The following is a 139,399-nucleotide window of genomic DNA, read 5'->3' on the forward strand; positions in this document are numbered from 1 at the left end:
ACAATACAAGTGTAAAATAAGAAACACAACAAACACAAACACGTGTTATATTAAAAATTTTCAAAATAGCCACATTTCATAAAAAGCACATTTAGAGTTATTTAAGTTATGTAACGTGTTTTTCTCTGCTGCATATATATGTATACGTATACATATATATATATATATATATATATATATATATATATATATAAATATATATATATATTCCGTCAATCACGTAGTGTCTGCACTTAACATACAGAGACACAACAAATGTTCTTTTCATCACCACGCATTGGGTACGTATTGAGAACAATTACAACAGACATTATAGTTATGGAGCACGCATGCACATTTTTTTTTTTATCACCAAGAGGTTACTGTACGTCAATAGAATGAATATAACGGATGTGATCTGTGCAGGTTAGGATAAAAATATGGGACTTGTAAATCTGCATCGACGTAATTAACTCATGAATTAATTGATAGCACAAGCTGAAACAAAAACCCTTTCGAAAGCATGCATGGAAATGTTCTTCTTTTTTTAGAATTCTTCTTATTTCGATGGTGTCATGCCTTTCTAAATTCGTACCATGTCCCCAACATGTATCCTCTGTGCTAATTTGAGAACAGCTCAGTGGTGGTGTGCACGCAGCTTCCTTGATTTTTGTTTCGGTAGATGGTTGAGCAACACTCATTGACGTCAAATATTTGATATGCTGATATAGAGTTTCTAGAGTTTCTCTTCTGTCAAAATAGTATGACGAGGGCTGTAAACTGGCTGTTGCTGAGCCGTTGGTTCAGGGAACTGTGTATCATCTGGCCCTATAGGTGTATAATCTGTATCAGTTTTGTTAGCCAGGAAGATTTTACATGCTCAGGTCATTTATTTTTACACAATACTCATCACAATGCTCATATTTAAGGGTTAAAAAACAAATCAAATTTAATTTAATTTAATTTAATTTAATTTAACCAAAAATGTAATGTCACGTCAGATGAAATATCATAATATTATAATGTCAGAATGAAAATTGCCTTTAACACTGAATTGGCATAGGAGACTTCCAAATCTCAAGTAACTCCTAGCAGGTGACCCCACCTGCCTCCCTAGTGTGTGTGTGTGTGTGTGTGTGTGTGTGTGTGTGTATGCTCCCTGTTAGAGACATTATTAGGGTAAACATCAGCTAAGTGGCGAGGCAAGGGGAAGTGGATTATTGAAACACTGAAGTGGAACTCCAATCAAGCATGAGAAGGCTCCAGTTAATAGAAGGTAACGAAAAACAGGCTGTACAGTTTCACACTGTACAGTGCTCAAGAATGTTCTTGAATGGCCCCCAAATCCCAAAGCATGTACACCAATTACTTTTCTCTGACAGCTGGCAAAACTGATGTTCACAACAGTTTACTTGGCATTAACAATGAAATTGTTACATATTATTAACTATAGCTATACTTCTAATTATTACTGGGAATTTAACCATTGTGGTATCTAAGCTTAAAAGGGTCCCTACAGTCATATAAGTCTGTACGTTCCCTTTAATTATCAGTGCCTGTTGTTGTGAGGTCCAGGGAGGAGAGACACGAGCCCGGCAAACCAAACTGAGCTGAGTGTTCCCTCAAAACTCATCAAATACACCAATCCCAACAAGTCCAAAACACTCCTGTGGAGTTGAGACTTTCACATTCAGATTTATTACGACACAAACATTTGACATTGGGAGACTGTTGTTCTGAGGGCAAATGCAGAGCCGGAAGTACATTCCAGACATGCCTGCTGGGCGGAGTGCGTGTTTATTGCTGCAACTCCCTCCATCAAAACAATACACTTGTCAAGAAGAAGAAGCCGACGTCTGATCAAGGCAGACATCGTGGTGGAGACTTTACCAACCAAGACCCAGAACGCAGACAGACTGCTTAGTTCACCGGTAGCCCAGTAGTACTGAGGAAAGTAGCTTTGAGCGTTTGCTTTGCATGTTCTAATGTTACATTATTATGACTATTATGTACACTATTATTTCATTGCGTGGTGAAAATGCAGGTCCCAACTTGTCCTGGAGAACGTCTTGGGGTTGTTGAGTGTATTAGATGAATTGTGAGGCAGGGAGATTATAGCAAAAGGCAAATTTGACAAAATGTTGAACTATCCCTTTATGTAATTTAGCTAAAGCCAAATCACACAGTAAAAAAAAAAAAAAAAGTTTGTACCAAAGTATTTGTCCGTGGCTTGGTTTTTAAGTGTGTGTGTTTTTTTTTCTTCTTCCAGATTAATTGTGGGCTGGTCTGAACGGTGGCAGGTATTCAACGTGAGCCTCAGAGGCGGAAACATTTTCTTCATCACAGTCACGTCAGCCACCCTGCCCACAATTTCAAAAAAACTACCCCTCCAAGCAATACAAAGGGCTGTTCTGCGGCTGTAATTTGGAGCCTCTATCTGCGAATGTTGTGCCTGTTCATAAATCTTGCCTCTGTTCAAATGTGTATTCGGCTCGGTGAGTCGTGCGCTGGGTATCTTGCCTTGTGATTTGACTCGACGGCTGACTGACTCATAGGTGGAAACCCAGAGATCACGGCGACTCCGCTCTCGAGCAAGAGGCCCTTGAGCCGCTCATTTGAGCAGGATATGGCAGAGTGAGAATCACTCCTGTGGAATGAATCTGATGGCCTTCTGTTTAAGGCAAACGCATCTCGCTTCCTCTGCCTGGTTGCAGCGTGAGAAGTGACTCACGGCTAAATTGTACACAGAAACCAAGAACTGTGGAGAAAGTCTGGGATCATAAATTGTTACCAAATCACTGCCGAGTTCATGATTTTGGATGGCAAACATAATTGCTTTCAATAGTTTGGATTTACCGCAGGAATCATAGACAATGTAGCAAAGCATCTTTAACAGTTTATCAGATTCTAAGTTAGCCAATTCCACATTGAGAATGATCCCTGGTTATTTGTGTCTGGACAAAGCCACATAAGCCCATTTACAGTGTTAGTTAACATGTAACTAAGCCATTTCTGTATAAAGTAACACTTCAACCAACAGTTTGTTTTACTGCCGCTGTGTAAATTTGGTTAGATTATTTTCTTCCTTTTTTTTTGTTGTTATTCATGGAACTGTGTAAGAGATGAGACAGGATGGTTGACAGACATGATGTCAACCTTCCTGTGTGTGTGTGTGTGTGTGTGTGCGTTTTCACTTTATATCCGTCCATGAATATGCACCGTGAGGGGATGGTGGCGTGAAAAGAACCTGATTATTAAAGATAAACAGCCTATCAGACAAGACTTTAAGACTTTGCCACACAGTGCTGAGGAAATGCAGGCAGAGCAACACGACTTGAATGGAAGAAGCTGCTGCCTTCAGAAAAAGAAAAAGTTCTCTCATTCTTCATCTTCCCTGCTGCTAAATCATAAGGCTCTGCATTAATGACCTACACATGCGCAGATATTAAATTCATTACAGCAATCATGCGGCACATCCTCTGCATCTCTTTCTTCCCCTCTCCTCTCCTCTGAATCAGCCACTCCAGGCCACAGCTGCCAGCTATAATGATCTCCAGATCTCCATCTTTTCCTCCCTTCCCCTTCCCCGTCTTGCTTGTTTGTTTGGGTGGGTTTTTTTTGTTGTTTTTTTTCAGATATAACGGGCCAAAGTGGAAGTGGAAATCCGCCGTGCTTCAGTCAGTGAGTCAGCTTGCAAAGAGCCCTTTTAAAGAAAACCACAAGCAGAGGTTTTGCAGAAGTGAGGGATTTTGTTTTTTCATAAATCCCTGCGGAGGGTGTTTAGGGTTTTTATGTATCTTCTGTACACATTTTTGACCGGAAGGTCTTTGATGAGTGTGTTAGTTAAATATGTACATTTAGGAACATTGGCATGAATGAATTCTGCAGTGTGTTGCTAAAGTTTAGTACCTCTGACTGGAACTGCAGGAGTCTGTGTGTGTGTGTGTGTGTGTGTGTAGATGTGTGTGTTTAAGTGGGTGGATTGTTGGGTGCACGACAATTCGCAACCTCGTGTGGCAGGCCCCCACATTCACCAAACTTCAACCCAAAGGAACACCCAGGACATCGTGTTTTCGGCCAGATTGCTCTTCAGGTTCTCCAGGAAGCTCAGCAATGCCCTGCTCCAGATCTTGGAGGAGATCCCCCAGACCACCAACTGTCATCTCATGGAGCATGGCCCCCCGACGTTGTTGTCAGGCCACGCAAACTCCTGAGTATATCATTTCAAGTTGCTTTTATTCAGTTGGTTGCTAACTGTTCACTGGGAGCAGCATTTGTTATGGAGTCTAACATCTGCATGCGGGGCGGACATGCAATAGCTGTGCTGAACTCACGCTATGTCGAGGATCCTCTCACTGACGGAGCTGTGGTGCAGTGGGAGATGTTGTTCCTCACTGTGTACAGCCTGGTTGCCGTCCTCCTCGCCCACCACCACCTGGCCCCGAGTTGAGAGGATCTCCCAGGCCCGGGCTGGACTCCCCGTTGGCGACACCGACAGCAAGTCGGAGGCCTATTTGTTAACATGTAACGCGCAAATTATCTACAATTTTCAACAGGGTGCTTGGACTGGGGGGGCGAGCGCTATCCACGGAGAAGAGGTATGTGCAAAGTGCTTGGGCTCTGTGCTTGACTCGCAACTGAAATTCAGTGAAAGCACTGACAACATTGTGCAGCGAGCAAACCAAGGGAAACGTCCACTGAGGAAACCCAACTCCTTTAGTATTAGCAGCAACATTTTCTGTAGCTTTTGTCAAACTTTTACGTAAAGTCTTTAACCTTTTCTTTTATCTGCTGGTTTTGGTGGTCTGTGTCTGAATGACATCAGTAGAGTGTGAGTGTGCTCTGTAATCACTGGGATCCAGTTGAAGGACTTGAGCTCTGGCTGGTCCAGAAAGACGACAAGATATTGTCCAACCCTGATCATGTGCTTGGTGGCCGGTTTGTAGCTTTGCTCTCAGGTCGGCGGTTTTACGTGCCGGTGCGTAAAGCGAACCGCTGCGCAAACTCCCTTTTGTCCCGTCTGCAATCAAGCTGCTAAGCGCACAATAGCTGTGACTGAACTGTTTCTTTTTTGTTCTTACATTATTTTTAATGCGTCGCTATGGACAGGACTGACAGTAAAGTTAATTGCCTTCTGGAACCAATAAAGTATTCTGAATCTGAATCTGAATGTGAATCTGGATGACTGAGTCCGAAAGAATACAAAACGATGGCCAATGAGACGCTTGTCTGCTAACAAAAGCAAACACTGCTGAACTTCAAGTGCCGAGTGACATTTTGATGGTAGCAGCGATATTGTTGGACTGTTTTTATTACTCACTCTTAGTCACAAGCAGCAGCAGCAGCAGTAGTGTCGAGGCCTCCATGTACCACATACCACGACAGCCACAGCACCAGCACCAGCACAAAGAGCCCTGTTAGACCCTGTAAGACCCTTCAAGACCGAGGCCTATCAATCCAGTGAGTGAGATCACTGCATTCAACTGCAGGGGGCCGGTGGGCCACTGGACCATTCAGGGTGCTTTTTGCTTTTTTCTGTATTTTTCTGTATTTTTTTTTTTTTTTTCTTTGAATGTGACGTCACCCTTTGTGAAGTCTGTCATTACGGCCTAATAAATGTCCCATGAGCGCATGTGTCACCAAAATAGCGGTGAAGTGAGAGTCTCAGCCACGGCAGTTAAGGAGCCCCTAATGGCAGGTCTGAGGGTGTTATTGTGTGCAGTGACGGCCGCCGCAAATTGATGTCGGTCAATGCAGTTTGAGGGAGCGTCAGGATGAATGAGCGCTCGCTCGCTCACAACGTGGGGCTGACACAAAAAATGGGAGAAAAAGTAGCGCAACCATTAAAATCCTCTGGTTCCTCTTATCACTTTCCATGACTGCTGTGTTTTTCAACCACTGTGCCGCAGCACATCAGGGCACTGGGAGATAATGTCAGGGGTGCCGTGAAAAACTATCCAATTTCACTTAATTGGTCTAAAAATATATAACAATAACATTCCACTGTGGATTGGCTGTGCTTTAAAAAAAAAAAAAAAAAGAATGTGAGCCTGTTTTCCTCCCGGGATATCAGCTTTGTGAGCAATCTCGACGGGTTTCCCAGGGTTCACACTGAGTGAGTATCAATAAATGAAGAGACTATATTGTCATTATCAGGCTAAAAAGTTTCATTTTATAATATTTCAGTTGGTGCTCTGCCATGGGATTTTTTTTTTTTTTTTAATGTAAAAAATGTTCCGTGGTCTTGAAAGAAGGTTGAAAAGCACCACGTTGCTGTCCTGAAAGCGGCTCATAAGCTCCTGCATTCGAGCTCTGTCACCATTTTGCGAGTGTTTTTTTTTCCCACAGCAGCAATGTTATTGTCACAAAAGGGACCAAGTTAGCAAGTAATAAATTCTCAGTGCGCCAGCAGATATCTACTGAATCATCACACCCACTGCAGTGCGTTGACCTGATCACAGAAGCTGTTTAACACATGCACACTCACAAGAACAAACCTGAGTGAGAAGACGAGGGTTTGAGCAAGCAGCCGTTCAAGTCATTGCAGGCTCTTTTTTTTTTCTCTTTTTTTTTCATTCGGCCTCTATGAGTCCAAACTTGTTATCTTCTGGCGGGCGCTGCTGTCAAAGTGTGCGCCGCACAAAGAGGAGCTCATGATGGTGGCAGCTGTGCCTCTCCAGCAGTTGAACTGTGGGTACAAGGCAGCAGCCAAGGCTTCTGGGGGGCCAAGTGAAGTGTGAGAGTGACAGGCCAATCTGCAGCGCGGCTATCAAAGCCCTCCTCTGCAGTGCCAAAGAAAGTGGGGCGCGCCAGCCGAGAAGAAAAAGTGATGACTCACCAAACTTCCCAAAATTCCCCTCCCTCCCCCGTGCTGCCTTACGGGAAGTGGAATGCTGTCCGCCACCTCCCCCACCCCCACCCCAACCCCCAACACACACACGCAGACACACACACAGACCGGCCCCCTTCGTTCTGTCAGACATTCATCTTCTTGACAGGCTGCAGGGTCAGGCCCCTGGGTTAATGTTTGTCGGTGAGATGTGTCATTCCTCTCTGACGGTGTCCAATCGGACAAATGGCTTTAATTAAAACAAGCGACGTTTGAAAGTCTGCTAGCGGAGCCGGTGGGAGGACGTCAATATTTGGAGAGCTCACTTGTTGAACGGTTAAGCCTCTGTTTTGTACATTCCAACAACTTTTGAGACATACATGCTATATATATGTATACACATACAGATATGTGTATACATATATATATATATATATGTATATATATATATATATATATATATATATATATATATATATACACACACATATATACATATAATATGTATATATATATATATGTATATATATATATATATATATATAAATATATACACATACATACACATACATATTTATTCTTCTATTTTTTTTATTATTTGTAATTGTTATAAACTACGTACTGACGTACTGTAAACCTGTGTGATCATCTCGAGGGTTGCCCTGAACTTGACCTTGGACCACCTTCACCTCTGGACTTCACTCCGTCTGGTTTGTCAGCGCTACTCTGAAGCTCCCACAGCCCTTTCATCTGTTTTCACAATGATGTCACACACCTGTGCAGCCCCTCGGGGGTGAGTGCTCTGGAGGATGACTCAGCAGCTGTTTGCGTGTCGGCTGGTGTTTTAGCACATCTGTTTTTACAGTATCACTCGTCTCCTTTTCACTTACTATGGCGAAATGACACATGCTGTGGCAAAGTGACAATATAATGAAGCTGCCTCTGCAACTTCAGCACGCATTTGGCACTAAAATAGTATTATTAAGTTGCGACAGTTTCAATTAACTAATTCCTGACACAAAGTGTGTGTGTAGCCTGTTGTTTTTTTTTTTTTAAGCCAAGATGGCTTTGTTTTCCTGTAAATTACAGTTTAGGTTAGCATTTGAGCAATTTCAGCTCTGTAATGGTTTGAATTGAATGGTGCCCATACGTCACCTTTTGTCAAGCAGGCCTTACAATGACTTTGTAATGACCCTTCACACAAAAACCAGAAGCACGTGACTTTCTTCTCGAGATATCCTGATGTCACTATTTTTGTACAGAATGAGACATGTCGTTCTATATTTTTGTAAATCTAATTGATATTTCTCTATATGCATGTAGCGCCCTATGACGAGTATATATGTGTGTAAGAGTGGCCAAACTGCATAACAACAACGTCACATGACTGAAAAAGGCCAATAAGAATTCTAAACACAATAAGTATTCTTGAGTGCATGATTTAGTGGCGTTTGAAAGACAGACTGCTCAATACCAGGTTAGTGGAAATGGAAATGGGAAAGAGAATGGGGACAGACCTATTTTGGCCCGTCCACAGCAGAGACAGAAAAAGGATGACATGATTACGAGTTCGAGCACACATATTCAATACAAACAAAACGGAAGCTTTCCACGTTTTCTACCAGGCCAGGCTCTGCACACACAAGTGTGTAACTTCCCCCCTAGCAGTCAGTGCTGACTACCAGCAAAAAGCACCCATTAAAAAGAGCAACCCCCAAAAATCATTATCTCCAGAATAGAACAGGGCGATGGGCAAGCTGTCCTAAAAGTGTTCAAGTTGGTTTAATGGCTGTGGAATAGATCTCACTAATAATGCTCCAATCTTGCGTGACAACTTCCTTTTCAAATGCTTGGAATGATCTCCAAAGCCAAGGTACTATCATTTTTTTGCTTCATAAAAGAAAAATATATCACTTAGAAACATATAGTTTTGTTTTTAACATGCTGGCCTTGCCTTAGCCAAAGAGAGCTTTGCATTTGCCCTCATCTGCTACATGATTGAAAGACCAGACAAGCTGAAAAGCAAGTTAGCACTGGGTGATGCATCCTGAAGAAACTGGTCAAAGTGTCGACTCAGCACCTTCCACTCTCTCAGGTCAGCAACTACTGTAGCGGCGCCTCGTGGCTCATTGGTCGCTGGTGTGTGTGAGCTAGGATGGCAGTCAGTTCACCGATGTTTGCGTCACTCATGCTGGGGTGACTGTCTGGATGGATCCATCTCAGAAGGGCAGTATGGCAGAAGTGTTCAGTTGGGGCAAGCGGACTTGTTTTTGCGATCTTGAAGAAGCCTTTCGGATGAGAGATGAAACGTCTTCAGCTGCCCTACCATGATCCTTCTACTTTAAGATCACCTGGATGACTGAAAACCTTCACAGACATAAGGACAAGTATGCTGAAAGAGAATCTGAGGAAAACAAATTTTAACAAATTAAACACCAGTATTTATTGATTGATCGATGACACAGTCCTCCAAATAAAAATAAGCTGGCAGGTAGGAGGCGGACTGCTGGTCAAGCTGCACTTTCCTCACAAGGATTAGCTTGCCAACGACCAAAGTCTCTCCAAGATGTGAGATGATGTCAGGGTTAGGGTTAGTTAGCAGCCTAGAGATCCCAATTTGTCTCATGTCAATGTTTTTGGACTGTGGGAAGAAGCCGGAGCACCTGGAGAGAACCCAGCACACACATGCAAACACCCGGGACACAACCGAACCCACAACCTTCTTGCTGCAAAGCAACATTGCTAACCTCCTTGGTGCAATCATTTCATATTAGAAATCTATCTTAGCCTGTTTTGCGCATTGTATGGACAGTATAGCCTGGCTTGTACCATGTCATTGTGCATATGTAAGGCCGGATTCACCGTGAAGTAAATGAAGTGGGACAATTATGGGAGAGCGATAACCCCCCCCAGGCCCCCCCCACCCCACCCCACCCCACCCCACCCCCTGGGGAGAGAGGGCAGGGTTAACCATAGAATCACAGTCAGGACGAGGCATGTTGATTGCGGTGGACAGGTCTGGTAAACAGTGGCTGCGTGCTGCTGAGTCAGGCCGAGTGTCACTTCAGTTGATGGGCTGCTGCTTCACTCCGGCCACGTTTGTTGACAACCAGCTCCTCTGCCCTTAAAGAGCCGTGTAATCTATCCTGTTAGGGAAGGGCATGATTAGTCCAGGGCCGGCTGAAGAAGTGGACTAGAGGGGGAGGGTTGCCGGTTTGCATGTGTGCGTGCCTGCGTGTGTGTGTGTGTGTGTGTGTGTGTGTGTGCGCGTGTGTGTGCGTGTATCAAAAAAAAGAATAGGGAAGTTGTGCAAGGGGTGAAGGTGTGGTTGACTTTTTGGGCATGTGTTGGCAACTCATCACAATCTGCTCTCACACACCCTGCAAACGGTCACAATGACGGCTTCCAAGACCGCATACTTTTGTCATTGAAAGAGGAGTAAATATTTAGGGCCTTATTTCTCTGCTTCTGTTTGCATTTATCGTGTTGCCACACTGCAGCGCTCTCAAAAGCTCTTTGACTTTCGGCTGCACGGCAATTCTGCACACAGTAAATAAGTCTTTTCCAAGTGTTTTCTGTTTGGTGGGATATTTTGTTTGTATTGAAATGTTGGTTGATTGATGTGTGCTTCTGTTTATTAGCCCAGCTCGTTGTTTGGCTTATGGAATCACGTTGTAATGGCTTCTGACTTGCTCTGTTTCTGCCGGTGCTCTTGGAAAATGTAAGTCATGAAATTCTTATTTCTGCATCATCTTGTTTCTGAAGTTCAGTTTAAAATCGTATTTAATGAGTGCAATGTAAAATAGGTTGGACCGTACTCTACGTCTTTGGTTATACGTGACGACATTACAGAAAGTAAACGGCAGTGATGGAAAAATGCTTTTTAAAAAAAGATCTCAGCTAAAATGTTTGTAGATGCAGTGATATTTCACTTTATAAGAAAATCCCTCATCTCGGAATAACTCCACAGTAAGCTTCATCATTGTCATACCATGCCAACAGAGATTTCAGTTGACTTTGTTAATACTCAGTTTTTAGGTGAAGAATTTGCTGCAGAAATTATGAGTGCTGACTGATGACACGTGACAAATTGCGGGCGTCTTTCCCCACCGCCATGCTGGGATTGCATCTTAATTATTGGATAATGGCATTGAAAGACATACCATACTGTGCACGTTAGTCACGACAGACAGACAAAAGCGACAACAAAGAGATATTGCAAATGCCACTGCCCTAGAAAAATTGACATCTGTCATTCCTTGCCATAAGAAAAACGAAGAGGCTCAGCCCACTGGGAGAACTGGTCTCCCAGCTGGACCAGTTGTGTTGGCTACACGCCCTGTCAATCAGAGTTACGGTGCAGGCACCTACCGGACTGGGACTGTGATCCCGAGGCTTGCTACACATGTAAGAGCCCTGTTTGACGTGACAGCGAAGGGCGCGACTGCAAAGGCAAACAGGGTGGAGGTAGGAACCTCACCTGGCACGTGTTCTCGAGGCAAAGTGCACTGCGCGCTGGGCTATTGTTGCAGCAGATGTGGGAGGATGGGGTGTGTTCACTGGGAGGAGAAGACTTAAGACTTAAGTATAGCGGCCCCAGCGTGCTGTTAGCTGCGCACAGTGATTAATGAATTCATAGCGCAAAATCACACCGTATTGAAAACCCACTGAAGCAGCTCTTTCATCCTTGCCAATGTAATCGTGCTTGACGTTGATGACACCTTCTGTAATGCATTAGAAATAAATAAATTAAAAATAACCGCAGTCATCACATTACTTTTAAGAGTGATGGGGTGAAAAGGACCTACGGTTAGATTCAAATTTAAATTCTTATTCCGTCTAAAAAGGAATTAAGACAATTTAAGCAAAAACATTGTCAGCTCTGTGACACGACATGTTGAATGGCGGGAAAAACGTTTTACCATCGGACAGACAAGGAGTTCCATGTTGGCCACAAGGGGCCGTGCACCCGATACAAAACACCAGGGGTGGATTTGGCTCTAATTTCACGGACAAACGGAGGGACTCTCCCTGACAAAGGCACTTGGTAACGAGCCGCTGTGACTCACTCACGCTGGCCATGTGCTCGGCCTACCTGGACCCGCAAGTGCGTGTGCACACGTGTGAGAGAGAGAGAGAGAGAGGGAGAAAGAAATGTCCTCTTGAAAAACTGAAAGAAGAAGACCTCACTGGCCACCCCTCCTCCGCCTCTAAGCTCATATTACAATGGATCAACCTTTTTTTTTTTTTTTTTTTTTAAAGAAAGTGGGATCTGAAGAAGATCCTCCTGCTGCCGTGAGTCAAGTTGAGATCAATATCAATGGCGCGAGGGCACTTTAGTGGCCCTTACATAACATTCTGTGAAAACTTTGCTCCTCTTTAAGTCCCAGACAAAACAACTGTGAGTCATCGGAGCGCAGCTATGCCAATGTAGTTGGAGAGTTAATTAATGTCTCCAACGCACGCAATCATTTTTTTTAAAAAAAGGCAATGGTTCCAGAACTAGTCCTCAATCATATTCCATAGTGAACACTCCCTGCCAGATCCCGCAGGTGAGGCTATGGTTGGGTTGGGGTGGGGCCCCGGCTGCACTATACCGGGCCACGTCACGGTCGTCACCGTGCGACGACTTATAAAGGTTTTGGAACTGCTCTTTAGTCCGGCCCAGCCCCTAGGATCTGTTTGCCATGAGACCCTACCAGGGCATAAAGCCCCAGACAACATAGCTGCTAGCATCATTCAGGCACTCAAACTCCCCCACCACGATAAGGTGGCAAAAAAAAAAAAAAAAATGAAATAGGCAAATTTTGTAAGCAACAATGTTGCGTAATACCACGAGCTCTGTATCCACTTATGAACAAACAGAGAGTATTTATAACAACAACATTTCACACATTTGCGAGATTTGCATAGGAACCATACAAATACCTTTTTTTCCAATTGCATTATTTTCCCTTCGACACACTTGACACTTCAACAGTCGCAACTAACTCGACGGCGCTGATGGTCACAACTACAGACGAGGGTGGACACGCTCATACCCATGCAATTCCAAATCTATAATCCACCGACAGCCAACAACCGCAACAACAGCAACTCCAAGTATGCAACCAGCTCAGTGGTTTAGTGGTAGAGTGTCCGCCCTCAGACTGGCAGGTTGTGGGTTTGATCCCCGGCCGGGTCATGCCAAAAACTGTAAAAAAAAAAAAACGGTACCCGTTGCCTCTCTGCTTGGCACTCAGTATCCAGTGCCAAGATTACCCAGTGATTCCCGTGCACGGCACCGCTGCTTCCCACCACTCCCTCAGGGTATGGGTCAAATGTGGAGGACAAAATTTCATATCCTTCAGGATGTGGGACTTTAACCTTTAATTCAACATTAACAGCATACTGGGAGTTTATAACATAGTTACAATTCAGCACACATTCACTATTCATTCTCTTTGTACCTACAGTTCACAGCATGCAGTTCAACATGGGCAATTCAATTATTTCAGTCTACTCACCGTTCATGGTATACAACATATATAATCTACAATATACCCACAAGTCAAAATACATTCACCGTTTATTATATGCCTACTATTTATGTTAGGCATTATGTTTATGTGTTTTTAGAAGTGATTGCAAAAGACCAAAAATGAAAAATGTGGCGCAAAGGAGGAGGGAAAGCCACCAGTCTTACTTTTTCCTCCTCCTCCCCTCTGGTTGACATGTCGTGGCAGCACGTAGCAGCAGGTGACCTCATGTCTGGAAAGGGCCTTTCTGATCAGCTGGGTGTTTCACACCTACAGGCTTCTACGCCCTCTGTCCCGGTCTGATCCAGTGTTGTTGTTTCCATTTGCCCCAGCAACACCTGGACAAGCTGCGGAGGCCTGGAGGCAGGTGGAGGAGGAGACACACTGCCAATTTTTCCAATACTCACAGTGCCCGGGCACAGACGCACATTGTTGGCATTCTTACATTTAAAGGTGCAGGACCTCTTTGACCTTCAGCTGCATGCCACTTTTACACACTACTGACAAGTGCTTTCCAAGTGTTTTCTTTTTGGTAGGAATTTTTTTTTTGTATTGAAATGTTGATTGATTCATGTGTGCTTCTGTTTGTTAACTCAGCTTGTTGTTAAGCTTGGAATCGTGGTGTAATTTGCTTCACACTTACTCTGTTTCTGCTGGCGTTCTTGGAAAACGTTAGGTCATGAAATGTCAGCATCGACTTGTTTTCCGAAGCTCAGTTTAAAATCTTATTTTAATGAGCGTGACGTAGTGACGGAGTCAGTTAAATGTTTCCCACTCGTTGATTAATACAATTCATCAGCGTTGTAGATGCAGTTAGATTTCACTTCATAAGCTATCCTCAGGAGGCTTCATCATTATCACTGAGACATTGCATGTTGGGCCTAACTTCCGACCTTTACCTACTCTAACCTAACCTTATGCTGCTGCATGCACATCAATACTATGAATTTCCAGTGTGTAAAATCTTTAAGGAAGCCCAATACTTAAGGAAACCCAACTGACAGCGCGGGCTTCCTTAAGAAATGGCTGCTAACTAGGGGGCAAGACCCTTATTGATCTATGTATTCATATATGTGAGAACTGTTTAAAGGACAGGAAAGCCAAACGACTTATTGTTCTGTGAGTATGCACTTTTATTAATGTATTTATGGGCAGTGTGTGAAGCTTTTACCGATATAAAAAAAAATCATAAATCAAGCTAAATGTGTACTCACTGGACTTAACTTCATTCACTTAAGTCTACTTTTCAGGAAATCGATCATTGTAGAGTACACATTGTAGATTAAATTTCCCATTTTCTTTCTACACACGAAAACCGCAAGCTTAAAAAAAAAAAAAAATCAGAAGAATTACTCAATCTCTGCTGCTGGCCCTCCCACCTCCAGCCCTCAAGTTCCCCCCCTGAGGGAGCCAAGTGCGTCAGAGCGTCAGACCGGGGCTGGAAAAGAGGAGAAGTAAAGCCTTTATACTTTAAGGAAGGAAACACATCTGGGGAATAAGGAAAGAGTGAAGGGTCGAGAAAGAGGAATTAGCGTGGAGGAAGAGGAGTGGGGGCCATAAATAGCTGCTGGATGGCTGCCTCCCCCGGAGCCCTGCCACGCCTCCTTCCACCGAAGTGTTAGTCAGCCCGGTTCGATCCCTCAGCGAGTGACTAACTCCTCTGGCCCCTTTACAGTCACTTCCTCTTAGGTGTTCTGATCCATGTCCAGGGTTGCACAAGTTTAGATCCTCCTGTCCAATCACAAATTACTATTGTATCCCATCAATATAACTTCCGGGGGTCCCTGATCAATACACACAGGACCGGTTGGAAAGATGTTTTTTGAGTTGTTGTTTTTTAATGTATTAGACCAGATTTGAAGGAATTTTAGTGACATATAGATAGATATATAGCTATACATATATATATATATATATATATTTTAGCTTTTTGAAAAAAATATGAGACCTTCAGGGATCTCATGGTTAATAAGTGCCCCTACACTACTTAATTTTCATCTCGCACACTGATTGTATTGAGTTAAAGTTATAAAATTAAATCAAAAGTCGTGTACAGTGATAACATAAAAGAGAGGCTGTTTGAATACATACATACATACATACATACATACATACATACATACATACATACATACGTACATACATACATACATACATACATACATACATATACACATACACACATACATACATACATACACACATACATACATACACACACACATACATACATACACACATATACACACATACATACATACACACACACACACACATCTACACATACATACATACATACATACATACATACATACATACATACATACATACATACATACACACATACATACATACATACATACACACATACACACATACATACATACACTCATACATACATACACACATACATACATACACACACACATACACACATACATACATACACACATACATACATACATACACACATACATACATACATACATACATACACACATACATACATACATACACACATACATACATACATACATACATACATACATACATACACACATACATACATACATACAGCAATCTGCATGTAAATAACAGGTCAACATGCATTCCATTGGCAACCTGGGGGGAGAATAAAACAGGAAAGCTAGACAGACCAATATGTTAAAGCCTGCTGTATTTTTCTTAAGCCAGATGTAAGGCTGTCCGACCAAGTTGTGTTTTTTTAAATGGGAAATGCCAGAAGACCATCTCATGCAGGTGTTCAGCTAGCACGGGTAGGACGGCGGCACACACACACTCACTGGTTGAGTTGCCAAAGAAAACAGGAAGTAGTGGGCAGTGTTGTGTGATTGGACTGTTTGGTTTGCTCAGGAAGGAGCCGTGTGAATAGGAAGATATGCAGATGATTTATAAAAGAAAAAAAAAGAGTGAAAAGGAGTACGTGTGCAACAGCATGTTGTTGGAGCTGTAACTGAAACTTCTTTGAACACAAAGATTATTGTACATTTTGGTAATGTTTAGCCCTTCTAGTGCTTTAGTGGTGCTGGATACAGTGGGGACATATTAAATTGTACATGATTTTTTTTGATTTCTTAGAGATATGAAGTAGAAACCTGGGCTGCTCTGCTCCGCTGGTGCGAGCAGTCTAGCTGTTTGTGAAGTAGAGACATCTAGTGGTGCTTTCAGGAACTTGAGGTCACAGTCTGGGAAGATTAATTGTTGCTTTAAAAAAAAAAAAAAGAATGAAAACAGCAGAATACTCATTCTTTTTTCTCATTCTCTCTATTTTTACGGAGAGAACACTTTAGCATGTTTATTAGGTCTATCATTGAAAAGAATTCAGGTAAAATTCTATGATTTATTTTGAAAAGATGGACAGTTTTAATACGTGTCCATTTAGTTCATCATCCGTGGTCTGCAGGTTGCTATTTCTTGGATTATTTTTTTTTGTTTGTTAAAATTACTAAATTGTTTATCTAACAATTAGCTATGCAAAAATACCTACACCACATATTTATTTTAATTATTTTTAATGAAGCGTTGCTATCAAATATAACGTCTCTGCCAGATCATAACATTTTTTTCTGACTAAAAAAAAAACAAATGGCAAAGTAACCTCAAGTTGATCTTAAATTTCAGTCTTTGACAATGTGAATCATTTTGGAAATATCTTATTTCTAAAGACATAAGTGTCTAAACGGTGGGGTTTTTACTGTATGTGGATCCATTCAGAAACATTCCTCATGGGCTTGCATTCTATTTTCATCTAAATATGTTGTGCTTAGTCTTTCTGGTGAAAAAGGTGCTCTTAGTACAGTCCTTTTTTACGAGTGAACCTGAAATCAGATGTATATTTGTAGAATTCTATATTTTCTATAGATTTGTTGTTGTTGTTGTTGCTGCTGCTGTTGTTTTTATTGTTGCTGCTGTTTTTCCTTAATTATCATAATGTACAGACAAGCTGACCTACCAGATAATCCGTCTCCATGGGATTGCTCCTAATAGGCAAGCTCGGGTGGTTATCAGGAGCCGGAGCAGCCACCGTGGAGGAGCAGCAGCAGCAGCAGCAGCCAGCAGGAGGCCACGGTGGCTGGACAATGACTGACGTGGAAGGTGTCAGCAGCGAGTGGCAAACTTCCTAAGGAAGAGTCTCAATAAAAAATATATATATATTTTTTTAAAACTATACCTCCTCTCCGTGAAGGCGCTGCGGGTTTTGTTTTCGTTTTGTTTGTTTTTTTAAACAACAACAGAAGACACGATGAGTCTGGACAAAGCGGAGCTGTGCGATTCACTGCTGACCTGGGTAAGTTCTGCGTGCTTCCCGAGCCAAGCTAACTATCGCGCTCGCTGGCTAACAGGTGACAGACAGCAGGTGCTGGCCGAAGAATGGTTTAAATTAACGTGCCGGAGTGAAGTTAATGCAAAACACAGACTTAACGTCGGATAGCGGTCATTGTTATGTTGTGTTAGGAGGTTGACGTGACACTAGTTTTGCATTCCATGGAAGTTTAGCGTCTGAAAGCTAAGTGTCGGTTTGCTAGCCAGGCTAACTGGCTAGTCAGGCTCTGGGTTCAGAGGTAAACAGTTGGAAGTTTGGTGTTGAGTTGTGTTATCTGTTCCAGACTGACTGTGGCGTCAAGACAAAGGTGGCCTCCACCAACACAAATGCACACATCTGCTAAATTATGGCAGTATTGAGTTATATTTCTTGTACCCCCAATGCCAAGAAAATCCACCTGTTTGGTTCTCACTTGTATTTTAGTTGTGAGTTTTAATTGCATGAAATAATGTTAAATATAAGTTTGTACATTTGCCTTCATGTGTGTATGAGTAAGCGCAACACACGCACATACATATATATAGTGTGTGCGTGTGTGTACATATATATATATATGTGTGTGTGTGTGTGTGTGTGTGTGTGTGCGCACACACGTGTGTAAAATTTCTTCTGTTGTTTTTGTCTTCCTCCTCAGTTGCAGACATTCCAGGTGCCATCGTGCTGCAGCAAACACGAGTTAACGAGCGGAGTTGCCATTGCACATGTGCTTCACAGGATGTCAGTGTTTTTTGGTTATTCTTCTTTCGCTACATTCTTTCGAGTCGGAAGCTTCAAACTGTGGCGGTCATGTGCCATTGGCAATGTAACGGCCACAGAGACGTCCACATCTAATTATCTGTTATTATCTGTGAATTTTAGTTGTACCGTGGAATTGTGAGCTAAAAACAAACTTTGCTGTTTTCATTTGTTTAAATAGTTTTTGCATATTAACCCCCGAGTTCATTCTACCAAAAAAAAAAAAAGGCCCTTCCGTATAAAAGCAAACACTTCCGATCGTCATTGAAATTCTCAACTGTTGGACGAGTTCTCCTGAAATGTAGCGTCGTTCCCAAACCTAATGAACTGGGTGACTTTGAGCGTCGTTGCGCTTCGCTCACGAGAAGCAACAAGGCCTCTTTGTCCCCGCGACTCTCCGTTAATCTCGGTGCCAGACGTGCGTTGCCCTTGCCGTTACCAAGTTGAGTTCTCCCGTGCTCTCGCTAATACAGAGACCCCGCTTGGTTTAACGAGACATGGCTCGGCAGAATCAAGGAGGAGAGCGGGGACAACTGGCGCCTCAAGGTAACGGTGGACCTGCAAGGGTGGTGACCGCAATGCTCCTCTTTGTCATTCTTATAACCACTTCTTAAAAGTGACTTTTGGTCTCCGCAGGTCAGCAACTTGAAAAAAATCCTGAAGAGCATGATGGAATACTATCATGACGTAAGAGGAACCCCCCCCCTACCCGACCTCATTCAGCAAGTTTGAGTGCGCTAAGGTCTCGGCGGCAACATCTCAACCCGTGTTTTTAATGAACAGGTTCTCGGAAACCAAGTGTCAGATGAGCACCTGCCAGACGTGAACCTCATAGGGGAAATGGGAGACGTCACCGAGCTGGGAAAGCTGGTGCAGCTCGTGCTGGGCTGCGCTGTCAGCTGTGAGAAGAAGCAAGGTGAGGTGGCTCGGGCCTACACAAGTTAAGAGGAGGGTGAAAACTCGTGGGATTCATTTGTGTTCCGTGGTTCCTGTGGCCCGAAAGCAGAGGTTCTCTACTGGTGGAGTCTCCGGGCCCACATTTTTTTCCTCGTCATGAAAAATCACCCAAATTTATTCCACAAAAATATAAATGGTATCCCCACTTTCTATTTTGTCTAGTAAAGGAATTACTGAAATCATTGAATTGAATTGTGTGTCTTGCAAAATAAATGCCCAACATTTTCTCTATAAATATATTTTAGAATGCCTTTCATAGAAAAAAAAACAAAACCGCGAAGGTCTACGAAGCCGCCACCCACTTTTGGGTCACGAGTCACAACCCACCATTTGAGAAACATTAGACTCAAACACAGGCTTTTCAATTGAGTTTTTTTTTCTGCTCTGCAGTTCAGAAGGACACTTCAACTGTTGCAACTTTAAAAATCTGACTTAACCCTCAAATAAAATGGTGACAAATGCACAGCTGCTGTGCCAGCAGTGTTGTCTCGAGATGTATTTGGCTGAATTTCCTGTTGTGTTGCCGCCCAACAGAGCAAATTCGTCAGATAATGACGCTGGAGGAGTCGGTCCAGCACGTCGTGATGACCGCTATCCAGGAGGTACGTGAGCCAGTGAGGTTCCCAGCGACGCGGCAGTGCGTCCCAACCCTAATGTTGAATTCAAGCCGATCACGTTGTCGCCACTCCTTTATTGCAGCTGCTATCGAAGGAACCCTCGTCTGACCCAGCGAGCCCAGAGACTTACGGAGACTTTGACTACCAGGTGAAACTTTTCCCAGCAGATCTGTTACACGTCCCTTTGTGCTTGGCCCCCCCGCGGTGTCATCCGGCGGTTCTGTAACCTCTCCCTTTGTCCCGACTCATGCTGCGTGCGCAGTCCAGGAAGTATTACTTTCTGAGCGAGGAGGCGGACGAGAAGGGGGACATGAGCCAGCGCTGTCAGGACCTGCAACATCAGGTGGGTTGCGTCCAAATCCACGTTTCTCAACTCGTGGCTCGCACAGCTTGTCTTGATTGGGCCCCGGCGTCGTGGCCGGTTTCCCTATTTTTACATAAAGGAATTTTAAAAATGTGCGTATATGTTTATAGAGAGGAAATGTTGGTTTTGCAGGACACAATTCAATCATTTCAATAATTTATTGTCTCGAACCTTTATTTTTTCTGAATTAGAATTAGATTAGATTTGGGCCTCGACTTCACGATGAGGGAAAATAATGTGGGTCCTGAGGCTCCACCGGTTGAGAACCACTGGTCTAAATGACATTGCAGTCAGCACATGTTTTCAGGGGGTTGGGCAGAAATCTGTCTATCAATCGACTGTATCTTTTCCCCCAGAGTCGATATGGATTTAGAAAACCCTGTGAATTGATTTGCGTTCAGCAGCAGCATTGCGCGGAAGCCCCACCCACCCTAACAACATCGTGCTTGGTTGTTTTATTTCCTGCAAATTAAACCAGGCGCAGTGACAAAAAGCAGCGTATTGGATCATTGTCAGGGCTTTTTGTTCATCTCTTCCTGCTCTCGCTTGCAAAAAAAAGCAGAAGTTTTTTTTTTTTTTGCGTTTCAAAAGAAACGCAACAAGCTTGATTAGTCAAGCAGAAAAACTCTCTCGTTTTAAACACCGGCCGGGGGGGCTTCCGGGTGCAGCTGCCACAAATCAATCAGTCAGTCTGATCGTCTGTTGAGTGTTGATGTGCACGGGACAATCTGATTCCTCACTGTGATCAGACTGAGAGAGACCTTCACTGAAAGCATGTTGATGATTTGCGCTGTGGCCGTTATAGATGAGCCCACCTGAGCCTTGGAGTGTGCGGAGTGGAGTGAAGTGGAGTGGAGTGTTCTTTTTTTTTTTTTTGCGCCTCGCTGCGAGTGAACTAATCGAGTGCTTTTAAAGACGCAGCGCAGCATCCAGACAACCCTGACACCCAGCCAACAATAATTTGTGCCGCTCTCCGCCCACTTGTTTATTACTTGCGAGCCCACGCGTCAGGGCTGGGGGGGGGGGGGTCGGGGGGGGATTAGTCATTTGTGTTGTTTTGATTGCAAATTCGCTGCTGCCGCTCCTGTGCTAAAGCGTGCAAAAATGTGTCCTTTAAAAGTTCAGTTGAAGGCTTTGGCTGTGTGCAAACGGGAGCGATGGCCGCCAGGTGAGTTCACGCGCGCAATTTGCGAAAACGCCGGAATGTGAGCTTGTCTAACCGTGACTCCACTTTTTAATCCCTCAGTATCAAACACCCTCCCCCCTACCCCTCGCCCTCTCCCCCTCAACCCCCCCCCCCCCTCGCTAAAATGTCACGACACTGTTTGGTTCCCAGCAAGCGCCGCGCGTAGCCGTCTATTTATAGAGCGAAGGGTTCGGTCCCGACCCCGAGGGCGGCGCTAACAACTTGACGATTGTCAGAGTTTCATCCGCCTGACACCGTTTTCGCATCAGCTGACTAACTTGGCTTTTTTAACCGCCCGAGCATGTAAAGCGAGAGCCGAGCATGTGTCCGAGCTCCCGCTCGCATGAACGGCGGTGAGTTCGGGGCTGTTTTTTTTTTTTTCCATTTTATTTTCCCTCTTCTAGTAGATGCTAGCTTGTTTTCTCAAGATTGAAAGGTTGTTTCTGTTGTGAGTTGCTTCGGGACTGAAACACACCACCGACTCACTATTTCTTTCCCCCCCCCCCCATCCCCACTTCTCCCGGCGCTCCGTTGCTTCTCCCGTCGCTCCCGGACTCTGTTCACAGGGTCTGCTTTCTCTCCGCCTCTCCCCGCAGTTGTCCGCCGCCGTGGAGGAGAAGGCTTCCCTGCAGGCGGATAACCGCTCCCTGAGGGAGAAGCTGAGCCGCCGCGACTCTGCGGACGGCTCGGCCACGGCCATCACCGGCAAGAAGCTGCTGCTCCTGCAGAGTCAGATGGAGCAGCTGCAGGAGGAGAATTACAGGTACGGGACAGGCGACGGCTGAAAGCACCAAGTTGAAGTTCTTGACAACTTCAAACTTTTTTATATGTCAGTAAATAATCCATCTGTTCATACGAGGTAAATATCTTGGTTTTCCTTTCTTATTATATCTTTTTTTTTGTTTCTTTTTAATTCACATAATTTTCCTTCTCTTTGCGCACTACATCCCCAATGGGGGATTAATTGTTCTATTCTATTCTATTGGAACACCTGGTGAGTTAATTTCCTTTTTTCCTCCTCGCGTTGTGTTTGTTCCTCAGGCTGGAGAACAGCAGAGACGACGTGTGCGTGCGCGGGGAAGTCCTGGAGCGCGAGGTGGCCGACCTGCTGCACCGCAACGAGGAGCTGACCAGCCTGGCGCAGGAGGCCCAGGCCCTCAAAGATGAGATGGATATTCTGAGGTGAGGCCTTCGAAAGTCTCACTTCCTCTGGGGGGGAAAGTAAAGGAGGTGATTTAGGAGAGAAATGTGCATACAAACAAAATCAATCGCTGTGCCTTAATGCTTGTGTTGCGCTTCCAGGACTCTTGCGTGGGTGTTTAATCATATTTAGGCCGTGTTTATATTTTATGACGGCAGAATACTACTGCATGAACCAATCTTAGACGGCTGTGCCGTGGGCAATGTTGCATTGAATAAGTCACGTGTGCAACGCAAATACGGCAAGGCCTTATTGAAGTGAGTCAATTACCAGTGTTGTTTCACTGGTGTTTAGGCAGCAGTAGTGACGAGTCTTTCAAACAGCCTTGAAAGGCAGAACTCCGGAGGATCACAACAGGCACCAGAATTTCACAGATAAAAGGCAGTTTCTGCATTGGGTTGGTAATGCAGACGAACCTAAACAATCCTCACGGTCACAGTTGATCACATCCAGATGCCGCACGGTTCGTTAGAGTGGCACCGTACCTGAGGCCAGACTGCGTTGTTTGTAGACGAGCAATTTTAGCCGAGCAGCTTCAGGTATGGCCTGGACTGGATCATTGTAGGCAGGGAGATTCTGGCCTCCTTGGGAGTTTTTCATGAACTCTTTTTGAAAGAGCTCAGTGTTGGCAGCAATGTTGAAATGACCGTTTTAAAGACACCGTTAACACTTGTCCCCAAATCAAAGGACTTGTTTCCATATCCAGATTCCTGGAATGCAAGTTCTGTACCCGAGTGCATGATGTTCTATTGAGTTGAAACTTGCCTATTGACATCTTGGAAATCAGTTTTCAAATGTTTCTTGTCAGCAAATAGACAGATCACTCTCAATGGAGGGAGAAGGAGGAAAAATGGCTTAAAGGCCCAATGAGTAACATTTAAAGACATCTGTTGTATTTAAATAGAGTAGAAAATTCTCTCTCACACACACAGCCACACATGCATTGTATTTTAGTTTGTTCTGCGGCTGCTTTTGTCTCCATGGACTCTCTGAACCTCGTTGTTTTAATGCCTTACGCTACCATGAGAATATCGTCACAATAATCACGCCGCTACTTAGCGATAACTCGAGCATATATTTGTTGAATCCATACCAAATGTTCATAAATGCTAACCAAACAAACTGGAAGTGAGATATTTTCACTCGTTTGAAAAAAATTGATCAAAAAGTGGAAATAACTCACTTCCTGTTTGTCGGGCGGAAAAAGTCAGTGTATGTAGCATAGGGCTTGAAGAGACGAACGCGTGGAATTTTGTTCGCCGTTTCCACGGCCTTCCTAGTGGAAACGAGGGCCATTTCTAATTTTTGGACGCCTCTAGGGGGCGCTAGAGAGTCAAATTTTGCCATTTCCTCTTAAACATTTTTTCACAGTTTCTATCTGCGTGCCAAACTTTGGTGAGTTTTGGAGTTGTGTATAGGGGGGCAAAATGCGGTTCAAGGGGTTTTTGTCTTGGTCAACAACAACCTGAGGACAGACGGGGAAACTTTCAAGAGACGGGGCTCATTTTTTGGGGGGGGGACGGTTTTGACCTTGTACACCATCAAATACGCTACACAAATACATAACTATGTTGCCAGCTTCTGTCATTATCAGCACTAATTCATCCATTAACATTGTCTGGCGACTGCAAAAGCTGCCCACACGCGTGCGTCCATTCAGCTCCTCTCTGACAACAGTGCCGATAATAGGAATTTTCCTGCGCGTGTGCCTGCCTGCCTGCCTGCCTGCGTGCATGCGTGCGTCAGAGGTGTTTATCCTCCGCAGTTGAGTTGCTCGTCCACTCGGATGTCGTTGTGTAAAAGCACTTCTCCCTCCCTGCCCGCCCGCCCTCCCTCCCTCCCCCGCCAGGCACTCGTCCGACCGGGTGAACCAGCTGGAGGCCCTGGTGGAGACATACAAGCGGAAGCTGGAGGACCTGGGAGACCTGCGGCGGCAGGTGCGCCTCCTGGAGGAGCGCAACACCGTCTACATGCAGCGCACCTGCGAACTGGAGGAGGAGCTGCGCAGGGCCAACGCCGCCCGCGGCCACCTGGACAGCTACAAGAGACAGGTGGGCCAAGTGGTGGCATTAGGGAGGCACCGATACCAGTATCGGACATCGGTACCGATACCACGACACCGATACCAGTTGTGTCATATGGATGGGCTATTATTGCCGTTAATATTAGAAAATGGGCAAAGCCATCTAATGTTGATGCATCGGGTAAATGCATATGTTGTGTAACCTGCATGCACACTGACGTAGAAAGTGCTAAGCGGCACCACAGCCAACGGGGAGGAGCAGGATTAGCGAGTTTTAGGGCTATAGGTGGACTACAGTTATTATCTGAGGCTGCTTTATTCTACGTGGCTTCCCCAGAGAGAGACGGTGTAGGGTTCATGTGGTAAATCATGTCATGTTATTGTAGTCTGTTGGTTGTTGTTGTTTCATGCACTTGGAAACAACATTAGCCTATTAAGTCTGTTTGCAGCCGCCTGTCTGACGGAATAAAAAACCCGTGTTCAAAGACATGTTGCGCTATTTTAAAGGTCCAGTCTGTGATATTGGGCTTGATTTATACAATCAAAGTCATTTCCTGCCACCTGACAACACGGATGAGGTATCCAGGTTTGGGTGCCCAGGCCGCTTGTAGCTCACTGGCAAGCTCAGGAGGGAGAGGGAGAGTGGAACACGCTGCGATTGGCAATGTGATGTTGATGTCCCTTTGATTATTACTCACTTAAACCTTCAATTAATTTCAGCAGGTTGCGTCTTGATGCAGTTGTGCGTGGCGGGATGGGACGGGTCAGATTCGGGGGTTCAGTCGATCACTCTGGCAAACTCTTGTCGCTGTCGCCTGCAGACTCACGAGCTCCACACCAAACACTCGGCCGAGGCCATGAAGGCGGAGAAGTGGCAGTTCGAGTTCAACAACCTGCGTGACAAGTACGAGGCTCTTCAGAAGGAGAAAGAAGTGAGTTGGTGAACATCGTGCAATACGCACTAATGGGAGAAAAAAGTTTGCGGACACCTGTAGAATGTCATGGTGGAGCAGGAACCCACCTCATAGGAGGATTAGAAATATCATGTGATGATGTAGGAAACATGTGCTTGTGACATTAAAAAAAAAAAAACATGTGGCATTAAAAATGTGACATTTTTATTGTCAATTAAAAATGAAAAAAAAAGTTTGTTAAAATGTCTTTGATTTTTATTTAGCTCTTTATTGAAGTGACTCTGAACAAAAAGGATGAAATACAGCTATTTCATTACTTACTTACTATTCATAAAATTCCTTAAAATGAAATTAAAGAGCTTAATGGGCTGTGGAATGAGCCTCCGGGTGCCGTACTTTGCCCATGCTCTGCTCTAGCTAATAAAATGGCGTCTTGGTCACTGTTTGGTAACCGTGCATGTGCAGCATGTGGCTAGATGTTGGTGACTGCACTCAGTCTGGAGTCTCCGAAAACAGCTTATTCTGAGTCTGAGCGCAATGCAACACAGTACATACATTTTCCCCGGCACTGCACAGCTGTAAAGTGGGGCTAATAAATGCTCTAATTGGAGCGTAGCCACTTACAGCCATTGCCAGGTGTTTTCCCATCGTGTGTGTGTGTGTGTGTGTGTGTGTGTGTGTGTGTGTGTGTGTGTGTGTGTGTGTGTGTGTGTGTGTGTGTGTGTGTGTGTGTGTGTGTGTGTGTGTGTGTGTGTGTGTGTGTGTGTGTGTGTGTGTGTTCTGTAGTCGATCACGGGATTGTGACGTCATCCTGTGTGTCTTTTGTTCAGAGGCTCATCTCCGAGAGAGACACCCTCCGTGAGACTAATGATGAACTGAGGTGTGCCCAGGTCCAGCAGAGGTGTCTCAGTGGAGCTGGTGAGTTCGCTGCGAGGGGCTCCCACTCTGGGCTGGAATGACGCAATCGTACGCTTCCGCTGCCGCGTGTTGGTGGTTGACCGTCGATTGCGTAACAGAACATTCACTCTGAATGGGACGCCCCCCCCCCCCCCCCCTGTTCAAAACAAAGAAGCAAAACGGGCTGATTAAATAAAATCTGTGAAAGTACAAGCTGACACCATCTCTCTCTCTGTTTCTCTCGCCCTTCTCTCTCTCTCTTTCTCTCTGTTTCTCTCGCCCTTCTCTCGCTCTCTCTTTTTGCAGGAGGCCTGGATGACAATAGTGGTGCAGTAGGAAGCCTTGCTGCTGAGATCATGCCTACTGAGCTCAAGTGTGTCTGCTGCCTTTTGTCTTTATGTGTATTCTGTGTCAGATGTGAATGTATGTACGATCAAATCCTCAAACCACATTCAGCCGTAACGGACGAGACTGATGTCTCCCAAACCTTTGACAGTGGTGTCTCCTCTCACCACTGTATGAATCTGCCCTTCGCACTTTAGCCCTGGACACGTTTCCATCTCAGGTCCAGGAAGTGTGGAGCGTCGGTGCCGCTCGAATCGACTCGTGGCCAACGTTGCACCGCCTCACCATCACAGTCTCCCCTCCTTGTCATTGCTTTTCTGCATTTCTTCCCTGCTCTCATGTCGTCCATGGTGTTTTTGCCGTCCACAGGGAGACTGTGTTGCGTCTGCAGAGTGAGAATAAGATGCTGTGTGTCCAGGAGGAGACCTACAGGCTGACACTGACAGAGGCGCAGGCAGAGCTAGAGGATGCTCAGCGCAGCAAGAACACCCTGGAGACTCAGGACAGGTAGAGCTGAGCGTGCGTGCGTGTGCGTGTGTGTGCGTGTGTGCGCATGTGTGCGCGTGCGTGTGTGTGTGTGTGTGTGTGTGTGCTCCTGGACATGAGGCTGCTTGTTTGCCTGAGGGTGAGAGTGATATCTGCTTAAATGTCAACTCGCCCTCTGGACCGCGCGCTCGGCAGAGCTGTGTGGGCCGCGCTGGAGGACGGACAAGAGTGAGCCAGATTGTCCCTTGACGGCGAGAGTGTGTGTGTGTGTGTGTGTGTGTTTACATGGGGTTTGGGCATGTGGGCATGTGGGTGGACTGTGTGTACGTCCATGCAACACCATGCCCAGGGTGTGGGAATCATACTCGGGCAACAGTAACAAGAGGAATGTGGTGCAAAGCGGTGCTCCTCCTGCAGCAGATGTCCAGAACATGATCCACCCACGTTGACTTAACGAAACAAACAAAACAAAAACACAACAACTTCCATTTAATTCTCTGATTCTCTTTTGTTGCTCTTCCCCAATGATCGACTTGAACGCCACGTTTCCCTGAAATCTCCTCCTCTTCTTCTTCTTCTTCTTCTTCTGTGGTCTCTGCTCCAGGCTCAACCAGCAGCAGATATCGGAGCTGCGCTCTCAGGTGGAGGAACTGCAGAAAGCACTGCAGGAACAGGACAGCAAGACTGAAGATGTGAGTTTGGACCCGCCTCGGACCTCCTCCTCCTCCTCCGTCACAACCCTTTCCCTCGCCAGCCGTTGCTTTGATTTTCATGGACGGAATATTGTTTGAAATCCTCCCTGTGTGATCGGAACCATCAGATAATCGCTCTCTGCGCACATTGGGTTCCACATGAGAAACTGAGCGCTGCTCAATGATATTTTTGAGCTCCTGCCGTCATTGCCTAATGCGTACCTGAAACAGGAAGGACTCGGGTATACGCTGTTGCCTGCTGGCCTGGTGGCTGCAGAGGTCCCACAGGCCGCACACGCTCCCTACATGTTGATTTGGAATGTTAACACGTTTGCTGTGACTCACCGTTAACGCCTGCCCCTCTTCTGTCTGTCGGTCTGTCTGTCTGTCTGTGCCTGCCCTCACCGATCAACCCTGCCAAAATCAGGCCATCGTAAGTACGGCCCCCCCGACATCCAGCTGGCCCATGATTTAACCTCTGACGTGTGTGTGTGTGTGTGTGTGTGTGTGTGTGTGTGTGTGTGTGTGTGTGTGTGTGTGTGTGTGTGTGTGTGTGTGTGTGTGTGTGTGTGTGTGTGTGTGTGTGTGTGTGTGTGTGTGTGTGTGTGTGTGTTGGCTAGCTAGCTTCGGCTCTCACGTTTCTTCTTCGTCCTCTTCTTCTTCTCTTCCAGTCCTCCCTGCTGAAGAAAAAGCTGGAAGAGCATTTGTAAGTATTTACGCTACTTTTTTTTGCGTGCGCCTCACAAAGTCATCGTGGCTTTTGCCTCGGCGCTGAGCTTTGGTGGTGTGATGATGCTTGCAGGGAGAAGCTGCATGAAGCTCACTCTGACCTCCAGAAGAAGAGGGAGGTCATTGACGACCTGGAGCCCAAAGTGGACGGCAACAGTAAGGCCGTCTGTGCTCGGTTGACGCCGGCCCCGTTTCAATGCTGCTCTTCACTTTTGTTGTCTTTTTTTTTTTTTTTTTTTCCCTGTAGTGGCGAAGAAAATCGATGAGTTGCAGGAGAGCTTACGAAAGAAGGACGAGGACATGAAGCGGATGGAGGAGCGGTACAAGCACTACGTGGAGAAGGCGAGAACGGTCAGGAACCTCTTATGAGGAGGGTGGGGGGGGGTCAGATCACCCCACCTCCATCAACCCATGAGACCAACTGAAAGTTATTATTATTATAATAATAATAATAATAATAATAACAATAATGTATTATTGTCACCAATGGTCACTGACATGTCCTTCAGTAATATTGATGAGTATTTATATACACACTGCTGTCAAGTATGCAGTGCGAGAAATCCAGATACCACCCCCCCGCCCACCCCACCCCCAACCACCACCACCACCTTGTACAGTGCAGTGATCTCCAGTGTTGTGGGGATTACTCCATAACAGTAATCCAACTACTGATTACTCCTCAAAAAAAGTAATCTAATTACTTCTTTAACTACTTTGTTTCAAAAGTAATCAATAACCAATTACTAATTACTTTAGTTAAAAAAAAAGGTAACGTTACAGTTGCTCAGTGCTTTTTCAAAGTGCAAATTCTGCAATTCCAAACATTGCCTCTGTCCTCTTAACATGAGTGAATGTTTGCTCTCTGAACACAAACTGCACATTTCACAGAGCAAACTCGTGTCCAGCACTGGTGCCTTTCGCACAGCCCATATTGTTAAAAATAATTAGAAGCAAAGTAGTTAAAAGATCGCTTCTGTGCAGAGCACCGCTGACTTACTGGTAAACATGGCTTTCAACAACTTATGAGGTTCAACGTGGAGATTTTTTCGAAGTCGAGAACGTCTTGTTTACTGCGCATAACGTACAAGGAACCACAATATTCAGTGCATCGTTGCATATCAATGACGTTGCATGCACGGCTGCGTCATCAATCTGTTGTTGTTTTTGGTTGTTTTTCTTAAAATAAAGACATTATGTCTCGCAAAATATTTCGGAAAAGCAATGGAATCGTTACTTGATAAAGTAATTACGATATAATTACCAGTTTTGCCACGTTAGGTTACTCCGTTCCTCATAAAAGCAGTTTAATTACAGTTGTGGATTACTTAGTAATAGATTACTCGCCAACACTGGTGGTCTCTGGGCTCCTTGCTCATCAATAGAGATGCGTGTTTGGTGTCGACAGGTGATGAAGACGCTGGATCCCAAGCAGCCGCCCAACTCCACCCCTGACATCCAGGCTCTGAAGAACCAGCTGTCGGAGAAGGAGAGGAAAATCCAGCACCTGGAGGTAAAAAGTTGCATCTTGACTATGATTTGGGGGGGGGGGGCTCATGTGTCAAATGTGTCTCCAGCCTTTGACCGACTTGTGATGTCCTGTTTGTGCTGTACAGCACGACTATGAGAAGAGCCGAGCCCGCCTGGACAAGGAGGAGAAGCTCATCATCTCAGCCTGGTACAACATGGTGAGCGGCACAGAATAGAAACGCATGAAGCAGATTCATTTTAGGCGCTTGGACAGTGCAGTGTGCCAAATACCCGACTATGTTCAGGGGGAGAGGGCTCGGGGGGGGGGGTCTCCATCCTCCTGATTGCTACTCGGCACCAACGTGCAGGAGGCCTATAATAACCTGACAATATTTCATGGATACAAGCCATGACATTCTACATAACAACACCCACACACACACACACACACATAGAAGAAGAAGAACGTCTTGCGTGATGTTGGCCGTGAATTTGAGTTTGTTACTTTGTCCGTCTCCTCATCCCAGGGGATGCCGATGCACCAGAGGATCTCCGGCGAGCGCCTCGGCCCCTCCAATCAGACCATGTCCTTCCTCGCCCAGCAGCGGCTCTCCACCAACGCCAGGAGAGGCCTGGCTCGGCACAGTCCCAGATAAAGGACGGAAGAAGAAAAAGAAAAAACAAGTAGAAAAAAAAAAGAAAGCGTAGTTCCGAATGAGCCGCTCTGGAGTAGTCTTCGTCTGAAACGCTGCCCCCTATGCCTCAACTTGGGGTTACTGCGCCTCCCGAGAGCTGTCTGTCGTGCTGCTACTACCACCTGCTGGAACATTAATGGTACAAGACTGAAGACGCGAAACCTGTGGCGCTGCTGTGTTTGGGCCCCGAGTGATAACGAAGGGCGACGGCTTTAAATGCGACTGAGGATGTTTTTTTGGCCTGAAAGTGCGGCCCTCTCACCTTTTCAGGTGGATTCTCTGCAGCAGCCTCTGTTCTCTCTTCTTTTCTTTTCTTTTTTGAGGTTTGTTTTAACCGACTTTTATTGTTTTTATTACGAGGGCAATGCATTCAAATGTTAGCGACTGTCAACAGGCCTCCTGTTGTCCAAGTTGCTGAGGGTATGGAAACACTACTGTGCTACTCCCCAGGTGTGCTGAGGAGGCTGCTAGAGCTGCACAGACTGAACCCAGGCCATCGGTCTGGTCACACGTCATCACCGGTCTGCTTTGAATGTTTTGCATTTCCTTTTAAGCTTTTTACTGCTCTTTGTGCGTTTGAGGTTAGTCTTTGTGCATGTTGAATATTTGAAGGACCTCGAAAAGACGTTCAAACCACTGGGTTGCGTTTATGGGTTTCCACTGTATTCACTTGATTTTTTTGGTTTTGTTTTGTGTTGTTGTTTTTTTTTTGTTTGTTTGTTTTTTTGTCCTTCTCCTCTGCTGGAAACCTGAACCTCTTGTCAAGCCAAAGCACTTTCCATGAAAGGTGGATTTTTGTCCAGTGCCTTGCAGATTTCTATGAAGATAAGCCTTTAAGATGTTTGTAGCATCCGGTCATTCTTTTTGACTTGTACATCACTGGACAGGCGTTTTTTTTGGGGTTTTTTTTTTTTCCTATTTGCTGTTGATTTCTTTTTTTTTCAAACCCCTCCCAAAGATTTAAACAGGGTTTTGGTTTGAGTTATTTGTCTTCAATTCTCCCAAGCGATGTGAAAGGCCTCCTAATTTATGACTGGAAAAATTGATAAAACACTACGTTGAACCATAATGGTAGAACTTGGCAAAAAGGCTATGATTTTTTTTTTTCTTCCATTATTCCATTATTTTTACTTCCCTAATTGTCAAGCTACTGGGAGGAAGTGTCTTCACCATTACCTCCAAAGTGAGCCTGCTGACAGGAAGTCAGCGGCAGAGTATGAGATTGAGGCTGTGGTACACAGTACTTTAATCAACACTATGTCTGCTTTAACTTGGTACCACTGGGGAATGTTCTCTTCTTTTTTGGACATGTCTTTTCAATATGTCCCATATTCAAGCTGCTGTTTTGGGTTTTTTTTTTGGGGTTTTTTTTTTGCACTTGATCCCTGTGACTGTTTAAGTTATGCTCTGCAGACCATAATCCTTCCATTGTGTGCACGTTTCTACTGATGTTTCGAAGTTTGAATTTACAGTTCTATGGATGGGTGTTAAATTTCTTTGCTACACATTTGCATGGCTTAAAGAATTGAACTTTTCAGTTTGTCAGTGTTATCTTTTTTCTTTTTTTTTTTCACAATCCTGGTCTGTCAGAGTCATATCAAAGCATATATATATATATATATATAGATATAGATATAGATATATATATATATACACACAGGGATGCTAGGCAAGTCCACTTGTAGTCGTGTTCACTTTTGCACTACAAATAAATGGTGTCTTAGGAAAGAGTTGTTTGTTTCAGTGTGGTCATTCGCAGCACTTTGAAATAATGAAAAGAATCACTGCTCCAATGACGATACACAGTTGAGGGGGGGAGAGAGAGAGAGAGAGACTGAACCAAGTTTCAGTCACTTTATGATATGATTCAAAATGTCTAACGAGTGACACAGACTTCTCACACTCTGGGCAACAAGCCTGTGCAGCTTAGACACTTTGTCAAAGTATCGCTCGTCACTCCACTTATCTTCAAGAGTCCCACAGATTTGATTAAACGTGCCAGTCCGGATTGAAAAGGGACGTTTTGACGTAACCGGTTGAATAGTGTGGTTTGCGTTGTGTTGAGTTTGAGTGACCCACACCGTGTTCAGCTCTGGAGGCTATCTCCGTTTATTCTGGCAACTGACAACAGAACGTGCAACACAAAATCCTCCGTCAACTGCTGATATGTATCTGGAGCTCCCTACACAAATTAATTGACATTAACGTGTGCAAGCAAATTGTGAAGTTAAAAGTAATCTTCACTGTGGCTCACCTCTCCCACGGAGTACACGGAACAAAAGGGAAGAGGTGAGGCGGGGAAAACAAAGGAGGCTTAATTGTCAGGTGTTACTACTAAATTTTGTGAAATTATACAAAATAATATCCAGCTTCTTCCACAAATATTATGAAGACATAAATTATCCTGTTACATTGAGATATTTTGGAAATGTACATTTCAGTGCAATTTTTGGTGTTTGATGAGGAGCTACCGTTGAATACTTCATTTGTAGGGTACTCATTCACAACACATGGGATGTGACGGCACATTTGATTGAGAAGATCTAGACTCCGTCCATCCAACCGTTCACACTTGCACACAATTTCACAAGTTCCTCAATTTTCATCGCATGTATGTTTTTGGGCCGTAGGAAGATTCTGCTGGAGCCTCTCCCAGCTGTCAGTGGGCACCTGCACACACCTACAGACACTTTGGAGTTCCCAGTGCACCTAACAGGCGTGGTCTCAGACTGTGGGAGGAAGCCCGAATCAAACCTGCAAGGGAAGTTCACTTTTTTTTTTAGGAAATACAAAAGAGTGCAGGAGAAAGAAATACCAACAGTAAAAGTAGTATCCACAATGGAACAATGGTATTGTGATTCTAGGACTCGCAGATAGTTAGTTTAACACGCAGGGTTGAACTAAATGAAAGAGGAAAACAGCACAGGGAAATGTGATTTATGTGGGCAAGCAGAGAAGAAACTGTGATTTATATCCTCGAGGAAATAAAAGTATATTGGTAACAGATTTTGTCCGTAAGCACGATCATTGGATTTTGTTCACGTATTTAATGCTCAACACGGAAGGGGGCGCTGGACCAGTGACGTCAGCAACGGTAAATTCAATATGGCCGTCATCGAGTGACCAGTGGCTAAAGTTAGCATAACGCGTTGGTAAAATATGCCCGAGTTTTCGGCGCTTTGTTACAAGTAACCGATTTTTGTTGTGCGCGCTGTCCGCGATATTGCCTTATTGATCCTCTCTGCGCGTGAATTGTGCGGAATTATGTTAATTCTTTCGTGAAGGCCTCGCTAAACTGGGCTTGAGTTTGTAGCGTTAGCCGCGCTAGCAGCCTGAAGGGGTGTTTGCTTTTGTTTTTGTCGGCCTACAGAACCGTCAGAGTACAGGTGGCTGGCAGTTCCTAGTGTTCCCCCCCCACACACACACTTTTGGATGTTCTGTAGATAGACTTTGCATCCGCACTGGACTATTTGTCTCAATTTCTTTTTGGATTTTTATGCTACATTTTTTTTTATATATACATTTCCGGGTGGGGTCTAGCCTGTGCTGGCCGTTGGAGGCCAACTTGTGTAACTTTGTACTTTCCATCACTGGGACCACACGTCTGAATTTACCCGATTCTATTGAACGATATCCCATCCCTTAAAAAATAGTTATGGATTCCAAACGTGGCCTCGCTAAAGCTCAGGTGAGCGGAGGCGGCGGCAGCAGCAGCAGCAGCAGCGGTGATTCGAGCTGCGGGAGCCCCGGATCCCCCTCCCGCAGCCCCGCGCCGACACGCAGCCTGGCGCCGGTGTCCAGCAGCAGCAGCAGCAGTAGCAGCAGCAGCGGGAACGCGTTCGCCAACGATGGCAGCTTCATGGAGATGTTCAAGAAGAAGATGGAGGAGGAGGAGGAGAAGCGGAGGAAAACGGAGACGCAGCAGTCAAGCGGGAGCGCGATAGCCGCGGGACTGGGACAGACCTCAGTGGAAAAGAAGCCGCCTGCCGTGACCAGCTTTGTAAGGGGTTTGGCAGTTGTAAGATGAGATAGCAGCAACATCCATGTAGTGTGTACTCTCACTCAGGCCATGTTAGATATGATGGTCGACTCACACTAACTCCATTATGTATTATTTAAACAAACGCAAACACGCATAGTGTGTCTGTCGTCTCTAAGACTAGGGCCGCTCCTCACTACTGGTGGTTTTTGCTGGTGTGCAGCAGAAGCAGCAGTGAGAGTCTGAATGTAGACAGACCCTCGGCTCTGGTTTAGTCTCCTTCATTGGCACTCAGTCCATCTCCCGGGGACTCCTGTAACGGTTTCAGTCTTCTATCCCCTAACCCAGGTGGGGAAGCGCCGAGGCGGTGTGTTCCTTAAGACCGGCATGGTTGCGAAGAAGCAGAAAAATGACACAGAAGTAAGTGGAGTTTCGTGGCGTGGCGTTTAACAGCTGGGACCCCCTGAAAGCCCCAAAGCAACATTAAAGGGGGTCTCACTGTTTTTTGTTTAAAAAAAAAAAAAAAGCGAACTAATTTCTATATTATTGTCACCAATGGTCACTAAAATGTCTTTAAGATCAGCCGGTGTACTATTCAATTTTTTAAAAATATTCTTTTTTATTTTTTAGTCGAGCTGAACCTGTGTGTTATGTAGACCAGCCTCTTTCAGCATTGAGAAAATCCCAACTCTATGGTTTCTTTTATTTCCCCGTCACTCGGTGCGAGACCTGTTTAGATGCTCACAAAGTCGATATCCTGGGAGGAAAACAGGCTCACGTTCCTTTTAAAGCACACTCACTCACACGATGGAATGTCAGTATTATTATTTCAGACCGTTGCAGTGAAATTGGACGATGTTTCACGGCACAGCTGATGTTATCTCGCGGTGAAATTGGGGTCTGTGGCCCGGAGGTTGGACAACACACTACTGTAGAGACTGCCACGGCTTGCATCCGTGAAATAGCGCAAGGTTATTATTGGCCCTGTGCATTTTTAAGGACATTTAGATTGGCATTGGGTAACAATCAGGATATTGACGGGTACTTCACACACTGCTTGTGACCAGTTTGTGAGCGTTCACCACATTCCCCCCCCCCACCCCACCCCCTCCTTCTCTTCTCTCTTCCACAGGTCGAGCCAGGCAAGAGCGATGCCTGGTCGAAATACATGGCTGAAGTCAAAAAGTACAAAGCCCACCAGTGTGGTGACGATGATAAGACCAGGCCTCTGGTCAAGTAGAGTTCCTCCAGGTCGCTGACGCGAACCAATCGCCCGCGAGAAGCTCTGGGAGGGCGGGACGATCTCCCGCTGGCCTCTTGACAAATGATTTGCTGCGACACGTCTTTTTCTATTGTTTTGTCTGGGACTCATTAGACCTTGTATTAAAGTTTGTTTCCAAAAGCCTACATTTGTTCCATGTTTTGAGTGAACGGAATGCACGTGAATATGCTTGCGGTTTAAAGCCAAATCAAATTGTCATTAAACCACCACAAAAACAAACAAAAAAAAGATTTAAAAAAAAAACAATAACAATTCAAGCACAGTCTAACTTGCGGCGCTATTTAGTATGTCATAAAAAGTTTCGGTATGTTTTACAACATAGCATGTCAAAACCTGCAATTTTCAAAAAAATAAAAATAAAATGAGGCTCGTTTTATACAGAGACAAATTCATTCAACAGTTCAAGTTCAATGAAAAAGTGTACAGCTCATTAGAAAAAAAACAAAAAGTCAATTTGCAGTTTACAATTCTTACAGATATCTGATAATTACATTGTGACTTTAAAAAAAGCACCAAATAGACACACTGACCATGCATCCGAGTGGGAGACATTCGAAGGCACACGTTCAATCTACCCAACCAGACACGCACGCATTCACGCACACACACACACACTCATTATTCATCCTCGCCCCCCCCCCAGTCCACAGTGATATAGGTCTATTTTGTAAACATTGACCAACTGGATTTGTCATTTCATTAAAACAATTCTATGAAGCCTTATAAGTTATCAAATTGTTAAAAAACACACACACAAACCCAACAGACACTTGAAGTGTGTGTTTGTGTTAAAGATCTGAGGTGAACCTCTCAAAACGCACGTTCCCGTCACTGTCAGCAACCTCAGTGACTGCGAGTCGTCCGTCCGTCCGACCGCCCGCCGTGTTCTTTCACTGGCTTGTGGCACCCGAACACTGTGACATCACTGGAGGCTCCTAACCCGAACCCTCCTGCTGCTGCTGCTCCTCCTGCTGGGTGTCGGTGTTCGGCTGCATCAGAGATTCTTCCGCTTAGAATCTCCTCCCTGGTTTTGACTGACATCTGGACATTAGACACGGTCAAAAAAAAAAAAGGGGGGGGGGGGGGGGTCGATGAGCCACCGAAAGGAATGAAACATAAAACAGCATCAGAGTGAGAAACACGTCACTCATTTTACAACTGGTGACTATTTTCTATAAGAGACGTGCAGGCGCTGACAGACAGACAGACAGGAGACAATGAAACAACGGGCCTCCAAACAAAGCACGCCGGACACTTGAGGAAAAGAGGAGGAGCTGTGGAGGGGCGGGGGGAGGGTCAATGGAGCAGACTTTGGGGGGGTAGTGGAGGTTGAGGGCCACATTTTACCTGAGAAAGCGAGCTGCAAGTGAGGAGGTAGAGCAACTTGAGACCCTGACTGGATGCTCTTATACAGATCTGAGGAGACAGGACAGGGAGGGGGGTCGGGGGGGGTGGAGGAGGAGATGGCGCAGCAGGACAGGATGGGTGATGGCGGCCCATCAGACGAGGGGATGGGGGGAGAGGAAAGGGACAAGCACAAGATTGACATTATTTAGGTCGGGGTGCAGAGTAAACAGAGGGGGGGGGAGGGGTTAAAGAGGAAATAAAGCAAGCAGAATGAAACAATGGTGTCAAACGGGGAAAAAGTCTGACGCACAATTATGGTCACACACACACCAACACACACCAACACACACACACACGCACACACGCGACGACGAGGCTCGTGGGAGGAAAAGGAGACAACAGGACACAAACGCATCACACACACACAGTAGCTAGAAAACTGTTCACTTCTGATAAAACGCCTTTGTGTATTTCACTGTGACAGGGCCTGCACACACAGTGTGGAACATCACAGAGGTGGGGGAGTAACAAAGTACAAGTACTGCGTGACTGTGCTTGAGTAGATTTTTCAGATATCTGTACTGTACTCGAGACTTTTTACTTTGACTCCCTACATTTGTACACAAACCTGTGTACTTTCTACTTCTTACATTGGAAAAAAAACCCATGCGTTTTACTTTGGTGTTTAAAGTAAGTCACTTATTTATCGTAGTCGCGGGGGAGCCATTTGAAGTAGGGCTGCAACAAACAGTCGTTTCTGTTGTCAACTAATCGATCAATTATTCAATTATTAGTCACAATTATCTTCTTTATTTTCACCGCCTATTTTGGACTTCTGTTTAACCTAACTTGCCTAAATTTTCACACCTGTGTTTTACTGTTTTTAAATAGATATATTAAAATAATGACACAAAAATAAAGGTATATTCATTAACGACTTAAAGGTTATATGCACACACCTTTAACAAATTTCTTACAACTTAAATATCAAATAATATGCCCTAAATAACACAGTTGATAAGTGACGAGTGAAAGCGTGTTACAACTCAGTATAAACGCTGTTACTGACCGGGGCTGTGAGTCACTAATTACTGCCGTAAAGTACGCATCTACCCAAGTGAACTATCGTTCGCTAAGCTAGCTTGTTCTATGATTTTCCGACGTGAGGAAAAAAAAACGTATAACGTACTCGCGTCATAGGCTGATGATAAATTAACAAATAAGCCTGTCACTTAAAACATAACTCATCTCTGCGGCGTGTGATGATACAGCGACTCCGGGGTTTAGCTGTTTCAGGGCGGTCGCATATCGCCGGAGTGCTAGCATGGAATGCTAGGTGAGCTTTAGAAACTTTGGTTGGGAGTTTTCGAACCTTTACAGAGAAGAAGCCTTTCTTATTCTTCTGTTTCTTGCAGGACGTAAACAACACGAGCGACGCCACCGTCAGCGCTCAGTACTGCACTGCAGGTACAAACGAGCATGTAGCGGCCGGAGTCCGCTCGTTCAGCAATTTACAACAACACGACGCGTCGACGCTATGTTGTCGACGTAATCGATTACGTCGACTAATCGTTGCAGCTCTAATTCGAAGTCTTCTGTTGCGTAGTTCAATATAAAAGTGGACCATATTTTAGAGGGAGATTATTTTCGAGGACCTCAGCTTTGAGGTCACTGTTCAGAACGTTTTCAGTCCAGAGAAAAATAAAAACATAGACAATAACACCTGATATTAGGACCTGTTCGGTCTCCCTTTCAGAACCAGCCATACTTTTACTTAAGTACAGAATGTGAATGATTCGACCACCTCTGGAACATCATCATCATCACCATCACCATCACTACTATGGAGGGGAGGGGTTTCTACTCCATGTGCGCCACTCACTCTGGGTCAGGTTGGAGAAGGCTGCGTTGCTGGCGGCTGCCGAGCCGCCGGCCGCCGAGCCGGAGCCTCCTCCACCCAGGGGCATGCTGAGCAGCGAGGGGAACTGGAAGGGCAGCGACACTGGCACCATCCCTCCCAGCATGCCGTAGGTCAGCGGGAGAGACGTCGCAGGGCCCAGCAGACTGCTGCCGCTCGCCACGGAGACCTGAGCGGAAGAGCATTGGAGCGTTTGGTGAAAACAGAAGAATTGAAATGAAGAATCTCTCCCTACAAAGACGATAGTTTTGGTCCGAGCAAAAAAAAACAACAACAAGAAAACACATTGCACGGTAACGACCGTTAAGACTTCCTGTTTTTTTTGGGGGGGAGGGGGGGGATGGAGGGGGTTTGGTTAGCAAGTGTGCAGGGAAAGTGGCCTGGCTCGTTTACAGTTTCAGTTATTCTCATTACTGTGTACATGCAGTGAGACACGATGCTCTAAAAAGGCAGCAAAAGTTCTGTTATTATGTGGTAGTTTCACAATACTAATATCAACACTCCTCATCTTTTCAATGAATGTCACCAATACATAAAGATGACAGAAAATGTCTTTTGGACTCTTCTGTATGTCCTGGACAAACACGGCATAATGCATAGATACAATAATAATACCCTTTTCCCTTGAATACAACAAGACAATAACGAACTGAGGCCCTGCACCAAAGTAAACGGAGTCAAACACAGTTTCTTGCAAACCAAGGTTCTTTCAAATGAATACATACCAAAAAAAACAAACATTTATAAAATCATGAGGATATTTAGGATTTTATGAATATTCAGACATCAGTGAGGAGGAACCTTAGCACACAAAATACATTCATAATATGGCGTAAAATGCAAGTTTAGCAGGTCATTGCTTGAAAGCAGGTCAACTGAAGCTCCTGATGGAACCAGCAACAGGAAAACAATAAGTTACAGTAGGTTATGAGACCATATATAGCTCCTTATCCTATAAATGATTAACCTCAAGCGGGAAGCACAATAACCAATAACCTGTCCGAATCACCCACCTGTTCTCTGCTCCCTATGGAGGCAGTTCTATGTAGCCAACTGTAGTGGTGAGTGCACTCAACAGCCAACCATAGCCTTTTCTACAGCTGGGTCTGCGTGAGCACAATGGATGATGGGATGATGGTTGGTGACCATCGGTTGTGCACTACTTGCAATGCTGGCAATGTTTTGCAAACACTGTGCCGCTGCACACTGGAGCACCGTGAGGTGACGTCCGGTGTGCTGTGAAAAATAATCCATTTTCACTTAGTTAGGTCTAAAAAGAAAAAAATAATCACATTCCATTCTGGAGTGACTGTGCTATAAAAGGAACGTGAGCCCATTTCCCTCCCAGGACATCAGCTGTGTGAGCATCTAAACAGGTTTCACACACAGTCAGTATCAATAAATAAGAGACTATATTGTCATAATCAGGCTAAAAAGTGTCATTTTATAATATTTTTGCTTGGTGGTGTGCCGTGGGATTTTGTCAGTGGAACAAAAATGTACCGTGGCTCCAAAGAAAAAAATGTTAAAAAAAAACACAATGTAGTGATTGCACTGTGTGGCCAGTAGGGGGCGATTATCAGACACTCACCTGCGGTAGCTGAGAGGAGACGGAAGAGGGCGAGGAGACGGCGGGTTTGCTTCCCTGGGAGGCCCCGCCCACAGGCCTCTGACGCTGGCCCACAGTGGCGGGCGAGGCACTAGTTCCTGAATGCTTGCTGATGGGGGCGCTGCTGCTGCTGCTGCTGCTGCTGCTGCTGAGCCCGCTGCTGCTGCTGCTGCTGCTGCTGCTGCTGCTGGTGGTCTTCTGGCTGCTGGGCGACGTGTAGCCGCCCGGCCCCAGCTTGGCCGCCGCCCCGCCTGGGGACCCTGAGAACGGCGGGCGGTAGCCCGCGGGGCTTTTGGGGGAGTACTGGCGGAGGGGGGGGGTAGCCTGAGACCTGGGAGTGTGGGGGAACAGGGACGGGGTGGAGGGGGAGGGGGAGGAGGAGGTGGAGGAGGGGGGGTTGGGCGTCCGGGGGGTGAGCTTGACGATGGGCGGGACGCTGCCGTGGGGGGGTTTGGTGAGGGTGGCGTGCATCGGGGTGATGAAGCCCGACTGCGGCCGGGGGGGCCGGGCCCCCGCGGAGGTCACGGCGGGCGAGGGCGGGGGGGTCTGCTGGTGGGGGAGGCGGGGGGCCGCCGACAGAAAGGGTTTGGGGGCGCCGGCGTGCGCCGGGGACGGGAGGAGGCTCTGCGGGCGAGGCGACGGGGCGATGGCGCCGCCGCCGCTCTTGCCGCCGCTGCCGCCTTTGAGGACGCCGGCGGCGGGGGTGGCGGTGAGCACCTTGGCGCCGGGGGGCACAAGGAGGGGGGAGGCGGTGGGCGGTGGGCGAGGTTTGGCCGGCGAGGGCGAGGGGGACAGGGAGGAGGGCGGGGCGGCTCTCAGAGTCTTCTGAGCGCCGGGCGCTGAGTGCCTGTGCATCAGCGCCGAGGCCTTGACCACGGCCGAGGGGGAGGGGCTGGCGGTGGAGGTGAGGAGGGGGCGGGGGGCGGCGGCGGGGGAGGGAGGGAGGGGGCGGGAGGCGGGGGAGGCAGAGGGGGAGGACGAGGTAGCGATGTAGTGAGACGCCACCGAGTTCTTCTTCAGCTGCTGCGAGAGGAGGAGGTGGGGGGGCGTCGGTGGAGGGGCGGAGGGGCGGAGCAATGAGGGCTTGGAGGCGGCGGCGGTGGCGGGGGCAGGGGGCGATGGGGGGCCGTCCCCGTGGGCGAGGCCCTTGGCGGCGCTGCCCAGGATGGCCAGGGCCTGCGAGATGGAGTCCTCAGCCAGGGGGTCCAGGCAGATGGGCTCGCTGGACCCCGCCGAGGGGGTCGACCTCTGAACCCAGACGGCCTCCTGCGGGTCGGGGGGGGGGGGGTTACGTCAGGCATTTTCTATGGTTCTACGGGTCTATGTCAGGTGTGGGCAAACTACGGCCCAGGGGCCACATGTGGCCCATTGACCTTTTTAATCCGGCCCACCGAACTTGAAGACATCATATGAACAGTGAGTCACAAAATGGCTGTATTTCATCCATTTCCTCAGTGTGTTTCCTATTGAGGATGAAGGCTCAAGTCTTCAAATAAACCAACGGACAAAGAAGGTGGGTGCGGTACCCAGGTTTGGGTGCGCAGGCCACCGTAGTTCACTGGCACGCTAAATACCGTGGATTCTGTTGGAACGCTTTTGTTCATTTTTCACGTCTTCAACATATCCCAAGATATATTTATGAGGTGGCTCACCAAAACACTCAACCAACTGCCAACCTGCTCCTGCTCCTGCTCCTGCCTCTGCCCCTGTGTCAAATTTCAAAACCCACTGTGGCTCACCAGTCAAAACGTTTGTCCCCCCCCCCATTCTATGTGTTGCACGAGCAAACTCGAGGATGTCTGATTTGTGTTGCCTGAGGTGCTGTGTGTTTCTGTGTTTCAATCAGTAGTTGTCAAAATTGTCGGCCACCAGGGGTCGCAAAGGGCATGCCGAAAATTGGAGAGAAGAGGAAAGAAAATTCTAATAACTGCATAAACAATGATTAGAATGAAATCATCTTTTAGCAGTTAACATCAAATGCAATGTAGTTATCGTTTTATCATTATTATTAAATATGATCAATGATAATAGTACATAATGCAATTTCCTGCCGTTTCCATTTCAGATTGCAGCGTCTTTCACTCTCCCTCCCCCTCCTGAGCTTGGCAGTGAACTACAGTGGCCTGCACACCGAACCCTGAAAATCTCATCCACCTTCTCCGTCTTCTTCTTCATTGGTTTATTTGAGGGCGCCAGTGTTCAACCTAAATACCACACGCACAGTCAGGCAGCTGGATTGTCCACACCAGGCTTCCTTAGAAATATGGTGGGGCATAACGGCAGCTAACTGGGAGAAAGACCCTTGATCTAGGTGTGTGTGTGTGTGTGTGTGTGTATTATACACTTATTAATGCATTAATTATGGGCTGTATATTAAGCTTTTACCAAATATTAAACACTGGACCTTGAAGTGCACAACAATGGGCATGATGATCAACATGTTCGTTGATAGTTTTCTTATTCTAAACAAATGTAACAATCAATAGAAAATATAAAGTCAGAAAAATACATTCTAAAAGTTGAGGTTTCTTGACATATTTTTGGGCATTGTCTGCCGTGGAACGTTTGGGAACCCCTGCATTAGGTAACTTCAGTTATTGACAATACTTATAGGTACCCGTAATTGTATTTCAAGATTTATACAATCATTTAAGATGTAGCTACACAGCATTTTCTGAAATAAGTGCAGAGTGTGGAGTGAAAAGTGAGGGAGGAGAACTAGTAGGTCGATTAAAATTAACATATGACTCCATTTTAGGGTACTTTGAGCCTGTGTGTGTGTGTGTGTGTGTGTGTGTGTGTGTGTGTGTGTGTGTGTGTGTGTGTGTGTGTGTGTGTGTGTGTGGCCATAGTTCAAAGCGAAGTCTTACCTTTGGCTTGGCTTTGGGCGTTTGGACCATTTTTCTCTTTGCTCTGAAAACATATCACAAGGTTGTACGACCTCGCTCAGTAAGTAAGACTTATCTAAGAAAAAAATAATCAAAAAAGACGACAAGAAAGACATAACTCACGTGTAGCCTGTGAGGTGTCCATGAGCGACAGTGCTCTCTTTGAATAAAATCCTGTTGGACAGACAAATATATATGAATATATGAAGACAAAAAAAAAAGGTTTTTGTCTGGAACGAACAGACTGCTGGAGGAAAAGCTAGGCACCTGGTCTGCATCCATCCTTTGGGCCAGAGAGGTTTGACTTCGGTCTCCATGAAGGCCTTGAGGTACTCCTCCAGAGACTGAGAGTTCTTGCCCTCCAGCTCGTAGCAGCCCAGTTTCACCCGCACCAGGCTGCACAGCAGCATCCTGAGAAAGGCAGTCGTGCAGAGTTCTTGAACACCGTGCATTTTTTTTGCACACACCACCGCCCCAGGGAACGACTGACTCCACCAAACCCACCTGAGCTTGTCGTCCCAGACGAACTTCTTCCGAGGGCCCATGACTCTCTTCCCTGGTTTTTCCTCGTCGTCCTCCTCCGAGCCGTTCTTCTCTCCTTCCTCCGACTGCTGCCTGTGAGCGGGGGGGTACAAGTTTTAGGATGCCGATGTCACCGCAACACATTGGCTACAGGGGGATCGGGGGCAAGGGGGGTTCTCACTTTGCCACTTTAGCGATGCAGTCCATGTTGAATCGCGCAATCTGCTCGGGCATCACGCTGCACACGGCCAGCTTCAGCTTCAGCAGAGGCGTTCGGAGGCGGTCGTCCTGGCCGGGGAGGTCGAGAGCAGTCAATTTCAAGTGTACAAACATATTTATATACACCACTGTTGCACATATCACAGACAGGAACAACAGAAGTAAAACCTTGTAGGCCCAGTGTTAAAGCTTCATATACTGCCCATTAATACATTCATTAAAGTGTATAATGTCTATACATGTCAGTCGATTACATTTTTTTAATCGCAATGAATCGCATTAGAGTCCTGAGTTAACTCGCGATAAATCGCAAATCAAGTGCAATTTTTTTTTTTACCCTGCCCCATTTGTAACTTAAGATATTTATTGTGTTTCTAGGAAACACATTGGAGAGGACAATATTAATTCCTTTGTGGAAAAATTCTATTTTTATTTTCATTGGAACATTCCAAAACGTTTACATACTTAAACTGTCCAGATACCCTGCAAAAAATAAAACCTCAAACCTTGAGGTCTTCTCAAGCCAATGCTCCCAACCATTAAGGTTTACAAATAAAACAATTCCTTTTCACTTCCATGCGAGATCGGTCATTTCGCTGTGTGCCCCTTCATCACTTGTGTGTGTGTATGCGGGTGTGTGGATGTGTGTGTTTGTATGTTTGCATGCTTCATCTCTCTCGCAGTCTGATACTAGATGCTGACAAATACAACGTACACAACTATGATCGCGTTTGTCAATCACAGCATTTTATTTTGACAATTGCTTTTATTTTGAAAATGAACTGGATTCTGTCGTGTTTCTTTGAGGGACTTCCTGTTCAGGTCATGATCGCTGATCGCTCATGGCTTGGGCACAAAATAGACCAGACGGCGAAACGATCGCCGAACGCTGTGAGCCGGTGTAGGTACAGAATCCGTCCGGGGCTACAGAATGTGTCCTACGGCAACTCTATAAGGACAAACTACATCGCGGTCGGATAAATAGCTATCTAGCGTTTGTTTTTTCCGTTTGTTCGTTCGAGCACAATGTAGTTTGTCGCAACAGACTTGCCGTATGTGATGTCATCGGCCATCGCCAGACTCCGCCCAATGACATCACATACAAACGGTAGTTAGACAGAGAGCCATCTATCCATCTATTGTTCGTTCTATCATTACATATATATGTATAATATGGTTATATCCATCAGTCTATCTACTCTATTTATCCGACCGCGATATAGTTTGTCCTAATTGAGTTGCCGTAGCCCCGGACAGATTCTGTACCTACACCGGCCACGGAGGTGCGCGCCGCTTTTGAGTGTGGTGTGAACGACACCATTGGCGCCGAACGGAAGAGGACTCCGTTCCACTGCTATTCACGTACCCGGGACGCACGCACGACACGGAGAAGTACAGTGAGTTGTCTAAACAGGAGGGCATGCGGCTCGCGCGCGATTTTCCCCTCCGGTGTGAACCAGGCGTTACTCGGGCGCTAAAAAAAAATGAGTGCCGTTAAAAGGAGTGGCCACCGTAGTTCACTGGCAACCTCGGGAGAAGGAGGGAGAGTGAAAAATGCTGCAATCGAAAATGTAACCACTTGATGCCACTGCTTCTTCTTCAAAATCTCCAAATATTACAGCCTGGACCTTCAAATCTTAACTTCTTCATGGGTCACACGGCCACACAACGGTTTGTTTTTTTTATTAGCAATAATCGCATGTCAGATTAGACCAGGCATGGGCAAACTGAGGCCCAGGGGCCATATGAGGCCCGCCGAGCTTGAAGAAATTATATTTAGAGTAAGTCATAAAATGGCTTAATTTCATCCATTTTTGCAGTGCTTTTAACGGTAATTTCAAAAAGGAGCTAAATACTGTGGGGCTTCAAAGACACAGATTTTGCTGTAACGCTTTTCTTCATTTTCAATAGACATTAAAGCACATGTTTTCTACATATTCCACGATATACTTTCCTCCTATGAGCTGGGTCACCAAAACACTCCATCCATCTGCTCCGGCTCAGACCCCGCTGTCAAATTTCAGAACCCACTGTGGCCCAACAGTCAAAAGGTTTGCTGCCCACCCCTGGATAAGACCGCCGTTGCCGCACCTCTGAGTTGCTTTCATCGCTTTGATATTGAAAAAAAAAAAAAAAAAAAGGAAACATCACTGACACACACCTGTATGTTGAGGCTGAGCTTCTTGAGCCGCTTGAGCAGGGCTTCTTTATTGCAGGGTACAAAGGCCTCCAGGTGAGTGTAGATGGCTGAGCGCACCTCTGCAGGCTGCTCCTGAACTTGTAGCTCGATGCTGCCGTGCGACGAAAACAAAAACACACGCGCGTGATTATTCAAGCATGACGCGGGGGGGGAAGCCGTGTGTGTTATTTCGAGAGCTGGTGTGAAGAAAACGCTTTTGGACTCACTCTAAAAGGATGTTGTTCATGTCCAACGTGAAGAACTTCTTCCTGCCCTCATCGTCAAACAGCTTGGAGGCCTGGGGAAGGGAGGGAGGGTTAAATCTGTTATTGCTACTTTATATGACCCATAAACACAGTGTAAACACAATACATGCAATTCCTTATGTTTAACGGTCAGGGTGGGTCAAGAATTACACTCATTTAATTAATGAAATACTTCAAATCCAACAAAATTCACGGCGGCTAGATTTTCCATTTTTTTTGCTTCTTCTCGTTATCAAACACGTAATGTGTCAAACACACCTGACGTGTTTCCACGGTTAAGCCTCCGTGTTTATCGGAGACGCTGCTCGGTGCCGGCTGACGTGCACGAATCCGCTGACATTTTTACCGTGGAAACGTGTCAGGTGCGTTTGAGGGGTTACGGTTCTCATAACTGAAGAAAATAAAAAAGCTAAAATATTTCAAACTTGACTGATTAAAAGTTAACTTAAAGTTTCAGAAGCAGAGTTGTCTTGTATTTAAAGATCAGACAATTTATGACTAGGGATGTGTACCGTGTACCGGTAATTATTTTTGTACAGGTTCCTAATTAGAACGGTACAGAGGTACTTCAGCGGTCTTAACCGTCGTAACCGTTAAAGCACACTGAGCTGTGGGCGAATTTCACGAAAATGAATGACTTTTCGGCTCAATGCAATATTTGTAGGACAGCAGTTGCATCCGGGGGGAGGGGGAGACACCAGCAATTAAAATTATTAAAAATATTTTATTATACCTGAAGTCTAGAGAAACTTGGGTGAACTTAGGTGAACTCTGATTAGTGGAAATAAAGTGTTGAATACTGATGTTATCTGTATCCAACTGTGTCAAGTCATTGTTGATAATTATTCTGAGAACTCATTAACGTGATGAGTGTCTTCAAATAGATGAGTGTCATTAATAATAATTTATAACTAAAGGTAAACCGAGGAAAGCAACATTTTTAAGGGGGTCTCATATTTGTTCAAAAAGCTAAAAAAATAATATAAATAATTGTCACTAATGGCCGCTCAAATAAATAATAGTGAAGATCACCTCGTCAAATATTACACGTTTTAAAACTTCTCAAAAGGGAGAAGGGAGCGGTGCGTTTTCACCTGGCAGAAGAATGAATAAAAGCAGATGTTCATTTGTTACTATTGTAAGGTTATTACAGTCTTCCTGCATGTTCAGGAAATTTAGATTGCTATTGAGTGACACTGAGGAGGACGGGGACCCCAACCCCTCGAATACTGACAGATGGGTATATCGTGCGCTGTCGCTGACCCCTGTGCTAAAGAAGCGTTGGTTCTGATGTTCAGCACCACGTGGTGGCAGTGCGCCTGCAGCTCCTACCGCTCTCAGGTCTTCGATGCGTTTGGCCAGAGGTCCTGGCAGCCCACCGGGCAGAGGAGGCGGAGATATCATGTTGCCCTGCTGCGGCAGCCTGCCGCCGCCCGCCTTGTGTCCCGCCCCCAGCAGTCCGTTCTCCCCCTGCACGGGACTGGAGGGCTGAGGAGAGTCCAGCATGGCAAAGTCCAGGTCGCCCATCATGTCCTGCAGCAGGTCGTTGTTGGCCGTCCCCAGGAGCGACATCACGGCCGGGTCGGCGCTCAAGTCGGCCATGTGGCAGTCGCCGCTGCCGCCGGGGGCCTTGGCGTGGGCGGCGAGGAGCGCGGCACCGCTGGGGGCTTTAGGGTGGGCGGCGAGGAGCGTGGCGCCGCCGGGGGATTTGGCGTGGGCGGCGAGGAGCGCGGCGCCGCCGGGGGCCTTGGGGTGGGCGGCGAGGAGCGCGGCGCCGCCGAGGGCCTTGGGGTGGGCGGCGAGGAGCGTGGCGCTGCCGAGGGCCTTGGGGTGGGCGGCGAGGAGCGCGGCCCCGCTGGCGTTGGGCACTTTGGTGGTGGCGGCGGCGGCGGCGGCGGTGGGAGGTCGAGGCAGGCCAGCTGCAACGACGTTCTTCTTGCGGATCTCCTCCTTCTCCCGGGTGAAGCGGCGCAGCATGTTGGCCAGGTGGATGGAGTCCTTCATCAGCTTCTTGCGCTTCTTCTTCTCCGGCCGGTGGAGGTTCAAGGCTGAAACTCTGCCGGAGCAGAAGGACGTGTTGAGATTAGGAACCACTTGGGGGGAGGTCAACTTTTAAATGAAGAATGAAGACACCAAAATATATATTTTTTTTTTGCCATCTTTCTAACTGATCTGGCATTTAGAGAAATGGGGCCATTTAGTTATTCAGCCCCTGAATAAATAGTTATAAAAACTTATTTTACACTGCAGCCTTAAAATCTGTCCAGCACTCCTGATGAGAGGAAAGCTCAATTCTGAAAAGCTCATTATTATTTTTTTCAATAAATAATGACCTGATTTTTGTGTGATCCTACATGCAAACCTGAACTCTGATGAACACTGCAGACCTTCAGAAACTGTTTCAAGAGCAAACGTGATGCTCACCCAGTCCTTGGCACTTTGTTCTTCTTGGGTTTCTTGTCCTCCAAGATTCCACCCTCTGCTTTTTTCCGCCGTTTCTTTATTGCTCGCTCCTCACCGTCTTTCGCCTTCTATTAACATGTCGCAAAACATTCAGTTTGTGTATTTTACACGCGGCTGACGCAGTCATTTTCAACGCAGATGTTTCCACTTTGCCACAGAACGCACCTTGAAGAGATTATTCTCTGTGCTGCCGTTTTCCCCCTCGGAGTCGGACGCTGCTCTGAACTGCAGCGTACCCGTGTTGATGTAGAAGCCTCCATGCTTTGTGGTGAGGGATGCTGGTACAAGCTCATCGTACTTTGGACCAAGAGAGGGTTAGAATAATAGTTATTATTGAATAAGGGGTGGGGGGGAGAGAGAAAAGAAACTGACAGCTGCTGACCAAATTGTACTTTGGAATCAGACTTGATGTCTTGCACGTTGTCAGAATCTATTCGGGTTGTTGAAAATGGTTGGTGCACAAAAGAAGTAGCAAAAATCTTAGTACAGATTAATGGACGAGCGTGTCAAATGTGTCAATACACAAGATCCATGAAGAGCTGGACTTGAGGAAGAGCAACACAGGCATTTGCTTAAACTCTCCTTCACCAGTGATGGAAATTCATTTACAGAGATGACAAAAAAAATGAATTATTATATTTAGAAAAATAAAGAAATATGCTAATAAAGGTAACAAGCTTTTAAAAAATACACATATGCATGTGTATTATACATAGTTTTATTTATTTATTTATTTATTTTAAACTATATCCAATTTAATGTACACAGAAAACGCATACAATAGATGTAAAAAGTAGCACTGAAAAGAAGTAGGACATCTTTTCTGGATATTTTGAGGCTCAAGAACTTAAGAATATGGGAATAACACTTTAAAGGTCACTTTAAAGGATGTGAAATTTGCCCTTCGCATTTGAACCATCATCCCCTGAGGGAGCAGTTTAATGCTCCAATAACCAATGCCAAGCAGGGAGTCAATGGGGACTATCTTTAAAGTCATTGGTATGACCCGGCCGGGGATGGAACCCGCAATTCCCACGGTCTCAAGGAGGACTCTCTGCCACTGGACCACTTGAGTTATTCTAGAAAGCGTATTCTGGAAGAAAGGAACTTACGGCCTCTGAGTTGTCAATAAACGGGTCGGTCTCATCGTAGCCAAAGCCAATATCAACAAGGTCCTGAATCCTGTCCTTCTTCTTCTTCTTTGCGGCACCACCCTGCAAACAGAGTGGTCATGCAAGAACAGTGAGCAACTACAAGCAATGACCTACATGTTAACGCCTTTCCCCTAAATACAACCGCAGCCAGCGGATTTATCACAGTCTTCGGTATCACTGCACATCACATGGTCTGGCGTGATCAAAACATTTTAAGCGCAACACTCACGTATTTGCTCTCAAATTTCCTGGCCAGCTCTTCCACTTCCCTTCTTTCTTTGTCATCATCAGCAAAAGGGTCACTGGGATCCAGCATGGGAGTGAGCCCTTTAGGGACTGTTGCACCTGGAAGCTTTACCTAAAGACAACAAAAGGAAATCCGACAACAGTTAAGTTCACAAGAGTTTAAATGAGTTGAATTTCGTATTAGAAATGTAACTCAATGTGTGTTAAAATTTGCACGACAGACCAAGCTCCTGTCAACCACACAAGAAAGCCTAATCTTTCGCATCTGTTCAAAGTGGAACAGAGATGCGGTGGAGGTCAGAGGTCAGCGTGCAATAGTTCTGGAAAGTGGCACAAAAGTGAATAAAACTGGGCACAATTCTTCCGTTGAAAGTGGAAGGCCAAATAGTTTACTTCTTTGCCCATGCAACCGCACCGCCACCACAACCCTCCAAATAGCACGAAGAGTTAGTTTGAAGTACAGTAACTCGCTAGAAGTGTGACTCAGAAGTGTCTCACTAGTGTTGTACGGCACCAGTGTAAAGCATCGCTGAGCAAAACATTGGCCTATCTAATCATGCCACGGAATCATGCCCTGCTGACTACAGATAGGAAGGAGTGCACCGCTGATGCCTCTCTCGTCTCGGCCCATCCCGCATGCAAACAGTGCGCGGCCACGCATTGCTAACCTGAGTAGTCGTAGTAGTAGTGGTGGTGGTAGTGGTAGTAGTCGAGTTGACGAGTTCGCCGTAGTTGAACTCGGCGGACGTTCGTTCGTTGGGCTCGGTCAGCGTGAGGCTGAGGCGGACGGTGGGCTTCGCCTCCTCGACCTCGGTATCGCCTCCTTTGCTGTTCCCGAAGGAACCCCCGCCACCTCCTGACCCCGGCGCCACCACACTTCCACCTCCATCTTTCCCTAAAGTCAGGTCGACGGCCTCATCTTCGCGGCGGCGCTTCTTGTTGGACTCCGGTGTCTGCGGCGCGCTGCCGAAGGACGAGATCGTAACGAAGGGGACTTTCCTCGGCTCTGCCATCTGACGGCCGCGGTCCGTCGACTGGGCATGCGATGGCGAAGAGACGCCGTGAGAAACTCCTCCGAGCCGCCGCTGGCAGGGAGGCTTCCCCCTCCCGGAGATGGTCGACGACTGAAGCTAGCTAGTGTGGAGCTGCTAGCTTCCTCGCAATGAGTGCTGCGAGCAACACAATGACTTTTATCTCCCAGCAGTCCTTATCAATCCATATAGTAGCGTCCCTGGCACACGCCCCGTCAACTACGACAAACTTAAAGGCAAATAAATCGCGGTTCTGAGCGCTTCCATGAAATTCGTGGTTAAGCTACCGCAAGGAGGATTCTGTAGTAGCCATCTTGATCATTATTATCATTATTCAGTGGCTGGGCGTGTGTATGAAAAGAAAGCGGAAGTTGAGGAGGAAACAGAGCGGCGCCGTCCAATGACAGAGCTCAAACACGCCCACCTGACAGACAAGCGCGAACGCGCCGAGGGCGATTGTTCAGAACAGGCGGGATGAGTCAGTTGTGCTCGAGCGCTACCGGTATTCACAAAAAAGAGAGAAAAGTATATTAAATTCCCAACGATTGTTCGCAGACGAACTGACGAAAACAAAACGTGCTCGATACAAGGTGGTTAATCGAAGCCTTGAGAAAATTTTGCATTAAAGATCCAATACCATGTGGAAAATATACCTACACAGGCTGGCAGTGATAAGTTTGCATGTGAAGAAAGAAGGGAAGTGGACCTTTTCAGTGCTCGGGTGTTCTCCCAAGTATTAAAAATAATAATAAAACACTGGTATTGACTTCAGAAATCCAAATTTGGAATCTAAATATGCATATTTGCGTGAAAAAAAAACAACCAAAATGAGATATTCGCGACACGGTGGCGCAGTGGTTAGCGCTGCCGCCTCACAGCAAGAAGGTCGTGGGTTCGATTCCGGGACCCGGACCTAGGACCTTTCTGTGTGGAGTTTGCATGTTCTCCCTGTGTCTGCGTGGGTTCTCTCCGGGTTCTCCGGCTTCCACCCACACTCCAAAAACATGCATGTGAGGTCAATTGAACATTCTAAATTGTCCATAGGTGTGCATGTGAGTGTGAATGGTTGTCTGTTTCTATGTGGCCCTGCGATGAACTGGCGACTTGTCCGGGGTGTCCCCTGCCTTCGCCCTAAGACAGCTGGGATAGGCTCCAGCAGACCCCCGTGACCCTGAGCTCGGGACTAAGCGGGTATGTGAATGAATGAATGAGATATTCACCAATAACTAAATTTAACAATTGACTTAATACTGCAGTTTCACAAAAAAAATGACAAGCTATTGTGCTATGCAATGTAAAAGTGTTTCCACATTTCCCTACAGTCAACTCAATTTGATTAAACAGGAACACAACAGAGTCAAGAATGAATAAAACGAGACAATAAAGTCAATTGTAGAAACAATTTTTATTTTGGGACATTGGCTGCTTTAAGACCAATCAGAGGCAGCGCCACCCCAGTCGGATGCTTGAGCAGTGGGAGCAGTGGACCAGTCTTCAGTCGCAGGCTGAGTACTCCAGTCCTCTGCAAAGAAAATGTTGGATTAACAAAAAATAAATACAGAAATATCATGCGATGTCACTGTTTTCAATTGCTTACCAGAAAACACTTCTCCGGTCTTCACAGCAGGGGCCGCTGCCGCCGCCACCGCCGCTGCTGTTGTGGCTGCTGTGGCTGCTGCATCAGAATCAAGACAGATAAATACAATCATTTTGAGAAACACTTGGAAACGGACTTAAGCGAGTTAAGACTAGGACAACCTGGGCAGCTGAAAACAAACCAAGTGTCTAAAAGATTTTTACCTGCGGGGAACTGCTGAATGGGCACAGATGGCACAGCGACGCCCTCAGACCAGTCAGCCACCTCAGGCTGGGTGAACTCAGCTGCAGGGGCACTCCATTCACCCTGGAACTCCTCCTTCCCAACAGCCTTCTCAGCCGCAGCTTGTTCCTCCTTCTCAATCTACATTTAGAAAAAATATATAAAAATGTAAATTTTTAATCCTCTGAGTTCATCTCAAGCTAGTTTACAGTTCATGTAACAAATCTCACCTCCTCAGGATCCCTGTAGAAGTACAGATCAGGCATGACCTCCCATGGGTGCTCTCTGGAAATGGTTCCCCTCATTCGGAGAACTTCCCTCGCCAACATCCACCACATGAGACCCACAGAGTGGTGACCCTGCAAAAGTCACAAAACCAATGAGTGAAAATTCAGCTCTGGCAGGATTGCCGTGTCCAGTACATAGATACAGGGTGTTAACTGGAAGTGCTTATGTTGCTAGACCTCTATAACCACCTCTGAGTGATTCAGAGATGAGGACAAGAGGCTCAGCTTTCAATTTAGCACACACCCTACACCCAGCACCGCACATACAGGACAGTGCCGGGCTCTAACAGTGTGCAAAGATGCGCTACGGGCCGTTTCCCCCCCCCGGAAACGGCCCCCATTGTTCCGCACGTTCCAACTGAGCTCACCTTGTTGTTGCAGGGGATGGCAATGTCCACGTATCTCAGTGGTGAATCAGTGTTGCACAGGGCAATGGTGGGAATGTTGACGTAAGAGGCCTCGGTGAGTGGCTGATGGTCAGCGCGGGGGTCGGTCACAAGCAGGAGGCGTGGCTCCCTGAAGGCAGCCTGGATCTGATTGGTGAATGTGCCAGGAGTGAAGCGGCCATGGAAGGTTGTTGCACCAGTGGCGGAGGCAAACTTCAGCACTGCTCTCTGGGGTAGAAAGAACTCTTTCAGTCCAACAATTCATTTGTGATAATCATGTACTGGGAAAAATAATAATTATGCAAAATAATAATAATTATGCATGTATGTAAAATGTGGCTCAGATGGCTATCAAACGCCATTCATAGGACAGCAGTCCTCATGGTGTTAGCGAAAATCTGTCCAGCTTACTCTCGCACACTTCCGACACCTGTACACTGACCTCAGTGCAAGGCTTTAACAGTGTGCACTGTATACACTAAACTTTCACAGTGGCAACTCAACGAGCCATCAGTGCTGAATACAAGGGCTCAGATCACAGATGGCAAGTGTGTGTACCTGCCCAGTGTTCCTGGATGAGATGACGCACACATCAGCTGGGTTTTCAATGGCAACGATGGCCCTGGCGGCCAGCAACAGCTTTTCCCAAGTCTTCTTCAAGTTGATGATGTAAATACCTGCGGTAGGGTTCAGAAGCGGAAACGTTGAACAACTTGGGACATTTGGAAAGCATCCAACATCAACGTGAACAGGAATTATTCCACGGCTCACCATCACTTTTCCTCTTGTACACGTACTGATCCATCTGGAAGTCCAAGTTGGTGCCTCCCAAATGGGTTCCTGCCGCCAGGAACTTCAGCACATCCTCCTCCTTCATTTGAAGGACATCTAGACCTCCGGACATCGTGACCACTTTCCCTGCGTTACGAGTGAGTTGGGAGAGCTGCGAGAAGAGGGACAAACATTAGTCCAAAAAGTTCAGGATTCTTTTTTTTAAAAAAAATATATACATCTATGTATTCATTAAATAAATAAAATAATATAATTCTGCCCCCGCTTACGGGAAACTACAGCCTTTTTAAAGCCGAACACGTGTAGAGTAATTTTAAAAGGAATGGATTTTTGAAAAAGAAAACCGCTGGCATGTCTTCCATCACCTATAAGACGATTTGATTTCACCCGCTTCATTATAACTACCCAATGCTTTTTAAACATAGTAGTCGGTCGCGAGGGCGACACATTGGCGAGCGCGTGGCAGGCTAGCACACTAGCTAATACATTAGCATCGAGCACTTGGCGCAATTAACTCCGATAATCGCGCATTTAGCTGGAACTGCGAAGCACTCCAGTACACCCCAACGGTTAATCTTTCGATATCAGGAACAATTTGTCCATTTGATGCATTTTTAACAGTAATATCATCGTATGCAAACTCACCACGAAACAACGCCGTATGGAAGTCTGACCAAACGGTGAAAAGAGGACGCAGGCAGGAAATGACGTCGAATAAATACTAGACTTTCTAGCTTGTGATTGGTTGGAATTTTTTTCCCCCTTTTTTTTTTTAAACAACCGTGCCGGTATTGACCAGCAGGTGGTGGTAAAAGCCGTGTATTGGTGTGGGAGTTGCGGGCGATCGAAAGAAGCCGGCGCATCGGTCGGATGGTTCTCCCATATTAAGACAATGCCCATGGAAAGACCATATTAAGACAATGCTGAGACGCTGACACTAAGGTTAAGGTTGACATGTGTTGTAACGTTATTTGCTCGAGATAAGGAGTCCTAGTCTAATGAAACACGGTGTTTACTCAGTGCAACGAGCGTGTTGAGTAATAATTCTAAAAGCCGTGTCTTATGTGCATTAGGTTGAGACTTTCGGCTGTTACACTAAAGACGTTAATGAAGGATTAGAGTGTTGCCTGAGCGCGGCCCGTTTACCTGGCAGAACACGTTTTCGCTGTGTCCGGGTGAAAACATCAGAGCTGTGTCTTTGCATGCAGGGCCAAGGGCGGATGGAGTGAAATGTCACATGGTCAAATGCCATGTTTTGTTAGGCGTGTTTTGTTACTGTGTTCTGGGAAATGTAAGAAAAACACACTGGTTGGTCAGTCACTATTGATCTGCTTTTCTGCCCTCAAAAAAAGAAGAAGAAAGAAACACCTTGTCTGCGGTCTCTTTTACATTTACACCACTTTGTCACTGTGGCGAATGCTATAATATTCTCTTCCTGTTTGATTAGGCCCATGCATCACAGCACAGGGAATTTGCCTCTGGTAAATACAATTATTGCTACGTCACCACAATATGAGACCGCAATGTAGTGATAGTCAGGAAAATCAAATCTAAAGTTTGATGACTGATACATATATTTAACCCTCCTCAACATAACAGCCAGACATCTATGGTCCAGAATCTGTGTTTTGCCTTTGGTGCCAAAGCCCTCATATGGCCTCCTATGAGGGCTGCTGCTTATCTCTGCTAAACAGAGTAAGTCTTTGGCCTCCATAGTCTAGCTGTCGGCTGCAAAATGCTGAGCCTGAACCACACTCAGCACAGCTTAATCACTAAGAGATTGTTGTATCTGTTGTTTCATGGCTGAGGGGAAAGTCAGGGTACATACACACTGAATTTTTTACCTAAACTGGTTGGGACACTTTTAGTCTCTGTGAGAGTGGTTATCTATATTTTCATTGGAAATTTGAATCAGTCCCAACTGCTATCAGACCATTCAATAAATTACATAAGAAAATTACCTTCTCTTGATTGCCTTATTATCAACTGAATTAGCTGCCCAAGCGCAACGCGAAACCTGATAGTATCTCTTTTGTGTTAAGACTTTCCAATTTGGCAATTTGGCAATTTTATGAAAAATGGTCTGAAAAATATTGTCAAGACTTTCAATGATTCACATCAACAAAGTGCTAATTTTCCACACAGTCACACTGCAGTGTTTTATTTTATTTTTTTTTGTTAAAAAACATTTCTCACATAGCACTTAGCAATTAAAAATATATCAAATAAACTTATATACTTTTTTTTTACAAATGTTATGTCACACACAATATTAGAAAATTAAAAGAACACATGGCACTGAAGCTGCATGCTAACAAGATTAAAAGGTTGTGACGCAACCGCTCGGGGTTAAAGTGCTTAGCATAGAAAGTGAGATAACTGGGACGACGTCCTGAGCAAAGAAGGTTTATATCGCTTTTGTCTTTTGGGAGGTCACAGTGTGCAATAGTGTACAAGAATTCTGCACAGCTCTCCCAATATGTTAATCCTACATACAGCGCAAAACATCTGCTTTCTTTTAAAACAATATCTCAGAAAGTATTTGCTGCATACAGTGTATACACTGACAAGCAGTCCCCTGGAACCTGCTTCTTCTTTCATTTCGGTCTTCAGTCCACGACTGCTCTTTGACCGGCGATTAAAGCAGTTTTCCCTTTCAAGACTTCAACCCAACGTGGGCCATCATCTGCTCGTACACTGTCCACGCCATAGCAGCCATCATGGTCCTCCTCAGCGCCCGTGGCACGGCCCCTCGGAAGAAACCCCGCAGCCCTTGTTCCTGACGCAGAAAGAAGGACGAGATTAGACGGAATCATAAACAGCTATTACCTAATGTGTAATCTGGGGCGGAAGAGCTGGCTATGAAGGGGTGGTCTGAGTGAAGGAAATGTGAGGTAGTTACCATGTAGATGTGTCTGACAGCCTCCGAAGTGCTCAACCGTAATTTCACTTGGACGTTTGTCTTCACCACATCAGCCGGCTGGGTGATCAGAGAGGCCAGTATGCCAGCCAGGACCCCACAGCTGAAGTTAGCCAGGGGCGCCGAGGCAGACCTGCTCATTTCTGGGACAGAGGCAGTAGAAAATTCACTTCAAGAAACTTCAGTTTTGCAACGCTTCTGTAGATATATGAACAATCCATTTTTTTTTTCTATTGAAAGGAGAAGATTTGTCTCTGGTAGCTGTATGATTACAACATGATGTTTTTAAAATTGATCCGAATGGCTCAGTTATTTATGTGCCACGGTTTACATGACCTGACTTGTTCATATGTCAGTTTGGCTGCTTGCTTCCTTCCTTTCCTCCTCTATACCTTGAATAGTTTCAAAGCAAAACTCTGACACATGTGTTGGCCTCTTTATAGTTCAATTAAAGAAAGAAATAATGTCCACATTGTTGCTGACATATGAAAATTAGAAAAGGTTGTTCAAGTTAGGCGTGGGAATCGCTAGGTACCTGACGATTCAATTCAATTCCTATTCAGAGGGCTACGATGCAATTAATCGCGATTAATCGAGAATTGCGATTTATCATCTAGTGCATCTAGTGCGTCACCTTAAAGCATCGGTACGACGCTGCAGTGCAGTCGCACATGAGTTCCAGCCTCATAAAAAAAAAAAAATTCTTTAAATTTGTGAATCGATTCATAATTGCCAGTGTCAAAATCGCGATTAATCTAAGAATCGATTTGTTTTTTCCCCCCGACCCCTAGTTCAAGTGTTTTTAAGCCTTCAATTTTAAGTTCTCCCCATGATCGACCTCTCACCTTCAGACAGCAGGGCCTTGGTCTGGCTGTAGAACATGACATAGATGGCAGAGAAGGGAACATCCCTGAGCAGAGTTGCCATCAGGCCGGAGTAGAGAGCGGCTGGACCCTCAGTTTGACAGACACTGCGAAGAGCCCCGGTCACACTCCCGTAGTTGTACCTGCCACACTGGAGCACACACACACACACACACACACACACAGACACACACACAGACACACACACACACACACACACACACACACGCACACACACACACACACACACACACACACACACACACACACACAGAGAAAGACGTTAGTTGAAATAGCATGCCAACAGTTGCAATTGCCTTGCTAAGAAATTAACAGAAAAAGGCATCTTTTTAACATTGTATACTCATGTGACCATATGCTGCATAATATACATGCTGCCATATACTGAAAAGACAGCAAGATGTAAAAACCTCTGCCTCCAGCTTATATATTGACAAACATTTTAATCACCATTCAAACTTGCATACAATTATTGATGTAACATTATACCAAATAACCACTTTTGATATTTTTTGACCTTGAGGAGGTCAGATAAAACCTGATTGTTATGCAATATGATTCATCTTTCTGCTGTCTCTCTGCTCTACACAGAGACGTAGCAAGATTCCCCCATTTTGAGCTTTCACTGTTGTCTGTGACAGGGAATTCTAGTCCAGCCCCTCAATAACTGCATACGATCTGTATAAGTCGCTTATCGGAGGGTCAAATTTGCAATCAGTGCTCACACACCTATGAACAATTTTTGGCGCCACCATGTTTTGGTGCGTTGTCGCATATCAATGACGTTGCATGTGCGGCTGCATCATCAATCTGCGACATCGTTGTTTTCTGTTGTTTTTCTAAATTTCAGACATTTTGTGGATAAAAAGACATTTTTATCTTGCAAAAGATTTCAACGTATTTCAGTTCAGCTTTGCCACAGTAATGCCGTTACAATACACGTTACTAAAAAAAAAAAAAAAAGAGTAGTTTAACTACAGTAGTGGATTACTTAATAATAGATTACAACACGCCAACACTGTTGGGTAGTACTTACAATAGGCTCCTTAACATCAATCTTAAAAACCGTAAAACTCATTCAACGGTTCAATCAGAAGAGGCTCCGTTTTACAGAGAAATCAGGAATTGCCGACCTCTGAGTATTAAATTGTCAGCAGAAAGTAATAACACGTGAATAATCGTCAGTAAAAAAAAGCCCCTAAAGGTCTCCGCATCTCTCCACCCTACCACTCACTTCAAAGCGTGTCTTGATGACGGTCACTGGCAGCATAAAGACGCCAGCGACTGAGCGAGCCCCGCCCCCGAGCAGCATGGCCTCCACAGCTCTGGGGCTTCTGTCCTGAAAGAAGTGCTGCTTCAAGGAGTAGTAGGTACTGAAGTAGATGCCCACTCCTGGAATGGTCCTGGCAAATGACTGGAGGAGCAAATGGGAAAAAAAAAGAAAAAAAAGAACAAGACTCAAAACCCCCGAAAACAGGAAAGGGACACGCGCGCACAGAGCCAGCACTGGGCTGGTCAGGGTGAAGGTGTGGGAGGACAGAAGAGAGCGCTCTGACCGGTGACATGCCCTTCCACAGCCCCAGCAGCCGCTCCGTCTTCACCACGCTCAGAACCACCGTCACCATCCCCACTCGGCCCACACTGTCGGGGGAGAAAAACCCAGCATAGGAGAGGCTTAGTGTGTGCGTGCGCGTCTACGCACGTGCACGCTTGAAGACTCACTCACCCCGGCTGCACGCTGCTCTGCAGTGTCTGCAGACGGGTCTTGATGAGGTCCAGAGGCTGAAACAGCAGAGTGGAGCAGGTTCCACTGAAGGAGCCGCACATGAAGGCTTTGATGGCCGGATGAGGCTTGGAGGCAAAAGACAAAAATAAATAAAATAAATAAAAAATAAAAAGAGAACAAAAAAAAAACTAGAACTTAAAAATCATTGAATTTACAGCATCTAAATAGCAATGGCATTATCAAGTACAAGGTTTTAAAATGATGCAAAATTATGGGCTGTTTTTTTCAGCAGTTGGCACCTGAAGAGCATAAAGTTAACAAATTGTCGCAAGCTGAGTAAGCAGAGTTAGTTAAATATCATTAACCTGCTTCACAGTCATTTGTGTTGTAGCAGCAAAACCTAAACGCCTTCTTTTCACACATTTATACCGTACATTTAGAAATAAAAAGTCAACACACCAAATGATACAAATACAAAAAATAAATAAATAAATAAAACTTTCTTAAAAGTGAAATTAGGGTACTACAAATAAAACAAAAATTAATTTTATTTAAAAAAAATGTAATTGAATTCATTTGGAACTCACTGTGCCGGACAAACCAGCATTTAATATTTGATTTTAACTTTATTTTACGTAATGTGCACACTGAATTTAAGAGTCACTAACTGTGACATAACACATTTGGCCCAACTTGCCGTTCTACAATTTATCTACAACCCTGTAATCATTTGTGACCGGTCAGGAGGGAGTGTAAAACCGGTCATGAACATGTTCAGCTGCTGCTATTGTAGAGGCAGCATAGTCTGGAACTTTTTGAGAGGTTGTGATTCTGCTACTAATCTAATCAGGAAAGACTAGGGGGAGAAAAAAAAAAAAAATCAACATGTACTGCATGTCATCTGACTAATTCTGCGTAAAACAGACTGGAAGACATACCAGCGACAGCTCCATAGTTCTTGGGACTTTTTTTCTCCTTTGTTCTTTGTTCCTCTGGTTCTTTTTCTATGGAGCCTCAGCCCCGTCTGTTCATCTGAAATTTAAAAGAAAAGAAAGGAAAAAGTTTCATGGCTTTCAGAGTGGAGGTGATGTGCACAGACGGGGAGAGAGAGTGTGTGTGAGAGAGAGAGAACTAAATAAATAGGTCACATGGCTGAGTGGATGCCTCTTGTGAGTGATCACCCGGCTGACGACGTGCAGCTCATTATGCCAAAGGAATCGTGACACTGCCATTGACAAGCTAGTCTATTAGTAACACGTGAATGGAAACCAAATAAATTCTGGGTGGAGAGATACACACAGTTACATTGATACATACATACATACTTTTTAATTAATATCATTTTCCGTCTCTTTTGCACTACATTTTGATTGGCGTTTCTCCTTTCTCCTGTACCATACATACATACATACATACATACATACATACATACATACATGCATGCATACAAATCCAGCTGCTCAGTCCGTTCTTGTCAGAACACATTTGACTTTAAGGACATTCAAGTGGACCTTCAGGATGTTAACAACAGTGGCACCAACAACATATGGATGTATTTTCTAAATCGCTATCTTGCACTCTCTCCTAACTGCTTGAGGAAGTACTTGCTCCTGTGCGTACATATACTTCAATATATATGTGTATATATATATATATGTATATATATATATATATATGTATATATGTATATATATATATATATATATATATATATATATATATATATATATATATATATATATATATATATATATATATATATGTATATATATATATATATATATATATATGTATATATATATATAGCAAGCAGCATCTTTCCACGAGTCCCCCCTCCCTCGTCGCTTACCGTCTGCAGTTTGACAGAATCGTTGCTCATATCACGAAGTGAGTGTTTTGGGTGGCGAGCAAAACCCACAGTGCGTCCACAACGGATTTGAACTAAACAGCTCAATGGGTACAAAAATAAAGTTTGGCAGTGTGTAAGCCTAAAGAAAAATACAGATGTTGTGACGGAAGATGTTCGTTTCGTCTCCGAGCTCGCCTCAAGTCGCCCTACAGCATCAGAAACTGGCCGGTTCCGGTTTGACGACGTACTAACTTACGAGACGGCGAGGAAACCCCGCCCACATAAGACTCCCCGGCACGTGATTGGTTGATCAGATAGGTGAGGCGCTGGGTGAGGCAAAACGTCACCCAACGGGAATCAGCGATTGGTCTAGAAACGGGCGCGCGCACACCCCAAAAATGGCATAAATAATGGTTAAAAAGTTAATCGTTATATCAAAACTTACAATAGTTAGATACGGTTGGTAAAGTCTGATGTGAAAAAGGTTAAAGTACGACGGCATGAAATCAAGAGACAACAAATAGTCTCTAAATCACATTTTAGATAATCCGCCACTGATGATTGATTACTTTTACAATAATACAAAAAAAAAAAAAAAAAAAAAAAAAAAAATATATATATATATGTATATATATATATTTAAAAAAAAACAACAAAAAAAAACATTAATTTTGTTTTTCTGCAAAAGACATGATGAAAGCTGTCGACCGTCGCAAACTAATAAGAAAAATAGTGGGGCTGCGACGACGATATCGAGATGTAACAGTTCACTGAAAGCGAGGCATGACTCCCCTCTGCTGGGTAAAAAACGCAAGACATGACCTTCTAGCTCCTGAGACCATGTAGCAGCTGTTTTTATTGATTTAATTGAAGAGATGAAGGCCTGGTGTAAACAAATATCTTTCTTCTTTCAACTGTAACAATATTGTTGTTGTTTGTACGACGTATGTTCTTTTTGTTTGACAAACAAACAAAATGAACGACAAAAAAAAAAAAAAAAAATGTTCTCCTGGAGTGCTTTGGTGACGCACCTCACAAGGGAGGAAAAAATATTTTTTTACAACAAAATGTGCATCTTTGAAGCCCCACAGTATTTCGCTTTTTTATTTATTTATTTTTTTAAATGACTCTTGCTGAAACAAATGGGTTCAAATATTCATTTTATTACTTACTATTAATAACATTTCTTCCAAGTTCAGCGAGCCGAAATAAAAAGCTTTAGCAGGCTGCCCCCCACCCCCCCTTCCCCCCCAGACTGTAGTCTGGCCACGACTGCTCTAAACCATGCAAACAGTGCGGATCTCACTACCATTTTCAGACACTTTTCCTTAAAAAAAAACAGCAAAAGCAGACACAAGATCATCAGTTAGAAAGCCTCTTTAATCGTGATACCACCAACATTTCAGATGATTTCCATTCCAAAGGTGCAGACAGGTAAATGATACAAATAGTTGGAGATGCAGTTTTGTTTTTTTTGGGATTTTTTTTTTGTTGTCAACCAAGTTAACCATTTATTTTTTCCACATCCCAGGAGTGTGAAGCTAAAGCCGTCCCTGAGCACAACCTGCGAGGGGTCGTCACCTTCCCAAACGTAGCATCTGGAACGAAGACACTCCACCAGCTTCTCGTGCAACCAACCGGAGCAGAGTGTGGATAAATGACAGTGACGTTTTACAATTCTTTTTCTGCTTAGCAAATGGCAACAGCAGCGAATACTTCTTTCAACAGGCTGTGCTCCGGGAATACAGTGCGCTGTCCGCACGATGAGCTGCTAACACCACCCCCTTTAACGTTTACATTGAATGTCAACAAAAACACTGATAATAATGATTTAAGTTTGAAAAAATAAAATGCAAAAGCATAACCAGGAAAAAAAAGAAAAAAAAAAGTTCTCCAATCATCATGCCCTCAAAGATTCCTCTCCGTTTAAGGTGTGAGAATTGGCAGATGTGCAGTTTTCCAAAGCCTTTTCCATCAATGACTCCACAAAATAAACAAAAGCAGTGGCTTATCATATCGAGGCGCAAGTGTTTTTTTTTTTTCTTCCTCTCTCCGTCTCAGTGCAAAATTAGGAAATTTCAGCACAGTCTTCATTAAATGCCTTATTAGAGTCTCAAATTGTTCCTTGAAAACCAAACTTCAGATGTATTTTTCTTTTTTTTTTAACGCGTTCATCAATGACGCATCAAAAGCGTAGTCCTGTTCACTAGCTGCGACTAAAAACTGGCAAATACATTTTAGCGGATAACCATTGGTAATAAACTGAAGCGCGAGCGCGAGCGTAAGAAACATGAAGCACTTCCATTCTTAACCGTTAAAAAAAAAAAAAGTCTGCATAAAATACTATTTTATAGATTGAGATATTAACTTTGGTCCCCTTCCATTATTCCATCTTCACTTATCCATACGACTTCTTTTATTTTATTCTCCTGTAGTTCAATTTAGAAAAATAGATCCTTTATCAGGACTATTAGAACTGGAATGTTTCCTTACAAAAATATATATGTTTTTTTATTTTATTTTCCCAGAGAATGAAAAATAATTAGTGAAACCAAACAAAACCAAACAAAAAAAATTGGCCCAAAAAAAAAGAGGTGTGCGTTAGGATGGCGATTGTCGTGGTTAACTAAACTCCCAGTGTGTGTCGGTGTGTGTGTTTTAAGAATGCATAGATTGTCAGCGTTACACGGACCAAGAGGACTCGGCCAATCGCTGCCCTCTCTCGGCCCCTCATGTTGGAGAAGATACTTTTACGAGGTTTTTTAGCGATCACGCGTGCCAATTTGGGTCTGTCTGTGGAGGACTGAGGAAGAGGAGGAGGAGGAAGAAGAGGAGCGGCGTGGCGTCGCTCCGGCCGATCACTCGGGTTTGGGCTCGGACGTCTCGCTCTTGGCTTCACTCTCTTCGTCGCTCTCCAGGCGGACCACGGTGCGGCGCACGGTGAAGGGAAGGTCGCGCCTGGAAAAGGCAAACGGGCGCATGAGCCTCAGAGGCGGCTGAGCCACCAAGCGCAAGCACTTGGTGGCTTGGATTCAGTAGGTTTTTCTAGTGTCTGCACTTTACTGGACTGTTAATTTCTCTGACGACCTTTACTCCCTACATTACAGACATATTTGTACCTTCTACTTGTTACAAAAGACTTGTTTAAAATTCTTTTAAAGATACAAATTGGGTTCAAAGTTGTTCACTGATTTTAGTTTTACATTATTTTAAAGGACGTCGGCTTTGGCGTCACTGTTCCTCTAGGTTTCAGTACAGAGAAAAATAGAAATGTAGAAAATAACATTAGTTATTTTTATGACCAGTGAGACATTATGGGATGTTGACACTGTGAATAACTATTATTGATTACAGTTTGGTTGTGCTGCAGTTGAAAAAGGAAAGAAATAAAAACCTAGAGTGTTGAGAGAAGGAAAGCTGTTCAAAATGATCCAGATTCTCATACTGGACCCCTGACCAGTTCAGTCCAGGGTTATTCTGTCACAACTTCATCATTTTTTTTCTCCAAAATTATCAACAATGAATTTTTTTTCATAAAGGACAAAAAAAACATTTTTACTTCAGTACATTTCAGAGCCTGTACTTTCTTACTTACTTGAGTAAAGGTGTTGAATCAGTACATTTACTTTTACCAGATATATATATATTTTTATATATACACACACACAAGTATCTATGCTTTGAGTTAAGTTCAGAATGTGAATACTCTTTCTCTTGGAGTGGGAAGGCTGGAAGACAATGACAGGAGGTGGCTGGAGGTCGGGGCTGTTGGAAGGAAACGACGAGGAAGTACCTGAGCTTGCTCTTGAGGGAGCTGACTTCGCGGTTCATGGCATCGGCCGACTCGGTGGCGTCCTCCAGTTCCCTCTGGAGCTTCCTTCGGTTGGCGTTGGCCCTCTGGGCCTCCTCTTCAGCCTCCTCCAGCTGCCGCTTCAGCTGCTTCATGCGGGAGTTCAACTTGTCCGCCTGGAATTTTTTATTTTTTATTTTTTTGACACAGATCGCATTCGATATGAGGACTGCAGTCTGGTGTCGAGGGATGGCAACAAGTTAAGAAGACCCCTCCCACCACCACCACCACCCATCTTTCACAAGCTCAAGTTTGCTGTATATGAAGCAGACAGGGGAAACCCTCTGACCTGGTCCTTGTGCTGCTCCGCGATGCGCCGCTCGTCGTCCACCTGCAGGATGACCTCCTTCAGCTTCTTCTCCGTGCGCCTCACCAGCTTGGTGGCAGTCTGCCTCTCCCTGAGACAAGAACACAACACACGGTCATTTGGAGTCTCAATTACAACGTTAAGGTTTTGTTTGAGTTGGTGGTATGGAGTTCTTAAAAGGGTCCAGTGTGTAATATTTGGCTTGATATATGATTTTTAGATTGGTGAAAGCCTAATATACATTAATAAAAGTGTATAATCGCCGTACAATAAAATAATTTGTTTTTCTACTCTAATAATGGAACACACACACACACACACACACACACACACACACACACACACACACACACACACACACACACACACACACACACACACACACACACGGAGGGAGAGTGAAAGACGCAGCAATCTAAAACGTGACCACTAGATGTCGCTGTTTCTTCTTCAAAATCTCAAAATATTACACACTTTTAATTAGAATAGCAAAAGAAGACTAGAACCGTTTTTATTCTAAGTAACCTTGCAATCCAGCCTGAAAATAACCCGCCTGTCTGTTCTGCACAGCGGCGCATCAAGTTAATCGACTCCAACTGGTGTTGGATGCAAGTTGCATGTAGGCACACTTCTTTGCGTGCTGGTTCTCTGTTAGTTCTTTGTATTTACTTTGAAATATCATCTGAAAATGTTTCATTTTACTCTTAAATCGTTCCAAATAAAGTTATAATTGATAATTCTACTACAAACTGGCAGAATGATCACGCTTGCAAACTGTCTGGTATTTCAGATTTGCTCCTGTAGAAAAATGAAGCGGGCTCGGGTCGGGCTCGACAATCAATGTTTTGACTGGTCCGGAAAAACAGACTCCGTTATCAGTATCCTGAAGACATTTTTTGCGCTCCAAGTTTTAAGTGGAGTTTGAAGTGGAGTAAAAACAACCCGAGCGTCTCCGCCCACCCCCCCCCCCCCGCCGGGCCTCTGCGGTAAGACTCGTCACCTGGTCTCCATGTCGAGCTGCTCCTCCAGCTGGGCGATCTTGGCCTCCAGGGCGGCCATGTTGGCCTTGTACTTGGACTTGACGGTTGCCTCCAGCTCTCCCAGCCTGAGCTTCAGCTCCTTGTTCTGGCGCTCCATCTGGGCCCGGGCTCCTTCCACACGCTGGCAGACGCTGCGCTCTGCTGTCAGCTCCACGTTCATCTGATCAGTCTAATGGAAAAAAAAAATGAATTGATTTTTTTATTTTTATTTGAGAAAGCACACAGAGCTACAGATACAGATACACACATATATTTAAAGAAAAAACGTTGGGCACTTATTTTGCAGGACACACAATTCAATTCAATTCAATAGTTTCAATCATTTACTTAACATGAGACAAATTGGGCTAGCGTTTTGATTTTTATGGAATAAATCTGAAGTGCTTGCGACTTCACCAGTTGAGATGTCTACACAACATCGGTGTGGACCGACCTGCAACGTGGCCTTCTTCAGCCTGTCGTTGACCAGCTCAGTGTTGCACTGCTCCTCCTCCAGCTCCTCCTCCAGCTGGGCGATGCGAGCTTCCAGCCGCCTCCTCTCCTCCACCACCTGAGCGCTGAGGACAGTTCAGGGGGGTGGGGTTAAGGCAACGTGGGAAACGGGGCGATTCAAATTTGCGCTCCATTCAGAAACGTTTTTTCTTACTTCTTGGAAGCCTGGTTGTTGATCTCGTCCTGCAGCTCGTCCCTCTCCTGCTGAGCTTGTCTCTTGACTCGCTCCGCCGCTGCCAACTCCTGCACACAGATAAAGAAAGGAAGGAGGGAGAGAGAGAGAGAGGGAGAGCGCGGTGAATTGAACGAGTCAAACCAAGGGCAAATGAAAGCTCGGAGAAGTTCGGAGAGCAGACCAACCAGTCTGAACAGAAAAAAAAAACAAAAAACTTGCATTACTTCCGCTTTATTTGTTATCTGAACCGGAAAGATGTTTTATTTTGAAAAATGACAAGATTCTCTCCATTACATCCGTCTACGGCTCAACTCCTGACCCAGGTCAAGGCGCTCGTCTCTGTCATGTGATACGTTACGGCCAAAATTAAAACCACATTTTGCTAGCCAGCTAGCTAGCTAGCAAAAAGTGTGAGAACAAAGGTCTTTGGGAAGAAGGCAAGAAAGCTGCATTTAACAGGAGTCGTAGTTAAACAACAGGTTTTATCTCGACTGGCGATTCGGACACACGAAGCCCACTCTGGATAACATGCAGTGACCGGCTCTCTAATGAGGCAATGACGGCGTCAAAACTGCTTCTACACACTGCATTGAAAGACCAGCAGACCTTTGGAGGCCACTTGTTTTATTCACGTTAAGATGCTGTCGTGATGTTAAGAGGATGCCGCTAATAAAGTTGTGGACGAGCTGGTCAGTTCGTGGCACAAAAGAAGGTTGGGGACTGCAGGACGACACCACTGACCTCCTGCATCTGCAGCATGTCGGCCTCCATGCCTTTCAACTTCTTCTCGTTCTCCTTGCTCTGAGCCAGGATCTCATCCCGAGACATGCGAGTGTCTTCCAGTTCCCTGATGAGCTCTTTCATCTGGGCCTGAGAGAGAGACAGAAATATGGGGAGATAGAGAGATATAGAGATAGACAAAAAAAATAGAGATAGAGAGAGAAATTGAGATAGAGCGATATATAGAGATAGACAGAGATGGAGAGGGAGCGAGCGATAGATAGGTAAAGAGAGAGAGAGAGATAGAGCGACAGATAGATGGAGAGATAGAGATATAGACAGAAAGAGAGAGCAATAGAGAGATATATAGATGGAGACAAAAAAATAGAGGGACAGATATATAGAGATAGATCGATAGGTGGGTAGAAACAGATCAATAGAGAGGTAAAGACAGAGAGCAAGATATAGATGGAGAGATAGAGACATAGATAGATAGACAGATCGATAGAGGTAAAGACAGAGAGCGACATATAGATGGAGAGATAGAGACATAGATAGATAGACAGATCGATAGAGGTAAAGACAGAGAGCGACATATAGATGGAGAGATAGAGACATAGATAGATAGACAGATCGATAGAGAGGTAAAGACAGAGAGCGAGATATAGATGGAGAGATAGAGACATAGATAGATAGACAGATCGATAGAGGTAAAGACAGAGAGCGACATATAGATGGAGAGATAGAGACATAGATAGATAGACAGATCGATAGAGAGGTAAAGACAGAGCGATAGAGAGAGAGATAGAGCAATAGAGATGGAGAGAGAGGTACACACGGCCGTCAGTCCAAAAGTGCTGCTTCAACGTGTCCAACATGTGCTTCAATGCGCTTCAGCGAGCAGCTCACCTGGAGTTTCTTCAGCTGCTTGAGGGCCTCGTCGCGGTTCTTGTTGGCCATGTCGATGCCGGCCTCCAGCTCCTTCAGGTCCAGCTCCAGCTTCTTGCGAGACGCCACCGCCACAGAGCGCTGCTTCCTCTCGTCCTCCAGCTCCATCTCCATCTCCCGCACCTGAGGAGGGCAAGTTTGCACCAAGGCTCACCTTCACAGTCTGTGACTGGGAGCTCGTCCCTTTGGCAAGACGCACGGGCGTCAGAGCCCCAGCAGCGGCTTCCAGAATTCAGGATGCCGCAGCAGCACCATTGCAGTCGGAGCGCTGCATTTGAGCTCGCAGACGACACCCAGTCAGGCAAGTTAAGTGTTTGTTGTTCCCGGGGTAAATGTATGATTTACTGTGAGGTAATGAAGCTAAATTTGTTTGAAAAAAAAAAAAAAGTTTTTACATGGCTTGCTACATGATAAAATGAGATATGCAAACTAACACAATTTCCTTCTTGTTTAACCCAGCCAGTTTCTTCTGCCAGTTTCCTAACCTGATAGAAACAGATTTTTCTCTTTGGATATTCTCCACAGGGGCTGCAACTGTGAATCCTCTGTTTCCACCCAACACCATGCTCATAGAACTCTAATTCGTTTAGAAGCATACTTGATTACGTAGAACAACAGTTTTTCTGTTTGCGAATTCTACATTAAGCCAAATTTGCTCCCAATTCTCCAGTTCTCGACCTTTTGCCCAAATTTCAAACCTCCACCCGTCCACCCAGCCACCCCGGTCATCTATTGCAATCTCACTGGCGCCGAAGACTGGGCTCAGTTCCCCGGTTATCACCTGTTTGACCAGCGATCGCTTCTTCTCCTCGCCCATCTCGTCGCGGCCGGCCAGGTCCCTCTCGTACTGAGCCTTCATGGCCTGCATGTTGACCTCCAGCCGCAGCTTGGCGTCCTCGGTGGCCTGCAGCTCGTCCTCCAGCTCCTCCAGCTGGGTCTTCATCTCGTCCAGCTGCTGCTCCATGGTGCGTTTGCCTTTCTCCAGTTCGTGGACCTGGATTTGGCGGCGCCGTGGACGAGGAAGGAGGAATTTTTGAGCGGCGGCGATGAGCGAGGACTTGTCAGACGAGGAGACGCGGCCAAACGGCGCCGCTTCATCTCGCAACTCACGCTCTTGCCGACGTCGTCCTTGGAGGACACCAGGTCCTCCATCTCGGCCCGCAGCAGCTTGTTGTTGCGGTCCAGCTCTTCCTTGATGTCCATCAGGGAATCGAGCTCGCGGGTCAGGGCCAGCGCTCGGGTCTCCTTCTCGCGGGCCTCGGCCTCGGCCCGGTCGCGCTCCTCTGCGTAGCGGGCCGATATGTTCTTCTCCTCGGCCAGCATCTACCGAGACGCATCACCGTGTCAAACATCCTGCATCACAGAGTCCCACAAGCCCACCCCCCACAAGCCCGGCCAGCGTTCACCTCAACAGTGCTTTTCAGCACTGCGACGCAGCACACTACTGTACTACTGTATATGCTGCTGTACCATGCAAATGTCCCCAATGTGGGAAAAATAAAGGCATTCTTATTGTTCTTCTAAATGTCAGGTGTCCCTTGGAAATGTTTCCAGTTTCACCACCAAACGGGCCCCAATTCCTGCATCTAAACAGCTTTCCCTGGTTTCACACTATTACTAATCTATTGCTACTAGCATCTTGCCATTATTCGGCTAAAAAGCGTTGTAATATTTCTGGTTGGTGGTTTGGTCCATGGGATTTTTTTCAATGTAAAAAATGTGCCGTGGAGAGCCACTGCATTGACGCATCCTCTCACCTGGTCAAACTTCTTCTGCTTCTTTTCCAGGTTGGAGACAATCTGCCGCAGGTGGTCCTGGTCCACCACCAGGTCGTCCAACTCCTGCTGGATGCGCGTCTTGGTTTTATCCAACTTCTCGAAGGCGGCACATTTCTCCTCCAGGCGCTGGCTGGTGGACTCCAGGTCCCTCTGGAACCTCTTCTTTCCTTCCTCGGCCGTCTCCAGGCAACCCGCGTCCTGCTCCACCTTCTTCCTCATTTCGGCGATCTGTGAGATTAAAAAAAAAACAAAACGGGGGGGTTGGGGGTGAGACACTCAAACACTCGATCAACCTCAGGATATGTGCACTTGGGTCGATATCTGAGCGGTCGTCTGAGGGCGTTTCACTACCTGGGCCTGCGCCATTTGAAGCTGCTTCTCCACATTCTTCTTGGCCTCCTCTTCCTCCTCCAGTTGTTCCCTTAGGCTGTTTTGCTCGTCCTCCAGCTGCCGCAGCTTAGTGACCTGTGACAGCTTCTGCCGGGTCTCCTCTTGGAGCAGTTCCTGTTGTGAGCAGGTACTGTTAGAGACTACTCCTCACTTGTGTTAAGCCATTTTGTTTTAGATTCGTATTTAGCCCTCAGTAAATAATGGGTTATAAGTCGCACTTCTTTTCATAGTTTGACTGGTCACGTGCGACTCGTATATATTAAAAAAAGAAAATATATCATTTCACATGCTCTTATATGTTAATTCACACTGACCGACACGACCAAAGTCCCACATCACCTGGAGCCGCGAGAGCGTGCTCCCCTATGTGCTATTCATGAGAAATCATTTGCACATTAGCTTAAAGACAACCGAGAAAGAGAAAGAAAATCCCATTCTGCAGATTACATGCAGCTGAAAACGGTAATCGAGCAGCGAAAAAAAGGGAACTTTGGAGCGCAAGACACAAGATACTGCAACGAAGAAAACAAAGAACGCTAATGGTGGACTTAAAGGAAAAGATGGCCAGAGCTGGAGGAGCGAGTTGATCAGAAGTGACACCGAGGATGAAGAATCCAACGGATTCAGTGATGTGGAATTAGAGCAAGAGTTTGGTAAAGTTGCCTACAGATAACTTGCTTGTTGGACTCGTGAGCAGATTAATTTTGCATATTCATTATTATCATTATTATTAAAATTATTATTATTATTATTATTATCATCCGTTCCAGATGAAATGTCTGTTCTTGATCTTGGATGTTGTAAAATAAATTTGCCACTTATAGTCCAGTGTGACTTATGTTTTTTTCTTCTTGATGACGCATTTTTTTTTTAAGTCTTTATAGTGGATAAAATGGGTTGGATTCAATTCTGAAATTGGGTTGGATTCAATTCTGAAATTGGGTTGGATTCAATTCTGAAATTGGGTTGGATTGAGTTCTAGGAAAGGTGATGATTCCAGTTCTATTCCAGTGCTGCTGACTGTGCACAGCCATGCTGACCTGAACGTCCTGCAGCTGGGACTCCACAGCTGAGCAGTCTTTCGTCGCCTTGATGGATTTGACTTCCACTTCGCTCAGGACGCTGTTCACGCCGTCCAGCTCGGTCTGAGGAAAAGGAAAAGCAAGGGGGGGGGGGGGTGTCAGAAGTCAGAAGTAGCTCTGTTAACCAATCGATCACCAATTGTTTTCTCTTGTGTCGGGCACAAGTTGCTGGTGGGAACAGTTCAAGGTTCCATTAGCATAAAGAAAACAGTACCTGCGCTTTGGTGAGTTTTTCAGCACACTCCAGCCTCTGACGTTCGCTCTCTGAGAATTTGAGCTGCAGCTCCTGGACCAGGGCTTCGGCCTTCTTCCTGCGCTGCTCAGAGTCTCCCTTGCTCTGCGAGAGCGTCTGCAGCTCGATGACCAGCTCGTTCTTCTCCGACTCCAGGGCCTGCTTCGCTTTGTCCGTCGACACTTTGCTCTTGTTTTTAAATTGGAGAGAGAAAAAAAAAAAAATCAGACGCGGTGACGACGTGGTGGGGTTGCAACAGTAGTTGAATAAAAGGCACAGAAAAAAAAAAGAAAAAAAAAGGTTGAAATGAAGTTTACCCTCTTGGCCTGCTCCAGCTGCTCGTTGAGCTCGTCCAAACCGTGGCTGTGCTTCTGTCTCATTTCCGCCAACTGCAGTTCGTGAACTCGAGTTTCTTCGTCCAAAGTCTTTTTCAGCTGCGTCACCTCCGTCTCACGCTTGCTCCTGAGGGGAAACGGCGGCAAACAAAGAAAACGCTCCAGTGTGAGTTAGAGTGCTGCTGTGGAATATAATCCTTCCAACAGGATGGATCTCAGCACCTCAGCTCCTGCTGTGCGGCAGTGGAATCGAGAGTGTCCTCCAGCTCGGTCTTGAGGGCCTCCAGCTCTTCTCCCAGATCCCTGCGGTGTTTCTCCGCCTTGCTTCGGGCCTGCCTCTCCAGGTCCAGATCCTCTTGCAGCTCCGAGAGCTGCGCCTCCAGCTCGCGGATCTTTTTCTGGGCCAAGTTCTTCCCCGCCGCCTCTTCCTCGATCCTTCAAAGAGAGGCAAGGCGACAAACAGTAAACGAGGGTTCCAGAGAAGTTGAGCTGTAGGAACATCCGACTCTACCTCATGTTTTTTTTTTTGTTTTGCCTTTTAATCGAAAAAGGTTTCTTAAATTCGTATTAGCAAATGACGTGCACAAACACACAAATGGCAGCTGAGGAGACGAGTCAAACTCAGACCTTGCCAGAGCTGCCAAGAGCTCTTCCTCCTTTTTGGCCAGCTGAGCGCGAAGCTCGGCGATCTGTGCCTGCAGCTCTGCGATCTGGTCACTGGTCTCGGTGACTTCGCAATCCAGCTTGCGGCGGTGCTTTTCCAGCTCTTGGCGGCTCTTCTCCTCCCTGCGCAGGCGGTCTGATGGAAATGCAAGGTGAGAAGCTCAGACTCAGTGAAAACGACTCGTCGCCGTTTCGGCAAAAATTCATCATCTCATTGCCACAGAGCTCGCGTTCTCTTCCTACCCTCCAGGTCCGTGATCATGGCCTCGTGTTTGGTCTTCAGCTTCTGCAGGCTCTTGGACTTCTCCTCCTCCTCGGTCAGGTTGGTGGTGAACTCGGAAATCCTTTCCTCCAGCAACTTCTTCTCCTGTGTTCACAACCACGGCAGCGTGTTGACATTTCCATCCAAACCTGAAACGTCTCGCTGTCGCCGCAGAAAGACAGCAACAAGTCCGAGTGACACGCGGCTTCCTGACCTTGTTTAGTTTGTTGTTCTGGTCGTCAAGGACCATAACATCATCCTCTATTTTCTTCATTTTAGACTCCAGAGTGACCTTATCCAGATGGAGCTTCTGCCTCGCTGCTTCCTCCTCATCCAGTTGTTGTTCCAAATCCTGCGCAAACCAGAAAATAAATAAATCATCGGCGAGGCAGATTAAACGTGATTTCCTCTTCCGTCCATGAGGACACGGGTGAAGGACAAACAAACTAACAATGATGTTCTGCTGCATCTTCTTTTTGTCCGTCGACAAGGCATTGACTCGCTCGTCCTCCTCCTCCAAACGGGCCTCCATATCGTGGAGGATCTCCTCCAGCTCCTGCTTCCTGGCGGACAGACGGACTCTCATCTCCTCGGCCTCGGCGCAAAGCTCCGTTTCGGCCTGGAGCTGCTCCTGCAGGGCCATCTTCTCACTGCTCAGCTGCAAGCAAAAAAGCAAATGACGGCATGAAAGCCACTCACAGTGCTGGACCAGACACTGTAGTTCAAGTCAAACAGAGAGGAGAAGACAGAAGTTTACCTGCTGCTGTTTGTCCTCCAACTCCCGGATCTGCTGCTCGGCGTGGACGTGCCTCTCCTTCACCTTGAACAGCTCTTCATCCTTGGCCATCATCTCCTCCTCCTGCCGGCTGACTTGCAGCAGGGGCTTCACCTGTTGACACGCGAGGCCAGTAATTAGGCAAACTGGGAAAAGCCACGGGCGGGGAGTCTGAGCGTTTGTTGAGGTTGCGGGAGGCTGAAGCTCACCTTGGTGAAGAGCCTCCACCACTGCCAGTTCCTCAGCTTCAGGTAAGCGGCACAATTTCTTTGGATGACTTTCATCGCCGTCAGCTGCTGCTGCCTCCGAGCAAAGGCTCTACAAAACAATATTAGCGTGCAGCACACTTTAATAGCAAAGTAAAACTTTGGTGGACCTCAAACATTTTAAGCGTGATACCCTCCCCTGTGTCTGTACCCGGTCAAATAAATGTGGTGAAACAGCTAATCGTGCTAATCCTTTAGAAAAGTCCCATCTTAGATTAGCCTTTGTTCTCAAAAGGTGTTACGAAGGATTCGATATCCGTCATTTCCAAAGGAGCAACGCGGTCTTACTTGCGGGCCACGTAGCCTCTGCACCAGGCCTGGAAACTGATGATGATGTCGGTGATCTTCATGTCCCTCTCCTCCTCCAGGTGAGCCAGGACTCCTGCTCGGAAGAACACTTTGCTCTGGCCAATACGGAAGAGGTTGGGATCCAGCTCCAGGCTTTGGATCTTAAAAAGGTGCGGGGAGAAACAGAGACCCATCAAGCACGCGGCAGACGGAGCGCGTCACCACAGTACAGTTCCGACGGCCAACGCACCATGAGCACGCAGGCCTGCTTTCCATCCATGAAGCCCTTGGGGATGGCGTTCGGAGTGAGGATTTCATACCTGGTGGTGGTGGGGGAGAGAGAGAGAGAGAGAGAGAGAGAGACACACACACAACCAGGGTGAACCTCCCCTCAAGGACGTCCGTCGGAGAGCGGGGCAAAGCATTAGCGTTACCTCTGCCTGAACTCCTGGAAGACGATGCGGTTGGGGAAGCCCTGTCTGCAAATGCGAATGCCCTCCAGCACTCCGTTGCACCTCAGCTGGTCCAGAACCAGGTGGGGATCCAGTTTACCAGCCTGGGAAAAAGAAGCAAACACTTGCTAATGAGCAAACCTGCCAGAATGAGTTGGTTCCGCAAGGCGACTTTGGTCACTTTTACCCCAGAAATATGTCCAGGAATTGAGAAAAGAGAGTGTTTTCAGAGAAGGCGAGTGACTGCGAGAGGTTCCGCTGCGCCACACACAACTTCTCTGGGAGGAAAAATCTAATGGGATTGTTTAGAACAACGTTTAACTTGTGGCTCGCGGCATTGTGGGCAGTTTTTTTTTTTTTCTCCTTCTTCTTTTTTTAATTATTCAAAAAAAAAAGTATATTCATAGAGAACATTTGGGCCATTTATTTTGTGGGACACACAATTAAATTCAATAATTTATTGACGAGACATGACAGAAAGTTGAGAACCCCCGACACCTTTAAGTCAGAGTTGATTTGGAATTGAAAGTCAACCAGAGTGAGGATTTAAACAACAGGAACTAAACACAGCATCCGTTCTGATCAGCATCTCAAACAGAAGTTAGTTCTGTGTGAAAGGACACCCACACACACACACACAAACACACACACTTCCAGAATACCTTTTTCTCATGATTTGGAATGATGCAGCGAACAAAGTTGGGGTTGGTGTTCCTCAAGGTGGCCATGAGCTTGGACAGCTGCTCCTTGTAGAGCTGACCCACTGTGCGGAACATACCCTTGCGAGTCTTAAACGCCCCGGGCATCTCAGACATCCCCACTTTGTCCAGGCCAACAATACGCTCCACTGCAGCGGCAGGGGGGAGGGAAATCGAAGAAAGAAGAAAAAACAAAACAAAAAAAAACAAAACAATGAGTTAGAGGAAGTGAAACAGTGGCTTCCATTTCAGGAATTTGGACATTCAAACCAGGCAAAGTCAAACCAAATGCATGTCACAAGGAAGAATGAATGTGACCATTGTCTCCCCACTGTTCTTAGGCAAACAGACACTGGCTAAGTAGTGGCGGACATTGACATAGGTCCAGTGGGAGAGTGTGTGTGTGTGTGGGGGGGGGTGGGGGGGACACCCGTAACTGGAGGTAGAAAGGAATCAGGAGGGCGGATGGAGCCACAGACAGATGGTGAAGCATGGACAGACGACACACCATGTCAAAAACAAAGCAGGTGGTAAAGGGCCCGGTCAAACGTTCACACTTTGAAATTGTGCAATGGTTCAATTAGGTTTACACGCGTGTCAGGGAGGTGACATACTTCACAGGGTTGCAGTGGGCATGTACTTTTTTTTTTTTTTTTTTTTAAATGGTGATTAACAAAACAAAACAAAGAAAAACCAAACCCATGCAGTAGTATATACCCTTTGCTGTAGTACCCAAGACCAACATCAGGAGTCCACAAACAACACTATTACACAAAAGGGGAGAAAAGGAGAGTTCAATGACAGAGCACCCTGTGGCCCAGCGATCAGATTGTACTGCTGCACATCCAGCTGTTCGAAAAAAAAAAAAGGCAACTCCAAAAAATTAGGGGTGGTGGGGGTGGGGTGGGAGAGATCTTTGGAACAAAATACAGTTTTCATACGTTGGAGAGGACGAACAAGGTCCGACAGACAGCAGGGAGGAGGCACGAGAAATGAAAAGAAGTCAAGTCACCTGAGTCTGAATGTAGGATAGGAAAACGCTGATAAAAATAGGCTCTCTGACAGTTCTTTACCTCTGAGGCCAAGCCAAACAAGACATGACGAGATGGAAAAAGAGGGAGTCGCACAGAGGATAAAGTGGGAGGAGACAAGTGAGAGTTTGAGAGGGTCAAGACAGAGGTCAACGCACACAAACCGGACAGTAAAAAAAACGAGAAAAAAAAGAAGAAAAGAGAGAAAGAAAACACAATGAAATGCCAAACAGGAAGAAGAAGAAAGACATGAAAAATAGAAATCCCACATTGAGCAAAAAGGCTCTCGTTCACCCCGACCGCCGTCCCTCAACTCACCGTCCTTCCAGAGCTCTGACACAAACTTGTCGCTGGACATGTTGAGCAACGTGGTCACGTTGTCGTTCAAAGGGTCCATGTTCTTCATCAGCCACTCGTCTGCCTTGTAGTCAACCTGTAGACGAGCACACCCACCCAGACTGTGAGGCTACTTTCACTGGGTGACTTTGCAGGGGGAATTTAAGTGCGGCAGTGAAGTGCGGCATATTTGGAGGCTTAAAAGAAACGGCAACATCAAGCGGTTACATTTTAGACTGCACTCTCTTCCAGTCCCGAGTTTGCCAGCCAGGACTACGGAGGCTCAAATAAACTAACGAAGAAGAAGAAGGCCGGCGATCACCCTAATTACAAAACGCACTGTCGGGCAGCTGGATTGTCCACACCAGGCTTCCTTAGAAATATGGTGGTGCAAGACCCTGGATCTAAGGATATTCTTATATACAAGAGTCATTATTAACAAACTCAAGGTCCAGTTCACAAGAAAAAGAAGGCATCCAGACAAACAAGCAACCAAGAAAAAGATATATTAATGCTGGGCACTGATTAATTTCTTTAATCGCGATTAATCACATTCCAATCCGGGAGTTAATTGCGACTAACCCCGATTAAAATGGCTCATTTGAAGTCTGCCGAAAGACATTCAAAATGTGTGTGTGCAACATGGATAATGACCAGAAGTGAGTCCTTGAGGACGGGTTTCTGTTTCTTATTCAAAATAAACATGCATAGTAGGCAAGTTGGCTGGGGCGACATGTAACCATCAGGCAATTTGACACACAGGTCTGTCTTATGTGGACAAAGTTCTTTCATGAACTACCTGGAATGACCAACAGAGGGTGCAACAACACCATGCAATGGCATCCATGTCAGCTGGCGTTTGATGTATACTTTATGCCCCCCCCAGTCTAACTGGACAGACTGGGCCAGGCATAAAAAAAAGCAAAGAAAAAAAAAAAAGCATCCACACTAAAAGTTCATTGCTTGCTCACTATTGTGGCGGCCGTGGGGAGATGGATGCTCCGCTTGAGTCGCAAAGGATTATGGGGGACTTATTTTGGGGAGTTCTGTTAATTGCTGTTGTTGAACTGCAAGTGTGTTAGTGCGTGGTCAGTGTTCCTTTGGTGTTGCACGTCATGTTTTGTTCGTGTCGGTCCGAACCGCGAGTCAATGTGGACTCTGTTTGAGCTAGCCCCCCGCTACCGCCATGTTGGGGTGCGTTCCAACAAGTTCAAGCTACAAAATAAAAGGTATATATACACATATAGATATAGATACAGATACAGCAATAAAATAAGAACCGTTTTTACCAGTATAAAAATCTTAAATCAAGCCAAATATTGCACACTGGACCCTTTAAGAGAGGCAATGAAAGTGTGACAGAATGAGCACGTTTACCTTGCCGGCATAGTGGATGATGCAGAAGTCGGCTTCGTCCGTCAGCTTCTTGGGCTTGAAGAACTTGGGGTGGCTGCCCTGCTCCTGGAGGACCTTCTCCACAAAGCTTTTGTCGGTGGCTTTGGGGAACCAGCACTCCTCGTCGAGGAGAGCCAGGATACCAGGGGGACTGGCCTGCACAGGGCAGAGTAACCAAACACATTTAGAAGAGAAAATCAACATGTCATGGTCTTAGAAAAGTACTTTGCACAAAGTCGCTCTGGACAATGTTGCTAAATTGCCTACAATTCTACACCATAAGCTTATACAGCTTGTACAGATGCGGACATTTTCTTATTGAAGAGGAAGCAAAGAAGATATTCTTATATATCATTAGTGTGGAGCCTTCTGAGGCACTTCCAAGGCTCCCAGGTTGACGGAAATCTCAAACTTACAGGTTTCTCGATGAGGTCGATGCAGGGCTGCAGGTCCAGGCCGAAGTCGATGAAGCTCCACTCGATGCCCTCCCGCTGGTACTCCTCCTGCTCCAGGATGAACATGGTGTGGTTGAAGAGCTGCTGCAGCTTCTCGTTGGTGTAGTTGATGCACATTTGCTCGAATGAGTTCAGCTGGAAGGAAGCAGACGTCGGGTCGTTAGGGCGACGTGTCGAGTGGCTTTCATGTGGGTTTCATTCCGCATACAGGACCCAGATGCAACAAGACAACAAAAAACTGCAGTTATGTTCCAATCGGTACCTCAAAGATCTCAAAGCCGGCGATGTCCAGGATGCCGATGAAAGACGCTCCCTGTCTCTTGGTCTTGTCCAGGGCTTTGTTGATCCTCATGACGAGCCAGCGGAACATCCTCTCGTACGTGGCCTTGGCCAGGGCCTCCACAGCAAACTCCGCTTGCTCCTGAGTCTGGGCCTTCTGAACGTAGTCTCGACCGACCTTGATCCGGGGCGACAGGATGGCCCTGGTGAAGTCCGTCACGTTCATGCCCATGAGGTGAGAAACCTTCTGGGCAGCTGTTTCCACGGGACACAGGAGGAGAGACGAGGTAAGAATGAGGCAATTTAATGCATGAGGGGGAGAGAGAAATAGAGCAGGTGCAACACACACACACACACACACACACACACACACACACACACACACACACACACACACACACACACACACACACACACACACACACACACACACACACACACTTTTTTTTAATTTTAAAAAGAAAAAAAGAAAAAGGAAAAAAAAAAGGGATTCTTACAATATGACATCACTGACCCACTTCAATAAGGGGGAGGACTCACCAGTGTTGTCAGGCATTGAGGCCTGATCTGTGTGCCGCTCCTTCTTAAACCTCATGTTACCGAGCTGGAGCACAGAGGCCACCACCTTCAACATGCCTGCATTAGAAACACAAACAGCGCTGTGAACATGCTCGTCTCATGCAATAAGCCCATTGAGAAAACACATCAAAGCGAAACCGCACCTATTTGTTCGTCCTCCGGGATACCCATGATCCTCATGGCGTCCATGGTCTCTGTGAACAGGTCCTTGTCCTGCTGCCCAGGGATTGTCACGTTGCCATTGGAAAGGAAGCGGTAGTCGTTGTAGTTTTCCAGAAGGAGCTCCTCTGCAAGGAAGGACGCCCAAGGCCGAGATGATGAACTGAGAGTAGTACGTTGAAGATACCCAAAAACTACAAGTCTATGCTATTGTCTCTCTAGCGAGACAGTTCCGCATCCTGTTGCTTACTGCGAAGTTTATCTCCGGCCCCGGTCAGCAAGTAGTAGAACAAATGGAAGGTCCTCTCATCTTTGGCCTGTCGAATGGCACGCGACTTCTCCAGCAGGTCTATTAATTAGTTTGTCAAGGACACTTTTTCAGATCTCAGAAGAAAAAAAAAAAAAAAATCCAACCGACTGCTACCATTTGTTTCCGTCTGCCGTCATTTGTTTCTCTCGCCGTGAAGAATCTGACAGACGCCACACACACACACGATCAACAGGTTGACCAAAATTGCTTTTAAGAAAATATATATTTTTCAAATTAGGCAACTTTTGCAAGGATACATGTTTCAATGTTGGCACCGACAATGTAACCATTGACGTCAAAGTTGATTCTGATGAACTTTCCCTATGGAAAAAAACAACAACACGCAAGTGATGTAAAAACGGTCCTGGCGACAAACGGGGGACAGAAAACTCTAAAAAACAAACAAACAAATAAATGGGCTGCGTCGATATGTCTTACGAATCGAGAAGAGTTGTCATTTTTGACTGTTTTGGCATTTCCGAAGGCTTCCAGGATGGGGTTGGCCTGAAGCAGCTGCTTCTCCAGCTCCCCCTGGTGGACACAAAGAGAAAAAAACAACACCGAATATAAAGATAACTTGCAATGAGTCAATACCGCCGTTGCCCCAGGATAGCGGCGAGCCTTGGATTTTGATAGAACACAATTCCATAATTAATGATGTAAATAACAGAACATGACAGTGTCAACAAGCTCTGATGCTCAAAAGGAGTTTCCCCTTTTCGATTAGGTATCCCAAAAAGACAAGGCAAATTATTTCACCACGCAAGCCGGCGTACTTACATCTAAAAGAGAAAACATGGGGTGTAGTTAACATGTACAGAGCCACTGACGCAGCTGATACACAAATACACAAAGCCAAATATAAAGACGCAGAGGAATACTATACGAAGAAATAGAATTAAGAATTAAGAAATAAAAAAAAAAAAGGCACAACAACACCACGCATCCAAGCCTGTTCCCCACACGCCATGTTAGTGGCCCGACACTGCAATCACCCCAAGACGTGGCCCTCACCAGCATCCCGTCACCCATTACACACAGTCCAGTGAAGAAGAAACAAACGCCACGAAACAGAACCAACACATCAATTCTTAAACCTTTACTGCAGAGGAGAAAAGCCGTGATTCCATTTGGTTGATTTTCAAACAAATTTCGGCATTATTGTTGAAATAAATCACCTCAAAATCGCTAGAAATCAAAGAACGGCCAAGCGCACTGTTGAGGTCAGAAAGGGTGAAAATTTGGTTTTTAAATGTTTTTTTGTTTTGTTTAAGCATACAAGTTTATTTGCAGCTGGTCATCCAAACGGAATTGGTTATTTTTGTTCAGCCTTTCCGAGGAAAACCGTGTGAACCAATCACTGAGGTCCACGTTACAGGACGCAAAAGGCCACGTGCGCGACGGTCGGACCGTCGGCCTAACTTAATTATTGCCCAAACAGCATTTCAATTAAAAATAGACTGGCAATGTCAAGCACATATAGGCAACACAAGCTTAAAAAAAAATTCAACCAGAAAACACAGTCATGTAGGAACATGTATAAAAAATCTGATTTGTCTTTTAGGCTGTTCGCGTCTGGCTGAATTTTTTTTTTTTTTTTTTTTTTACACACGCAGGCATTTTAAAACAGAAACATGACAACAAAAAAAAAATCTCCTTTCCAGTTGGTTGAGCAGACATGTCACACCCCCAGCCCTCAATGAAAAAAATGACTCCCGCAAAAACAATGCACCCAGGCCTCCTTCATCCTGCGTTCTCTCCCTCTCTGAGCGGGAGGGGGGAGGGCGGAAGACTGAGGGAGGGCAGACGAGGAAGAGGGTGGCAGAAGCAGTTAGAAGGAGAGCACGGGGGTGGGGGTTGGGGGGGAAGCGGGAGCGGGAGGGGGTCAACTCACATGTGACAGGACCATGCTGCTCTGTTGGTGGGAAGAGAGAAATACACAAACTTCAAATTCCAATCACATCGACTGCACCGCTGGCAGGCACAGCCCCAGCCTACAGCCGCGGGTTACAATTGCGACGGGGAGACGGGGGGGGGGACGTCATCCAAAATAAAATATTCCCTTCCGGAAAAAGAGTCAAAGTTAAATAGCTTAAAAGTGGGAACGTTTTTTAACGAGGAGGTCGTTCGCATCTAAACTAACGCGTGTCACGGTCACAGTAACGACCAGGCTGACACTGAACCGAGCATAGAAGGTTGGAAAAAAAAAAAAAAAGTAAATGGAAGGAGGATTATGTAGATGTAGGTATACACCAAAGCTATATTCATATTGATATATAAACACATGTATAATGTTGGACTGTCAGAATCAGTTGAATGCAATTTGTGAATGAGAACTGACCTGGTCTCTCTTGGTCTTGTGAGAAGAAGCCACATGAGCCAGATACTGGATCACCTTCTTGGTGTTCTCCGTCTTACCAGCACCAGATTCTCCTCTGCAAGAGCAACAGGGGGGGAATTCATTTTTTTATTTTTTTTTTTGGTTAGAATTTTGAAGAGGCATTCAGGAATTGACCAAAATATTCCAAATCTAAAATCTAAAGATAAACTGCTGGAACACATTCTTAGAGCAATTAAAAAAATAAACTCACGTGCAAAGGATGGACTGGTCTTCACGATCTGTAAGAGAGACAATTTTTATTTGGGAGCTCTGCAGAAACAGCGGCTTCAACTTCAAGCATGTTTTATCAACGCGGTGGCAACAGGAAGGACAGAGGCCACAGACAGGAAGTCAATATCCTGTTCCTTGTGTCCGCACCGAGTTGCCGCTCCTTACAGTCTAATTACGCGTGGGCCTTGTCAAATCAGGCCTGCACACATTGAGCAAAAAAAAGAAAAAAGATTTTTTTTTTTAATCGGAGACAAAGGGCAAGAGCATGGGGAAGTGGAATTGTTTGTGGAGTGGCGTTTCATAGCCGACAGACCAGCACACGAAGGAATGAGGTCTTCGTAAGCAAAACGCATGAAGATGGTCAAATTTAATAATACCCTCGTGCACCTTGTCCTTTTGATGCGCCATATTCTGCAGACTTTTCTAGAGCGCACAGTCAAGTGACGGCATGGTGGAAACAAGATGATAGGGGTGTCCCAACACAAACTTTTCTCAATTGCGATTGAAAAAAAATATCGACATTCCATCGATATTCTATTGCTCGATTATGGGCCGATATCGGCACAAATCATCCTTATTACTTCATTACTCATTTCGTAGGCTGGGATGTTGGAAAGCTGGAACGTCGTTTTCAGACCTTAAAGAAAAACACTGCCACACAGCCGACATGGCGCCTACTCCTCGCCACTTACACCGGAGCGCCGATATAATCCGATACTCTTTGGTTTTTTTTGCCAATATTAGACTGATATTTGTCTAGAGTTCATCCAGGACATCGGCGGCTCAAATCACTTTTTTTTTTTTTTTTTTTGTTATTTCAATGGTTTCATGAATCACGCAGCTGCTGTAATGGAATGGTCCAGACGACAGACGCTTCCTTACCCTGCATCATGCTTCTGTAGGCCGTGTCAGTGATGGCGTAGATGTGAGGGGGCATTTCATGCCTCTTTTTGCCTTTGTACATGTCAACAATCTCCTCTGAGTAGATGGGCAGGTTCTTGTAGGGGTTGATGACGACGCAGAAGAGACCCGAGTATGTCTGCAGAGAGAGATTGATGAAAAGTGAAAATTAGGGATGTGGTCATGAGCCCAAGTCATAATCAGAGGTGAATATTTATACGATGAGAATTGTTCTCCAAAGTTCTCATGAAATCGGACGTGTTTGAGGGTTCCATCACGTAATCCTGCCCCCTCCCTGCTAAGAAAAATGACTGACCTCGGCACCGTAAAGCTACGGCCTCTAGAAAGGTTGGGTTAGTCATATCTTCGATCTACCTGTTGGAATTATCTTCGCTGCTTACAAAAAAAAAAAAAAGAAATCCAGCATCGAAACGGCGCTACATTCCCCATTCCGCAAAGCCTGGGCTCAATCGTTCTCTCTACAATCATCACTTTGGAATTTGCACAATCTGCTGCATTCCTCTGCTGCCCTCCCAACATCTCCGCGTTGGCCTCCGAGCATCCTCTCGGCCGACGGCGGCTCTCCCGAGGGACGGTCACCCCGACAAGCAAGAGAGCCCGGAGGCACTTTGACCGAACACGGCCCCCCGAGGGAGCGGTCCGGGAATGCCGACGTGACCGGGTCACATCGCAGCGTCAAAGCGGCCAAATTACTCCCAGCCCAGAAACAAGGGGGATAAATATCATCAATTATGGCAGCAGTAAAAGCAGTTGCGACACCATTTACATTCCACGTCCATCTAAGAGAAAAAAAACCCCACCCGCCCTTTCCTCTCCGACTCAATCTCCACATCTCCCTCTGTTCCAAGAGGCTTCCTGTTTACCAAGAGAGGTCCAAACACGGCCGAGAGAGCGAGCGCAAACAGGGAGAGAAAAGACAAAGGAGGAAAAAGTGCGGACAGAGATAACTTGCATACCACAAGCATAATGGAGTGCGGCCACAGACTGCAACCTCTGACTACGGTTTCATCGCGAGGCTCTGCTCACTGAGAGGAGGGGGAGACGGACGCGTCTGGAGAAAAGCCGTGGGAGACGCGTTCTCTACAAACAACTGGCAATTTGCTCGGGTTTATTTTGTTTAACCCAACATAATACATTTTGTCCTTCTCTAGCGCACAGTCTGTGCTAATTTCACCATTACAGTGTGGGCAGCGCAGGTTTCCCTCATTTCCCCGCAAGGGCATTTAGAGGGGAAGCGCTTCCACACGTGAATCTCCCTGGGAATGTTCTCCCGCAACTAAACTGCTCCCCTTTCTTCCCAAAACACAATTTTGGCAAATATCAATAGATTGCGCAATAGCCTGGGGTTGAACTACAGATTCTGTTTCCAATTCCAAATTCTGTGCTCGGAGGGCAACAGGTGGCATAGAGCACGAAAACAGAAGCATTGCAGTAGGGCTGTCCCGATACTATATATTCACTTCCGATACGATACCGATATTTCAACCTTGAATATCGGCCGATACCGATATCAATCCGATATCAGCATGCTACAAATGAAACACACTTTCATTATTTATTCTGTAGTGTGGAGTGTTAAAAAAAAGGCGGCATCAAGTGATTCAAAACAAATTAACAAGTTTACTGCTCGTATATTCTGAAAGCAACCGAGAGCAGGAACAAAAAAAACAAAACAATATTGTCAGTTAACTAAACTCGTGATGACCCCGCCTCCTCCATCTCCACTTTCTGCAGTCCGAGCATGATGCGGAGATTCTTTTTTCGCCGGAGTATAATGGACTGCTTTCTGTCGGAGTGTTAATATCGGAGAGTTACGATGACGTCCGATATAATCCGATATCCCTTTTTTGGCTGATATCGGACCGATATCCGATATCAATATCGGATCAGGACAGCCCTACATTGCAGAGCATCATGCACCATCTCTTCGCTGGTCTATTTTTTTTTTTTTTTTTAATAACAAAAAATGTATATTCGGAACCAAACACGTTGGTTTTTGAGAGATAATTCAGATTTATTGATTTCTGATACTTACATATATCAGCCCAGAGTAGTATCTCTCCTTCAGGTTGTGCAGCACCGAGGCCTCGTTGAGGCAGGTGAGCTCCGCCATGTCCTCCACCTTGCTGAACTTGGGCGGGTTCATCTTCTGGATGTCGTCCTTGTTCACCCTCACTTTCTTGCCCGAATCGGCCAGCTCCACCACGCACTCGTCGCCGCGCTCCTCCTTCACCGAGCCGGCCTCGAAGCCGAGGCGCTCCGATGGCACCCATACCAGCTTCTTGGTGGCCCAGTCAGCCTGCGCCAGCGGGTTGTTGACCAGGTTGCGGTCCACGTACAGGAATTTGTCTGCGGCGGACATGGTGGCTGTGGGAGAGACGGAGGAGAAGGTTTGTGGTTAGAACGACACAACAATAGCTTTTTAATATTTCATTTCTGGAATGAATAAATTGAGGAGTCCATCCACCAAAATACGACAAACATCCAAAGATTGGATCCGAACGTTGTAGAGAAAAAGTACTTGTCTAAGTGCCTCTACACGGCACGGGCCCAAACAACAAATCCAAAGTGACCCTATTTGTAGTATTGAACCAGATACAGCTTGGACACTCGGACGGCTCCTTGATTCTTCAAATTTCACATTAAAACCAACCGACTTCACGTGTTTTTAAAAACATGTGGCAGGAAAAGTCGAAATCATTGTTTGGCGCAATGATGCGACTCGATGGTGCGATGATGTGACAGAGCTATGGTTGACATCTGCTCGCATGCAATTCATGCAGGTTTGTACAACAGCAAGAGCGCTCTCATCTTGGCTCAATAGGGTCAAACATGTCATCTAAAACACGCACATCTAAAACAAAAGTGCGGGGGTGTGCCGAAGTGGAACAAACCCAAAAAATGATTTATTAAAAAAAAAAAACAGCTTTCACACTGCAAGAGATGAGACTATTTTATTCAATGCAATGTTGGGAAGTTATGTGTCGAGTCGGTCCTTTAGATGAAAAAGCAAACTGTGCCACCAAATACCCACATGATGTGGTCAAACGATGCAATTACACTTTACAAGACAATTTAAAAAGGACAATGTCCCACTCTCATGCTTTTATTTTGCTCGACTCCACTGACGTGCCAAGGCGCTACTTTTTAGGTCACCTCCTAATCACAACAGTCCAGTGTGTTCCAGTGTTCTGTTGCATTCATCCTTTCAGGATACATAAGCTTAAATGAGCATCCATGGGATGGGGCTGGGTGGGTGTGAGGTACTGTGTGGTAGTTTGGGTGTCAATGCGCATGCAAGTGCATTTGTACCGGGAAGACGCAGCTAAAACCATTGACCATGGATCATACTGTATAGTCAAGTACACAGCTCCATTTTGAGACCTTTTCCTTTACACTAAGTATTTTGTTCAAACACATGTCAACACAATGTCTCTGAAACTGCACGACAGACCACTGTAACACAATAGGACTTCCCCAAAGGTGCTCCGATGGGAAGTTTCAGTCATCTACCAGCTCAGAAACAGAAATGGCCCCATTCTAAAGGTCCCTGGATTTTATCATTTATTGTGAGGGGAAGTGATACAAAGTTAAAAGTCCAACTGCTGCTAAGATTTGGATCTGCACTCTCAGAATTCCTCATACACTCAAACGCCTGGACAAAACAAAACACATAAAAATTGGGCTGTGAATTTTATTTTATTCATTTATTTATTTTTAAGTCAGTTGCAAACAAAATTACCGGCTGTCTAATCCAGTTTAACTCATTTACCGTTGTGGGTTTGACTGACAGCCTTAAGTTTTACATCAAATGCAGCTACTATGCAGAGCTGTTCATTTGATCTTCTGCAGGGACGAAGACAATACAGCACGCCCAATAAAAACAACCGATCACAATAAGCATCTTGTCCGCAGTTAAGCCACCGAGGTAAGAGCGCAGAGAGTCACAATTGATGAACACAAGCCCCGTTCACACATCAGACTCCACTATGTGAATTATCATACCTTGCCAGTTGGCACTACAGGGTCAATAGCACTCCTAATGCAGCTTCATTCACTGCGGAACAAAATCTTTCAACATCCAGGCATTTGCTTGCATCTGCCTTTGTTTACCTGTTGTGAAACATCTTCAATGTACTGTTTAATGTAACTGTTGCCAAAGACCAACTTCGTGTCAGTTCTCAGCTGTTTATATAAAAAAAAAAAAAGGGTCACAACCCTCAACAGTCGTTTGGACTTTTGGAAGGAGAGTTTTAAAGACACGTCCCCAGTGTTCCGGTTCAATGGCCGTGATCTGAAGAGGGGACGGGGGGGGGCGGGGGGCATTCTTTGCATGACCCTTTTCTCTCGTCCTCCCTTTAACAACATTCCATCAAGCTGCGCTACAGCTTCTACTGCTGCCATTAAGCCCGACTCCAAACTCGCCTATGCCTTTAGCGCCCCAGCAGCGTGAGCAAGTTAGCTAGCAGTTTGGCTCAGCTGGCACTCCCTCCGCTACCTTTAGACACTTGATAATCCTAGCCTAGCAACTCCCCGCCCCCCCCTCCCGCCTGTTTATCAAACTGTTTCAGGGCCACATTCCAACCATAGTCACTCTTTTATCGGTGAGAGGAGGCGAGAGGCATTCCTCAAACGTCTGCTGCCTCACCTCTCCACCGCATTTCCCTATGCCCGGCCAACTCGGCCTCATTAGTTCATCACAACAGCAGGTAATACGTAGCTCCAGGTGTTCACTTAGGGGAAAGTTAGTCATCGCTGTCCAAGTGAAACCGAGTGACTGTTCGGAGGCTGCCTCAAGCAGGATGGCAGGTGAGCAGAGGGAGGCGACAACGCCCAAGCGAGTGCAGAGTAAAATTTGGCCGTCGAGGTTTTCGACGCTAACATTTAAAAAGGAGGAGTTTTTCTAGTTCAGCTCCAAATTAAACACATCGTAATGTGGCAATGACTATATTGGACTTAAACTGCCACAGATAAGCCAGTGACACATATAAATCCGTCCCCTAGCGAGGAGCATTGGGACTAAAATTAATCCAACAGCTTTCACAAGAGCTGCTCTATATTGCAAGTACAGAGATAGTGTGCGGGGAAGCGTGGCAAATCTTTCATAGGCGGGCTTCTCTTGTAGCTGTGGCGGTTGCAGTGGCATATGTGCATGTTGATGATACAGTTTATCAAGCCCCAATAATCTTGGCTGTGATTTCAGCTACCGATAAGACCCGTTTACAGTCTAATGCAATTGGCCCGTCTCGGTGTTCACAACAAGTCCCACATTTACTCATTAACTGAATACATTGCACCGCGCAAAATACGTTGGCTCAAAATCAACGCACCAAACTCACACGTGGCTGAACAAAAATAAGATATTATTTTCCCGTTTTAGCTAAAGGTAAAACAGAAAAGAAGAACTGCGAATTAAAACAGGGAAGCAAAATGGTTTAGCTCCTACGATCACCACCAGAATGTGGTCACCAGGAGGAAGTAATGCTTTCGCCGGGACTTTGAACAGCAGGACAAATTAGAAAGCGCTTCTGAGATTTCAAGGCACATTCGTCATTCTTATTCAAACTAGTTTGTGAGCCATGGATCAATCAAACTCCAAAGCCATAAATTCCTCATTTAGACCCCCATTCATTCATTCCATTGTCACTCTTCCGAAGTTACAGTAAAAAAAAAAAAAAAAACTGGAACCATGAGCATCTCCATTATGCAAGGACCGTCTACACCCAAACCCTTGTGCTTCTGAGTCAGTAGAGGAGCAACTTGCATCCAATCACAGAGACGGTCACCCATAGCAATCCTGAGCAAAACAAACCTGAAGAAGAAGTGGATCGTTTTTGCAGCTCTCGTATTTTTCTTTAACTCATTGCACTGGCCTTTTTTTTTGCAATTTCTTCCAATTGCATGTCTACTTACTGAACACTTACAGTTGGTCAGGTTGACCCAAAAGCTCATTCGCAACTGATCAGAACTAACCACCAATTTCGATTTGGCAATCTTGCTGTACACAATGTATATACTACAATACAACCAGTTCTTCCTACAGTCAAATGATGTGCTAAATAAAAGGTTGCCCCCAACGGTGGCGGTGAGAAATAGTCTGCACACAAAAAAGCTACTCCAGAATTCACAGTAATTACAAGACATATCAGGCCCACATTCGATCCTTCGAACCTCAACAACTCAGAAGTTAATCTATTTAATGTTTTTTCTTGCTCGACACTTCCTTCCTTTTTTGTCCTTGTTGTTCTGTGACCGGTAAGGTGTGGCATGTAGGGGGGGAGGGGGGGGGGAGGGGAGGGGGTGAAGGGAGAGGAAATGACAAACTGAGAAAACTATTTTGCCATTTGAGGAACTTGTTGAAAGAGCCTCTTTAAGAAGAAGGGAAGGTGGCATTTCCTTGAGCTGCTGCTGAGTGGCTTTTGTGGACTGGGAAATAATTCAGGCCCTGGCTGGAAAATAGCTGTACGCGTATGAAGGAGGCATCATTTTCCACATTACTTTTCACATTCTCGCCACAACCATGTTGCATTAAGTTGGCCAATGCCATCTACATTTATGACGGGTACCTCTGAGGGTCTCACTAAAGCACTAAAGGCAAGTATATGTGCACCAAAGCTTTCGATGCATTCTCTGGTTTCAAATTGAACCACCATCTAATGTTGTGCCATCTGATTTTCTCTTCGTCTGTGTCTTGCTTGGCACCACCGACTGATCACTGAGCCAACTGCCAGCGACTACATTGATTATCAATGCACTGGATGTGACCTTTTAATCAACTTATTGAATTCTCACAAATACATTTTAATGTTGTTTCAATACAGGCATGTAAATACACAAAAGATTGACAGCCCTGTGTGGAGTGTATACTAGGAGTGCTCCCAATATGAGATCAGTTTTTGAGGGTAAAGCCAAATGGCCCTAAAGTTGGGAAGTGTCTTTATGGAAAAATGCCAGCATGGGAGATATGGAGGTGTGGTGTTTTTACACAACAATGGAAATTTTAAACCTGTGAAGAAGCAATCGTGGCCAATCTACAGCTACAGGTAGCTCTACTTGTTCAGTGGTAAACTTAAAAGCAAAAAAATAAAAAGGATGCAGGCTCTGTGTAAAAGGCTTTGAGTGTTGGCTCTAGTTTTTTTTTTTTTTTTTTCATTTTACATTCATCATGTGATTCTTTTAGAGCAATGTAGTGGTGCAGTGATTAACAGTGTTGCCTCACAGCAAGAAGGTCGTGGGTTACAGCCCTGGGCCCACTCTGTGTGGAGCTCATTCTCCCTGCCGTCTGTGAGGCTTCTTCTCTGGGTGCGTCGGCCTTCTCCCACAGTCCAAAAACATGCACGTGAGGCTAATTAACAACTCATAGGAGTGATGGCCAGCGTGAATGGTTGGTTCTCTCTCTATGTGAGTCTTTGCTATAAACTGCCGATCTTGTCCAGGGTGTAACTCAGTTCCTGCCGTGGAAGTCAAGCTGGGACTGACTCTAGCGCCACCCGCGATCCTGACTGCAGGAGAAGCAGTAATAGAAAACACATGGATTGATGTGATGCCTTCAATACGTCTCTATTATGGCGCATAAAGCCATAAACTTGATAGAAGACCTTTGTCTCATGGGATATTTTATGATCAATGACAACCACGAAACAGAACGCAATATTACCTATTGAGATTAATGTAAATAAAAAAAAATAGCAGAACTTAAAAGTTCCTTTCAGTGTAAAATCCCATGTCACTGTGCAACTATTTCCTGGTATTGTGAGTTTTACTGGAGTGTTGCAGGTGCAGGCAACATGGGGGCGGATGGAGGAAAGCAAGGGCTGGCAACAAAAAACAAGCAGAGGAAACCGGCAGGAGAATGGCATGAAAGACAGCATGGGTTCCTGAGCTCAGGAGGAAACACGCAGCAAAGTAATGTAAAACCTGGAGCAGACACTCTAGCAAGAATAATACCCTTTTGCCCAGTAAGTGAACCTCTTTTAAATGCGGATATTAAATTATGTTGATCACCTTAACTAGAAGAATTATAGTCACTGGCAGAGATGGGAGTGATTTTAATACCACAATACTAATACATAGATTTAAACAATATTTTTCAAGAAATGCAAAGTGGAGAAAATTCATAACTACTTCTAGAAAAGCATCAAGAGCACTTATTTATTTGATAGTGCCAATCAAGTCAGGGATGAGAATTCAAGGCAGAAGAAGACAACTTGTAAATAAAAGAAGTGATGACACCGCACCACCAGTACCCCTCCTCTTCAGCAAAAGCAATAACAGCAAAAAACAATTGTCTTTTAAATGGTATCCAAGCCATCAACATCACTTTGGGAATAGTCACTAGCACCATCTTAAAATTTTAGAATTTCTAACACATAACTTCTGGAATGTAACAATCTGTGTGTGTTTTGGGAGGACTTTATAAAAGCAATTAGGAGAAAAATTCAAAAGGACTGTTTTCCACAAAATATCTTGCGCAACACACTTTGGGGCTAAAATTTATGCCTTAAAAGCCAAGACAACCGCGCCCACAGAGATTGGATTTTCTGTTCGCGCTCCTTGTCATATGTTGCGCTGTTTGGGAAAGATCTACCAGCAAATGGCCCGGGAAATGAGGGACTGCTTGGAGCAAACCGCCGTCCGCGTCCAGGAAGAGCTAACGTTGTAAAATACTCCAACAGCAATGCTAGCTAACCCTGAAACTTCCTTTCAAAAAAAGTGGAAAAACTTCTGTCCAAGGCACAATAAAATATATAATGATGACTTGTGAACTCTTTGGAGTACATACATGTCGTTTGTACATTTTGAAAGGTCACATTCTGAAGTTTTCACACGTGATAAACCGTCATCTATGAGACTCTCCCTCTTATACACAGGATGGAAGGGACATAACAGAGACAGAGTTTGAAGACTTACCTCTTCAAGTCTTAAACGGCTAACGGCCTGAGTTTGCTTTAGTGGTTGGGTCTTGGATTACTTGACATGATGATACAAGTGAGTAGCTCACTTGTGCCAGCGCTACCACTACAAACTGTGGAGTCATAGCAAAAGAGCAAGACACTCCCACTGACAGACCCAACCATCAATTTGCTGGTGAGCTTTAGAAAAACTAGCGATTTGCAACTAGGTTGTGTTAAACAACTTGAATTTGCTTCGCTGGACACCTTGCACTCTCACAACAGATATTTCAACTGTAACTGCAAACTAGGTACCGTCTTTGGCAACCTCTCGGGCGGATATTAATGTGGTTAACAATAGCAAACACTGCTGAGCACACTTTGCAACACTCTGATTCGCTCTACTAAGAGCAAAGCGTTGCTATTCAAAACTCTCAGACCACAGTGCACCGTTTTAAGCAACAAAAAAAAGTTTAGACAAAGTCATTTCAACGATGACTTCATAGTTACACAACACAACTGAACAAAAAATAAATAGGCCATCCAAGCCCATCTATAATCAGTGTTTTACTCCATTTCCAAGAGTTAAAAACGCAACAATATGCCACTGAACACACAACGATACCACATGCATGTGTTGGATGAGGAAAAGGCAGACGTGTCTCAGATCTCAGATACTGTATACCTGTGAGAATGAATGTTTCCATAGCATGTATATTTGTATGAGGCCATATCTAAAAGCTGACTGTGAGTATTTCAGAAAGTGCTTAATTAAAATCCATTCAAGTGAAATGCAACTGAACAAATTTATGACACACACAGAGTGACCTTAAAACTTTTTTTTATTTGCATTATAAATGCTTTCGTTTGAAGTTATTTACACAGACTATTAAGAACCTTTGGACCTTCACATTGAACCTTTCCTCAGCAACCAGCTAATCTACGTCCACATGCTGTTTACCCCTTTTCAAGTTTGTGTCTCTGAAGCAGGTCTACGACCAAAATCTTGCCATCTCAGTGGAAAATAAAGGAACCGATTTTGCACCGTGTGGAGTTTAATTTTTTTGTTTGTGTCTTAAAATAGCCACTGCTGGCGCGTGTATCTCAGGTTAATTCCAGTCAAGTGTGCACAGCATCATAATTAAAATACAAACCTGATCATTTTTTCATACTTCTGCTGAATCACTTGGGCCAGACTAATGTGTCTGGGAAGCCTTTTATAATCTGTTCCCCTTTTATAATTTGACAACCAAAAACTGGATGTTCTAGGTTACAATTAACCAGCGTGTTTCATGGAAGAACAAGAGAAAAGGTTGTTCTCATGAATGTATCTAGAGGGCCCACAGAGCAATATGAGAAATATCAAGCTTCACTTCCCAAATGACTGAATTAACTGGGTCAATCTGTATAACCTTAGAGAACCGCCTGAGTCATTCATTCATTCATTCTGGTTTAAGAATGAGGACATCACAAACAAATATGTTTGGTTAGGGTTTTTAAAAAAACAACTTACTTTTGTTCTCAAATCTAGCTAGTTTACACTTTGGGGGGGAGATAACAGGCCTCCTGTGCCTGGTGTGTCTTCAGCAGAGAAGGGAGAAGTGTGCACGAGCATGCAGATGACATGGGTTAGTCCGGTGGAGCTGGTCGGCAGCGGAACAGCACCGCCGCTCCACCACCAGTGACGTCATGCCAGACATATTAGCGGCCACACACGGCGGCCGTTTCGCCGCCACAACCCCGAAAAACTTCAATGAAATGACAACTAAGGCTGAAAGAAATTCCCCGTTTACACACTGGTGGCAATGCGACATAATACGGTCGCATGAAATGCGACTCTCAGTCGCACCTTGATTGAGTTTTAACTCTTCGCCCTTTTCCACAAACTCATTCACGCGAATCACTTCCTGCCTCCGCCAACTAACCACAGCGCTCTGCATGCTGCGTTCAAGTACAACACGTTTCCGCTTCAGAATGTCCACCCCCCACACTCCCCCCCCCAAAAAAATGTACCAGCGCTCGAAGTTGTCGATTTTAACGTCAACTAAAACATTGCGGTTAAATCTGCAAACCAAGTCGCACTCCACCCTCCGCGACTTGACCAGGGACATTTTTCGTACCAGCGACGTGCTTCCTGGTTTGATTGCACTTGCTGCGGCAAACGGCCCACTTTGAATGAGTCATAAGTACGGCGTTAAGGCGGCGGGGGATATATATAAAAACAAAACAGATTTAAAAGTGTGCGGTATTACCTGCTTTTTTTATGCAGGGCGCCTTTCAGACGGATGCTAATAGGAAGCGCTTTGGCTCAGTCAGCACCGGGAATCAAACTTCTTTCTTTTTTTTTTTTCCGTCGACGGCACTTTCGTAGCAGCAGAGTTCAGCCCTAAACTACAACGCTCGCTCCGTCTCTCTCTTTCTTCCTCTACTTCACTTACTTTTGGCGTTTTTTTTTCTCTCTCTCTCTCTTTCCTTCTGCCCTCCCTCCTTCCAAACTGGCTGCTTACTGGCTCGCTCGGTGCGCAGCTCGCGGCAGCCCGGGGTGCGGTCAAGGACGAGGCCGTCCCAGACTGCACGTCCCGCCCTCTCGGGCCAATGACTGACGAGCTTCGATAATCCACTCGTCTGGGCCAATCGCATTGCTCGACAGGCGTGTGTGCATCGCTGGCAGTGTGACGACCACTGGGGCAGGGCATTGTGCCCGGAGAAAAACTTGACTTGAAAGAGTCGGGAGGAGGAGGCGGGAGGGGGAGGTGGAGGAGTAGGGAAGGGGGAGGAGGAAGAGTAGGGAAGGGGGAGGAGGAAGAGCAAGGGAGGGAGGAGGGGGTACAGATCAAGCCGTGTTTAATGAGAAAGGTATGTGCATACTAAGGATTTTCTATGACCATATAAGTAGCAGACACTCTGGAGGATGGCCTACATCACCCAGGGTCATCGCAGTGTGTCAACAGCTTCTGACGACTCAGTCTGACGACTCAGTCTGCTCCAAAACGCAAAGCAGACCTCATTGCTCGGTGAGCTCAACTGTTCAATACATCTTGTGCGGTTGCCAAGTATTTGCCGGTCTCCACTCACACTCACCCACAGGCTATAACTGATCAGTTATTTTATTACGTAAAAGGTTTTCAGCGAGCGGGAAAGAGAAGACATTGAACTTGAGGGGGGAAAAAAAGAGTGCACACGCTTTCGTCTGGTATGCGATAAATGATTCTTTGTTTGTTTATTATTGTTGGGGTAGAAACCGCAAAAGGTCAGAGGTTATGTGAGGCTGATAAGGATCCCGTGTCTGAAGGTGACCCAGTTTCACCCATGTGGTGCTTAAACTTAAGATACACGAAAAAGATCAAAATATATACAGAACTTCTATACACACTAACTTTTTTTTTGAATATTTTCTTTTTTTACTTTTAACTTGATGATCTTTTCTCCATACAACCTGTTCAATCGAGAGAAAAAAACAAAAACAAACGTGATATGAAGTTCAACTGTAGTTTTGCACTTTGCCATCACTGAAACAGGAAAGCTGAGAGTCGTGAACAGACTTGCCGTCTCCCCATGGGAACCGCCGCAGGCGATGATCTCATTAGTTTGGAAAAGGAAAAACACTTGTTAACTGTTCGAACCACTCTCCACATTTGTTTTACTTAGCACTTCAAAATGGCCTGGCCTGTTTTCCCGATTGCGTGAGGCAGCAGGACAAGTATAAATACTCTTATTCGCTGAGAGGGCACAAGCACACTTGATGTGCTAACACAGTAAAGGTACATTAAAACCTGTCTCTTGGCGTCAGGGGGAGGGAACAGCTTATCAGCAAAACCGGGGAATGCAGACTAAAATGATTGATGGTGAAATGAAACCTCTGCTGCAAGTGCAGTGAGAAGAATAAGAAGAACGCAGCTTGAATAGGTTGATTGCTAATGATCTCACGTCATTCTGACTGCTGCATCATGCACAGTTTGAGCCACTTCGCGCAGCACAATCACAGAGGGCACAATAGCAGACAGGGAGAGCAGCTGTTCTCTGACTCGTCTTTGATCACAGTCACGACATCATATATGAAACAGACATGACATGCCGTATGCCGTTTCACAAGACTGATTCCATCACCGCCAGGCACTCAATGGAACGCGTAAGGTTGTGAGAAAAAAGCAGCTCGACGAATTCATGAAAAATTTGAAATGCAAAACTTACATTTTTGGTGGAAAAAAAGTACATATCTATCTATCTCTCTCTCTCTCTATATATATATATATATATTTTTTTTTCTTTCTTTTTTTTTTTCTTTTTTTTTTTTTTAACAGTTTAGTTTTTATACACCACATGTGGTGTATAATCATTAATATGAGGGTACAGGGGACATGACTGGGAACATGTGACTGGTTAAAGTTAGCCCAAACGCTGAATGTATGATGTATTCATTTTTATGTATTAGTTTAAAAACAGTTAATGTGTGTCAACATGTGTGCCTGTATACGTCATACTTATTTCTGTTAAATATGTTTTTCTTTCTTTCTTTCTTTCTTTCTTTCTTTCTTTCTTTCTTTCTTTCTTTCCCTTCTTTGCTTCTTCCTTTCTAGTTTACTGAGCCAAGGCTTGTATTGCTCTTGCTCTTCTTATCCTCTTGTATAATTATTTTTGATATTTAATCTCTTAATGCTTAAGTTACCTCCTGGAATGACTCCTCTGCCACAAGTAGTGCAGATACATGTTCATTAAATCACCGTCAAACTGACACTTAAACTAAATTATACTACTAGTAGTGGTAGTTGTAGTAGTAATGATAATGAAGATAATAACCGTAAACATGCCAAACTACATTTGATGTGGAATTACAATGTCCTTAATGTCTGAACTCATTTCAAATGTACAAGTTGGGGTTGATGCGAAGGTACAGGGATACACTGTTGTTCATAAACGTTTCACTTTTTTTTAAATTAAAAACTTTGAACAAATACTGTGGTGGATTAATGTCACTTATGTAATGCCTACACATTATGTAATAATTACACCCGGTCAGAAATGTTTCATAAGAATACACTTTTTTATCCTTATGTACAACAGTATATTATACCGACCCTATTGTCTTTATTTCTTTGCCTACCTGAACTCCCACAGTGCAAAATGCACTCCAACACTGGAGAGATGGCTGATCAATGTAATAAAACCAGATGGAACTTTGTTTGTGGCGCAACGCTGGTCCTCTGGCTGTACTCTTGGGGTACCGCAGTTGAAAACATCTGGTTTCTGGGAATTGCAAAGTCTTTTGTCACACAAGTGAGCTGTGTTGTTGTTTTGTTTTTCCTCCCAGACTTTGGAAGTGATGTCAAATCGCAGGCAGAAAATTTATACAAGGCCCCAGTGACGTTCGGCGTTCAACAAAAACAGATGAAAAATTGCAACATTAAAGCTGTCAGGATCTCACACGGTGAAGCCAAATCAAAGCGCGGCTCTTAGGTATGGCTGGCATCTAGGGACAAACTTGAGAAAGACACATTTTATGTTGAGTGTGTGATTTACGGCCCGTATGTGCCATTATGACTGGAATGTGTCCGTATGTTTTCATATGTTTTTAGCAGCTGGCCATCACATGTTTGCAGAGCAAAACACTGCATGTTCAGCATGCCTCTCTGGAAAATTCAATAAATCTCACCCTCACTCCCTCTTTGGAATGGATGGGAAATATCCGATATTTCAACCGGGGGGTCAGAGGTCACGCTGTCAGCGCTTGAGCAGCACCAGATGCTGACAAAGCGCAGACGTGTCAAGGTGGGAAGAAAACACAGACAGAGACCAAAGCGCAGGAGGAGGATTCGAAATAGAGCTGTTTCAGGAACACAAAGACATGCTGAGGTCGATCAGACATCAACAGAATCACAGAAACAAAAAGAACAGCAACTGCCCCCCCCCCCAAAAAAAAAAAAAAAAAATCAAATAAAAAAACCCACACATCTGTGCTTAACTGCACATAAAAGAAACGTGGAATTGAAAAGCCAGGCACTAATTACCAAATATGGGCACTTCTGACCTCACCAGCTCCCTCCCCCCCGACAGCCTCTCGATTTCCTTTTTGCCATGACCTGGACTCTCTCTTTTTTTTTTTTTTCCCCTGCGCTGGTTGTAATGGCAGCAGGGTGTGTCTGTAATTTAGGGTGTGTAGTGTCATTATATCATCCAGTCAAAAAGAAAGGAAGCCATTCATTGTCCGCACACTATTAGGGTGGCATACGACCTCATCAGGCCACTCTTGCAGAGAGTGGCTGTGCACTTGTGCATTAAAAAAAAAAAAAGTTCAATTCATTCTGTGGACTGTGACGCACTCCTGGTTCACCCCCCAGATCCTCGCGCCTCGAGCACACAATGAACAAAAACCCGCAGCGCACGCTGGAGTGTGCTCGCCGCTTATTGCAATGAAAATCTTTCCAACCCAGTCAAGTGTGGATCCCTGCCACGAGCACTTATGCAACGTCCAACCATTCCCACACTATGTTAATACCAAAAAGCAGTCAGTGTGAACACTCACACACAGAACGCTGGTGTGCATCCTCGCGTTAAAAATAACATTGCGTCGCGAGTATTTAAGACCCAGCGATTATCCTGTGCTGTCACCGAGTCTCCCAGTTTCCTGCTCCCTTCCTCGGCAATTAGTGCACAGGAAGGGCTGATAAGACACATGTTGACTCACAAAACTCTGGAATGTGGGGTAAAGTTTAAATACACGGAGACGTTCTATTTCTTCTTTCTGGTGAAGTGTCCCTTTGCCCGTAGCACTACATTCACCGCACGCATGTGAGCTTTCCAACCAATATTAAGTCACTGGGTCAGACGTGCGTGTTTTTTTGTTTCTTATAGCACAATGCGAACAGGGACAGTGGCCGCCTTGTGCGCGTTTTCAGGCTGGTATTTGCCCGGGACAGAGGTGAGGAGGGGGAGGGGGGGGGGGGTTAACAAGGTAGAAGAGAGAGGGCAGCGTGTGTTTCACACATAAATACTGCCGTGTACTAACTCCAAACACGACTCTGGCTGGTCCCCGGCGTTATCAGGGGCACGCACAGACACACACAGACACACAGACACACAGACACACACACACACACACACACACACACACACACACACACACACACACTCTCTTCACAGACATTTGGATGTGAGACAAGGTAGTTTCAATAGAGCACACGGCGGCTAACATTAACAGCTTCATGCTCAGAGAAAGTCAGAAGCTCGGCCCTGCCTCTCGTCATGTTTGCTCAGCAGCAGCAGCAGCAGCAGCGGCGGCGGCAGCAGCAGCAGCCGACTTGCTGGGAAGCTGGCTTGCCCTGTCTTTTTTTTGCCTTATATGGTCACAAGAGTGGTTGAGTAAGAAAGAGAGAGACTGCCGGCTGGGCGGCGGAGGTGTGGTCTATTGTTCCTGGCGGAAGAGGTGTAGGGTTACGAGTTGTACTTGAACCTTTGGAGTGCACCGTCATCTGGTCACCTCTCCGCTCTGCTGCCGCGGCGATCATGAGCGCGAGTCGCGAGGAGGCCGGTGGTGGTGGTGGTGGTGGTGGTGCAGCAGGCGGAGGCGGTCACGCACCATTAAGGAGCAGACATGTTTGAGACAGGAGGAGGTTCAGATTGGCCCAGTGTGTTTAACCCAACTATGCAGGAATGCCTTTCATCTCAGCGCACAGCCATCGTGTCGGTGCGTTTAGATCACTCGCTTTGTCTCGTACCTGCTGACGTAATGGCCATGGAATTCCCCCCCACCCACCCACCTCTTCAAAAACGATGATCTAATCCGGTGGTTCTCAACTGGTGGAGTCTAAGGACCCACTTTTTTTTTCTTCTTCTCATGAAATTGCGACCCAAATTTATTCCACGCAAAAAACAAACAAACAAAAAAAAATGCTAGCCCAATTTCTATCATGTCTACTAGATAAATTGTTGAAATCATGGAATTCAATAGAATTGCAAAATAAATGTCAGTTCTCTCTCTCTCTCTCTCTCTCTCTCTATATATATATATATATATATATATGTACATATATACACATACATACTGTACACACACACACACACACACACACACACACACACACACACACACACACGTATATATGTTAAAAGCTCTTAAAAAACAAAAAGAACAGGGAAACTACCCGCGACCCAATCAAAACAGCCTAGCGACCCGAAAGTGGGCCGCGACCCACCAGTTGAGAAACGCCAATCTAACCCAAACCAGGATTGCTCCGAGTGCAAATATTGACCGATTTGTGCACGATCAGCAGAGCTCGCACACAGCTGCCACTTATGGGTTCTGTGTGAGAAATCAATAAATCCACGGCTGCTGTAATTGCCATTTCCAGTGCAGGATTATTAAAGTAATCTAATAATCTCGTGACGCACGGGCACGCGGATGCAGTTGGCAACGTCTATCTGAAAGTCCTGAGAGAAGCAAAGGTGATGAAATGACAGGCTGTCCGACTGCAGGTGCTCTTCTATTATTAGCAACCTTGTTTGACCTCAATTAGCAAACGTTCTAATGGGGATAGATGGAAATAAAATCCGACACACACACAAAGCAACACACAGCAAAACTGAAACAGGTTATACTGGGACAGTGTGTTTTGATTCCAGACCCGCAATCCAACTCCAGTCAAAACAAACTTTATTCTTGCGGTTTTCTTACTGAAAGGCTGATTATAAAACTCAATTATTGAAGAGTTCCAGGAAATAGACAAGTTTATTTTGGAATTACTTTGCGGGTAATAATGTTAAACGCATGATTGTTTTTAGACGTTCAAGTGTGCGATGAAACACTGAAATGTTCAGCTGATCCTAATGCAATCTTATTGAGAGGTTAACTTAAGGTCAACTTAATTCTCTAATGTCTTATAAGAAGTTATCACTAAACAGCAGCTCAACTGTCTTCATCAGTGCATGGTCTTGCCTTTAGCAGTCTTATTAAGTAGCTCAATGAACATCTGTGAAAGAATCTCTTATGCTGCTCGCCATAATGTCAGTTATCTATAGTAACTGGGTCACCGTTTCTGGAGAGAGACGTTGCAATTGCTGTTTTTCCTCACCGCTGTCCCTTTGCTTGCTCTTGAGACGCCGGGAGCGACGTGGTGCCTAGTTTTTCAAACTTGCAACAGTTCAGACATTTGTTCAGATTATGTTTCAATGGCTGATGTCCCGCTAGCTATATCTTGACAGAACAGCTATACCGGGGGAAGCAAAAATGTGTCCTATTGCTTGTGGGTGAACAACCTTATTAAAAGTGTGTGTGGGTGTGTGTGTGTGTGTTAAAATTCAAGCGCCTCAATCCTCATGTTTAGATGCATTAGACGGTGTTTATAGTTTCCCGCTAACCTCAATGACACGTTTGATCCCAGAACAAACCAAAGACACCAACTTTCTTCCTCTTTGTATTAGGCATAATGGTGTAAACTGACGTCGCTTCAGCTGTTGTAAAATACCACCACCTTGCGGACATAAACAAGAACTACAGTTACACAGTCACGGAAGTCATTCAATATCGTCTGGTTTATATTTCAGGCTCTTCACCGCTAAGGCCTAATCATGTTCATCCCTTATTTTAAAGTACAAGTGCAGTACAGAGGTGTGTTTTTCCATTCCACAGACTTTCACATTTAACTGTCATACACTGGGTTCGGCTGCTGTGACAGCAAGAAGACGGCCGCAAAGTTGTCATATTATAAAAGAGAAACTTAACCTCGGCAGAAAAAAAAAAGGAAAAAAAAGAAGATTGGTAGAACCTAAAAAAGCTTGATGTAGGCACACCCCCCCACACCCCAACTACATGATGGAAAAACAGTGGGCGCAGGGTGTCTTCAGATGTGTGTGAGCATTTGAATGTTTGCCAGCTGAAACTGCGCAGCACGGGGTCTATTAATGGGTTGGCCGTTGGCTAACGGGCTCACAGTGACAGCCGAGCGCTGCCGATGGCGCCCCAATAACACACAAACGGTGGTCGGCGTCAGGTCAGGTCGGGGACAGCGGAATTACTGCCCGATGACCTTGCTGACAAACGAGTCCAGTTCATCGTCGTCCTTGATCCCCACAAACTGGTCGACGACGTCACCTCCACGCATAGCAATTACCGTTGGAACAGCAGACACCTGGAGGCGAGGCGACACGCTGGCTATTAAACAACCGTAGACGCTGCAGATTTTAGTCTTGGGCTGATTACAGATTTGAAAGACAATTGTTTTCACTACTATTTGTAACTCTTGGGACAAAAGAAACCTTGCAAAATAGTAATAAAAAAAATGTAACTCACCCCATATTCAATAGCCAGGTCTGTATGATCGTCTATGTCAACTTTCGCCATGGCAACACGGCCTTTCTGTTTGGCAATAGCCTTCTCCAACCTCGGCCCGAGGATCTGGCAAGGACCGCACCATCTGGCAAGAAGAACAAGACGTGTATCAAGACAACTGCTTCTACAGGCAGTGTATGCATACAGTCATAAGTAACCATAAATACAGGTACACACACCCAAACCCTGCCTGCTACAAAAGTTAAAGTTGTATCACCACACACAAGGATCAACTCGCTGAAAGGCAGAACTAAAAATTAAGATTTGTCTTTGCACATAAAGCATCTACCGAGATTGGATTATTGAGTTCGTATTCATTTCTTATTGTTTATCCATAATACTATGGCTCCACACTTCAAGCTAAATTCCATATTTATGGTCAAGGCTTCAGAATACAGTTACAGATAGCACAGCATCAGACGTTTTGCAAATCTTCTGCTTAGCTTATATTACTTTATAGACCAAACTGCACCTTCTGGCAACACACACACACACACACACACACACACACACACACACACACACACACACACACACACACACACACACACACACACACACACACACACACACACACACACACACACACACACACTTACGGTAACTACATTATTTAATTGAACAGTTTTCCGGAAAACATATTTAGTACATTATTGAAGGCTCAAAACATAGCCCATAGAGTAAATAAAATGTAACAATTCCTTGAAATATACTATTGATTATTTGTGGTGCAACTGCAACATAGACAGTAAAATTGTTGGTGCATGAATTGAATGTAAATGGTAGGACGCCAATTTAGCCAATTCATCCATCTACATTTATCTAAATAGTTTTAACTTTGTACCAACCACGTGACATTTTACTATTTCAATATTCATTTTTATCTTATTCAATACAGCATTTAATGAGCCTCCGTCAATATGATTTTTGGATTTCATTGACAGTCACTAATCTAAAGAGATGACTGTAGTGGTTACTGACACTGTAGATGCTCTCACAAGTCAAGTGTGGGCTTCTCAGATCTGTGCATATATTTAAAAACTATATATATATATACCCATGTGAACATTCACAGCCACTTAAGTAGACAGGTCAGTCAGAGTAAAATCATTTCCCCTTAGGTCGGCACTGGAACAACAGCACAGCATCTCCCACCTTAAAAACCACAAACCTTGAGAAATGAAGAGAGCGACTTGTGCACCCCCTGATTTGACCCGACTGTAGCCCAGCACAAGATGCCTACAAGCCACCTGTTACCTTCCCCCAGTACTCACTGTGCATGGAAGTCGATCAGCACAGGCAGTTGGCTATTGATGACCCTCTCTGTGAAGTCCTCTTGGTCCTGAACGTTGAAGGAGACTTGTCTGCGTGACGTGTGAGGAAGACTGCGGGGCAGGGTGCGTGAAGCAGAGAGGAAGGAGACCCGAGGAGCGGCGGACTGCACGGCGGTGGAGAAACAAGACGACGCCGCCCTGGTGGTGGACGCTGAGAGGCCACGGACATCTTTCACACCGACTGTGCAGATTCTGCGTAGTAGCAGTCTGTGAGCCATCTAGGTCAGTGACAAAAGAGAAAATGACAATGCTACTGTTCCATGCATGCCGTAAGGAACCTGGTCAGCAAGTAAGCACAGCAGCCACACTCTCAGGCAAGTAAGTGGGTGGGCGAAGTCATTTTTGTGTACATGTCATGTCATCAAAAACAATTTATCTAATAACTCACAATGAAACAACTGTTTGAATACACTAAACCCACAATTGCTCCGAATATGCTGTAGGAAATTATCCAGTCTGACTTGTTTGTTAGTTAAAAAAAAAAAAAAAAGCCACTGCAAATAATTTGCAGTTATAATAATGCTATTTTTTCTTTATTTAAATTCATGATTGTTGGAAGATGGACTGTGCTGTCTGTGTGCGCATTACAGGTAAAGTATGTATATGAATCATTTTGTACTTACGTTGTGTTATTTTTCAAACGTGCTTAATAAATAAAGTTTGATTATAAATATATGACCTGCGTTGTCATTTATCTATTTTTTTTTTTACGTATCTAAAACGCGATATTGTGCAACACGCCAATTGATACCATGGGGTTTTATAAATGTAAAAGAAATGTTGCTATTCCTTAAAAAAAGGGTGACAAATACTACGGCTAGAAAACCAACATCGCTCTACGTTCATTACAAATTTACTTACATTTTTTAAATGCAATAAATACGCTATGCTGATTGATACTGACGCAAGTAATGCCAACGTGTTGCGGAAATATTGCGATTTACAAACTACCTACAAAATGAAATTTGAAAAAACAAACAAACAAAACAAAACCGAAGAACTGCCACAGTACGATTGTTTCACGCGTTTCAAACAGCCAGCACCCCTCTAACCTTTCCTACATGGGGTCTAATCAGCTCCCCAAGTCGACCCTCACTTTCAGAGAGCTTCTTTAGCAACATAACATTCGTTACGTATGACTTTGCCCTCTTCGTCCTCCTCCTCTAACCTTCTCTCTGATCCCTTCCTTACTTTCAGAAAACACCACACACTCGAACAAAACACATTCCAACCAAGCAATTGGGTGTTCCAGACAGGACACCGAAATTCGGGTTAGATAAATTGATCAGTGTCGGTGTTTACCTTATCACTTAGCTAGCGATGATCTTGGCCTTGCGTACCAATGAGGTACTTCCGGTTTGACGCGGTGTAGGCCCGGCCCCCTTTTCAACCTCTGCCGGGCAGAAGTGGCATAAAGCAGCGCCATCATGTGGCCACAATGAACGTATGCTGTAGCCTCAGTAGTGCCCGTAGTAGAAGATATAATTATATACGTGACACTTACCCAACTTAAGCATATCAACGTTGTGTGTGTGTGTGTGTGTGTGTGTGTGTGTGTGTGTGTGTGTGTGTGTGTGTGTGTGTGTGTGTGTGTGTCCTTTTTGCATTTACTTTTGAATGTTGTGAAACATGTTTACTGAATATGGAAAAAAAATATTTAGGGGAAATCCTAAAATCCTCTTCGTCCTCATTTTTCATGCTCACATGGGACTTTCTGGGTTTTCCGTCATTAACCTGCCCTCAGTTACTCAGACTGATGTTGGCAGAGCTGCTGTGTTTGCTTGCACAGAAGCGCTCTCTTCCACATTCCACATTTCACCGAGAATTCATCATAAATGGCATTGTGCATAGAATAAAATAACATTGTCACATGGTTGACTCTCAACACTAATTATTATACAAAGGACTCATACGGGGATAAAAGACAGGGACATCTGACCATCATGTGCCCCACTCGAGGTCAAACGGGCGATGGTCTCATCGTTATACTTGTGAGCTCAACAGGCTACATGCACTAGAAATGAGTGTATGGATAACATAAGCTAAACAGAATAAAAGAATAATACAAGAACACTTATTTTCCATTACACCCTTAAAACCTTAACTTAAACTTTAGTTGAACTTTATTTTTCACTGCTTACTTGATAAAACTTATGTGGCAAAAACATTGAATTTCTCTGTTTGTGGTCAGACCGCATGGTAGTCTATGGGTGACACTCAAAACAGATTACCGTTGGAGGCCCCCCAGTGGCAGGGGAGGTTTCAGCAGCCACTGAGTTCGCTCATTATGCGGAGTCTCTGGTCTGTGGTTCTAAACCCAAAATCAATCAAAATCAAACCGAGGGAATTTTCCACTTCCCCTCGAGATTCCTTTCTATTATTCCAGATTTGAACTTAGATTGCTTGAAAGGTTGATGTTTTATATATTGAGATTATGTATTCCATTTAAAACTCAAAGCAGAAAAAATGTCAATGACAAAATCTTGACCAGATCTGCGACTCAAGATGTTGCTGTAAACTTTTTAATGTTCAAGTAAATTACACTTTTATGCCAAGACAACACGGCATTACACTGTGATAACGAGATGAGATGGAATTATGCTGATGTTTTATTTTATTTTAATATGTTGCAATAGTTCATCCGATCTAGCATTTTATTTCAATATTCAACAGTTGCAGCAGTTCATTCCATTTATTTCAACACAATTACATTAAAATAGAAATAAGTCACTATTTTTGTTTCAGGGTCTCATCAAAAATAGAAAGTGGTGCCAGATTGTTTTGTTGTTGTTGTCTCATCAACAGCACAGCATAGCACCTCATATAAAGTTCTGAAACCATATACTTTCTGTAAGACTTACTGTCAAAATGTGGCAGACTGCCAAAATGCTGTCCACGTGTCTTAAAGTGCGACTTAAAGTAACTCTTTGGGTCTGTTTGTTCCGCATTGTCACAATGTTAATTTTTCACAACTGCCGTCTTCACGTTCCATGTAACGATCAAGAAAAATGTGTGCTTAATTAAATACAATAAAGTCAAGTTCAAAGCATTTAGGGGCTTTGCTGTATGCCACTTACCTCTGAGATAAAGTGACATTTGCCTGTCTGTTGGATTATAGCTCATCCATATCATTTTCAAGATTTAAAGGCGTCTTTTGCTTTTCCGTGAGGACATTTGCCATCAGTTTACATGAATGGGCCTTTGGTTAGCTTTTACAAACATGAAATGGATGGTCAAGAAATGCCTTCAAAGGCATCCCATGCTGCAGGGGGAGAAAGTGTTGGAAGTAGGTTTGACCCAGCGCGTCATTTTCCGAAAGAGGTGGAGCTCTTTTCAACACTGCATAAAGGCTGACGAATTACAGTCAATCTGAGCCATTATTTCATATTTATCTTTGTTGGCGACCCCCAGAGAAGTCAATCATACGAAATTATAAATAGATATATTTTCTCTGATTTGAATAAAATTGTATTTTTATAAAACAAATCCATACACATAGTTTAAGTTTAACAAAAGGGTGAATATAGAAAAACAATTTCAAAGCAAGACAAACTTTAGGTTTAAAATTTACAAGACTGAATAGTAAGAAAAATAACAATAGAAAAAAATTATATACTTTCAATAAAAAAATAGAAAAGTGATAACTAGATGTTTTTATGAAAATATTAAGGTATAAAAGATCAAATAAAATCAAGGTGTCACATTTAGTGTTAAACCAGTGAACATATGTAGTTAAAAGGCAAGCATAAATCACTGAGTTGATACTTTTTGGAATTTCCTCAGCCAAAGAGACAAACGGTCTCTACAAGGAGATTTATATGAAAACAGGTGCAATGAAATGTCATACAGTGCAGAGCGTAACGTAGGAAGAAGGAGAAGCACACTTTCAGACTGGTCACGTTTGTTTATGTTGTCAAAAGTGTCTTACTTTCTCAGTTGTTACTGCGTTTTGTAGCTTGTTTATTTTGGGATTGTCTGCTGAAGGTTTTTTTTTTCTCTCTCTTTCTGTGTTATATCCTCAGCTTACCAGCAAAAGTGTGCCGTCTCTGGAACAGACAAGTGGTGGCAGAAGGATGTTTGTTGGGCCGAGGCAGTTGGGCAGCGAACAGAGCGCTGCTCTGTGTGCCCTGTTGAGGTGGACCAGACCAGAACATACAGGCCTCAGTTCTTTTACCACTGGCCTCACACACCCCTCCTGTACATGTTTACCTTCCAGTGCAGCCCAAACTGTTTGTGAGTGAGGCTCTTTCTCAATACAGCTTGCTCGTCCGCCACCCCCCCTCCCCCCCCACCCCCCGAGCACTCATTCTGCCAAATAAACATTGCACCGGAAATTGCAGGGATATCTGGGATTTTTGAGGGGGGGACTGGGTGGAAAGAAGCAAGGGGCTGGAACAAGGCCGCTCTCTGTGACACCTTTTAAGATGAGGGGAGGGTCAAGACGCATGAGGAGTTGGAAGAACGGGTCCCAAGGAGAGGGCGTGACCTTGCCCTGGTTGGCGGGATGGGTTGGGCACCAAGTGCAATACGCTACAAACAGGTACAAGTGACCCACTTTCTACCTGGCTCCATCGGGGAGCACCGTTGGTCATGACATAGAGACACCGCATGCCATGCTTTCCACGCTAGTTCACATGAATTGTGTTGGCCAGAGGTTTACTGAACGACAGATAGAAAAAAACCACAAGCCTGAACAGTCTGTCACCTGTCGCCACAAATGTGTACAATGCACGGACACAGAATTGAATTGATTGTTTAAAGAAAGAAGAGCAATCTGGCTCCTACACTGTGATTACAACCAGTGTTGGTGAGTAATCTATTACTAAGTAATCCACGACTGTAGTTAACTACTTTTTGAGTAACGGAGTAATGTAACCAGATTACTGTGGCAAATCTGGTAATTATATCATAATTACTTTATCAAGGAACCATTTTGTTACTTTTCCCAAATCTTCAGTTTGTGCAGTTTGTGTTCAGACAGCAAACATTCATTCATGTGAAAAGGACAGAGGCAATATTTGGAATTACAAAATTTGCACTTTAATAAAGTCCATTCCAAAGTACTGAGCAACTGTTACTTTATTTATTTTATTTTTTTAACAAAAGTCATGAGTAATTAGTAATTGATTACTTTTGAAACAAAGCAGTTAAAGAAGTAATTAGATTACTTTATTGTGGAGAAATCAGTAGTCGCATTACTTTTATGGAGTAATCCCAACAACACTGATTACAACGTACAGAATAAAAGCTGCGCTCTTGAATTCAGTGTCAGACAACAGCAATGAATCTCAGAGTTCGACTGATAAGCTGAGTTCAGAGAACTCACCCGCTGGATCCTGAACTGATACGAACCGTTCCTGATCATCCATTTTCAGAGGTATAAGAAAATGACACATGACACAATATAAATATGAAATTGTGGTTTTTGGTCTGACCAATTGCCCATTCGTTTGTACTCTGAACCCACATTAATATTCTGTTCTTTTAATATGTAGGTGCAAAAAAAAAAAAAAAAAAATCAGCAGCAGTATTTCTAGTCTTTGTGACTGCAATCTACTTATTTTATAATCGAACGACTTGGGAAGTGATTTTTGTAGATTGGTTTCAGGTGTGTATTCTGGTATTAGATTATTAAGGACAAAATTAATTATTGAGTGAAATAAGATAAGATAAGATAAGATAAGATAAACCTTTATTCGTCCCACGACGGGGAAATTTAGGTGTTACAACAGCAAAGAAGATAGGGCAAACAAGAATAAAGTGAACAGAGCATATAAAAATAACCTAAAATAGTGCAAAACAGTATGAAGTAAAAAAGTAAATAAACAAGAGCCTATAAAAATAGAAATAAGTGAACAAGAGCCTATAAAAATTGAAATACTAAGTGAAATGAGCATGTCTTACAAAAACTTAAGAATTAAGTAAATTTGGGTAAATGACAAAAACCAGTGATACAGAGAAAAACAGTGAAAAATATGCACAGCTGAAGTAATGTATCTGTCCCTAACATTGTGTTACGGATGTGGGAACCTTCTTGCTTGTGACTGACATCAGAGAATTAGAAGTTTGTTTCCTGAACACACTCAACTGGCCTTTTCCCCCCCCTTAATTTAAAGCAGCTCTAGGTAACCTGAGCTTGCTACAAGTTTGCTACGACAATAACGTTCAACGCTTTTATCACTTCGTCTTTCATCGAGGTTACTTATTGGGTTCCATTCCGTCATTTTACATTAATTACCATTAATCCTTTATCTACCGCTTTACTGAGTTTGGAATCATAATTTTATGGTCGAAAGGTTACCGAGAGCTGTTTTAATATTTCCACTGCTCCAGGTGCTGCACCCAATTCAGATTATCTCACTATTTGCATTGACCTGTTTCTGAAAGTTTTATCCGCTTCTCACCTGCGGTTTTCTGCTGTCCTCCGGCACCTCCAACCATTCCTGTTCCATTCCAACTGTGTAAAAGTAGCAACATGGATAGTTTCCAGTGAACTCCAGAAGCGTACCTGTGTCACACCATTACGACTTGACGGGTGTTGTTGGCTCAGAAATTTACAAGGTCACAGCACAGGGCAACTTCCCAGTGGCAGTATCCTGTATCCCCAGGACCTAATGAATGCCTCCACTTTTGTTGTGTTGGAAATTCTGCATGTTTGTTTATTATGTCTGGGATGGAAGCCACCATGACCAAAGTGGAAAGGGACAAGTTCTTTTTTTTTTTTACAAGTCAATAAATCTTAGCAATATAAGTAACAAAAACAAATGTCTCACCCCTTTGGAAGGGAATTATGCGAAGGCCAGCGCTAACACACAAACACAAGCCCAGGAATTGAGTGATCTTTCTTCATTTTCTCTTGGTTTATTTACACGAGCCTGTTACACCACCTCTGCATGCTGATAGAGAGATGGACTGTTGGGGGAGAAGGACAGAGGTATGGAGAATCTGTTCTCCAGAATATGTTTTTCTATTTTAAACTGAAAATAAAAGTGTACTGGTGCTTCCAGTGAACAGCTGAACTAAGTTAACTAAAAAAGTGCATTTATTGCATATGTATATACTGTATATATGTATGGGCCCTTTCTGTGTGGAGTTTGCATGTTCTCCCTCCTTTTTTTTTTTAAACTTCGAGAGGTAGTCTGACACTGGCACTAGCTGCAGCACAGCTCTGCAGCATTTTATCCCACCATTGTATTGTGTCTGCAGGAGTCTTACCAAACTCCAAACTGTTGGATAAGCAAGTTTATTTAAGCAGAAAATAGCAAGTTCTTCTCAATAGAAATAGATATCCAGCCAGTTGACTCAATTTAACTGTGAGTGGCTTGGTTGCCATCCCAGTTTTTGGTTTCTGGCAACCAAGGCCTCTATATGCTTATGACTTTTTTTCACCCCACTTAGCTAACCATGCTAGCAGACGCAGCAGAGAGCTAAAAAAAAACACATCATTTTTGACAACTAAAAGAGCCAAAAATGCTGATAATGTGCCTGGCCGTGTTTGTGCCATGGGTAATGTGTCAAAACCTCTCTGTCAACACAAAATGGCTTATTTTACTTTGTCCTTTGATTGGCACCAAAGAGGGATGTTGTGTTCAGTGATGACGAGTCCAGAGAATCTGCAACCACTGCGACCATCTCCATCCTCCAAAATCACAACACTTCCTCCCACTGAGCAGGGTCGACCAGAGACTTCTTCCAGAGAATCTCTGGGAGTGGGAGTGGAGCAGTCCTGACGTCTGGCCCGGTCAACACTGGGTGAGATCAGCCTGGGTGAACTGGTCATGCCCGAACCAACAAAACCACATAGGCTGACTTGATGGGTAAGAATGGGATACCATCAAACACTAGTGTGTGAGGAGCATGAGGACGAGGTACCATTTTTTTTTTTTTGTTTGTTTTAATATTATAAACTTAATGAAGTAATCAAATTTGTATGTCACAAGCAGTTCAACGGTGACCTTGTTTTGAGCCTATTCTGAAATTGCAGCCAACATGTTGTCATTATCTGATATTGTAAAGTTAAAGTGCTGAGGCAATCAGATTTGCATTCAGTATATACACAACAAATAAGAGGTTGGTTCTGTCTGTTAGTTTGTATTTACACTGCCGGAAAGTTCAAATCCAATATAGATCTTTTTTTTTTGTTGACATTTTAATATGATCACCTGTCCTTTGAGCAGCACACTTGTCACCAGTGACTAGACCAGGTGTGTGTGTGTGTGTGCGCGTGTGTGTGTGTGTGTGTGTGTGTGTGTGTGTGCTAGGAAGGGGGGATCCCACCGTAGGGGAATTCTGCAGGGAGGGAAAATGCCGGGAATTGCGCAGGAAGTTATATCACAGCCATCGTTTCGGACACTGTTGTCGCTTCCACACGTCGTCGCAAGTGGCTCAGTCAAACTCGCGACTTTTCTCGTGCGTGTATTCCATCTGCACGGCTCTTTCCGAAAAAAAGGTATATTTAGAATAGAGGCAAAGGGAAATTCCAAGCTGTTTTTCCATGGCTTGCTGCGGTATTAATGTAGCACGGACTAGCAGCTAAGTATATTTATTTTACTTTTCACAAAGCAGCGGCCCAAAACAGAAGTATGCGAGTGAAAAGAACTTAAAAGCATCACAAATATTATTTTCGCTCGAACAAAAATAAATAAACAGCCAACAGCCAGGTCCCGCTCGGAATGTAGTAATTCTTTATTTTTATGAATGACTACATTCATGCTTGGCCACGCCCCCTCCCACCACCACAGGCTCGGCTCCACGGTTTTTGGAGATCCGAGCCGACGTCGTCCCCTCAGGCCCTGGACTGGACGGTCTTGGCCCCGCGCCTGCGTCCCAATTGGTTAAGTGAAGTCCGGGGGTGGGCGTGGGCGTCGTGAAGAGGGACGGAGCCAGTATAAAAAGTTCAACTCTACTGTTTGACCGATACAAATTTCGCAAGTGATGGAGCTCCGTCCGGGGGATGTAGCGCATGTCGGATTTAACACGTTTGGATAAAGGCTGTTTTTGTTTGTGGAAAACGGTTGAATGATTGCTTTTGCCAGAGGGCTCGCTTTGTTTTTCGCCCATTTTTCTTCAATGTGAACGAGCTGACAGCATGGGGATGCTGTTGTTGTTTGCTGCCTTGCAAGTGGCGACGGTCAGCCTGGTAAGAGTCTCATATATATCTATCATATATATCTTTTCTTTTTCTGTCTTTTTCTGTCTTTTTTTTTTTTTTTTTAATTATTATTCTCAGTTTCACTGTACATGACTCATGAGTGAAAAATGATTTCTGACTTTGGTAGTGATATTTCCTCCCCTGGAAAAAAGGTAACTGTATTGAAATCACTGCATACGATGGGTAAAATAAATCAATATATATCTGATAATAGATAAAAAAAAAGAAAAAAAAAAGAAGCTTATTGACCTACTACACTCTTTTGTCAATGATGATTGTTGAAGTTGATGTTGATTTTGAAGGGAAGACAAACTGAATTGTTGTGTAACTGCACAATGTGTTGTTGGTGAAGCCTCACTAAAACTAAAGCTACACTTGATAATAACATGAAGTTTCTACTGATATGTTAAAGGAAAATAAAACAATACTTATTTTCTTTATATATATGTATATGTATATATATATATATATATATATATATATATATATATATATATATATATATATATATATATATATACATATATATATATATATATATATATATATATATATATATATACATATATATATATATATATATATATATATATATATATATATATATATATATATATATATATATATATATATATATATATATATATATATATATATATCATGTAATAGAGTTGCATGCATTGTTTAACTTTACTGTTTTTTGGTAACAAGATTGAAGGGAATGATCCTATCATCATATAGTGCTCAACAGTGTTGTTTTTCCTATGTACTGTAAAGAGAACTCTTCCAAAAATGACAAATTAAAAACAAAGCTGCCCTTTTAGAATAACATTACATTATTTATTTTTTTTTGCTGCTGGTTACTTCCTGTGCAAAGTTAAAAATGATAGCAAGGATAATGCTGTGGAAAATCAGATCCTCCAGGATTCCTTCTTGCAGCGCCAGCTGAATTTGGCCTGGTCTGAGTCTAAATGGCCAGAATTTGTCGATCAGGCCTTGAATGAATCGAATGGTAGAGGTGATGGGTGGCGGCAGTACGGGGACTGGGTGGAAGAAGCCGCCTTTCATCCCTGTTTGCCTGGCAAATACCAAGCAGGGTGGGAGGGGTGGCTGGGAGTATTGCAGTGAAATCACCAAATAGTATAGCTTCACATAAAATCCCACTGACGCGTCCTTTTGTTTATTGGTGTGGCTTTTACTTAAATGGACAACACTCAGTGCAATGTATGTCCTGTGTGAGACCAGGTTGCCTTCTATCCATTCCAACAGGTGAGTGCTGGCTGCCCCATGGTCTGTGAGTGTCCGGTGGTACCCCCATCCTGCCCCCCAGGGGACAGCTCAGTCCTGGACGCCTGTGGCTGCTGTAAAGTGTGCGCTGCTCAGCTCAACCAAGACTGCCACGAAGGGCAGCCCTGCGACCACCACAAAGGCCTGGAGTGCAACTACGGCAACGATGTAGAGCAGACACGCGGCATCTGCAGGGGTACGGGTCTCACTCACTGCTGCTGGGTACACTTGCAAATAGAGGGAAACTTTAGATGGAGGAGGTTTGGCTTCGTTTGGATTGTGGCTGTGAGGTGGAGAACCCTGAGCAGAGCGGCTGGCAAAAAGTATTTGCATTTTATACTTGGTAGTACAAGTATGTGTACGAGTGTCAATAAATACTCTGGTAAAAGTAAAAGTACAGGTTCAACTCCTTTACTTAGTTGAAAGTAAGAAAGTAAAGATTCTGAAATGTACTGAAGTAAAAAAAATAAAGTTACTTTTGATAATTATTTTTCTTTCAACTGCAGCACAACCAAACTGTAATCAGTAATAGCTCTGACCAGTGAGCCATTATTGCATGTTTACACTTTAACTATCAATAACCATTTTCTTTTTTTACATTTTTATTTGTCTTTGTACTGAAAACGTATTGAAGAGTGACCCCAAAGCCAAGGTCCCCTAAAATAATCTCTCCCTAAACTATGATATACTTTTGTATTGAGCCACACAACAGCAGAGTTCAAATCGCACCACTTCAAGCAACTACAACTATATTAAAAAAAAAAAAATAGTTGCTGTGAATGCTATTTGTATTTTTTAAACACAAAAGTAACAATCGTGTTTTTTCAATGTAAGAAGTAGAACGTACAGATGTTTGTGTACAAATTTAGGGAGTAAAAGTAAAAAGTTGTCAGAAAAAGAAATAGTCAAGTAAAGTACAGATACCTAAAAAAAAAATACTTAGGTACAGTAACAAAGTATTTGTACTTCATTACATCCCACCTCCGGCGGCTGGCTTGTCTTTGATTGGGGCCTGCAGGTTTGAAGTCTGCACCACCTTCCAAACACACTTTCATGAGTGGAGGCTGAAACACAGCCAACTCTGGGATTTTTCATGTACACAAACAGCCCCATGAAACGCACAAACACACACACTCTTGCACAGTAGTGGTATTTTTATGTGTGTGTTTATTTGGGGTGTTTCTATATAAAGGGGGTGTCGGAGGTGTTTTGTTTAGAGTGCCTTTCAGGGAGCAAAGGGTGAGGACTTTAGTAAACAAGTCCAGATTCCGAGCTGCTCTACAAATAGACAAGTTTTCATAAATCTGGTGGTAGTGTCTGTCTTCTACACACCATGCATATTAATGTTTCTTGTCAGTCAGCATGTTATTCCCATATTAATCTGGTAAAGATCATTTAAAGTAAGTCATTGCTCCGTAAACATTAGATTAACCTCGGCTTAATGTGGAATAACTTGCTTTTGAAGAAGAAAGCACATAAAGACAGGTGAAGTATGCTGATTTTTTATTTTTATTTTTTGCATTTCATTTCATTTCATTTCATGGAACCACTTTCATCCAGACTCGGTTGAGGACTTTTGTTTAGGAAACTGCACTAATAATATCAAATCTTGGTTCTCGCTGAGGGTTCTGCTTTTTTCCCCCTGTTTAAGGGCTTTTGTGTTTTTCCTCAGCCGAGGTTCTAGAGGCTCTGAGAGTTGAGGTTGTCGCATCTTAATTAAAATCCTTTCAGGCAAATTGTGTTTGAACTTGGGCCACACAAATAATGTTTGATTATTCGTTTAGACGTCGACCACATAGGGGGGTTATTGAAGGGTCAATCATGTTCATGTTAACTCAAGCCTACAGAACATGATGATTCAGTAGATAAAACAGTAGATACAACAGTAAATACATGTTGGTTTGTTTTCTTATCAATCAATCAATCAATCAATCAATCAATGGCATCTCAAATGGAGAAAAAAACAACTGAAACCCCCTTCCGTGAGTTTTAATTAATTAGGGAGAAGGACGCGTCCTCATGGAACTGTGAAGAGAAATAATTACAAAAATCAAGAAAATGGACAAAATCGTAAAAAGAAAGAATTCATCTTTATCTTGTAGGATTTGTTGTCTGACATCATGATGCTTTCACCAGTAGCAGTAGCTTGTGTGTTCAGAAATTCAGAATATGCTAGCACATGCAACCACGTAAAAACAGGACATTTCATGTAGCTGTTGGGCACGTAAACACCATTTTGGGAATAGTGTCCTAACCAGAATACAGACAATAATATTATTATACATCTAATATATATGTTAATATTATTTTTTAGAGGTCCAGTGCGTGAAATTTGGCTTGCTTTATTATGTTCTATCTTGGTATACTTGCAGTCATTTGGTTTTCCTACCCTTAGAATGATTCTCTCATATATAAGAATATCCATAGAGCAATGAGGGTCTCGCTCCCATTAGCTGCCATCTTGCACCTGGAACTTGGACCTTTCTAAAAACAATGGAGTCATTAACCAACACATGTTGTGTGTCCCCTCATCTCTCTCTCTCTATTCAGCGAAGGCCGACGGCCGCTCGTGCGAATACAACGGTAAAATGTACCAAAACGGCGAGAATTTCCGCGCCGGCTGCAAACACCAGTGCACCTGCATCGACGGGGCGGTGGGCTGCGTCCCTCTGTGCCCGTCCCACCTGCCGCTGGCCTCGCCCTCCTGTCCAGCCCCGCGGATGGTCAAGGTGCCTGGCCAGTGCTGCCTGAGCGTGGACTGCCACCAGGGCGGCACCACCACCACCACCACCACCGCCGCCGTCGGCGGCGTGGCTCCGGGGCAGCACCGCCGCCGAGCCTGGTCCCCGGCCTATCACCCCTACCACTACCCGTACAGCCCGTACCCGGCCTACCCCTTCTACCCCTTCCCCAAGTCGCCCTACCGCAAGCCGGACGCCCACAAGTACAAGAAGCAGAAGAAGGAGGACGAGCTGCTGGGCAACGAGCTGGCGGAGCTGCAGGGCCGCAAGTGGGACAAGCTGCGCGGAAACAAACACCTGGCGGGTGAGAGAGGGTGGGAGTTGGTGGGGGTGGGGGTGGGGGTGGGTGGCGGTGGTCGAGGGGTTCGGCAGGGGGAGGGGGGTTATGGGTAGGGGCTGTTTCCTCCTTGCAGTTAAGCGTCGTGTTTACGCCACGGCCTGCTGACGCACAAACGGCCTCACTGTGAGACCTTTCCACCTCCTCCTGCGTGTGTGTGTGTGAATGTGCGTGTGTGTGTGTGTGTGTGTGTACGTGCGTAGTTCTTCCTTTGGCTTTGATTTTATTCTAATCCCATTATTGAACAGCAAATATGGGCGAGGTGTTTAGATTCTCGTCTTTATCAAAACCAAGAAGAAGTCATGACAAGTCCCACAAATCCCATTTAAAAAACATTTAGTCATTGTGTATATATGTTTGTGTGTGTGTGTGTGTGTGTGTGTGTGTGTGTGTGTGTGTGTGTGTGTGTGTGTGTGTGTGCATGCTTCAGCCATTTATGCGAGGCTTGTTTTCCACTGGCTCCTTGCACGCCAGCGGTACTCTCCTTTAACCGCCCCTAAACACACGCACACACACACACACACACACACACACACACACACACACACACACACACACACACGGTGCACCAAAACAGCACATGCCTCTGTCGCTCCTTGCTGTAATCACTCTCTCTCTCTGTGCGCCAGTGTTGCCCGTCCACTGAATGAGGCCCAGTGTGCTTCGCCATCTCTGCTGGGCCATTTCCTTCCTCCGCCCTCCCCGACTTTAACCCCCCTGTACCCCGTGTCTCTTCTTCTTCTCCTCCACCCTCTGGCAGCCTGGAGGCGGGTGGCGGCGGCGGCGGCGGGGGACCAGTGCGTCCTGCAGACCACCCCGTGGTCTCAGTGCTCGCGGAGCTGCGGGACGGGCGTCTCCACCCGCGTGACCAACGACAACGCCCGCTGCAAGCTGGTCAAGGAGACGCGCCTGTGCAACGTCCGGCCCTGCAGCTCAGTGTCGGCCCCCGTCAAGGTATTTATTTCTTGACCTTTATTTATACAGGTTAAGAACCTCATTGAGACTCTATGAGGACATTAGCGTGCGTTTGCAATGCAAAAATGAAGAAATGAAATAAAGCCAATTAGGGTTGCAAACTCCCACGGTTGCTTTCTCCAACCTTCCAATGATCCCTGTGAACTCACCAAAGTGAACCAAGCTAGATAGCTCCAGGACCTGCTGCAGGTGGTTCCATTGTTCTGGGGGCTGAGAAGAAAAGGGTTTTTTCCCCTCCCGAGCTCAGTATGGACTGGAGGGACGACAAGAGCAATGTAGTCCTGAGACCGGAGGATAAGATGGGGCAGTCTCCGTGTCGTGTAGGTTGCCATATACAGTAGGGGGGGGGAGCAGACCCAGGATTTGCTTTATAGATGAAAGCATAGCAGTGGGCGGTTCTTCCAGAAGACAGCGATGGAGTATGAGCTGCAATGTTGGGTTAGAGCCCTGGCACCAGTAATGAATTGAAGTGCTCCATGATATACTGCATCTATCACAGGGGTGGGCAAACCTTTTGACCGGTGGGACCACAACGGGCCGGAGCAGGAGCAGATGGACGGAGTGTTCAGGGGACCCACCTCATAGGAAGAAAAAATGGATCATGGGATATATAGAAAACATGTGATTTAATGTTCATTGAAAATGAAACAAAGCAAAGTTACAACATGATGTGTGTCTTTGAAGCTCCACGGTATTTAGTTCTTTATTGAAATCACTCTTAAAACTGAAAAAAATGGATGAAATACAGCTATTCTATGACCGACTGGCTATTAATATCATTTCTTCAAGTTCCACGGCCCGGATTAAAAAGCTTAAACAGGCCTCATGTGGCCCCCGGGCCGTAGTTTGCCCATGTCTGATCTAGCAGGTGCAGGGAGCTGGCAAAGGCATTCATGTACTCAACATCACAGGAAAAGTCAGTTGACGCTCTCGAGGTGATCAGGGACGGGAAGGTGACTTCCAAAAACTCTTCTGTTCAAGATCGGCTTTTCGTGGATCAGAACTTTATCTATCAACCCAAAGGCGGAACACACACCACACACCGCAGACTTGGGGTTGTTGCTCAGTTGTTGTCTGGAGAACAAAAGTATAAAATGATATATAGTATAAAAGTATTCACATCCTCTACTGAAGTAAAAGCACAGAATCAACTCCTTAACTCAAAGAAAAAGAGAGTACAGATTCTGAAATGTACTTAAGTAAAAAGAAAACATGTTTTTTTTGGATATTAGTGAAACGTTACATTTGTTGATAAATTACAGAGTTTTTTATTGGATGTTGACGCATTTTTTATAGCAATAACTAATGTTATTTTATGTTATTTAGATGTGATTTAAGTTTAATTTTCTCTGTACTGAAAACGTACTGAAGAGTGACCCCAAAGCTGAGGTGCTAATGGCTGTGTTTATAATCTCACTTCTAACTTCTCAACAGTAGAGTTCAAATGGCTCCACTTCAAGCAACCACAACTATAAATAATGAACGAATTCTTTTGAACAGAATCTGTATCTTTTAAACAGAAACATTACAAGCGTGTGTGGAAAGTACAGAGTCGTCAGTAAAAGTAAAAAGAAAAAGAAATACAAACTGTCTTTTGTACTTTGTTACTTCCCACCTGTGGTTGTTGTTTACAGTTCTGCTGTCATTTGGAAAACTCTCCCCTGACATGTGGTCAAATCCCTGTATTCTTTGTTGCATGAATACCATTTTGCAAATGGTAGAGTAATGCATTTGTATTTGGGTGCAAGTAAAATGGGGAATAATGCTCATCATCAATTTGGTACTATCCAAATTCAAATTGACGATATCGAAGCCTGATTAGAGTGTAAATGTGAGGTTGTACAAAAAAGAATGGTCCATATCAGGAACACAGTTAAAAAGATGGTTAGGCTGCAAAGAAAGAACTTTCCATGAGTCTGTTTGGTGCTGTGTTTACACCTCTCCCAAACTGAGTGCTGTGACAATGTGGCTGTCGAGCTGCACTCAGCAGCACTCGACTCGCCCACTCATCTCACTCACACTGCCAACACAACACCTGCAGGGCCTTCTGTCTCCTGCTGTGTTCCTCTCAGGAGGCTGATGGCTTGTTATGCGCCTGCTTCTCTGCACTTTTCTGATATTTTTGCTGAAATGCGGTGGGTGTTAATGCACACTGACGCCGGTCCCGGCTGGCCTCTGCTGCCGTGCTCCCCTCATCTGTTCTCACCTCCGTTTCATGTTTTTTCTTTTTATTCCACACCCCTCAACCTTAAGCTTAGCTTTGCTGTTTCTGAAACAGGGATAATGTGATGAGTCATGTTGTTTGTTGCGCAGGATAATGTTACATTTAAAAGCACGAGACAAGATAAGATAAGATAAGTTGAGCCTTTATTGATTCCCCTTGTGAGAAATTTTGGTTCGCACAACAGTGTTAACAGAGGTGTAAGCAGCAGTGTACAAAGAAGAAAGAGTCAAGCTAAGAGCTAAGGGAAGGACAAAGAGTACTATATACATAACGAAATGTAAAAGTACAGCGCACAAGGGGAATAAAAGTACTGTGAGACAGAATGTCTGATATCTGCATAGTTTTGTGTATTTGTGCTGCCTTGAATTTTAAGATACTTTCGTGTTTCCCGCACATTCAAAATCATTTGAGCGTGAAATTATCTTTGTACTCAAATCTATCATGAACTTGTGGATCTTCGTCTTAAAGGTCCAATGTGTAATATTTGGAGATTTTGAAGACAAAACAGCAACATCAAGTGGTTACATTTTGGATTGCAGCATCTTTTACTCTCCCTCCCCCTCCTGAACTTGCCAGTGAACTACAGAGGCCTGTGCACACAAACCTGGATACCTCATCCACCTTCTTTTTATTCTTCGGTTTATTTGAGGACACCAGCGTTCACCCTTATACCAAATGCGCAGTCAGGCAGCTGGATTGTCCACACCAGGCTTCCTTAGAAATATGGTGGTGCAAGATGGCAAGGCGCTTAATGATCTATGAATTAATTACATATATATTTGTGTGCGTGTGCGTTTGTGATGACTATCAAATGAGTGAATATCACTTCCCCTCATTTCTGTTTAATGACTTTATAACCTCACGTTAACCTGTACACAACACTCCACTAAGCGAAATTGTCTTCTAATTCTAATTTCATTTCTCATTCTATTTTTTTCCCCCTTCCCCTCCGACACACACAGCGAGGAAGGAAGTGCTCCCGCACGCACAAAGCCCCGGAGCCGCACAGACTGTCCTACGCTGGCTGCAGGAGCACCCGGCTGTACAGGCCCAACTACTGCGGCGTGTGCCGCGACGGCCGCTGCTGCTGGCCGCGGCGCACGCGCACCGCCGCCGTGACCTTTGCCTGCCCGGACGGCGAGCGCTTCAGCAGGTCCGTCATGTTCATCCAGTCGTGCAAGTGCAGCGACCAGTGCAACCACCTCAACGAGGCCGCCATGCCGCCGCAGCAGCGGTGGCTCTACGGGGACACGCACAAGTTCCTTGACTAGCGCACCCCACCAACCCCCCCACTCCCCCCCACCCACATTCCTTCCCCTCCGACCCCCCCCCCCCACCCCACCCCAAAACCTACATCTCCCGCCCCCGTCCGAAAAATAAAGACAGTAACTTTTCCCGTAGTGATTCTTGTGTAGAATAGCGCCGCACTTAGTTTACGAGAGGAGCAGTGAATGATGCGCACACTTCAACACCCTGATGGGAAAGAAATTATCTGGGGGAAGAAGGGAGAGAAGAAGAAAGACGAGTGAAACGGCCACACTTCCAACCCATGGATGTATTATAAGAATTGGACACCGGACTGGCAATATGGCGGTGTGCAGATTTTTTTTATTTCCAGTGGCCACTTGAGGTACTGCAGCTAAAAATCCAAAAGCATTTTCCCCTGTTAGAAACGCCTATAAAATGGCTGAGAGGACGACCTTTGACCTGAAATGCAGTTCATACTAAACTTTCTATTGCAGATTTTCCAGTCATGGTCTTTTAGTCTTTCAAACCGTGATAAAGGCCATAAAATCAACAGCATGACGCCAGGGCTCATTCTGATTGGCTGTCCCATGATGCATTGTCCTGATGCATCATGGGAGTTCCAGATGCACGGCGTGAAGTGCTACAAGCACTATGGGGCCACATAGTGCAGAAGACAAAAACGTTCTTTGGGGGGTGGGCGGGTTTGCTGCAACCTCAGAAGATACAAAGTTCCATTAAAAAAAAGGTCCCAGAGCTCCACAGGCTGTGACGCGTTCTCCAATATGATAAGTGCATCCACGCAGCACCAGAATATCCCGCCAAACTTTTGGAATCCTGGATCCAAAGCTGATTCTTCTGACGGTGGTGTGGATTCTCATCGCAGCTACAGAGCAACGTGCCCAACAAATTGTTGAGCTGACGTCGCCCATGTATGTTCCCCGCTGATAATGTAGTTTGATTTAAGCAGAGCAAAGACTCGAGAGCAAAGACTGTGAGAGTAATTGGGGAGGAGACGAGAATGTGGCTTATTTTTTTCTTTTGTAGTATTTATTCACTGGTATTTATTGTTTATGGAGACAAGAGAGATGGTCGACACAGTGGCCTGCCAGCAGGGAAGGTGAAGGCAGAGCCGCTGTTTGGAACACTGGTGGCACCAGTGGGACCAAACAGTTCCAGAGCTGCCAGCCGTTGAAGAGAAGGACTCCCCCCATGCTATGTGCCAAGGGCTCGAAAAGGTCACAAGGTCACATCAGAGGTCGCGGTGGTCAGGAAGTCGCGTCTGACGACGGATGATGAGGGCGAACTGGAGAGAAGAGGAATAAGATGCGAGAAAGAGGCGGAGCAAAAATCCGTCTGGATGAGGCTTTTTGTACATATTAGTACATGTGGAATATGTCAGAGGCTGTTGACACAGCTGGACACATCATCTGCCTTGCCTCGGCATGAAACTGAGAAATTTAGCAAGCAACAGAAGAACAAGTCTGGAATTCTGGCACCGAGATGTCGAGCACCTAATTTTGTACAAATTGCGATTCTGACTCTGGCGCAGGGAAATAAAGTCCGAAGTCCTTGCTGCAAAGATACATACATACATACATACATATATACGTATGTATATATATGTATATATATATATACATATGTATATATACATATATACGTATGTATATATATATATGTATATATATATATATATATGAACAAAACAGAACAAAAACAATGAAAAAGTAGGAAAACTGAGGTAAATCTGTAATTCGTGACTGGTGGGTGGAGCTGCTTCAGTGTCCAGTCCAACCTATAATCAAGCAGCAAGCCAGCTGGTTGAAACACAATAAGATGAGACTGTTTACGTTTTTTGCAGTGTCTGAGACAGACACTGTCAAGACCGTGCTGTCAGGTGACCCTGCTGTCACGTGGACAGGACATTATTGCATGAAGACAGCAAGAAAACTGTTTGTTATGGCTTTCTAAAGCATTCAAGTATATACAGTACATATATACAGTACATATATATACATATATATATACATATATATGTGTACAGTATATATACTGTTTAACTATGGTTGTTTTAACTATAGCTTTAAATCTCAATGTGCAAAAAAACAAAAGTGCTGTCTTGACTGGAACTGGGGAAAAAGTTAAATGCACCTTATAACAGTATTCATTCATGAGCTCTTATTTTATGCAAGTGTAGATCTTTTTTTTGTGTGTCTTTACTGTTATATATATATATATGCTTAGGGGTTTCCCTTTTTTTTTTTTCCTTTCTCACCCTTTTTTCTCTTGTGCCATAAATAGCAACCTGTTTTCAATTTTCTTATGAACAAAACTATACCACCGCTTGGCTGCAGTTCTTATTCTTTGTGAGCAAATTGCTGTGGATTGAGGCGCTAGACAGCAGGTAAAACGTCAATCATTTTGCATTTGTTAATGTAGATACTGTCGGTATGGTACTGTATTTCTCCTTGTTAATTGTGACTCTAGTGCAGCTATGTACAGACCTATGTAGTGTTTATCTGCTGTAACAGGGCCCCGTACTTGTAACAAGTGATGCTAAAATAGTCAATAGCTAAGCACTGAACAAAGTAGATTTTGGATCCTTACAAGAATTAAAGGCGAATTTTGAAAACATGAGTATTTCCTACCGGAAGGTAATATCACAATCTGTAATAAACTCATGCTTTAAAGAAAGAACAAAAAAAAAAGAGGAAATTGTTTACTATTGAAATGACTTGTATGCATGCTGTGAAATTCATCAGTGACTTGACGGTGAGAACAAAACGGCATTTTAGCACCATGGTCACTATTGCTCCATGAAATGGATCTTAAAGTTGTATAAATGCAACCATAGAATGTCTACAATATTCCATGAAAATTATTGCAACCGTCACGGCGTAGTTTGGCGATAGACTAAAATGACTGATCGTTTCTTTAGCAAACTTTAAAAGAAACACAAAAAGCCTTGGACAGAAATTAAGAGTATGACTGCAAATTGAAATTCAACCTCTGAACATTTGATTATTTGACCAGTGTATATTTTCTTTTTAAAAGCTTTTTTTTTTTATTATTTAATCGGCAAAGTTGACATTATCTGTACCTTAAGAAAAAAAACTCCAAAATTCACTTAATCCACTTGGTGACTTAATTTATTGAATTAAGATGAACATAAAGCTGCCAGATCAACCAAAGTTGCTTTAATTGATGGACACAACTGCATTCCATGATGGACTTTTTAACAAAGAATAAAGAAAACATTGATCTACACTAACTAATATGAACATTAAAACAACTCAAAGTCACTTTCTCACATTTCTCTCAGAGCAAGATCGCTATTATTTTCCCTAAAGCTCTGTCCGACATTAAAACCAGTAATTATAGGGTAGAGATTAAAAAAGTCCCGGAAAACTCAATCTTAAAAAACAAAAAACAAACAAAACAAAAGCAAAAATGTCATTTTGTAAAAAGTTTTAATTCATTAACAAAATAAAACAAAAGACAAAAGGAGAATAGACAAAGAAAGCAAACGTTTGGTAAACTGATGGAGCAGGCGGCGCTTAAGAATAAAACACTTGAAGCATGTCGACTTCGGTGTACGAGACGAGATCCGTGGAGAAGACTTCCCGCTGGACCGAGGCACTCATCTGGACTGCTCAACTAAACGGGACAGAGAGACTTGAGTTAAATATGTGTGCAATCGGAGAAATCAGTAACAGTTTTAATGTATTTCTCAGCTGCTGCCCAACTGGACTGCAGAAGTACAAACCAACTCCAGTCAACAGCGAACGGCACACTTCCATCTTATTCAGCTCTGAAGCGGATACGAACGAATCGCACTGTGCGACGGCAACCAAGGGAGCGTCGGAGCGCTCGTCAGGGCGAGCCGTCAGCGCACCGGACTCGCGGCGGCACCTCGGTACTATCGGGGGGGAATTCGCTTGCGGGAAGACTTACTGTAGGAGGAGATGTCGATTTCGTCCGGCAGCTCGGCCACGTTGACCTCGAAGCGGTCCTGCACGTCATTCAGGGTCTTGGCGTCGGTCTCGTCAGACACAAAGGTTATGGCCAGACCTTTGGTTCCAAACCGACCTGCACGGGCAACCTGACGGAGCGGGGACGCAGGCAGAGCGACGTTGACAAACGCACCGACAAAAAAAAAGAAAAAGAAAAGCAAAACGCACCATAACCAAATCCATGACGCGAACACTCACCCTGTGCAAATAGGTGTCTGAGTCTTCTGGCATGTCGTAGTTAAAGACGATGTTGACTCGCTCGATGTCCATTCCTCGGCCAAAGAGATTAGTGGCTACCAGGATCCGCCTTTGGAAATCCTTAAATTGCTGATAGCGAGACAGTCTGCAGGACAGACAGACGCCAGACGGGACAGAAAGCATCATCAGCACAAATACTGAAGCACTCCATTCTTTCAACGATTTGACCAATGTGAGCGCATGTTTCACAATCTCACTTTGTGGAATGTTGCGTACAGGTTAACGTGACGTTCTAAAGTCATTAAACAGAAATGAGGGGAACTGATATTCACTCATTTGATAGTCATTTCACGCGTCGGCCTGCAGGTGGCAGACGTGAGAAACTCACCTTTCTTCCTGGGCCATTCCTCGGTGAATGGAGATAGCAGGGAAGTTTTGCTCCACCAGGAGCTGGGACAGAGCGACGCAGCGCTGGATTGACTTGACAAAGATCACCACCTAGAGGCAAAATAAAGGTACTGAATTTCCGCTGCGGAGGCAGTGCTTCTGGGGTTATTTTAAAAAACCTTTCAAAAAAACCTGATTTACTTTCAAATGAAAAGACTAGCCCGGTGTTTGTTCCGTTTCTCTAAACAGAACAAACACTTTTCACCTACATCAGACAAAGGTATTCTAGATGTTGTACCTGGTTGAACTCCAATGCATCAAGAAGGTCAAAAAGCTTGCGGTTCTTCTCGCTGTCCTTCAACTTGGAGTAGTACTGTTGCAGGCCGTGGAGCGTGAGTTTTGTCTCATCATCCACAAACACTTCCATTGGCTGCAGGAACAAAAGAATTCCAATGAACTTCACTTGTTGAATTGCTACCACACGGTGTGAGAAAGCCCTGCAAGCAGGAAAAGCTTGCGGTAGAAACCCTACATTCACAACTTACATCTTGCATGAACTTGCGACAGACTGGTCGGATCTCCTTGCTCAGAGTTGCACTAAACATCATGACCTGCTTCTCGTGGGGTGTGATCTTGAAGATTTCCTGCACGTCACGCCTCATGTCTGGTGCAAGGAAATAAAAAAATGGGATTGTGAGATAACACTACATGAAGCAGGACGCGGCGGAATGTCTGCTGACGACAACCTGACTAAAAGGAAGAACATACCGAGCTGCTCCAACATTTTGTCACACTCGTCCAGGACGAAGTGCTTGACGTTCTTCAGGCTGAGGGTCTTGTTCCGGGTGAGCGCGAGAATACGGCCCGGCGTGCCAACGACAATGTGAGGGCAGTTCTTCTTCAGCACGTCCTCGTCCTTCTTGATGGCCAGACCGCCAAAAAACACCGCTGCCTTGACAGTGGGCATGTACTTGGAGAAGCGCTCGTACTCTTTACTGATCTGGAAAGCCAGCTCTCGTGTGTGGCACATGACTAACACGGAAACCTGGGAGAGATGAACAGAGATCAGACGCCCTCGTGTGCATTTATTTTCAAAGGCAATACTGACGGCTTTGCCAGTAAAGAGGATGTAAATGTGCAGTTAAGGCTTTTAATTGTTTATTTCCTGTCAAACAAGCTTGCCCACCATTTCCGATATAAAAACTTAAGCTTAATGAAACCAAAATTATGTTTGTAAGAACAAAATAGACCAAAGGACACACACACAGGAAAAGTGAATTTAACACACACACACACACACACACACACACACACACACACACACACACACACACACACACACACACACACACACACAAAGCACAGTGATGCTAAGTCGTACCTGTCCATCCACAGGTTCAATTTGCTGAAGCGTGGCAAGAACAAACACAGCAGTCTTGCCCATACCAGACTTGGCTTGACAAAGGATGTCCATGCCCAGAATTGCCTGTGGGATGCATTCATGCTGAACTGCAAAAAGAAAGAGAAAAAGTTAAGAACTCTCAACGCTGATGGTGAACGAACCTATGCAAAGCAACGCTCGAATCCATCACGGATTCCTCACCTTCAGATGGATGCTCAAAGCCGCAGTCGATGATGGCCCGGAGCAGCTCTGGCTTCAGCAGAAAGTCCCTGAAGCCTGAGCTGTGGATGGAGACGTAGGAGCCCTTGATCTCCTTCTTTCCTGCGGGGGCTGCACTGTCGGGGGCTCCTTGGGGCTCTTCATCTTCTTCATAATCCAGCAGCTCGCTATCAACGTCATTCTCAGCCATTGTGTCTGCCATCCAGACATGAAAGAAAGAGAAAAGTTTAATTGTGTCACGTGATCAACCCGGCACAACCGCTAAATAGTAACTCGATCACTGAGACGGATAGTGGCTGATTATGATCGTTAGTAAGAAGATTAATTTTGTTGAGGTACGTCATTTTGTCGCTTAATTTTCGCACTTTGAACGAACAGCAAACGGCACAGACTGGACTCAAGTATCTTTCTACGTGTTCAATTATACATATATAAAAACAACAACAACACGAAAACAGAACTAAAATGCTTTTATTTGAAAACTTTAGGGCTCCGAATGTTGGCGGGTGAACCAAAACACTTGGAGTCATTCATTCATTCACAACACCAATAGCTATTGTGTTGCATAACCATCGCTCGCGTGGCAAACTATTTTTTTTTTAAACATATGAACAACGCCACTGTTCTGTTGAACCAACAGAACAATGTTAACAATGCGACAAACACCGTGGCCCCGTGGACAAACTCAAAATTATGCCAGTATACTTGTCGTGTTTATAAGCGCAAAGGACACTGGCGAGTCGGCTAAGCTAGGCTACAGCATGCTAGCTAGTCCAGTAGCACGCAAAAGAGCGCAACGAATGAAGAGGTTTTCGAAAATTAAGCCACTTTACCGTTGATAGCCGAATATTACTGACGACTTAGTCGTCGCAATCCAAAACTTAGTGGTCGTTTAAAAGTCGATTTTAACCCTTACCTTTCGGTGTTAGTTGCGCGACTACAAACAAATCAAAACCGCATGGACAGGCCTCGTCGCTTGGTTTGTGCCGAAGACAGGAAGTACCGCCTTTGTTAAAAGGCGTTCATGCCATTGGTTGATGACCCAAAAGCAGGAAGCAACAATGCAAAAGAGTCCCGCCATCCAACCGAGCACAATTTACTTAAATATTTAAAAAAAAAAAGGAAAGAAAAAAAAGGGACCGCTGCCCTGACTCGATGTTATTGCTTGTGCAGAACGTGCACAAATACGCGAGATTTGTGCTTTTTTTTTTTTTTTGAATCTATATAAATAAATTATTATTTTTATTTTTATTTATTTTTATTTTATTTTTTTTAAGAGGACGGTATTGTAGTTTTATAACAAACGCAGTAAAGTTTACGACGTTGAAGTTGGCACCACATTCGCCGCGGTGATTTCTTAAGTTTGGATTCCACCTTAAAAGAAAAATTCCGCTATTTGATCGCCAACTTCAGCGTCTTAAACCTTACGTGCCCTTTTCCCGACAGTGGTTATATAAGTATTTCACATTATCTACATACAATTTGAATTTAGCTAGCTATTTTAGCTAAGTTTAAGTGTCTTTATTTTGAAATGTTCGTGTTTTTGACAGTTTACAATAATGGCACAAGCACATAGTCCAACAATAGTAATTTTATTATTCCAGATACTGCAATACAGAGTAGGGTGAGATCTTGCAAGGAATCCCAGGTCGAGGGAGATTTTCTGTGATCTTGTATTTATTCCATTTTTTCCTAATAATTACTCCAATAGTCCAACAGACCCTTTTCACCAAGCTGCTTGCCTATTGTAGCTTGGCTCATCTTAGTCTTGTGCAAGTGTACAATCTTGTCCCTGGTGTCCTTAGACAGCTCTTTGGTCTTGGCCATGGTGGAGAGTTTGCAGTCTGACTGTTTAAGGATGTGTACAGGAGTCTTTTAGACAGATAACAAGTTAAAAAAAAGTGCCATTAATACAGGTAATGAGTGGAGAACAGAAGAGCTTCTTAATGAAGAAGTAACAGATCTGTGAGGGCCAGAATTCTTGCTTGTTTGTAGGTGCTAAATACTTATTTTCTGCACCATTTGTACAAATAAATTCGATGAAAATTATATTTTCAACGAATTTATTATATATTTTTCCATTCTGTCTCTCAGTGGGATAGCTTGCAGAATCAGTGGCTGGCAAATACTTTTTGCCCCGCTGTATATGTACATACATACATACATAGGCATCTTCCCCCCTCCATGAAATTAAAACAGCAGCAGGAGAAATGGCATGAAAATAATCTTCAAAAACACTCCTATATTTGTGATTCTGGAGCACTTGAGAAGTTCCACTGTGCCGGGGAAAAGTAAGGGAAACTGTCGCGCTTAGTCTGGGAATTGTCCTCTGCTTTTGAATCAGAAAACAAGCATGAACGCCTCAGATGTTTCCTAACATGTTGGGGTAAGGAAAAGAATAAAGAGTCTTCAACAAGGAGACCTTCCCCATGTAACCTTGAGCAGCAGCCGAGTTCAGCAGGCAGCTCCCTTAGGCTGTTGTCGCGCAGGTCCAACCTGTACAGCCGACTCAAAGCTGCGATCTCCTTTGATATTGAATAAAGTGAGTTGTGCGCCACATTCAGGATGCACAGGTGCAAACAGCTGCTGAACAGCTCGCGGGGAAGATACCTTAATTTGTTTGCACTGAGATCCAACTCTGTGAGTAAGTGCAGCGACTTTACCTCTGCTGGCAGCTTTTCCAACATGTTTCCTCCTAGCAGGAGTCTTTGAAGGCTGTGAAGTGTGAAGAGGGATGGGGGAAGGCTCTGGAGCTGATTGTTGGACAAGTCCAAGATCTGTAGGCCTTGCAGCAGACCCACACTTGCTGGAAGTACGAGAACCTGGTTAAAAGCAACTCTTAGGCAAGAAAGACGTTGCAAATGAGCCAGACGGACAATCTCTCGGATGTTCCTCAAGTTATTGTGTTGCAGGTCGAGCGTGCGCAGGTTTGTGAGACACTGGAGGGCAGACGGCAAACATTCCAGCTGGCAGTCCTGGAGCAGCAGCTCTGTGAGGTTGACCATCTGCTTCAAGCCGGTGAATACCACAAGCCGATTGCCCTCATTGTGGATCTCTAGCCTGGTCAGGCTGCCTGCAACCTCACACAGTTCTGCAGGAATACGGTGCAGTGCACCTCGGATCACGAGCACACGAAGGTGACGTAACTGCCGCAGGCTACTGAGGGACCAACTGCGGCCCACTGCGCTCTCGCTGTCCAGGCGTGCAGAGAGATGGAGCTCGTGCAAACTGCAGAGGGAAAAGACCCAACCGGGGATCTCCGATGCCTGATTGAAGGTGAGGTGGAGGACCTCAAGGCGATCCTGGAGAATGCCGAGTGCACTGGGTTCCACTACCGCTGTGCAGTGATGTAGATGGAGCTCTCTACAAGCAAAGAGTTGACCACACAAGTCAGTTAACCATGTACTGTTGTTTCAATAGTGCATTTACAGGAAAGTTAGCCTGTTATGTTAGCACCACGTGGACCAACCAACACACAATTATCTGAAATTACATGTCCTGCTATTAATTTCAAATTATTTAGCAATTAGACACTGATTTTAATTTCACATCAAAAACTGGTTCTGCCACTATAACAATAATTATCTGTTTCCGCCACATAGACGGTCTCTACTTACGGTGGTAATGTAGATAACACAGATTAAAAACATACATTGTATATGAAATATATTTTGTATTTTAAATCTTGAATGTGAAATAATCTTAATGGTGTTATAAGGCTAGTGGTGTAGTGCAGGTTATACACAGGTATATGGAGTATACCCACTTATTTTTCAGTCTGCAACCCACTTCTCAAAGTTGCTTTAAAGAGTATACCCACTTCTCCAGGGACCACTACATCACTGACCAAGACTATTAATTTAAGACGAAGACAACATACTTTGCACTGATTGTTTTATCGAACTGCTGGAGCTGCAGCTAGCCTTCAAAGATGGGTGAAAATGCACACCTCACATAGTGCAAGGACTTACAGAAGATCTTATAAAGTGGATTTTGCTGTGTTTAAATTTACCTGAGGAAGGTCATATTGACTACCTGCACTGTAAACTTGGCTTCTTCAATGTGCTTCAGTTGCAGAATGTGAAGCCTGTTCAGGGCAAAGAGAGCTGGGGGTAGGCGGAGCAAGGCCACCAGCTGAAGTTTAGAGTAGCCCTCCACATCCACGCTGGTCATAGCACGCAGTCTCTCCTCGCCCCAGCACCTCTCTAGGTCCTCTCCCAGCAGCCTGTTTTCTCCAACTGGGCACAAAAATATGGCCAGACGCAGAGCCAGCAAAGGGTCATACTGGTCTAACATGTGTAAAAGGAAGGCCAGGTCATTTCTCAGGTCAGGGATGTCACTCAGGGGATACGTGCCAAGGAAGGAGTATCGGCGCAGAGGGCTGAGTTAAGATACAGACCAAAGAAAATGTAGAATAATTTAAAAACAGTAGATATTATGTTATACACATGTGTCCCAAAACACAGAATGGTGAAATCATCCTGTGGCATGCTCAACCTTTACAGCCTGCATATATACTGTAGCTTCTAAACATTTCAGCAATGAATCTATAACTATAATACGAAAAAAACACACACTTATGAGTTATTTTAACCCTGCGCTAAGTATTTCAAATCTTGAATCATTGGACATAAATGAATGGAGAAGAAAAATACCCATTTTAAAGAAACAAAAATGGAAGCTAGATGTCTGTACTTGCATAAACCTTGACACGCAAAAATAAAAATTGTGCTTATTTGAAACATGTTTTACTTTCTATCTTTAATGACTGAATCAGAGGGTGAAAGATGCGTCGGTGGTGCTGAACGACGACTCCATTACTTCAGACTCGAATTCTACTTATCGCAATAGATTGCGTAACCGTTTTCAATTTGCAATTTCAAGACATTTGAAACACCAAAATACAATTCACAACCCCAAAAATACAACCTTGTATGTGAGCGCACTGACCTGTGTATAATCCAAGTGAGCGTGTACAAGTTGAGCAGTCCGTACAGGACCAGGAGGACGAGGTAGGCCACCAACAGTTTGTGAGTGAGCGAGGACAGCACGTGGACACACTCAAAGGCAGAGAAGCCGACCATGGCTTGCGCCTCAGGCTCACAGTTGTGGGCAAATGAGAAGGAGTTGAGAAGAGGAATGGTGTAACTCACTACCAGACTGACGAAGACCAATTTCAATACGGTCTGAGCCAAGTAAACCTGCGAGGATTTAAAATGCATGATGAGCGACTTTACACTGTTTCGAAAGGTTAAAGACGAATTTAAATGAAAATCAAATGTATTTATTACGATGTGGAGTTATCTCAGGGCACTTTACAAGTTGAGAAGTCAAAATGAACTTTACGATGAAGAACATCATACACTGTCTTTGCAAGAGGGTTTCCTTACCTTATAGAGGACATCTGAGCTTTCGCAGTGGGAACGAAATTTCCCGACCTTTTCGAACAGCGCCCTGGCCTGTTCCTCGTCACTTTTATCCAAGCTGACTTCCTGCCTGGGACAATGAACTGGAAGGTAGGTCTTAGAAGATGGAAAGTAAATGTGGTTGCTGAAAGGTGTTGATGAAACGGGGTCAGTGCTGGTGGGAGGGCAACGGAAGTGGTGGACAGGCGCAATATCTGACCGACTTAATACCGGACTGCTTGCACCCGAGTCTATGCTTGATCTCCTCGTGGAAGCGGTCCCAGGCACGGGCGGCAAAGGCATCTGGGCTGGTCTTTGGCCCCGCGAGGTGGTCTTCCCTTGCTGAGCGGCGTTGGACACAGCTTGAGATGTCCAGGGTGATTCGCAGCACTTTGCCAGGATAGCCAAGAAATGCTCTATGCGGGATGAAGTGTGGGGGAAGCGAAGCCAAAAGGAGCCACTGGCGACCAGCACCAGAGACTGCAGCAAGGCCATGTAGGGGAAGAACCGGGTGCATAAAGGCAAAGCCTCGTGGTAGCACACCTAGACACAGATGAAAATCCAACTGAAATCATGATTTTTTTCTTTTGCATTGTTGACAAAAAAGGGGCACATTGACTCACCCAAAAGAAACATTAGCATTATTCTTGACTTCTGTTTGGAGAAATAGCATCTACAGTAGGTCAGGGGTCACCAACACGGTGCCCGCTGGCACCAGGTTGCCCCCAAGGACCGCATGATGCCCCCAGGCTACTAGTTTTAAAAATAGCACAGCTCGTTAAGCTGCGTCTAAAATTCAGTTTTATCCAACCTTCTTAAGTCAGTGTTGATAATTATTGAGAGCTCATTAACATGATCAGTGTCTTCAAATAGATCAGTATCATTATTAATAATATACATCCAAGAAAGCTTGTTGTTTCAGGAGAGTGTAGCAAAGTGGTTGCGCTTCACATGGCTCAGTACCCATGAAGCGGCTCTCAGGTCCGAAAAGGTCGGCGACCCCTGCGCTCCGTCATTCAAGTCCCTTTGCTTTGTATTTCTCTGAAAGGGTTCGTACCAGCCCAAAGCTGCACACATACAGTACCTGGCTTATGTAAACATACTGTTGGAAGACGAGGTGTGTGCGTCGACCCCTGGCTGCAGGCTGAAAATCGGGGTTGTCAGCGCGGACGAGGGGTTTTGAAGATGGCGTCGACACTCGGTTCACACCAGCCGATGCTTGATCACCGTCGCTCTCAAGCGGAACTAAGGGAAGGCAGACCACCTTATCCCGGGACAGGTGCTCAGTGCATGCCAGTACAGATATCAGCAGCATCAGGACAACAAAGTAGTCGGTGAAGACCTCCCACCAGGGCTTCAACAATTTAAATCTGCACTGATGCTGGTTAAATGGAGCCAGCTCCGTGAGGGAAAACATGATGTAGTAATAAGATTCCTGTGAGGACAACAGAAAAATATGTCAGTAAATAATTGTGATGCATTATGCAGTTAGAAAACACACTAAACCCAGTGGGGTCAGGGTCAGTTAGAGCCAACGTTGAACAATTCTTTCCCCCTCCTGCTGTGTTTGGACTAAAGCACATATGCTTGCACAAGGCCTGTAGAATACACACACAATGTCCAAAATTAAGAACAAATGTCTCACCACAATCAGGTCTGTCAAGTTGGTAAGTTCCAGAAATTATCTTTTAAAACCAACCTTTAGGTAAAATGTTATGGATGATGTGGATGTTGGTAAAATGAATTTCAAAATGTACAGCCACTGTACAGTCACATTTTAAAAGACATGAAACGGTCAAGCTTTAGTGATGGTTTATTCAGTAGTGGTACCGATCATTACTTTAGTGACACAGGCTGAACGGTATTTTATTTAGGTCTGGTTTCCTGTGCAGGAATCAAGGTTAATAAGAGAAGCCTCAGGCTCATTCTACTCTTGAATTGATTTCAATGAAGACTTGAATTAAACCTGGCCAGGGGTATTTATAACTCCGGCTCAAAGGCTGTTTTCCTCAGAGTAAATGGAGAACAAAACCAGGACCAGCTTATAGAATGCCTGGACAATAGGTTTAGACATTGAAAAAGGTTGTATAAAGTCTATAAGGGTTGAGTTGAGGCAACTGGACTGTTTACAACTGAAGAAGCCTTTTGGATGAAAGGTGAACCGTCTTTAAGATAGAAAAAAACAGTCCAGTTGCCCCCAACTCCTACACTAAGATGACCCGGACGACTGAGAACCTTCGCAGACATATCGTTTACATAAAGGTCTTCAAAAGGTTGAAAAAACAGAAAAAAATAAACAAATCCGAAAAGATCATCTCATGTCATTTTGTTAATTTTCAAGACAGGATTATCCTTTACTCACCAGCAAAAAGAAACGCTATATTCCCTTTCCTGGTTTGAACTGCTCACAGGGGATTCATTCCAGAGCCGGGGCCGTCAGTTCCCTCTGGGAAAAACTCACAAAAAGCCCTTCTCAGCCAGGCACCTCATGGGTCTTGAGCTGTTGGCATGGCAGCTGAGGATGTGCAACTCAAAAATTTAATTCAGCACCAAAAGTCTGTTTAAGATCCTGTGGGCAGAAGTCCTGCGCTCTTTAACTCCTTCAGGGCCGCCCTCAGTCATCAGTATTGGCCGAGTATCCCCTGCTTGGGCTGGCAGCATTCAGAGAGATAATACACTTTGCATTTGGCGCGTTATAAAGGCAGAAGTTTAATGTTGCGTGAATTGAATACATTGGATACATTACAGTTGTAAACTTACTGCCGTAAAATAAATGAAAATAAAAATACATAAATAAATAAATAAATAAATACATGAATAAATACATGAATAAATAAATAAACACATTTAAAAAAAAAAACGCCTTTAGTCTCATACAAAAATCATTTTATGTTTTTCCTATGTTTACCACACTTATCCAACAGGTGTTGCTAAAGTCTCAAAATTCCAGCGCCACATTTCTGTCTAAATCTTGATACAATTCTTAGTCTTGCTGCTTTCAACTGAGTCTGCAGAGAAACAGCAGTTCATCACTCGATGCTCAGAGGGTGAACGCCAAGAGATAAACTGTGGCAGGGGTAGAATTTCTCAAGGAGCATATGAAGCAACATTAGCGCAGGAGGTGGCAATGCCAAAAGAGACGTGCAGTGGGTGCGCTAATTCAGACAGAGACGTTGGTGGGAGGACATTTCAACGATCTTTGTTGTGGTTATTGCTGTCTCTCCTCTGCTTGCATTCAGCTATTAAACCGTCAACATCTCTTTTGAAATTTCGCAACACCTTTGTGAGAAGGTTTGCTCTTTTGTGAATGCACTGTTGACTAACTTTGTGGTTTTGAGCTGAGGTTACACAGTGCCTTCTTGTGCCTCCTGGTACTCAAACAGTTTTTGTGTATTTTACTCCATTGTGGTTTGATGCCACCAGTCGCCAGTCGCTCCAAACATCAGAAAAACTTTTGTTATGTAACACCTCAAAGCGACTCCTGCTCCATTCAGGTGCACGGTCTCTTTATTGACTCCTATAGTATGAAAAGCATAACGTGTGAAAGTCCTTTAGGCTTTTATACGTTTGTCACAAGTATGACAGAATGCAACACAATTGGAAGCTGTTCTGGGATCACGTTACTGTGTTGATGTCTTATATCAAGGCAACCACTGTTTGATGAGTCATCGAAAATCAAAATCAACCAG

At 44.6% G+C, this 139,399-nt stretch overlaps 10 protein-coding genes, 3 long non-coding RNA genes and 1 other non-coding gene across 18 annotated transcripts; 4 read left to right on the forward strand and 10 right to left on the reverse strand.

Moving 5' to 3' along the window:
- Window positions 1-15,290: 15,290 nt before the first annotated feature.
- Window positions 15,291-17,431, reverse strand: LOC142892440 (uncharacterized). Its single transcript, XR_012927424.1, has 3 exons — window positions 17,300-17,431; window positions 15,878-16,532; window positions 15,291-15,401 (listed from the first exon to the last, which is right to left on the reverse strand). It is a non-coding gene; the product is annotated as an uncharacterized LOC142892440 (long non-coding RNA).
- Window positions 17,432-17,458: 27 nt separating this feature from the next.
- On the forward strand, window positions 17,459-32,710 carry hook2 (hook microtubule-tethering protein 2). The gene is made up of 22 exons (XM_076032609.1): window positions 17,459-17,635; window positions 18,306-18,388; window positions 18,880-18,952; window positions 19,043-19,093; window positions 19,190-19,322; window positions 19,898-19,965; window positions 20,063-20,128; window positions 20,243-20,323; window positions 22,127-22,293; window positions 22,572-22,712; window positions 24,581-24,782; window positions 25,576-25,686; window positions 26,499-26,586; window positions 26,872-26,938; window positions 27,280-27,417; window positions 28,001-28,088; window positions 28,760-28,794; window positions 28,891-28,973; window positions 29,065-29,159; window positions 30,226-30,330; window positions 30,434-30,505; window positions 30,815-32,710. Exons 1-22 carry the CDS (start codon window positions 17,591-17,593, stop codon window positions 30,941-30,943), a joined length of 2,121 nt encoding a protein of 706 aa, XP_075888724.1. The 5' UTR covers window positions 17,459-17,590; the 3' UTR covers window positions 30,944-32,710.
- A 1,927-nt stretch (window positions 32,711-34,637) lies between these two features.
- Window positions 34,638-36,368, forward strand: trir (telomerase RNA component interacting RNase). The gene is made up of 3 exons (XM_076032747.1): window positions 34,638-34,982; window positions 35,310-35,381; window positions 36,094-36,368. The coding sequence occupies exons 1-3, from the start codon at window positions 34,638-34,640 to the stop codon at window positions 36,199-36,201; spliced, it is 525 nt and encodes a 174-aa protein (XP_075888862.1). The 3' UTR covers window positions 36,202-36,368.
- A 133-nt stretch (window positions 36,369-36,501) lies between these two features.
- Window positions 36,502-52,425, reverse strand: ubn2b (ubinuclein 2b). Of its 3 annotated transcripts, XM_076032576.1 has the most exons (18): window positions 51,723-52,425; window positions 51,038-51,166; window positions 50,767-50,868; window positions 49,820-49,951; window positions 49,616-49,722; window positions 48,920-49,247; window positions 48,524-48,799; window positions 47,153-47,223; window positions 46,908-47,037; window positions 44,709-44,815; window positions 44,510-44,620; window positions 44,273-44,416; window positions 44,129-44,179; window positions 43,988-44,030; window positions 41,100-42,383; window positions 39,473-39,677; window positions 37,591-37,659; window positions 36,502-37,284 (listed from the first exon to the last, which is right to left on the reverse strand). In XM_076032576.1, the coding sequence occupies exons 1-18, from the start codon at window positions 52,065-52,067 to the stop codon at window positions 37,238-37,240; spliced, it is 3,681 nt and encodes a 1,226-aa protein (XP_075888691.1). In that variant the 5' UTR covers window positions 52,068-52,425; the 3' UTR covers window positions 36,502-37,237. The 3 variants fall into 3 exon arrangements, with proteins under 3 accessions (XP_075888691.1, XP_075888689.1, XP_075888690.1); XM_076032574.1 differs by having other exon boundaries at window positions 48,524-49,247; XM_076032575.1 differs by lacking the exon at window positions 37,591-37,659 and having other exon boundaries at window positions 48,524-49,247.
- Window positions 52,426-53,471: 1,046 nt separating this feature from the next.
- LOC142892408 (small ribosomal subunit protein uS2-like) lies at window positions 53,472-56,155 on the reverse strand. 2 transcript variants are annotated; one of them, XM_076032578.1, is made up of 8 exons: window positions 56,015-56,155; window positions 55,349-55,520; window positions 55,136-55,254; window positions 54,560-54,805; window positions 54,135-54,263; window positions 53,886-54,045; window positions 53,683-53,757; window positions 53,472-53,607 (listed from the first exon to the last, which is right to left on the reverse strand). In XM_076032578.1, exons 2-8 carry the CDS (start codon window positions 55,479-55,481, stop codon window positions 53,513-53,515), a joined length of 957 nt encoding a protein of 318 aa, XP_075888693.1. In that variant the 5' UTR covers window positions 55,482-55,520; window positions 56,015-56,155; the 3' UTR covers window positions 53,472-53,512. The 2 variants fall into 2 exon arrangements, with proteins under 2 accessions (XP_075888693.1, XP_075888692.1); XM_076032577.1 differs by having other exon boundaries at window positions 53,683-53,760.
- On the reverse strand, window positions 54,909-55,048 carry LOC142892542 (small nucleolar RNA SNORA62/SNORA6 family). The gene has a single exon (XR_012927449.1). It is a non-coding gene; the product is annotated as a small nucleolar RNA SNORA62/SNORA6 family (small nucleolar RNA).
- Window positions 56,156-57,499: 1,344 nt separating the features above from the next.
- On the reverse strand, window positions 57,500-61,931 carry slc25a38a (solute carrier family 25 member 38a). Its single transcript, XM_076032579.1, has 7 exons — window positions 61,838-61,931; window positions 60,900-61,024; window positions 60,730-60,814; window positions 60,408-60,587; window positions 59,135-59,303; window positions 58,272-58,432; window positions 57,500-58,148 (listed from the first exon to the last, which is right to left on the reverse strand). Exons 1-7 carry the CDS (start codon window positions 61,850-61,852, stop codon window positions 58,026-58,028), a joined length of 858 nt encoding a protein of 285 aa, XP_075888694.1. The 5' UTR covers window positions 61,853-61,931; the 3' UTR covers window positions 57,500-58,025.
- A 2,179-nt stretch (window positions 61,932-64,110) lies between these two features.
- LOC142892419 (myosin-9-like) lies at window positions 64,111-96,992 on the reverse strand. Of its 2 annotated transcripts, XM_076032591.1 has the most exons (41): window positions 96,721-96,992; window positions 87,613-87,944; window positions 85,539-85,695; window positions 84,637-84,664; window positions 84,387-84,480; window positions 83,940-83,960; window positions 82,484-82,576; window positions 82,303-82,366; window positions 81,986-82,084; window positions 81,720-81,863; window positions 81,538-81,633; window positions 80,981-81,252; window positions 80,680-80,853; window positions 80,246-80,419; window positions 78,851-78,965; window positions 77,466-77,650; window positions 76,786-76,907; window positions 76,602-76,671; window positions 76,352-76,512; window positions 76,007-76,115; window positions 75,780-75,911; window positions 75,474-75,680; window positions 75,237-75,374; window positions 75,004-75,127; window positions 74,725-74,896; window positions 74,320-74,532; window positions 74,080-74,224; window positions 73,745-73,951; window positions 73,489-73,593; window positions 72,410-72,562; window positions 72,038-72,286; window positions 71,391-71,603; window positions 71,062-71,274; window positions 70,242-70,403; window positions 69,354-69,482; window positions 68,592-68,680; window positions 68,379-68,502; window positions 67,906-68,114; window positions 66,888-66,996; window positions 66,542-66,714; window positions 64,111-65,706 (listed from the first exon to the last, which is right to left on the reverse strand). In XM_076032591.1, exons 2-41 carry the CDS (start codon window positions 87,937-87,939, stop codon window positions 65,607-65,609), a joined length of 5,871 nt encoding a protein of 1,956 aa, XP_075888706.1. In that variant the 5' UTR covers window positions 87,940-87,944; window positions 96,721-96,992; the 3' UTR covers window positions 64,111-65,606. The 2 variants fall into 2 exon arrangements, with proteins under 2 accessions (XP_075888706.1, XP_075888707.1); XM_076032592.1 differs by lacking the exon at window positions 83,940-83,960.
- A 2,053-nt stretch (window positions 96,993-99,045) lies between these two features.
- Window positions 99,046-102,461, reverse strand: LOC142892439 (uncharacterized). The gene is made up of 2 exons (XR_012927423.1): window positions 101,916-102,461; window positions 99,046-100,289 (listed from the first exon to the last, which is right to left on the reverse strand). It is a non-coding gene; the product is annotated as an uncharacterized LOC142892439 (long non-coding RNA).
- Window positions 102,462-103,862: 1,401 nt separating this feature from the next.
- txn2 (thioredoxin 2) lies at window positions 103,863-107,534 on the reverse strand. The gene is made up of 4 exons (XM_076032621.1): window positions 107,426-107,534; window positions 106,064-106,341; window positions 104,751-104,874; window positions 103,863-104,589 (listed from the first exon to the last, which is right to left on the reverse strand). The coding sequence occupies exons 2-4, from the start codon at window positions 106,339-106,341 to the stop codon at window positions 104,473-104,475; spliced, it is 519 nt and encodes a 172-aa protein (XP_075888736.1). The 5' UTR covers window positions 107,426-107,534; the 3' UTR covers window positions 103,863-104,472.
- Window positions 107,535-109,257: 1,723 nt separating this feature from the next.
- Window positions 109,258-110,420, forward strand: LOC142892186 (uncharacterized). Its single transcript, XR_012927380.1, has 2 exons — window positions 109,258-109,444; window positions 110,146-110,420. It is a non-coding gene; the product is annotated as an uncharacterized LOC142892186 (long non-coding RNA).
- Window positions 110,421-114,900: 4,480 nt separating this feature from the next.
- On the forward strand, window positions 114,901-126,718 carry LOC142892434 (CCN family member 1). The gene is made up of 6 exons (XM_076032619.1): window positions 114,901-115,262; window positions 116,544-116,757; window positions 119,112-119,606; window positions 120,400-120,593; window positions 123,801-125,350; window positions 125,384-126,718. The coding sequence occupies exons 1-5, from the start codon at window positions 115,212-115,214 to the stop codon at window positions 124,107-124,109; spliced, it is 1,263 nt and encodes a 420-aa protein (XP_075888734.1). The 5' UTR covers window positions 114,901-115,211; the 3' UTR covers window positions 124,110-125,350; window positions 125,384-126,718.
- Window positions 126,719-127,217: 499 nt separating this feature from the next.
- LOC142892410 (ATP-dependent RNA helicase DDX39A-like) lies at window positions 127,218-131,376 on the reverse strand. Its single transcript, XM_076032580.1, has 10 exons — window positions 131,222-131,376; window positions 130,288-130,500; window positions 130,066-130,193; window positions 129,453-129,729; window positions 129,230-129,348; window positions 128,983-129,114; window positions 128,686-128,795; window positions 128,298-128,442; window positions 128,041-128,188; window positions 127,218-127,743 (listed from the first exon to the last, which is right to left on the reverse strand). Exons 2-10 carry the CDS (start codon window positions 130,493-130,495, stop codon window positions 127,727-127,729), a joined length of 1,284 nt encoding a protein of 427 aa, XP_075888695.1. The 5' UTR covers window positions 130,496-130,500; window positions 131,222-131,376; the 3' UTR covers window positions 127,218-127,726.
- Window positions 131,377-131,878: 502 nt separating this feature from the next.
- LOC142892412 (volume-regulated anion channel subunit LRRC8D) lies at window positions 131,879-137,154 on the reverse strand. Its single transcript, XM_076032581.1, has 5 exons — window positions 136,795-137,154; window positions 135,696-136,253; window positions 135,256-135,506; window positions 134,318-134,686; window positions 131,879-133,668 (listed from the first exon to the last, which is right to left on the reverse strand). Exons 1-5 carry the CDS (start codon window positions 137,125-137,127, stop codon window positions 132,546-132,548), a joined length of 2,634 nt encoding a protein of 877 aa, XP_075888696.1. The 5' UTR covers window positions 137,128-137,154; the 3' UTR covers window positions 131,879-132,545.
- Window positions 137,155-139,399: the final 2,245 nt, after the last annotated feature.

This window comes from Nelusetta ayraudi, unplaced genomic scaffold (genome assembly GCF_046127955.1).
Source record: "Nelusetta ayraudi isolate G7.1 ecotype Tasmania unplaced genomic scaffold, CSIRO-AGI_Nayr_v1 ptg000034l, whole genome shotgun sequence".
NCBI lineage: Eukaryota > Metazoa > Chordata > Actinopteri > Tetraodontiformes > Monacanthidae > Nelusetta > Nelusetta ayraudi.

Excerpts from the sequence above, each read along its gene's own strand:
- hook2 (XM_076032609.1), top strand. The coding sequence starts at position 17,591 with ATGAGTCTGGACAAAGCGGAGCTGTGCGATTCACTGCTGACCTGG. Across the intron at positions 18,389-18,879 it reads GCACATGTGCTTCACAGGAT|AGACCCCGCTTGGTTTAACG; the intron begins GTCAGTGTTTTT and ends TCGCTAATACAG. Across the intron at positions 29,160-30,225 it reads ACAAGCACTACGTGGAGAAG|GTGATGAAGACGCTGGATCC; the intron begins GCGAGAACGGTC and ends TGGTGTCGACAG.
- trir (XM_076032747.1), top strand. The coding sequence starts at position 34,638 with ATGGATTCCAAACGTGGCCTCGCTAAAGCTCAGGTGAGCGGAGGCGGC. Across the intron at positions 34,983-35,309 it reads CGCCTGCCGTGACCAGCTTT|GTGGGGAAGCGCCGAGGCGG; the intron begins GTAAGGGGTTTG and ends CCCCTAACCCAG. Across the intron at positions 35,382-36,093 it reads AGCAGAAAAATGACACAGAA|GTCGAGCCAGGCAAGAGCGA; the intron begins GTAAGTGGAGTT and ends TCTCTTCCACAG.
- ubn2b (XM_076032574.1), bottom strand. The coding sequence starts at position 52,067 with ATGGCAGAGCCGAGGAAAGTCCCCTTCGTTACGATCTCGTCCTTCGGC. Across the intron at positions 47,224-48,523 it reads GCATCGAAGACCTGAGAGCG|GCCTCCAAGCTGTTTGACGA; the intron begins GTAGGAGCTGCA and ends TCCCTTCCCCAG. Across the intron at positions 39,678-41,099 it reads TCTCCTCTCAGCTACCGCAG|GTCTCCGTGGCGAGCGGCAG; the intron begins GTGAGTGTCTGA and ends TCTTCCGCTCAG.
- LOC142892408 (XM_076032577.1), bottom strand. The coding sequence starts at position 55,481 with ATGTCCGGAGGTCTAGATGTCCTTCAAATGAAGGAGGAGGATGTGCTG. Across the intron at positions 54,806-55,135 it reads CATCCAGGAACACTGGGCAG|AGAGCAGTGCTGAAGTTTGC; the intron begins GTACACACACTT and ends TTTCTACCCCAG. Across the intron at positions 53,761-53,885 it reads CATTCAGCAGTTCCCCGCAG|CAGCCACAGCAGCCACAACA; the intron begins GTAAAAATCTTT and ends ATTCTGATGCAG.
- slc25a38a (XM_076032579.1), bottom strand. Across the intron at positions 59,304-60,407 it reads TCATCAAGACACGCTTTGAA|TGTGGCAGGTACAACTACGG; the intron begins GTGAGTGGTAGG and ends TGTGTGCTCCAG. Across the intron at positions 58,149-58,271 it reads CTGTCAGACACATCTACATG|GAACAAGGGCTGCGGGGTTT; the intron begins GTAACTACCTCA and ends TTTCTGCGTCAG.
- LOC142892419 (XM_076032591.1), bottom strand. The coding sequence starts at position 87,939 with ATGTCCGCCGCAGACAAATTCCTGTACGTGGACCGCAACCTGGTCAAC. Across the intron at positions 76,116-76,351 it reads AGAGGCTACGTGGCCCGCAA|AGCCTTTGCTCGGAGGCAGC; the intron begins GTAAGACCGCGT and ends ATTGTTTTGTAG. Across the intron at positions 75,375-75,473 it reads AGATGCAGCAGAACATCATT|GATTTGGAACAACAACTGGA; the intron begins GTTAGTTTGTTT and ends TGGTTTGCGCAG.
- txn2 (XM_076032621.1), bottom strand. The coding sequence starts at position 106,341 with ATGGCTCACAGACTGCTACTACGCAGAATCTGCACAGTCGGTGTGAAA. Across the intron at positions 104,875-106,063 it reads CTGATCGACTTCCATGCACA|ATGGTGCGGTCCTTGCCAGA; the intron begins GTGAGTACTGGG and ends TCTTCTTGCCAG. Across the intron at positions 104,590-104,750 it reads ACCTGGCTATTGAATATGGG|GTGTCTGCTGTTCCAACGGT; the intron begins GTGAGTTACATT and ends CCTCGCCTCCAG.
- LOC142892434 (XM_076032619.1), top strand. The coding sequence starts at position 115,212 with ATGGGGATGCTGTTGTTGTTTGCTGCCTTGCAAGTGGCGACGGTCAGC. Across the intron at positions 115,263-116,543 it reads AAGTGGCGACGGTCAGCCTG|GTGAGTGCTGGCTGCCCCAT; the intron begins GTAAGAGTCTCA and ends CCATTCCAACAG. Across the intron at positions 116,758-119,111 it reads GACACGCGGCATCTGCAGGG|CGAAGGCCGACGGCCGCTCG; the intron begins GTACGGGTCTCA and ends CTCTCTATTCAG.
- LOC142892410 (XM_076032580.1), bottom strand. The coding sequence starts at position 130,495 with ATGGCTGAGAATGACGTTGATAGCGAGCTGCTGGATTATGAAGAAGAT. Across the intron at positions 130,194-130,287 it reads CTTTGAGCATCCATCTGAAG|TTCAGCATGAATGCATCCCA; the intron begins GTGAGGAATCCG and ends TTCTTTTTGCAG. Across the intron at positions 129,730-130,065 it reads TTGAACCTGTGGATGGACAG|GTTTCCGTGTTAGTCATGTG; the intron begins GTACGACTTAGC and ends CATCTCTCCCAG.
- LOC142892412 (XM_076032581.1), bottom strand. The coding sequence starts at position 137,127 with ATGTTTTCCCTCACGGAGCTGGCTCCATTTAACCAGCATCAGTGCAGA. Across the intron at positions 135,507-135,695 it reads GCTCAGATGTCCTCTATAAG|GTTTACTTGGCTCAGACCGT; the intron begins GTAAGGAAACCC and ends AAATCCTCGCAG. Across the intron at positions 134,687-135,255 it reads CTCACTTGGATTATACACAG|CCCTCTGCGCCGATACTCCT; the intron begins GTCAGTGCGCTC and ends ATCTTAACTCAG.